This window comes from Pungitius pungitius, chromosome 10, assembly GCF_949316345.1.
Source record: "Pungitius pungitius chromosome 10, fPunPun2.1, whole genome shotgun sequence".
In the NCBI taxonomy this organism is placed as follows: domain Eukaryota; kingdom Metazoa; phylum Chordata; class Actinopteri; order Perciformes; family Gasterosteidae; genus Pungitius; species Pungitius pungitius.
The window spans coordinates 18828033-18944758 of record NC_084909.1 but is presented as its reverse complement, the minus strand read 5'-3'; the positions used below and the strand labels follow the sequence as shown (position 1 = coordinate 18944758).

The window sequence follows — 116726 nt, the reverse complement described above, 5'->3', positions numbered from 1 at the left end:
ATTCAGGATTGGATTCAGCGTTACTCAATGCCGCCACCTAGTGGTCGCATAGAGTATTACTACGCGGAACATGTTTAGTATACTGTTTATTTTTTCTTTAGAATTTATTTAGATTCTTATGTATGACGATGAGTGATTACACTTGTTTGTCTATTAGGACCCAACACATTTAAATCAGCTCAATCATGCTTCTAATAGAACAGAGAGGTGAAAATGTGTGTCATAAATCATAACTCACCTTTTCTTCTTTCATTTTTTAAGCACAATCCTTTTGTATATCAGCCCCAATACTCAAACCTGGCCCAGCCAACCCATCTATGGAACAGGAATGACCAGTAGCAGATGACTTTATTTTATCCTCCTCCTGTCTGTCTCCCTCACTGGGGAAACAAGCAGATATGCCAAAATATATTCTCTATTCTCTAACCCTACTATTTTTCTTCATAACAATTTTGAAATTTCTGTTGAAATTATACATACTGAAAATGAAGATGAATCGTGGGTTGTCAACAAACATTTTGATTGAACGTGTGAATGTGTTTGGCCGAAAAACAGTTTGGAAGGACTTCATTCCTTGTTCCACAAAAATCTGCTCGGGTCTCACCCACTTTCTGTCTGATGTTTTTCATGACTATTATTATTTATTTATGGTTTGTGTACACTCTCCCAAATTGTACTGTTACAAAAGATTGAAAAACATACGCTGTTGTGAATGTATACTACGGCGTTGTCTATTAGACTTTTCACAGACCAGTCTTTTTGAAGTTTTGCTGTAGTTCAGTTTGATCTCGGTCAAAGGGCCGAAACATGACGCATCCATGTGGGTTGGTGAGGACGAAACCTGTTGTGTAATCATCCACACAGACACGCGCACTGAGCCGTAAACGCTACCCAACAGCCGCCAACCATCCTCACCATGAATCACAAAGTCCTTACCCTCACTTGTAATGATCCGATACCTCCATGCAGTATCGCTGAGTGCAGTGCAGCCGTGTGTTGACTATAGTTGTTTGACAAACCAAACCATTTGGATGTGGGACGGCAGTCCTCTTTTGTCCGCGCTGATGGACCTTGATGCAGTGATTTAGACTATTCACGAGCAGGAACAAGGTGAAGGCGTAGCTCCATCACGCTCTCTCTGCCGGGGGTTTCAGTTTCAGATCACACATGCCCACAGAGCTGAGGAAACACCTACTCTTTCCAGTCTGTCTGAGGTCTCTGACACTGAAGACGGAGAGGAGGGCGGATTCCAGTCCGCCCATCACAGCCTGTCGTACAGGCCTGACTGCCACACGTCTTCTAAATACCCGTTTGACCTTTATCGTAAGGTCATTGTAATGTAATAACATAATGTAATGTAATCAATAACAATAACATGTGTTCATGCACACGAGGGACCCACGTGACCTGAAGCCTAGTTTATGGTTCTGTGTTTTCTGAGAAATGCAAGGACACACACGCAGAGCCCCTTGCTGCCTTTCACCCATTTTTCTAAACTTGCGTCAAAAGCTCCGCGAGCCTCACGCAGCCCGCAAGGCTGTGATTGGTCTGCTACTTACATCCTTTCAGGAGTCTCACGTTTCCGGTTTCATAGAATAATTCCGCCATTATTAAAACGAAGGTATTTTACAAGAGAGTGAATCAGTTTGAAGAGTTTTTTGTCGGAAGAAATCCGCGAATTTGACCACTTGTACAACGCGTCATTGGCGGACCATAAGGGCGCGTGGCCCCCTCAAATAAATGTTGTGCCCCCTCAAACTAAATCTACTAAGCACATAAACTAAGCACAATGCCCCCTCAAGATTCGTGGCTGCCCCCATACATGCCTGTCTAGACCCGGCCCTGGATGAAAAGCAGCAGGTCGTCTTCAAAAAAAAACCTCTTTCCACCTGCTGGTCTGGAGGTGAAATGCTTTGGAACACGTGCAAGCCTTTTTGAACCATGAATTGAAACGAGTCCGTCTCACAAGACGCAGACGCAGACCCAGACGCATGCGCCAGCCTTTAGACCTGCAGTGGATCTAACTCACCTGCACCCTCTTGCGATACGGGGGGACATCTGGAAAACAAACATTTGACTTACAGCTGACTCTAATGAGAATGTGCACTTTAAGGCTCCTTTCTTTGGTCTCACAGGGAAACGTCTACCCTTTGTCTACTGCTGCCACTTCCTGCGCCACCTGCCGGTGTGGTCGGCAGGTGGCGCTGCCAGGGGGCCGACGTGCCTCGGAGCCCTCCTGAGCTCTGGGGGAGGCACACAACTCACACTCTGGTCACAGCCCGGACAGAAGAGGAGTGTAACAATTAGCGTTGGCGGGCGATTCGATTTTTATCTTTTCCAATTTCCAATTTCCAAGACATTCACGTTGGAATTTGTTCAAATAACCTGAGAGGACTATGAACACATAACGTGAGAGGCTTCACTCGTACTGTAGAGGGTCATTGTTTTCTGTACGTCTCAGCATCTCACGGCCTCGGTGACCTTTGAGTTCGGCTCGGTTCACTCTCACAGGCCTCGTTGCAGCCGCCGGCTGTTCCAACAGCGCCGACACGCCCTTTCAGCACCAAACGATGAGTTAGTAACAGGCAAGTTAACACAATGCAGCTAAAGCTCGAAACTTGTCTGTCAGGAGTTGCTGGAGCTAAAAAGGAAAGAATACATTGATCAAGTGGTCAAAAAACCCCCACCTCAAACAAAGCTAATATGCGAGTAGCCACCTGCTAGCAGGTTTAACCCCAAATGCTGATAAAATGTCAGTGTTGTTTTGGCAACTTTTAAAAGTGTGGGGAAATACTCAGGCTTGATTACAACGGCACATGTGATCTGCTTTGGGAAAGCAGAGATCATCCAGTGATTTGTGCATTCTGAAATTCCTTTCAAAAAGAATTATAATCGGATCACTATGATGCTGTTTGCAAAAGCTTTTGTAAAATGAAAAGGGATCCACCCCAACAATTGCACTCTATACCACTGTATTCCACCACTATAGTGTTCTCTTCATAAAAAAACATTACAACTTATATCAATTCATTACAATTACAATCATTGCCTTCTCATTTCAGTAAAAAATTAAAGTTTGCCCCTTTACCTCACATCTCTGAGTACGTCTCCCCAGTCATGACCAGATGTAAGTTCTCTTCTCTCACTCACGTACGTATCTTCAGACTTTTCAGCCTCACCTCGTGTGACCAGAACAAGGGCCTCTGTTAGAACTGTTTCTGATCTTGCAGCACACGCTTCGTCCTCCACCACGCAGCACAGCGTTCTGAAACGACAGCAACGATAACCCTCATGAGCCGTTGTGTTTAAGCGCTTCCGTGCGAGTGCAGAGGTCAGCGAGGTCGGCCATGTCGGCCCTGTTGCTCGTGTAGCCACAGCGTCGCCCAGAAGACCAACACTTGGGAGTAGTCATTGGCTGTAGATAAATGTGTGTGTAGGTGTATGTGCTGGAGGAGGAGGGGCACGCTGGGTAGCTGACACTTAGCTGCCACACCGCCACATTACGGGTCGTCCCTGCAGATGCAGCAGGGTCAGCTGGAAGAGAGAAGCAGGTGGGAGACTTTTCGGTGGTTTCCTGGGCTCACTCCACTGTAGCGTCTGCGCACGTGTACAGTGATGGAACAAAACTTAGCATAAGAAAGTAACATGCAAAATGTCACGTTTGAGTTGACTTCAGAACTACGGCTTGATCTTTTGACATTAGAAAAACGCTGCGTGCCTGAGTGGGTTGTAGTTTGTCTTGTTATCTCCTCGAGTAGTGTGCTGTATTTCGTCTACCTACCTGCTGCAAAGCATATCAAACTATTGGCTTGATCAAGTCAAAAGGGAATACACAATCAAGTCACCTTCTAAAGGGAGGGGGGTGACAGGGTGGGAGGGGTCTCTCACACAATACGCCCTCTCAGCTGTGAAACCTGCCTGTCGGTCTTGTGCTTCAGCAGAACATCGTGGGTTGAGACGCAGAGAGGACTGAGCAGATCTCCAAAAGAAGGACTGACGCTGCCAGAATACCAGCAGAATACCAGCAGAATACCAGCAGAATTCCAACAGAATACCAGCAGAATCCCAACAGAATACCAGCAGAATTCCAACAGAATACCAGCAGAATTCCAACAGAATACCAGCAGAATCCCAACAGAATACCGGTACAACCGTCAGTATGAAGCAAACAGAGGGACGAGCTCTCTGAGTAAATTCAAGTAATTCAAGTCTTGCCATGGAGGCAGAGTGGACCAAACGGCTCAGAAACAGGTGACGTTGTTTTCTCTCTTACGTGTAATAACAATAATATGTTGTATACTATTATTGACGGTGAATATGTTCTATATGATGTGTTTTTCGTTATCTGGGATGTGAGCGTTTTCTCTTTGTCGCCGTTTACTTGTCTGATTAAATGGGCCGGATGAAGACGACATTATTTGGCTTCTTTTGGGCCAGAAATGTATTAACTCGGAATTCAATGTGTTTTTGAGAAGAGAATATGATGGATTCAGGTTGTTTGTGTGTGTGTGTGTGTGTGTGTGTGTGTGTGTGTGTGTGTGTGTGTGTGTAGCAGATAGGGGAAACCCCCTCTGTTTCCAGAACACCATGGAAACACTGACAGACATCAGGCAGGCACACAAGGAGGCCGAGAGGGGAAGCAGGTGGACGTCTCTTTCTTACACACACACACACACACACACGCACACACACACACACACACACACTGTACACACACACACACACACTGTACACACACACTGTACACACACACACACACACTGTACACACACATTCCCTTGAGCTGTACTTGCTGAAAAGAGAGATAATCCCCAAGCTGATGGCATTTCGCCGATCGTGTGGACAGTGCAGACATCCACATCTGTCCTTGCGTGTACCCACAAACACTCTTTGCGCGGACAGTTAACGCTCTGCCCCCCCCCCCGACACACACAGTCTCCCCAGGACAGTAAACAACTGCCTCTTGCTTTTCACCAACCAGTAGAATGGTATCCTATCTGGTTACCGTCCCGTCCTGTATGCAGGCACCTGTCACCGTGTCCAGAGGACAAGCTGTTCTGCTCAAACAGGTTGGAAGCACAGGGGAGAGGGAGGCACAGAGGGGGAGAGAAACGGGGCTTGGGTGAATCGGCTCATTGTCTGCTATGTGGCGCTCTCGCCACCGAATAAGCTCCAAGCTCTCCAAGGAGAATAAAGGTCTTTGAGCAGGTCTCTGATTTCATACCACCGGCTCCCAGCAATGTAGAGAGAGATGGGAGGCGATATGGTGCTGTTGGCATTATGTTCAGCTCAGCACAAAGCAATAAAAGCAATCTGCATTCTTCTCATCTGAGCACCAGTAGACTGCCCCGCAGTACATCCTCTCCTCTTGTTGAAGGAAAAGTTAAGCACACACCTCTCTGTGTTCTCTGGTCTGCGGCTCAGGAGAGGAGGTTTGTCCCTACCGAGCCTGGGAGACAGCAGCCGACGCTGCAGCCATCTGGATTCTGCTCCCTTACCTGGTTTGCGGAGTACCAGGACCGCTTGCATGCCGGCTCCCCCCAAAAACAGGTAAATGCTGTGGCTGGACTCAATATTGAGGCTTATGCCATTGCTTCAGAAACACCATTCAACAGTAGAATGTGTCAATGTGCAACAACACATAAAAGAGTACATAATAATAAGAGTATCGTGACAGTCGGAAATCAAACTTTTGAATGGAATAGACGTCCCTTTTCTTATTCGGAAGCTGCACAAAACACAACACAACCAGCCTGAATTGGAGTTGTCCCCCCCCCACAGGCAGAGCACAAGGGGTGTGGTCGCTGCATCTCCACCCTCCATCGCCCCGCTGTCCGTAGCCGAGCCCAGGCAGCTCAGCCGTTCAGCCCCCAGCATCATGGAACCGCTGTGCTCAACCACTGTGATGCAGGCCAGAGCACACATTCAGACCCGTATGTAACTCTGTTGTCAAACATTTGACTTATATTATAATACTTATTTAAATTGCAAAGCAGTGTTGTTTGTAGATTAGATGTCTTACATTTTTATACGCATATATACGCATTTATATGCAAATTGAGCACTAATCCAAATGATCAAATTGACTTGTTTCTGTCACTTTGTCTCAAGCTTCGAGCAGAAAAACTTTTTAGTGAACAGAACATTACTTCATTTGCAACACTAGCTACGAGGAGCGAGCCAGCAGCAGATGGGTGGCCATGATCTAATGGTCACAGGAGTAGAGTCATCAGTGTTAGCGTGTTTTTTTGTTTTTTGTTGTCCTGCTTTCGATGTGTTCAAATCAATATTTTTTTTGTTTGCTGATACAGATGTCTTTGTAAATCATACAATCTCTTCCTGTACGCAGGCCTGGTCTTCCAAGACACTGTAAATGAGCAAAAGGTGAATTTCAATTATATCACCGTGACCTTTTGTCTTGTCACACTGACGGAATTTTTCGTATCTTTCCATAAAACAACTGGTCTACCTCACAACTCCTGACCGTTGAATAACAATCAATGTCTGTATTCTGTGCCGATTCCCGCAGGGACCTTTGCTGGCGCCGCATCCCAGAATGCCCAAGCTGTTGGCCCCTCTAAACAGCCGACCCGGGGACATTGCTTCTCTGCCGGTGCTAAAGCACCGTGTTCCCCTGAAGCCCATCAGCCGGAGCGCCCTTTGCTCCAGGACCTGGCTGAGGAGAGAGAGGCTGATCTGGGGCAGCCCACGCACTGGCCTCCTTATTACTAAGGGTGGAAGTGAGGAAAGTGGATCCAGCAGCCAAAGTTCATGCGACCTGGAGGATGAGGAAGATGAGAGCGATGTGTGTGTGGAAGCTTCAGGGACAAGAAGTATGAAGTTAATTGGAGACAGACATTTGAAGAACGTGAGCTGCACTGAGGTTGGGGAGACACAGCAGCATTTTGAAGTTCTCTCAAAGACCAGTAGCCTTCCACCCATCCACAGGTTGGCACATGGTCTGGATGGAGAGCCTATCGATGGTACAAACTCTCACTGTGAGGCCACCAATGGCTCTGTTGTTAAATATCAGTATGCACAACAAGAGGATACTGTAAATGAGGAATTATCCATCACATCTGAGTGTAAGGAGAAAAAAAATAATTTGGGCTGCACCCCAAAGCCTGACACCAAGAGCAGTCATGGGATCCTTTTCCTCATGAATAACAACCACGGTGAAGCTATTGCAGCCTGTGGAGGTACTTACAGGATCGACCTGCAGCATATACAACCCTCAAGAAAAGCAATAAGGGATTCCTGTTGTGAGGAAGCAAGGGCAGATGATACAATCCCTCCTGGGGAGGATGAAAAGCTACCCTCCGTCTCTACGGATAAGGCAATTGAGTTGTTTACTCCAGCTAGAACCCTTCCACGGACAGATACAGATACCAGGGGAGATGAGAGGAGGTTGAGGACTTTAAAGCCTGTCCTGAACAACGACAGAAGAACCAGCGTGAAAAGTGAACTAAGAGCCGTCATTCTAACTACCCAGCAGTCCTTAAGCGTGCTCGCACAAAAAAATCAAAGCAATCTCAATCGGAACAAGTCAGAAAGTAATGTGAAGAGCTCAACGCAAGGTAAAGACAAAACAAGGAATGGCCCCGAGCTGATAATTAGCGGAGAGACAGTCAAAAACCTCAAGTCAAGGCTAAATTCTGTTAAAAGTGTTCACTGTCACATTGGCACCCCGTCACCACGAAAGAAGATTTCTTATCAGGGCAAAAGAGGCAATCCTGACAAGCTAAACAGAGCTCAACAGCATGCACCAGAGAAGGAGCTGAAGAGCATTGGGCAGTTGAAGAGACCCGGTGTAGCGGAGCCCTCGAGGTCTAAATGTACTGCGGACTTCACCACCTACAGAGACATGTTCCAGGAGATACAGAATGGGGGTGAAGCTTTGGCCATTTACGAGGTGATTACTGGTCCCGTCTATGATAACGAACAAGTTCACAGCTCCCGCGAGAAAGTGAAGGGCAGACAAGTGCAGTCTGCTCCGGCTAGGAAGACACAACAGGGCCATGAAGTCAAGCACAGGCCGCCGAAACAAGCGCGGAGGAGCAGTCCCAAGGAGAGCGTCGTGATTTCAGCTAAAAGCAAACCAAAACTGGCATTCTCTGGGATGAAACCTCCATTTGCAGCTGCTCCAAGGAAAGGCCCACACAGAGTAAAGCAGGATGGACACACAAAGGCCGAGTTAGTTCCTTCCAAAGATGTTGGACTTTGTCAGAGTAGTGCTCCAGAAACTGCGTTGTCTACGATCGAGAAGACTCTTTCTAGATACGGGTCAGAAGCTGTCAAATCAAATGACAAAAGATGGACCGCGCCAGCAGCTTCATTTCACCAGGAAGATGACAGTCGCCCACACATGCAAGAAACCAGAGACCCAGACCGACCGGCTCCTGAGCCCTTATCATCTCAAAGCCCCCAACAGCCAAAGATCACAACCTGGACGCCATCGTGCAGCAGTAACAGCATCATGTCACCGGTCTACCAGAGGTTCCTGGATGAGGTGGGGGACGGGCCACTTACCGATGACCTGCTGCAGTGTCTGGCCGAGGAGCTGATCACATTGGACCAGAGGAGTGTCTCCACAGGCCCTGAAGTCCTTGAGTTCAACGGGGAAGATGATCATGTTTCAGGAAGAAAGACACTTCTCGAGGTAAACTTTACTGGTCAAAAGTAATTTATTAGTGATTTGTAAACGTACATATACACCCTATTTCTACTCATATTCTTGTGTTACTCCACACAAGGAATCAATGCATGTTTACAATACTGGCACACGCATTACAATTACACAAGCTTCTGTATTTTGTTGCAGGATAATTCAATAGACAGGGCTGCGCTGCTTGGCTGTGGGTTGGTCGTAAATGACACTACCACATGGACAAAGGGTGAAGTACTTGGCAGAGGCGCGTATGGGATCGTAAGTGTGAACATTTAGGATGATAAAAGTAAGGCTACCGCAGCAGCTCATCTTACTCTGGCTGCATCCTCACCAGGTCTACTGTGGCCTGACCAGTCGAGGCCAGCTGATCGCCGTGAAACAAGTGAGCCTCGACTCACTCGAACCGGACCCCGCGAATGCAGCAGAGTACGGCCGTCTGCAGCGGGAAGTGGAGCTGCTGAAAAACCTCAGACATGCCAACGTCGTGGGCTTTCTGGGTACCTCGCTGTATCAGCATGTGGTTTCCATCTTCATGGAATACATCCCGGGGGGATCCATCGCCAGCATCCTTCACAGGTTGACAACTTACCCAGAAGTCTGTTGAGGCATTGAGTTTTGGAAGAATATCTGAGGGTTTAATAACAATAACGGGTCTGTCCTGATGACACTAGTCCTTGTACTGCCCTCAGGTTTGGTCCTCTGCCAGAGCGCGTCCTGGCTCTATACACCCATCAGATCCTTGACGGGGTGGCCTACCTTCACCTGAACAGGGTGATTCATCGCGACTTGAAGGGCAACAACGTCATGCTGATGCCCACTGGCGTCATCAAGCTGATAGACTTTGGCTGTGCGCGCCGCCTCAGCTGGCTGAACCACAGCGCCAGCCACAGCGCAGATCTGCTCAAGTCTGTCCACGGCACACCTTACTGGATGGCACCGGAGGTAGATGCGTGGAGATGGCCTCTTCGTCATTGTTGTTTAAAGGCTCCCTAAACAAAGGCCTCATGCGAGAGGCCACCTAGCTCTAGAACGCAGTGTGAACTGCTCCTAGATGATGGCTGAGAGGCTTTGTGCAAACTCTAAATGCACGGAACTGTCAGGGAGTCCGTTTTGGGATCTGCAGCCAGAGAAAGTGTTGTTTTATTTGGGGATTTTTTTTATTTAAGTGTCCCGTTTGCACCGACATGGAACAGCTAGAAATAGAAATAAGAATTGTGAAAATGTTGTCAAATGTGGCAACAATTGAAACCATACGCATGGCTACAAGCAGAGCTAAGGGGATTGCTTGAACAAAAATATGGCATAGTTTATTACGCTATTTGTCACTGCGAGTGTGCTCTATAGACAAAACAGTTTGAATCCTGGTATTCGTCGGGGGACCCTCCGGGTGGACGATATTGTTGTGTGGTCAAACAGTGCAACTATCGCACAACTTTGCAAGCCTTTGAGTGTGACTTTCTTCTTACCCGTTTGGTCCGATCCACTCCCCAGGTCATCAGTGAGACCGGATATGGCAGGAAGTCGGACATATGGAGCGTGGGTTGCACAGTGTTTGAGATGGCCACAGGGAAACCACCGCTGGCGCACATGGACAAGATGGCCGCCTTGTTCTACATCGGTGCTCGGAGAGGGTCGATGCCCACCTTGCCAACTGGCTTTTCGGATCCCGCCAGGAATTTTGTGAAAATATGCTTGACCAGGTGAAATCTGTCATCATGGTCCGTCCAAACTGGCAAATCCCTATCATTTCTCAGGTTTATAGTTAATTGAGTCAAACAGCTAAATCTGACTACTTTTAAGTGTTTTTTGGGGGAATTTGATTTGGTTCTCTCTCTCTCACTAGTGACCAAAGACTGCGGCCATCTGCAGACCAGCTGCTGAAGCATTCATTCATCCCCAAACGAGAGGCCGGAGGACACTCAAAGAACTGCTGTGCTCACCCAGAGGGACTCTGTGGTTAGGTTACCCTTAGACACAAAGGTTGAGTTAAATTAAGACTGATTATAGTCTGCCAGGTATCCCCAGCGATGCACAAGTAGTGTGGATGAGAATTTTGAAATGCAACAAAAATAATATACAGGTGAAATTCTAAAAATTGCGCAAAAGCTCATTACTTTCAGTAATTAAACTTAAAAGGTGAAACTAATATATTACATAGACTCATTACCTGCAAAGTGAGATATTTCAAGGCTTTATTTGATATAATTTTGATGATTATGGCTATATAATTAACACATACTAATTAGTTTCACCTTTTAAGTTTAATTACTGAAAGTAATGAGCTTTTGCACGATGTTCTCATTTTTTGAGTTTCATCTGTAGTAACAGGATCCTTAAGGTAACATTTAAATAACTACAGGAGTACTTTTATACACTTAGTAATAAAACCTATAAAATGTGAATCATTTTTTGTAATACACTGAATAATTTCTTTTCATAGAAATTCTATAAATGTGCCAATCTTATGGTAATTAGAACTAGTTCTCTGCTCTGTGATTTATGTACATTTTGGAAAAACCCATATTGCAACACGTTTACATGAAAAGGTAAAATACATCCTATTTGCTTTCCACTGATCTGAGTTAACCAGTGTGAAATTGTAACCAAGAGACATGAAAGTGGTAATATTTTGACATTGCTATAAGAATGTGTGCTATTCAAAACACCGAATTTCCTTCATTATTAACTACAAACATGGATAATGCACAATAAAACAACCGCAGCAACAATCGTTTATACCGTGTCAGGGTAGTGGCAACTTTGAAGTTTATTTGTAATAGTAAAATGAAAAAAAAAGATGCAACAAGTGGGTTACACACATCTGCTCTTCCTCCTTACGCCCAACTGTCAAACCCTAACGGGTCTAAACTGCCTCAGGATCAAGTATTTTGAATAACCCGCTCAGGAACAGAGAGGGCAGTCAGGTCAACATTTGGGAACAATATAGTTTAATATATGAAACTGTTGAGAGAGTGCGAGCGACGTGTTTGAAATGATACATGGCTGGAAACGTAAATCAGGAAAAACAAGGAAAACTAAGGGACATCCACACTGCAGATACTTTGTTTCCCAACTATGTTCAGCAGGTCAACTGTTCAGGGATGGAACTGAGCCAGCAAGGGTCATTTTGCACTATTCAATACTATGTTAAAGAATGATGAATCCCCTGCTGACATCTACAGCTTCATGTCCTAAAATGATGTCTGATGCACTTCAAAGTAAAGGAGGGTTATGTAAACTTTAATAGCGCACTACGGTCTTGTCAGTTTTTTTTTTCTTTCTTATGAGGCAAAACCTTTGGCATTCAGCTTAAGGTCAACTTAGAGGTCTTGGTACAAATTGCATGGCTCTGATGTGATAACTAGGTGGTAAATGTGCCCGTGTTATTGAGGGCATCAACTAATGTTCCCTGTGATGAATAAGCACAGTACAACCCCCCCCCCCCCCCCCCCCCCCCCCGTAGGAGGGTTGGTAGAAGGACACACACACACACACACACTGGAATGCTGCAATCATTCACCCGATGACGCCCAATCCATTAAGCAACAAAATAAGAGTCTTTTATAGGTATCATATTTATCTTGTTATACTTACAAGCAGCTCCAAACCTGAGTAGTCATGGTATAGCTTTTTTTCTTCTTTTCTTTTAACATACAAAAACGTATGTACATTTATCTCCACTCTCTGTAAACAGCAAGTACGCATTCCTTTAAATCCCTTTGATGATTGAAACATGCAAATCATACGCACAGTACTGAAGTATAAAAAGAAATCACAACGAGAAAGAAATTGAGGAGATGAAACTTTACACCTAAAAAATAAAAAAATGCATCCATAAACCGTACTAAATGGAATGCCAGCAAACACTGTTGAACTCATCTCCAGCTGGCCACTGGCTTCCTCCATAGAACTGTGGAAATGTGGTTCAATTAAATTACTTAAAAAAAAAAAAAGACAGACAAAGACAAATGCAAAAGGGTGCACATTCCATGCCTCTTATAGTACTTGCAATACTTTTTTTCCCATGTGGAGATCTCAAATGCAGGGAAGACGTTCCCACAGTGGTGGTAACACACTTTTGCACGTTCCTAGACTGAGGAGGAGGAAGGAGAACCAAGCAGCGATTCAACACTAACGGACAGAGCGCCCTGAGCGCCTCGGCCCAGAGATCTGACAGTCAGGAAGCATAATTCTTTCCATCTTTCTTGTCTCTTAGAAATTGAGATGTCCAACAATACTCATCTTTCTTTATGGTAAGATAAGTTTTTATTCCACCTTTCGGTAAAGGGTTTATCATATCCTTAGGGCACTTAACACGTAGGTGAGCATAGTCTGAGCGGTATGGGTAGCCTGTTGCCATTTCCATGGGCGGGCCATGGCTGCAGAGCGGTGGACTCAGTGTCTCTGCTCTCCCACCTCATGTGGCGATTCGCTAGGAGGAGGGTACTGCTGAGAGGTCCGCAGCCCACCTGGGTATGACAGGAGGGGAGGAGGAGAAACAAGAATAAGAAGGAGGGAGGAAGATGGGAGGGAGAGAGGGAGGGGGGGGGCGGGGCAGGGTGGGTTTAGCCACAGAGCTGCAAGCCAGACGAGACACACTGCAGTACAGGAGAGGAGCCAGGAGGAGAAAAGGGGTGAGAAAAAGATGTAGTACCTGCAGCACCAGTGCCACCCTTGGAGATTTTGCTCACTTTGGAGAATGAGGAGGAAGGGTGGTGGTTGTGGCCGGCCTCGAGGTACGCCCTCTTGCGTGCCGAAGACAAAGAGGCGGATCCGGGGGGAAGTATCGCGTCCATGCCGACCAGTCCCGGGGGGCCCCGCAGAGGGGGGCCGGCCCCACCGTTCCCGCTATGCGCGTGCGAGTGACCGTGCTTGTGGTGGCGATGGAGGCTTTGATCTGCTGCGCGGTGGTGTTTCTCCTTACTCACCACGGGGCTGGAATGTTTACTCTTGATAATGTTGGCCACGCCCTCATCCGATGAGCTGTGGCGCTCGGACGATGAGACCTTTATCTTCATCTTAAGCTCATCTTTGATCGGTTGGCCACCTCGATCCAGCTGGGGGCCGCCGCCAGACCCGGGGACGGCGAGGCGGAGCTTGAGCGAGCCTTTGTCCCGCTTGTCACCGTGATGGCGCCTATCTTGCCCTGAGGTCGAGGAGGAGGGGACTTTCATTTTCAGCGGGGAGGCAGAGTTGGTGGGGGGTTGCGAATGCTTTCTATGGTCTACGTGGCTCACAGAAGTGGATGATGCATAGGTAGAAGAGGAAGATAACATATCTCCCCTGGTATCAAAATCCATTATTCCCAAATACTGGTCCTGACTGCGTTTGTGCCCAGAGACTGCCAGCTCCGCAGCATGTTTCTCTCTGTATTTGTCCAGAGACAGCTTCTGAGCTAGAGACGGCGGGGGCGGGGGAGGCTGAGCGGATGGAGCGTAGGCCGACTGCTTGCCCGCTCCGCTCCCGCCGCCCCCCTTTGGTTCCTGTTTGACAGCGATGAAGTCCAGCGCTTTCTCAGTCTTGAATGTCGGCGGATTCTGAAGCAAGGAGGAAGCGGAGGTCTGCAAGGACAGGGCGGGATCTTGGAGAGGGATGCTGAGGGGTTCCTGTTTAATGCAGGTGGAAGGGTAACCTGCTTGGCTCTGGTTGACCAGGGGCCACTCGCTGTGGCTCGCCGGGTTGTACGTCCCGGCCAGAGCGTCCAGGGACAGGGGTGCGTCTCTGGACTGGCCGGGCATGGCCACGCTGAAAGCAACGCCGGCTTTTGAGAAACCTGTGGTTGCAGAGAGTGTTCCATCACCATGATCTTGGAGCATGGAAGGCCCAGGGAACGGGTTGTCTGTCAACTGAGAGCTGTCGCCCTTTGGCTTTTTGGCGGCTTGTGTTGCCTAGGGGACAGAAGAGGTTGATTTAGTTGGTAGTGTGCCATCTGAAGGAGGTTTAAAGGCCAAACAAATCGATGAATGAAGTGGGGAGATTTCTGTGAACGTTGCAGTGCCACTAACATGTGGCCATGTGGCCGTCTGACAAACTGGGGTGTGATTCATATAGTTACTATACTTTCAAAAGAAAATTCGGCAGGGCTATGTAGTTTGATACATGCCAATCTTAGGCAGAGATGTCTTGCCATGCATTAAAGAGTGAATCTTACCCTCCAGTTGCGTATCCTTTTTAAGCGGCTCGGCGTCTTCTCCAGAATCTGCAGAAACTCGTGGGTCAACTCTGCAAGTAGAGGACGAGAGTTATCATTAAACATGACCTGACCATCAAATGTACCCTGCTTAAATTATTGTAAATCCAGTACTTCCATAATTTAAGAAAACAGTGAGATGTGGGAAAGGACCACCATGTAATTGAAGTAAAATGCATCGATTTAATCTCACCATCCAGCAGCTCGAGGGTGACAGAGTTGTCCACGTACTCCCACCAGTGTTTTCCATCAGTGGAAACTGGGATCTCCCAGTTGGACCACTTGCATGCAAGGTGGATGCATACGCAGGAGATTACGGTTGGTTTGTACTGGAGGCAGAAGGTGGTGAGGTGCAGACTGCAGTCAGTTGGGGGGGCGGGGGGGGGTGTTATAGGTGTGTGTTTGTAGGACAGGGTGAATGTGTCACATATGCGTGGGCGTAGGAATGCAAGCGAGTTGATTTAGGCCAGGCGTCGTCCCGATTGGTCCCACACATGTAGAAAAAAAGAAACAAAAGAGGGAGCGGACCGTTTTAATCGACTGTAGCCATTGGTTGCAAAAACAAAGCCATCATTCAATGGTATACACACAAACTTTGTGATTAAGTCAGTTTGTGATTTCAAAACCAGGTCACAATAAGTCCATGAACTTTAAGATTTATGTCAAAAACACATTGCACATTAAAAAGTGAGCATTAAACCGTGTCACATGAAAACAATATTTCATGAACCCTGGCTGGTTTAAATGTTGAAACACAGGGTGAGGAATGGGGAGGGGCCATGTGTGATCCCATTGTGAGGCATTGAACACTGGGGCCACACCGGGAAGTTGCATCATTGGACAGCTAACAAACGAGGGGCTGCTCCTACAACCTGCTCTGTACGGGTCACTGGGAATAGACCTAGTGGGCCCAGTGCTCAATGGACACAACCAGGCACCAGTGCTGCCGTGTCAGGGCGAGACAGACATGGGCTCAATACTGAAAACTTTACTACATTTAAATATCATAGCCAATATGACCTACAACGATTGATAGGTAAAAGTAATCATTAAAGTGTACAATTGTCCTGGAAAACCTATGGTGAAACAATGATTAATCAATAAATAAAAGCTTTTCATTAGATTGAGAGGTTTCTCAGATCCATTGATGTTCGTATTAGGAGTGAAGATTCTCATTAACGGCTTATGCCTGAACTCTTGGTAAAAGTCAGTTTCGTAGAATACTTAAAACAACGCTCACATTTAGCATTCATAAATAGTCAACTCAATAGAAGTAATAAGAGTTCCATTCCACCACTGACCAAAACCAAACCCTTTAAGGACCCGACTCTCTACCTACAAGACAAGGAGAAGGTTTTGTCCCCGCTATAGAATTGATCATATTCTCCCCCCCATACATATTTATCAGTACAACTCATCAAATTCTGCAGGTCCTTAATGGGTTATGATCTTTCATGTCACGTTTCACATGAGCTGTAACATGTACAAAACAATGTTGTAGAAAAGCTAGGAAATGAGCTTGGCAAGACAGAAGGTGAGAAATATTGGATATAATGCATTTTGAACAAATGGATATGAAAAAGAACATTTAAAAAAATGTATTTGTGTTACTTACCAGAAGCACCTCTACGAGAAATGTTTACATCTGTGAAACCTTTAGCTGCTATTCAGGCTACCAAAGTGTCTTTCTTTTAGAATTATGCACTTTTTCGCAACCGAACAAACATGTGGGTTTCAAGCGCACCACTACACTTCACACCTTGCATTCAACCCATCTGTGCCAACATGTGGTCCCTTGTACAATACACCGCACTGCAACTGGGGCCGGTAATGCTAAAAGCCACCCTGTCCCGCTCCCTTTGAACGAGGGAGGGGAGCCACGGGGGAGGAGGCAAGCATCCCAACAACCACCAGCGCAACTAGGGCCCGTTGGACACTGAGAGGGTAACCTGCATTACAGGAAGCTATGGTGTGCAGTCAAAGTGCAACAAAGGAGGGGCAGGATAACAACCTGTTGGTAGCCATGAAATAGGAAGTCTGTGCCAGATCCTTGCTTGCTGTAAGAGAAGAGACAGAAGAAGAAAGAAAAGGGGAGGGGATTAACATTTTTGGCAAGCCCAAAGCATCTCATCATCATCATCATCATTAGGATAGAAGTGAATGTTGGACTGATTAAGCCAAAGCCAAGACAAACTAAAAAAAACAAGCTACGCACAGACTCTTGATAAACTTGCAGCAAGCTTGAGATTTTTCAAATGAATTAAGTCAGAGTTTTTTTTATTTAGCCATGTCAACCACAAACAAATTTAAGGGGTGCCGTTTTTCGGATGAAAAATGGCAAATCCCCACCTAAATGAATCAAAGTCTTGGACTTGGCCCAATACGCATAAGCAAATGTTGTGTATGTGCCATAGAATGAACTCATGAAAGTCATCAAAAGAGCAAGGTGTGTGTGTGTGTGGTTATGTAACCATTAAGTCAGCACGGTTTTCACCCCCCTCCCAAACCCATGTTTGAGGTGGGACAAATCAGAGCAGAGGGCACAAAGAGCAAAGAAGGAAGCCTCTACCTCGCACTAGCTGGGAACATTTCACCACATCAGTGTGTGGGTGATCAATAGTAATTTCAAAGCCTGGAACAAAATACATGACAGGTGAGTTCAACACAGAGACAGTTGGGAGGTGACATGTCATTTTATGATTAAACGAAAATACACCAAAAGATGCATTTTAGGGCCGTGAATTCAGATTCTTGTAGGTATCAATTTGGCAAATGGGAATAGTGGAACCATTTTTATCCATTCATATAGGCATTCTGCAGATCACTTTCTCTTTGGATGAAAGGATTGAACTTAATAAGTGAACACAAAATGCTGCCCAGCAGGGAAATTAAACTAAAAAAAAAAAAATCAAATTAAAAATTCCACAGTCAAATCGATACCATGTTCCATGACCAATGTCTGTAATGACAGAATGACATGTCACCGTTACACGATTTCTTGAAAATATGCACGAGACAAGATACCCATACAGCCGCAGATAAAACATTTTCCTTAACAGGCTGTTAAAAATAAAGTCAACAGTAATCAATAGCACTACTCCCTTAGTGATAAAGATATGCCAGAGATAATGATAAAATGCTATCTCTCTTAAGTCATCCACTCCAGTCACCACTACTTACCCAGGGTCTGCAGCACTATGGATTCAAGTATCACCAGCTCTTGAGCTTGCTGGAGGTATGCCTGAAGTTTGATAGACAGTCATTACAACACAATTGTAATGAGTCTATTATCTCTGCCCCTAACAACGGATTTAAAAATGGCCAAAAACTCCAAACAGAGAGGCTCATTTTACTATGTACTTTGGTTTGAAAGCCTCCAGAGGTGTAGCTGTGTGGTACAAACCCACAGCAGGCTATGGCAGTTCAAATAAAGCCCTTGGTAAAGGAATTTGGCACAGCCATTTAAACATAAGGGACGCCATGACCACTGAGAGGACTGGAAAGACAAAAGCGAAGAGGGAAAAAAGAAAAAAAATACTCTCGACCACACAATGTCTAGATTTCCCCGAACTTACATTACTCTTCGTGTCTAGAGGTGGTTCTTGAGGATTTAGGCAAGCGTGTGCAACTTTGATGACATGCTCGAGTTTTCGGGGTTGCTCTTCCACTTTCGCGGCCAGGAATAGGGTGGTTGGAGATATGATCTGCAAAATTGCAAGGATACATTTTACATAGGAAATTAACCAAAGACACGATTCTCGTTTGTCAATAACGGTGTTATGTAACAGAATACTTACATTCCTATGGAATTTGGTGAAAGAGTGGTGCATATAAAACCTATGCATGTAAACAATAGCTGTATTTATTGTTAATTGAGAACTGGGAGTTTAGGTCAAGGGAAATGTTTGAGAGAAACTTACACTGCCAAGATCAGAGCAAACAAATAAATCGGTCAATATACCACATATCAAGTGAATTCGCACTAAACAAATGTTTAGAAATAATTAAAAGAACCAAGTAACATTCAAGGAACGCTTCAACAGCTGAGCAAAGGACATTTTGTACAGCAGGCTAGCTAACGCGAACGTGATTTAAGCTAGGTTTGAGATAGCGCCGGGTGTGTTAACTTAGTAAAGAAAAAACTAACAACTTGTCGTACAACTATGAAGTTCAGCTTGAGTATTTCAAGGTAACGTCTCGTTTTTCGATCACTGAATCCGCCAGAGCTTAAGACATCCAGGCGACACGGGGATAGCAACAGCTGCATGCCTGATGGCCCTTTGAACGTCGACCCACAGCTAGCAAGTTAGCATGCTATATTAGCTTACAGCTAACGTTGAACATAAATCATAGGATACCGACATTCCACGTGAAGAACTCCACAGTTAAACAGTATTTTAGGCAAACACAAAAGCAAAACTAACATGTCGAAGAATTGAAGCTCTTGCTAATTAAACCAAGCACGTCGCTGAAAACTCGCAAGCGGTATCGGGCCCAATGCGAATGGTTGTCTTAGCGCCATGTCTACTTCCAGCCTGGTCGAGCCAGACGTTTGTTTACAAAGGATACACGTTGAGTCTCTGGCCCATATCTTGGATCAGATTCGCAGCTTGTTGTCGGTAGGAGAGCTCTCGGTCCGGTTCTACTCCAAATCGGCGGGACGGCGTGGTTTCGAGCTGCTCCCGGGTGAAAAACCATTTCGACGAGGATCCCCGGCACGCCGCCATCGCACTCCAACATTCAGCATCGAAAAAACGGATGTGACGTTGAGGTCGCACCGGAAAGCACGACTTCTTCGGCGGTGAGCCCGGTGCTCGGCGGTGATTGGTCGATTGTGTTCCTTCGAAATACCGATCGGTTATCCGTCCTATGCATCCATCCCACTGGACGGAATCCTCACATCATTACATATTCAGAAGCTGTTTTATAACAAGAGATTGTTTTTTCTTTCGTCAATGTTGAATCATTTATTTACATTTTACACAGCTTCGCGTTTGGTTGGCGTCAATTCAATTTGCATATGGCCCAAACCTCCATAATAAATCAGTAAAGTGCACACAACTAAACGTTTATTATTAGTGGGAAAAAGGAAATGCAAATGTCGCAGGGTTCAGCTACAAGCTTATTTTTACACAAAGTCAGTAACTGAATGCATAGTTTTGTGGTGTCGCTTCTAACTTAACTTGACAGGAGGCCGATGACATTCATAAATGAACTTATAGTTAACGATAGCAAGAGAAGGGCTTAGTTTCATGTGTAGTTAATCTCATTTTTGGGGAGTTTCTTTGAGCATTTCAAGTGTATTATTTTTCAAGAGGAATCACTCAGGAGCGAACCTGTGGCCTGTGAAAGGCATCTGAAGCATGTGTGTTCTTTGCAATACTGGAATTAACAGCAAATGTGTCTCTGAAAACAGTAAACTGAGCCTTCTTTGTTATACTTTGAGTACCTTCAGCCATTCTTCTTAAATCAAACCAACAAACACATGTTTTACTTGCTGGAAATAAGTGTGGATGATGAGCATAAAATTAAAAAGACCTTTTTGTTTTTCAGACTCATCAGTACAGTTTCTGTACAGCTGATATCTCCAAAATCAAGCAACTCATTAAAAAAATCTATAGATTTTTTTGGAGGGTAAACTCTTTAATCATAAAAATATGAATATTTCTATAGGCATTGCCACTGAATCACTGGGTGTGTCATTGTAGCTCCCATTTCCACGTCACTCAAATTGCTCTCGCTTCAGGCCCAAAAATTCCACAGCATTTCCAGCAAGCAATTTATCCTGCAAAACAGAATACACACCATATTCACTACTTGAATGGACTTGCGGTCTGTTTTAGAAATGTAATCATTCACATTAATACATTTTGAAAGCCGGATCAAAGCTATTTAGAATGGCTTTAAACAACATGCCAAAGACCAATAGTGCCAGCTGATGATCTACAATGTGTTATAACAGCAGTACTGAGGCAGCAGCACTGTTAAAATATCGTTACCTTCAGCGCGTCATCAAATTCATCCATGGACTCGATCAGGGATCCAGGCTGCAGCTCTCCCAGCGGGAATGGATAGTCTGTTCCCAGCATTACTTTATCCTGCAAGAGGAAAACACGCATGTTGACCTGGAAAACCACGTGGACGACATGTGCTGATGTAAACGTCTGTCTCCAAAACGGGTAACACCCATCTCAATGTTTGTGTGGGTGTGTGTGCTGAATGAAATGGTGAATCCATGCTCACTTTTCCAATGACATCAATGAGCAGCTTCAGGGAGATGGGATCGTGAACTAGGGAGTCCGTGTAGAAGGAGCCGAGGTATTTCCTCGGACTGATCTTGTTGTCCACTGCACACAGGTCAGGGCGGACTCTGTGGCCGTGTTCAATTCGGCCGACGGTGAATGGAAAAGAGCCTCCTGTTAAACACATGAGAGTAAGGAATACACGTCAAACTAAATGAATGAGCATGAAACTGAAATAAAAACAAAGTTCACACTCTAGTTATTCCGCTGTGACTCTGGAGCTACAATTGTGCGAAGCAACTTCTGATTTTACCTCCATGTGCAAAGCAGACTTTGAGTTTGGGAAATCTCTCAAAGACGCCTCCGAATATCATTGAGCAGATAGCCATAGTCGTCTCTGTCGGCATGCCTTTGAGTTGGAAATACAACAAAACATGACTCCTCCTTTCGAGAGGACATTCATTAAGTGACCTGTTATTAAAAGACACTATAAGTGGATCATTGGCCTGATCCAAATCTGTCAAATGTGACCCAATTGGGGATTTCTTTAACCCTAATTCATCATTAGGAACTTTATGGCTTTTATATTTTTATATAAGTTTTATAATCAGTATATTCTGAATGTATTAGCTCAAAGACTGAAGGACACACATGTTGCCATTGGAACACATTGGGAACCAAAGGCCATTTTTTCAGGCTTTACATTTTAAACTCTGACTTCAAAATTGTAGTCTTTAAAATTGGGCCATTTTCTCATGCTTGGCCTATGGGGTAAAACATGTTATTTTTGTAGTAGTGCTATTGCTGGTGTTCACTTTGGCGAGTGTAAACGATGCTTATTGAGTACTGCAGTGTTTAATGCAATCGATCAATAATATAATGGCGCTATTGACTGCATCGCCTCTAAAGCAGAAAGGGGGATTTTTGTAAATGTAATATGACACTGCAGATACTGCTGTGGCATCATGTCATCCAGTTAGCATTTTGAAGAATTAAAAAGTAAAATTATTTGGAGAAATGAAAGTTGGCGGAATTTCAAAATATAATATATATTTCATTTTTTTAAAATCATTTATTTATATTTATATTAATTTATTTACATGTTTGTACTCAACACAATGAAAAATCAAACAATTTGGACTTTTAGGAAATACTCTAATGTCGGAGCGACGCTTTTGCCTTTGGTCTATACACATATACAGAAGTTACTTCAACAAGAAAAGTGAATTTTATTTTCTATTGATTTAAGGCAGAAGGGTATTCAACATCTCCTGTTCCCATGCATTCCATCTCCCTCACCCACCAGCCAGGGAAGCCAATACTTAGCCATCCTCCCATCTGTCTGCATGTCCCACGGGTGGACAAAGAGGGAGCAGCCCAGCTCCTCAGCGGCCTGCAAGGAGGGACACAAGGAGACAGAGGCAGTGCCACGTGAAGCAGACAGTTTCACTCTGCACGTGGGCCACTGTGCTGCAATGTTCAACGTCTCACAGCATAGAAAGGAAACAGTTCGGCGGCATTGAGGTCCCAGTTGTTGACCCGGGATCCAATCTGCACCCCGGGGAAGCCGAGCTGCTTCACGCAGCGCCTCATCTCCACCACTGCCAGGTCGGGGGCTTGCATGGGCAGAGTGCCCAGGCCCACAAACCTCCTGGGGTGGCTGCGCACCGTCTGGGCCAAATCATCGTTCAGGATGACACAGAGGTCCAGTGTGTCATGAGGTTTGGCCTGAAATCCAGATAGAGGATGAGAATGAGCAGACCTATGAAAGGTAACCGTGAGGCTCATGTCTGTCCATGTTGGTAAATGAGCGCTTACCCAGTAACTGAACATCACAGGGACCGTGGAAAGGGCCTGGACTGTGACGCCTGAAGAGAGGAGAAACACAAAGGCGTCAATGACGTGAATCCCTCGGTAGCATTATTTCATGTCTGAGCATGCACCGTGTTGATCCATGTCCCGTATGCGTGCGTCTGCATCCCAGCAGTTCTCCTGAATCACCCGGAACAGCTTGCCATCCTTCATCATGTCTGCTTCGCCCTGAAACGCCACACGAGTAGGTTCAAAATTGGTTCAAAATGTACCTGCTTTGCATTGGCTTGACAATTTCATTCAGTTTTGAAGGAGAATTAGTGGGGATTCCATAACACCACATGATGGCAGCAGACAGCTGAATCATTTACCACCCAAAACGCCTCTCTCATGGTATATTCATATATCCAGTGTTTCCCATTGTCACTGACTGCGATTAAAACAGGTTCAGGCGCCTCTCCATCTGTGTTACCATGTGACCTGGAATCTTTTTGTGTGTGCATGAAGAAAAAAATGAACAGCGACTCACCTTGCAGCGATGGTGAAGTTGGACAAAGCCATCGTATCCAAACCTCTGAAACACAGAGGGAGGGACTGTGCTTTATGAGGGTTTAGGAACATCTTCACATCCCTCGTGGGTTTAATTTGTTTAAGTCATCCGCGTGTCCCGTGTGCTTTGTTGATGCATTAGCTGCTTAAAATATGTTGTATACTTCAATATAAGTGTCACTCTGTGGTTATTTCTTGGAAAGGTGCTTTAAATAAAATGCATGTGCAACAGTGGAGTTTGTATCTGCAACTATTCATTTGACCAATACTGTCTATTTTTACATGTTGCGAGAACCAAAACAGTAATGTGCAATTTTGAAAATAGAACAACCAAAATGATCCCAGCATTTCATATGGATGTGAAGGGGGCTTCGATGACAAAATAAAACGAGACTCACAAAGTAAATCCGAATGTGTCACTCCTGCTTATAAGCCTTCATTGTGCCGTATTATTTTAGTGTAAAGCACAGAATTTTGATCTGGCACCACCTCAAAAATTGTCAGCTGGCCTTGCATGTTCTAAAAAGATCTCAAGTAGCAGAGGAGCTACTTCATAACTTCTCACACCATAACATGCACATGTGGAATCATTAGCCAAGGCCAGGCCTCCGTAGTAACAAACGCGTACAGATAACAGGGCAGAGCAAGGCCAAATCCACTTATTGATTAAAGTTTAACCATCCAGAGCAAACAAGGAGCTAAGCTCCAACGGTAAAATCCTGCATACTCGTTTTACTGGGTTTTTCATTTTTATTGGACTGGAGAAAAGTCTCCTGCGTGCTGCAGAGCCAACAGAACCACATGTGTGGATTTACTCCGGGTTGCTTCAGGTCTGTTAGAAAAACCTCTCAGATCCCTCGAGGAGATTTTGTCTCTCTGTGCCTACCTGCTTCAAATCGGGCCACTTCTTTGGTAAAATATGATTATGGATATCAATCTTCATCTTTAGGACCACCCACTGGACAAACACTGAGGTCTTCTGCTCAGGATGACTTGCTTTGGGCACAAATGCAGCAAATTCCCCGTCCTGACTCCGCCCTGAGCCAGGAGACAATGACCGACAGGTGACTGCGTGGCTGCTGCTGGGGCGCCCTGGTTATTCATTAAACACTCTGGAAGACAGGCACAAAGTAATCATTAATCAGTCAAAATGGAGTTGATGCGCTGCACCATTAAGTGGTAGGTCCCTATATGCTGTGCTTATGGTTCCATATTGCATATTCAGGTGAAGAGCAACTCCAGGCCTCTGTTTGTGTTAACTTTGGTACAAGCTGCTGCACAGTTGAAAATCACTGACCCACAGAATGTAAAGTAAACTAAGACGTGTATTCTACAAAGAGAGTCTGTGTGTGTGTGTGTATGAAGGCTGCAAGCTGCTGCTATATACCAATGTGTTACATCTTGTAGTGCCACCTACAGGTGACAATATGTATCAAACGCTTCAAACGTCAGGTTTCTTATGTCCACCTTTGCTGAATTTGTTTGTCAGGGAATATTAAATTAAGAAAGAAATATGGTAGATTATAATTAATTCCGGAGTACGGAGTTTTTCTTTTTTTTCTTTTCAACACGGCAGATTATAACACCTCAATGCGAAATGAGAAGACAAATGCGATTGAATGTTTGCTTTGTTTGCTTGTTGTGAAATTGCCTTTCAAGGCAGTTCTCAAGTTTAAAAAATGCAATTCCTGGGCATCCTAAAAATGTAATTCAATGGAAAACACTGAAGTTGAAATATTGAATTCCTATGTAATGACACTTTTTTTTATTATTATTGCTAAATGAAGCGCTCTCTGTAGGAGACAGAAGGAAAGTTGAAAATCAAAATTACACTCATCCTGTGAAAACATAAACCTAAACAACATGCAAACACAAGCAGATAGGTAAGTACGCAAATACAAAATATAACCACCATATTAATCGTGCAATGGAAAACACAACATTATGAATGCCTTAATAAGTCTAATAAAGGATATATAACATGTACATATGCAGAGCAATGCAAACTATGCATTCGGCATCAATTAATACAAGTACACAAGTTCAACACAACATTGCATGAACTATGGAAGGTGTATACAATAAAAACAACAATACGTGAATAATGAATAAATGAATGAATGTGAGTCATTATCAATGTGTGTGTGTGTGGGGGGGCGCTGTGGAGATGATGGCGGGTTGCAAACATCAGTAATGGGAAAAATGAATTTTGAACTATTGGGGAAATATTATTTTATTTTGGTAAGTAGGTAAGTAAGTACACACAAAATGGACACATCTGGCGAAGCATCAACTCTCTGTCCTCTTCTCTCTGACAGCTTCTTCTTGCCCACGTCGCTCTGCTCTTCCACAACATTCAACCATGGACACATGAACACATATGTGAAGAGTCCTATTCCACTGTCTTTTTTTAGGGGGGGGGGTACCGCTCAATGGAAAACACAGAGATATACAACATAGGAATATACATCTAATAAATAATCTAAATGTACTTTATTCAAAACTAATTTGTGGAAACAACTTTGAAACGTCCCAGTGACAGAGGACAGATGTCACTGTGTGATGGAAAAAAAATGTGCCGAGTCCCGAGGAGGAAAGAAGGAGGAAAGAAGGAGGAGGAAGGGGAGGAGGGAGGAAGAAAAAAGAGAAGAACTTGCTGGCGCCGCCTGGCCGATTCACAGCGGATCTCTGCGACTTGTCGCGTCTAAGTGGCTGTTTACCGAGAGGCTGGCACGGCTCACCTCTCCGCACAGGGACCTGCCTCCAGGCGCGGGATCAGTCCTCCATCTCCTTCACTCCTTCCTCTTATCCTCCCGCCGTCTTCCTCCTCTGCGGATCGCAGCCGGTGGCAGATCGGACGCGCGCTGAATGGCTGCTGGTGCCCTCAGCGAGCCGGCGTGAATCCGTGAATCCTCTCATCCTCATCACCATCACCATCACCATCACCAGCAGCAGCAGCAGCAGCATTGTCCTCCTCTTCCTTTTGAGACCGAGAAAACAAAACATCCACAACAAACAACAATGACAGACCCAGCCTGCCAGGAGTCCTACCCCGTCCCGGACCCGACTATCGTGGATCCCCGGCCGGCGCGGAACGGCCAGTGCGCTCCAGATGGGTTCACCAGGAACCACCAGCAGCCCTCCAGATCCCCCAGCCAGCCCGAGACCTTCACCTCCGGCCATGAGATGAAAATCACAGACAGCGTGGAGGGAGAAGGTAACCTCACCTGCCTCGGAGATGTTTGCAAATGTTTTTTTTTAGTTGTGGTTGTGCACGAATGTGTGTGTGTGTGTGTGTGTGTGTGTTGTTGTTGGGGGACCCAGATGGGAGGGGTATCTTTGTCCCTGCGAGGAAGCCTATTTTTGGTTTGATTTGAATAATTTATGATAGTTCTACATCAGCAGAATTCCGTTCAGGGTGAAGCAAAGACTCAAATTATCGTGAAAATGTTTCCAGTCCCCAATGTCCGTTTAGTTTAATTAATTTGATTATATTCTGGAGCCCAGAATCACAAATTACAAATTTGCCTTCGGGAAATTCATTGATTCCAGTGTTACACATTGCATTGATGTTAAAATTCTTTAAAACAAGGCGCACAGACATGGCGTGCTTTAGATCGTGATACCATTCACGTGCATGCCTCAGCTGAAGCACATAGGAGTGTGTTTGGGTGCTAGAGATCATACAACCTACATTCCACAGTGGATCATGCAGAGGGCCTCACTTATACGATCAAACCCTCAGCCTGTAGTTCTTTACTTTCAGGTCATTTACAGTGATGTCATGCATGGAAACTCAATGTGTATTTGATTTATTAAACCGTGTGGCTGTCAGCCTAATGGCATGAATATATTTTATATATTCTTTTGTCAAGTGTTTAAGACAAATTATAAAAAGTGAAGGGGGTGTCTAAGACATTAACTACAAAAATAACACGATAGACAAATTCATTATTCATTATCAACTGCAGATGTAAAAAGACAAAAGCTGTTCATTTACCAAATACTAACTTTGACTAAATGAAGATCTGCTCGCTGGCTTTCTGTCTTACAAAGGTCACGCTGGTCCACTGACCAATCACAGCGCACCGTAGTGCTGTGCGTTAATGCAGACGGACTTAGGAGACTACCTCGGTACACAATGCAGAATACAGATTGGTTGAAGACTAGGACGATCTACAGTATCATCCCCATACACTTTATTGTGTAAAGTCTACCTAGAGGCCCTCGGCCCTCTAACGTAGCAACACAGCGGCTGGATCTGATTGGATAAAAGCCCTCTTTAAAAAAAAAAGCTGCAGGCTGGAACCAAAGCAACAGAGGAAGACAGGAGGAGGAAATAAGCTAATATACTATAATACATGTACTGAATTAAATGCTGTGCATTTGTAGGTGCTTCGCTTCATGTAACATTGTGTTTGACTTTAAATGTGTAAAAGTTGTAGCCCTTAAACACAACCCAATGTAACCCTGATGATATCCTCATAAGATCACCAGGGTTATTTTATCGGGCTTGAGAAAGCTATTTTTAAACCAAATATCTCATTATGCAATGTTTTTTTACAAGCTGAGCTGTACTAACCACAACTCCGTCACATTATAGTGTGATGCAACATTCATTATTGAAGTTAAAACAGGCAGATTTTGCCCAATACTGGTTCCTCTTAGTGGCCAAGTTCCAGCGCTTTAAAGATTACGATGCACATGTAAAGATGCAAATCTAATGGAAAGATGGATATAATGAGACGTGAGAATGATAAAATATTGTTTATTTACGTGACATCACAGATATCATTTCACCAAACTTGTCAGCGTAGTGTTTGAACAAGAATGTGAACGAACAGCGGCACTCATCACACTCATCACACTCTCTACATTTCTCATATCCACAGCCTCACGCTCTACATTTCCTCATCTCACTTCTATTTACATAAAAGTCCCTGCGGTTGGCGTTAGAAAACCTCTGCAGTCTTCCCAGCATGCTTGTATATGCATCAGTGCATCTCCATACCTGCTGGACAGCAGCACGGGTGGTGTTGGGCTGTCTTTGAGATGAAACAAAAGTATGAATGGATACCTCCCAGGTTACACTCGTGCACGGAATTGGATTTAAACATTTAATCACAATTGTTGCGGGCAAATGTGCTGCTTGATAATGATTCTCAAACAAGTGTTCAGATGTGTTCGTGTTTTCCCAGAGAGATGAAGGATGACGTACTAAAGCTCCTGCTTTCTGCCAAGGATCATGTGAGCAGAGTAGTACAACCGTGCTGTTTCACTTCCCCCCTCAGGGGCACACACACACACACACACACACACACACACACACACACACACACACACACACACACACACACACACGCGCACACGCACACACGCACACACGCACAAATGCTGGTTGACTGGTTGTTTTTTGATTAAATGAATGAAATGGATCAGGCTCGGACACTGTAGCAGAACTTTTTCACTAGCTTGTATTGTGTAGTTTGATGAAAGGTAATCCTGATCAGTAGGATGCATGTTATCATTATCATCATCTGATGCGTGCTCGTTGAAATGTTCCTCTCACTTAGGCTTCACTTTTAATCCGACCGCGTCCGTGTCCCTGAAAAACAATGCTAACGTCTGCAGGCGAACGCCTACTAGTGTCATCACAGCGTGTCCAGTCATGATGTCACGAGGCATGTGGGTTCGCCATCAGCCTGCACGCTTTTTAATGCAATTGTGTAACCGTGGCTCTAAATGTCACTCTGTGTGACTCTCACGCTCCCTCACACAGCACACACCACACGGACAATACATCGTACACGCCATTTCACTTTAATGGCTGCGCTCATGCCACCAGTTGGAGGAATGAATGGCTTCAAACAGGCCGAAGCCGGTTGGAGACGAGCGCGTTGGCAGCACTTTGAAGCCCGTCCCGAGTCCAAGTCCCACCGGACACTCTCCCTTTGTCTACTCCCACACTGGAGAAACAGTGGGAGTTAACTGCATGTCTGGTGAATGGTTCATCCAGGAGAAACACAAAGATTAAATGTATTTAAAAATCAGATGATGCACGATTTTTTTATGGTTTTTAAAGGGCGGTTGTCATTCAGGATTGTGATTATGATGGCAGGGCTACAAAGTGTACTAAATAAAGTATTATAGTATTTCTTAATATCCAGTCTGCTCACTGATTGTCCCCTTTGCTTATTTAGGTCATGTAGATGCGGCAGAATTAAAATGAAGTCGGATTTCATAAATGAACAAATGTTATTCACAGTAACTCCAGAACTCCATCTATTTGAGGCTAAAAACCCAGCTCTCAATTCACGGTGAGCACCTCTCAGAACAATTGGTCAAAGTCTTCTGTGGCTCTGGAGAAGCTTTGCACAGTGGGACAAATTAGATTCACAAGATTGTGTTGAACCTCTAAACTTTGCATAGCTGGGCACAGAAAGCCTGTAGAACAACCTCAGATGTAAGTACCAGATAGGAAGGGCCTGACAGGAATGTAGTATTCCTCAGCGTAGCGAGGAATGAGGCAAAGTTCCACTCCGTAGAAGCAGAGTGCGCACTCCAGTGTGACAGCTCTATTACCACAAGAACTCTTATCTGGGTGGAAATTTTGAAGAGGGTCCCTGAATCCTTTGGAACACCTGCTTCAGTTGGTTTCCATCTGTATCATCATCATCACTAGATGCTGCTAAATCGTACACAGTGGCCCTTTAATTAAACGGCATTGGGTCCCGCTCCGTCTCGCTCATGACGTCCACCTTAATTGTCCGGTTGTGAAAGCTCACATTGCCCCAAAACGATCGTTTGGGGCATTGCTGTTTTTTTTAATGTCGCGCAAAATCTAACGTGTTACTTTGAATGACTCACTCTCAACCAATCAGAAGGCTGGATTTCATCAACCTCTGTTATAATTAATGATAAAGAGCGGATTATTTAAGATTCCCAGTCCGGTACCAGTGTTAAAAAGGTCAAATGGACTTTTCTTAAGTTCAATGGGATCACACAATCAAAGGCTGCATAAACTAAACGGGACATAAGACAGACACACAGGAGGAAGGAATTGTCTTTTTGACTCCGTGTCTTTGTCCTCCTGCAGGTCTCCTCGAGAGCAGCATGCGCCTGAAGCCGCACGAGGCCCAGAGCTACAGGAAGAAGGTCCTCTGGGTTTCCTGGTTCTCCATCGTGGTCACGCTCATACTGGCGGTGGCAGCCTTCAGTAAGTTTGAAGAATACTCGTTGATAGACACGCGACTCGGGCTGTAGACAGTGTGTGTGTGTGTGTGTGTGTGTGGTAACCAGACGCCAGCAGTTTATTTCTCACTTTCCTGTTGACTAAGCGGAGAGCTGCTCATGCAAACCTCTGCTCTAGTGATGCAAACACGGCTTTACAAACCTCTGGCTGACACTGTGAGGGTGGATGGAAGTCATGTGGTCTGAGTCACGTCGTTTTCACAAGCGGAACCACGTCAACCCAAACGAGCCACATTCTGTCAATATCGGGTATTAGAGGAGGAACTACGATCATGTTCCTAGTGAGTGAAAGTTATTCATTGCAAGAATGTTAGTAAAACATGGACCACCCTCTGCTACAGCCCATAACATGTGTCATGCCATCAACTGTACATTCTGGAGCTGATTCATACACAGATCTATTGTCTTTGGAGCAGCCATATACACTTTATATCTGACACCAGAGATCAAGTTTGAGTCCTCCTCCTCTCTGGCTCACAGTGAGGAGCTCGTGGTCACAGATATCGATTGAAGCTTCCTAGGCCATGGAAATAACGCGTTTAAACTGGTAATTGGTCCCTTTACGGTAAGAGAAGGGAGCAGAATAGCACAGCCTCAAATGTTGTATGTGTTCAATGTGATTTCCGTGAGGCTTCTGACTGCTGGTAAATGTGGTAAACTGTCTCCCAGTAACCCCTGTGATGTTGTCAAATGGTGTGGAAACAGTTCCCTCCATTAGGTTGTCTTATGACATTGAGGATGTCTACCTTGTGCTGCACTGTGGTGCGTGTTGTGGTTGTGCTTTGTCATCCTGGCTAAGCATCACTTTCAAGTGACTACTTGCCCGAATCTATTCAAACTCATCCTTGATCTGCTGACTCAGCTTTAACCTGCCTCTTTGTTTGAAGCTATGCAGCAGCATGGATCCAACACCATGTACGCTTAGTCAAAGCCTCATTTTATTAAACAGTTGAATCTGAATGATTTACCTGTAATGTAATATATTGACTAAATTATTTGAAAAGGACCAAAATATATATATATATATATATATATATATATATATATATATATATATATATATATGAATTTAATCAAGCTGCTCCAATAAATATGGGTCCACTGTGTGTGACTGGTGTGTGAAGTTGTACTGTTTGATGTGATAAACCCACAGAGAATAATAAAGGGACTATAAAGTTCACCTTGGCTTTGAGGTGTTATGGCACCTGGCGACGGGTTGTTTTCGATGCACGCTAATACGAAGGGAACAGAAGAACTTGTACTAATACATTTGTGGAGTCCCATAGTGAAATAACCTTGTTATTTTTTGGTTCCTGCCTATATGAGAAAAGACTTTACTCAACGTGCCATTCCACTTCTCCTTCCCTTATCACAAGCATGTTCATTAGAATACATACGTGAGCATCTCAGACCACTGCTTGAGAACCACCTTTGCAAAGGTGCGCCAGGCTTCTCTCACAAGCCAATCAGAGCCGGCTTGGCATTTTCAGGAGGGCTCTTAAAGAGACAGGCTCTAAGATGGGGCAGGTGAGTACAGGTACAGACAATATAAGAACCATTGTTTTTTTGTTTTAGTAAAAACCCCAAATACTAAATATAAGTATTAACATAAAAATGAGCATCATATGTCCCCTTTAACTGTTTTAATTTGCTGTCATGGCTCTAATAGTGTCTCCTTTGAGCTGCACCAAGCAGAAGCTATTTTTTTAAAACAAATTAAGGAAAACCTTTTCTTAATAATGGCCCCAAATAAATGATACAACTGGGATAGTTTACCACATCAACTTAAACATTGAAAGTGTTGTTTTCAGAGACTGTTCATGGCAGAACAAAAACATCTTTGAGCATGATGAGGAATAGTTTTTTGGGTTCTTTATATGAAACAGTAATATGAAAATCTTCCCACGCAAAACCATTGCAAGGAGGCACGGAAGCAGACTCTGCTTTTTATGTGTGAAGACCAAGACGCCGTGCAAACAGAGACTTGACCGGACGATGACCCACAAACATGTTGACCAGCGAAGTGTGGACAGAAGTCCCCCCTCTGGCAGCTTTGACGGCAGCGTCTGAAGGGAAGGGGTCGGGAGAACCAATAAGTGAATGCAGCAGTTTGGTCTTCTGCATTGGAAATGGGGTCGAAAAAGTGGGGAGGAAAGGCTGAGGGGCTGAGGGCTGAAGAGGACGCTACTTGGTGGATGGAAGGATAGCGGGGCGACAGAGGGAGGAGGAGGTGTGGAGTGAAGCTCTGAAAGGTGTTACGGTGCCAGGGGGGCGAGGCAGGATGAGTCCTGGCACGCGCCGGCGGGGGTCTATGGTTGTGATGGCTCAACTTTAAAGAGCAGCATCGGGCCGTTTCCTCCCGCCTGTGCCCTATTTTCTCTTTCTCCCGTCAGCCTGTTTCCTTACCCTCTTCCCTTACCTCCTCAGCATGTGCTGTCTCTCCATTCCCCCCCCCCCCCTACTTGGGTTTAACTACTTTCACTGGACCCTACTAGCAAAGTATAAGTTGGTTTCTCAAAAACTGTCCAGGGACTTCTAAATCCTTTTTCTTCTGGTGGAAACGTTTTAGTAAAGCAGGATGAAAGCTCTTAATCCTTCCCTCCTTTTCGTCTCTCCTTTACTCCTCTATGTCTGTCTCTAAGGGAAACTGCCTCTGCTCGCCTGAACTTTAGTAGTACTTTAACATTTAGAGGGGGCAAGGGTTCAGGTCCCATCCTTTTATGCTCCACTTGAATGTTTCGGGCCCTAACTGGCCGCTCCATTGCCGCTTTGGCTCCCAACCTTTCCTGGAGCAGCCGTCTCTTCCCCCCCCCCCCCCCTCCCCCTCGGCTACAGCCCCTCACCTTTGAGAGTCGCACGAGTCTGGGAGGCTTTGTCAGACGTATCAGGTTCCGAGAGAGAGCAGGGGTCCCGCTTCAAGGGACGTTGTGTTGGTACCAAGATGAATGTGCCTTTCCTTGATGAATCTTTTGGTCATGTGAGCACTCATAGACACGGATCATGATGGATCTTGATGGAACTTGATGGAACTCTTGTTTAACTGTTGACTGGAACACATTCCAGCCAACCAGCAGCCAGGACATATTTTGTTTTTAGGTATCTTTTCATTGGACCCTTGTGGTCTTCTGACTCACTCAACAGACTATAGGTCTAAGTCTGCCATTGGCCAGATTTCTCATCCGTTATCTACACTCCGAACACGTCAAACACAGATGTTTGGTTCAGTGCTCCTTCAGGAACTCAAACAAGTCTCACAGCTGACGACTCACATGAGTCACGTGACTGACGACACAGCGACAAATGTGACAAGACATCAGTCTTGACTTTGAGTTTAGTGCAGGACACAAACAACAGACCTCTGGGTCCAATGTGCCTTTGACCCATCTGCCTTCCCTCCTGCTTATCGCCCTGAATACTGCGTCTGAGCGTCAGAGCGTCCATAATTGAGAGCACGGCAACGTGTGCGCGAGAGCCGGACAACAAACGCCTGCGGATATTCATCGAGTTGTGGTTCGTCTCGTGTTTAACCCCAAAAAAACCAACACTACAATGATGTATCCGAGGATTTTAGTTTCCTAGATACCAGAATGATGATGAATGTGGAGCCAAACCTTCCTTTTCCTCATTTTTGGGGTATGCAAAAACTTCCTCTGTGCTAAATTATAGAAAACCTTCTTATTAGAAATCCAAGCCAATAAAGTACATGAATAGAAGTTTCATTGGTTGAAAATCTTTATTTTGGCGATGCAATGCTTGCTAAGTGGCCCACAGGAAAAGCTGTTCCATATTCAGAGTGTCCAATGGTCTTTAAGTGTGGACTAATGCAGTGCCACACAATCAATCAGCGAACAAGCTTTTCATGTTACACCACCGACAAGCAGCGGGAGTAAAAGAGAGAGGGAGCGGGGGGGGACTGGAGGAACTGGAGGAATGTGGCGAAGTATGGTAGAGCCATGTGGCAGCTAGGTGGACAGTCTGTGGTAATATAATGAACTATTGAGAATGATATAGGAAGAAAGCATGAGGACTAACTTTGTAACATAATCTTGAAGGGAACCTTGGAACAGGAAGATGTGGAAACACGGGGATGGAAATGAGGCCTAATGCATGAGAATTAGTAAGGAATATACAGCGGAAAGACACAGTGAAGAGAAACCAAGGAACTCTTCTTCTCTCCTAGTTCTCCCCCTTGTGTCTGTCTTCAACCCAGATACATATAGTACACAGTTATAAATATACATGCATCTGTGCCCATACTGTAACTGCATGAACTGAATGAAGCATTTACGTCTACATTAATTTGAAAATTAAATTAATGAGTATTTTTCTTTTCAGCTTCACTTTCTTTTCTCCATTTCTGTTCAAAAACCTTCTTGTTTATTTCCTTCTCTTTCCACATAGTGGTTTCACCGGGTCATCAGTAATGAAAGCAGAATTATACAAAATCATGAACCAATTGTGAACCAAATCTGCAGCCATGTTGGTTTGCTCTCATGCGACTTGCTACCAATATGTTTCCAATCGGGGGTCAAAGTAGTTCCCAGCCAACCCACAATGGACTCTTTTGTGAGTGGCGTTTATAAAACTACTGTGCTCAGTTGTTTTTTCCTTCTACCTCTTTAATAATTCAACTTACATACGTGGCGACTCATTTCAGAAGATTAATGTCTCCACATGAAACTGCCCACGAGGCCTTTATTGCAGCCTCATCCTTTGACTGAAATGGGACTTAAAGAGTTCCTAGAGTGACGTGACTTAGTCACACCAAGAACAATGAAATACTGTGTGTAGAACAGAAGATGGAGAGAACATGTGATAACAGTTATTCATGCCAACGCTCCCTTGTGGTTATTAGAGATTGGTCTTCTGACTCCTCTGACGTTTCCACTGTCTAATAATTAACTAAAGGCGAGAAGAACACATCCAGCGCCAAAGCAAATGATGAATCACAGAAGGCGCAGGGTACACAACAGAGGTGTTTGCATCAGCTGGTACCTGCAGGCCATTCATCAAATCTGGCCCTACCCGTATCCCCCCCCCCCCCCCCTGCCTCCCTTTCTCGCTCCAATTCCACCTCCCCAATCCTTCAGTCCCACTGCGTTTTCCTCCTTTCCTTCTCCCCTCCAACGTCTCCTCCCTCGTTAGCGCTTCCCTCTCCATCCTCCCTTCCCTCTCCATCCTTCCTTCCCTCTCCATCCTTCCTTCCCTCTCCATCCTTCCTTCCCTCCCTCCGCTCTTATCGGTCTGTCTCCGTGTAGAAAACATAATCATTTATTCATCTATTTTCCCTCCATCCCCGTGGAGTCTATTTTTACTGATGAATAGCAGGTTGCCAAAGGGGGCGCGGCCAGGCTACGTGGTGCTTGAGTCAAAAATCGGAGTAATTTACTGCTTGTTGGATCTCTGCCACCTTGTCCAACGGTGCTTTTTGTTTCCTTTTTTAACCTTTTTATGTTCTTTACCGTAGATTCAACAGGTTTATTGATTGTGTATTTGTGCTTTCCTCATATGGGCTTATCCAGGTGTGTATCATTTTGTTATTTGCAGATTCTAAGAAATCTTTAAAAAAGACTTAATCCCCGTAACAAATGTACATCATTTGTTCTCTGTTGGTCATTTCCAAAATGTCAGAACTATTTATTTCACCCAGGAAACCACTCTGCAAAACCAAAGGTCCAAGGTTCGCAGAACATGGGGGCGATATTGTTGATTGTCATAGTCTTCAACCACTGGTATGTGAGTAAATGAGTTTCTGTATTTGTACACTGAGTTCCCCCCTCAGACATCCTCTTCTCCATACCTTCAGTTTACATTTGTACACCACTGGTATACGTGCCAAATTTTAACAGATGCCACTTTCCTACTTGGAATGGAACAAAGTTCCTTCTTGTCTTCTTTCATCAGAGGTTCAAATGAGGACTATTTTCACGTCTGTTTTCCTCGCACTGTTTATCCCGACTTTACTCCGTATTCAGTGTGTAACTGCACATTTATGTTCCATGATAATGGCTTTTAGAGAGATTGGCCTTCTCTTTTTCAGATTTTTTTTTTTTTACATTTCCTGCGGCCTCCGATTGCCCAACCTCCATCTCCATTAAAGAAATACGTGCACGATGCGATGCACACATTACCCCACCAACTGATGAGGCATACCAGACACCAAAATCCCAAGAGTCATGCAGCAAAATCATCAAATTCAGCAACCATGCTGAGATGTTGGTAATGCTAACAGGGTGTAATTATCTGTCAGCTGCAGAAAGACAAAACCATTCTTACCGCAAACAATGTCCATTCAAACTAAATTACTATTATCAGATGAGGGAGGAATTTGCAGTGGATAATCAGCGATGACTCCCTGCTTGTAACAGGAATTACAGACGTACATGTTATAGATATGGGAGCTCAAATCAATCCTCCTTGGATTGCATCCTAATGCTACACATAGCTGCCCAGTGTTCAGTTTCTGCAGCAGTCATTTAGTAGTAAGGAGCTGACTGGGGACATGGTGCCTGCTATGTTAGTCCTGAGTGCTCATTCTTTGCTCATTGTGTGCAAAGAGCAACAATGGTGTCTTTTACAACCCCGTGGTCTGCCATTCGCTGCGACTGTATTTGCCATTTAATGCGCAGTAATGAAAGACGATCGGTAAGTAAAGAATGTTCCGCCTGCAGCCGCATGGAGCATCTTACTGTTGACCGATTGGGCACAAGGGCACTTTACCGTCCCTCCTACTAGGCCTCCAAAGCTCCATCAGAGTCTCTGATCGTTGAGGAACCTTTTTCTTTGTGTAGTGTCTGACCTCCAGGTAGGAATTCTACAATCTCTTACTCTGGTGCACTTTTCGTCTAATTCAAACGCTAAACTACTATCGAAATGATCGACTTTATTTTATTATCTTGTAGAAAAGTTCATTCACTTATTGCTGTTTCGACTAATAATGTTGATAATCCCATTTTTTTCCGTCTCAGAGAAACATCGGATATGTTGAATGTGAATATTTTTGAATTCAATAAGAGCAAGTGACGTGGTATAATGAAAGTTATGAGGAGTATATAAGTTACGTGGTCATTATTATTAGAAAGGGGCAATTACATCGTTTTCTCCAGACATTTCGAACATCCAGTTATGACATTTGGTTGTAGACGTTACTGTAGTCGCTCACTTGTAATAACGGGGATGTTCTGTATTATAACAGCGTGGATTTCTGCAGGAGAACGACACCGTCCACGGGTCCCTTGGTGTTCTCACTCCTCACGAGGTTTAGCAGAGTGGTCTTCGGCGTCCTCGTTTTGTCACACCAGATGCTTCAGTCCTCCCTCCTCGCACCCCCCACCCCCCCGCCTCCGCCTTCCGCGACTTATTCATCGCCATGAGGACGAATCCTCGCGCTCACACATAAGCTTACCCAAATACTTATGCGGCCCTTACTAGGCCCGCATGCGATAATCGATGTTTGGACATATCGCACAATATTTTTGGTGCTGCGATTTATTTTATTCATTTTTACATATTTCACTAACATCTTAGTTGACCACGCTGCCATCTCGTCTGTTTTGTTGAATGCGGGGCTCAGACAGCGTCTCCACACACACACACACACACACACACACAGAGCGGTGTTATTTTTAATAACATCTACAGCCAGTTGGGAGAAACCAATCCAAATGGACTTATTTTCTGCTGCGTTGAATTCAAGACATGATAATCGTAACCATTAGTGACTGAGGCGTCTCTACTTGCTGTTTGTAGACTTTGGCATGTGCGTTTGGATATACAGTATATACATTGGTTTGTGTATAACACTTGGTGTGTAAGTGTTTGTGTTCAGCCCCTTGTGTTGTATGATTCATAAGGCTGAGGATAATGTCAGAGTTATAAATCACACTCCTAATGTTCCCCAAACAGACATTTTTCTTCTCCATCAAGGCCTTTTCACACCAGGGGCGTTTCTTTTTTGTGTGCAGTTCGTTTGCACGTTGACTCCTTTTCTCTAACTTTTATTCCATATGGAACGGAACTATTATGTGGAAACATAATATTCTTTGGGAAACAATGCAGATTTCTTTGCTTTAGTATAAATGTTAGGTCGGGTCCTATCAACTTTGTGTTTTTTCCTTGTTATAATATAGTTTATTGTATTTCATATATAACATGGCATGCCTTTTTGTAACACGTGCACAAACATTATTTTTTTCACTCCCTTACTTTCAAGGTAATTTTTTTTTTAATTAAAAATAAAAGGGCAAAAGTAGTTTACTTGAGTAGATGATTTTGAAGTGCCAACAGACAAAGTGTCATTTTCACCATGGAATGATAACACCATCGGACCTGTGCTATCCATTAACCTTCTGGGCTTTTAAGCTAATACACATGTTCAGATACAAAATCTTTTGGGATGGAAAGTTTGATGGCATGAGAGATGAGACATTTTCCTGACTGGTGTCTTTTTGGGGGATGCTGTTTGCTGCTGTTGTTCTGTGCCTCTCTTACAGCATACACTTCTCCTTGTGTGTTGATGTGTCTGCCTTTTCCATCAGTAGCTACACAGTCGTTTTATCTCTGCATTTGCTTGGCTGTCAGAAATCTCTCCATCTGCAGGATATTTATAGCGCAGCGTCACACCGTCTTCTCTCCTGCTCCTCACTGATGGAGCTGGAGAAGGGAAGGTGTGCTTCAGATGCAAAACCTCGGAAGAGAATGTCTGCTACAACATGTGAGGGGCTGTGCATGTGTGTGTGTGTGTGTGTGTGTGTGTGTGTGTGGGGGGGGGGGGGCGGGGTATCTGCAGTTAGTCACACGGCGTGGTTGTAACGTCCTACCCCCTCCGTGTCGAGGTGTAGCATTTCACAGCTCAAATGTTCTTCTTGGAGAGAATTGATGAAGCCCCCTGGTGTTATTTTGAGATGTTGTATCATTGTTCACCCAGTGGCTGCTGCTTAATTTCACTTATGCAACAAAACCATTAGGCCATTGTAACTAAATAACGATGGGTGTTGCATAGAGCAAGTACCCTACGTCACTATGGTAACCAAACTACTGTAAACAAGTTGAATTGTACTTGGCTTCACATGGACAGAGGCCTTCTGGGTCAAAGTCCTGTGTTCGACCCGTCCTCCCCTCCCACCCCTCCTGCCCTACTTTGACTTTCTTGCTTTTCAAACCAGGCCAGTTTCACGATCCTAACGTTATGCTTTAAATCGGGGCTCGTTGAAACGGGGAATGTGTCTCATTCAGACGCCAACGGTTGCCCTGGAACATTGTTTTAGAGGCCAAATGGCACCAACCAAACAGGCAGGCGGGTTTTCTCGGATACTCATCTCTTAGCATCCGTGTAGTGCGTTTTTTTTTCTTCCCCGTTGTGCATCCCATTAAATATTATTAGCAGCTCAATACAATCCCACTGTACAACGGGAGTCTGCTGTGCTGTAGTCAACAACGAATGAGGCGCAAAGAAATAGTTCCCTTGGATACTGAATAAATAAATACAGGGGCGTTCTATTGATTGGGTATTGTAATTGGACTCGTTTTACCCGATAACAAGAAGTGAAGCTGCAGGGTGTCGGTTGCATACTGTGACCAATAAGCACGGATGAGATCTCTGGTCACCTCCTGAAACCCTGTGAAGATCCATTATGTTTTTATTGTGCATGGCGCATTGTGGCTCGATGGTTGGAACAGTCAACAATTGTAACGTCTGACATGCGTGAATAATCGTTTCATCTCTCAGGCCACCAAATACTCACGATGGATGACTTAGCGGTTGATTCGATTCCCACGTCAGCACAATCAGCTGATGATCTCCTCCTCAAGCCATTCTGGCTTCCTTGACGCTCGATGAATTCAATAAAATCAGCGGAATGCATCCGAGAACAAACTGTAAGAGGATCAGTCAAGGTCAACCACGAGTATCGTAAGCTGAATATTCGACTTCATCACGCTCCCCCGCGCCTTGCCTTTCCTACAAACTGCAGCAGGACACTGCACTCCTCAAGTCACCGGCTAATCAAAGGGGCGTTCTGCAGCTCATTAACAATGCAAAGCAAAAACCACACCCACGTTCTCCAGTCGGTTGAAGAGAATCCCTCCGTTGATGATTCCACGGTCAAACCGTTTTAATGAACTACCAGTTGCCTCGTGCAGTGGATCGACTTATTATCGCCAGCCTCTCTGCATGAAGTGCTTTGGTAACAACGTGTGAAGCGTAGTGGCATAATCCAGGCACTCAAAAGACGTCATTTTCATCTGTTTTGTAAAAGTCATTTTTTCAAGTGTTTTTTTTAATCAATCAGGGTCCAATCAGGGGCCTTTGTGCAGGTATTGATCCGACAACGTCTTCTGGATCGCAACGTGCCCTTTGTTACAGTGTTGTTACTGCTGCACCAAGTCACCCTTTGGTACTCTACACTGCCTCAAGGATCGTCCCGTCTCGCATGTTTGACAACGTGTCCACGAATCTGTGTGTTGTGCACGTTTCGTTTGGTCAAAATGAACTGGTTACGGAAGGACCCGTAGCGCTAAATATGCTCCTTGTGCATGTGGACTAATGTCTTTCTTTTATCATTTTAATAATGTCCCTCATTAGTGATCGCATCAGGCCGCAAACCATAAACACCAAAATACCATGAGCCGACACTGGCTGACCACATGATTTCTCTCCACTTGGATTGTTTATGTGTCCCATCAAGCTTTAACAAACCTTAAACAAATAGCCGTTAAAAAGATAAAAGGCATCTGCTTCTAGACTAGATGTCTCTGGCGTTAGGCAGCATCTCACAGCAAGTAATGGTCCGGTTTTTCATGAATGTGTTGGGTAGTTTTTAACCCATCTCATGTGACGTTGGGGGAAAGTTTGCGGATTTTCCAAATGAAGTTGTTTGCGTCGTCTAAAAGAATCACACCAGTAAATGAGTGGCGGTGAAGAAGCATTGATAAAACAACATCAGCTATATCAATCCATCCCCTCTTTGCACAATGACTATATAAGTATTCAGGCCCATGATTTTCACGATTAGTTGTCATACATGCAGATTCATGTCTGCTTCTGTGTTAACTAACTTATGAGGCTTAAGGGCATCTCTTGAATGAACATAAAATGCTCCAGAAGAGGCTTAAAACCCACTAGTTCTCAGTTATTTTGTTCCCTCCGCTGCCTTCGTGAAGGCTCACGGAGTCGTTCTCTGGACCCAGCCGGGCCTCGGGGCTCACGTGGGATTCCTCCTCATTGCAGCCTTGTCTTTGTGATTCAGGGGACGTTCCTCGGTGATTCTCCTCTTGCACCAAACGCCGCGCGAGTCCCCCCCCCCCCCCCGCCGCGCCCTGTTTCGGGGCCGAGAAGCCTATCGGCGCCTCGTGTGCTCGTGAGAAGGCGGTGGATGGCGATGAAGCAGCAGGCCCGTTGCCATGGCGGAGCTGCTTGTCACAGTGTGCATCCAGAAACTCAGGAAAACAAAGGAAAAAGACATGAACAGAAGCCGTGGGATGGATATCTGATTTGGAATGGCGGAGTTTTTGTTTGTTACCTGCCGGCATTGCAACCCTGAATACCTCAAACAAGGACTAAATAAAGCCAAAAGCATTTCATCACAGTCTTTTCTATTCACTACAACCTTGTGAGGGATCCACAGGGGATTTGTCCTTGACACGGTCCGAAGCTCAGCTGGATGTTTTGAGCACAAAGGGAAGCTCCTGTGTGATTGATCACTGTGACTCTGCTGTCTTTTCAACCAGCAGCTGACGTGTCCGACCTGCGGGTTTATTTTTTGTTACACATAATGAGGCCGTAAGCAAAGGGACAGTGGAGAAGACATGATGCAACAGACCCTTCCGAATGGTTCTCCTTTAGGTGTGATAGAAGAATATTGACCTGTAAATCAGTATTATCAATCGATGGAGCCTAATTCTGGTGCCTGGTTGCTCCCAACATGCCATGATATGTCATATTCATATTAAAGATACAGGTGGGGACTTTGCTCTTCACCTAATGCTTCTAGGTTAGACACACTACAGTAGAGCGTCCTGTACTGCCTTTCTAGTCCTGTTATATACTTGGTTGCTTGTTATTGCTTGGCTTCATCAGAGAGTGAGAGAGACTCCAGAGATGTGAAACGCAGCGGATAAGAGTAAACACAAAATGTTCAAATGCCTAATACATCTTTCAACTCGTGCCGTTTTTAACACAAACCATCACAATAATTGGTGTTTGACAGCTAAAATAATCTTCAAACCTTGCACTGAGGAGGCAGCTCACATTGTGTGTGTGTGTGTGTGTGTGCATAACGGCACGTGTAGTATTGTGTCCCTACTCATGCTCTCGTGTCCCTGTTTGATTATGCAGAGTCTCCACAGAGGTCATTATGGGATGTGGTCATTTTGCAGCGAGGCTCACTCTCCTGTTGATGGGAGTCATGCTCACAAAGAAGTATACTAATGTTGGCCACTTTCCTTAACTCATATCAAATATATCACGCATTTAACTTACACCACATACTTTACTCACGCCTTATACTTATATCAGACTGATTTAAACTTTAATAAATCATAAATATTGTCTTTTACATCTGATTGCATCTGAAAGGCCGCTTGATATCCTCCACACCAGACCTTTGAACAAAGAAAATTGCTGATCAATTAACTTTGTAACACCCAATGTGTTCCTGTCACAGGATGTGAATAGAAAAGCATTATCTTTAAACCAGGTGAACAGGAGAGAAAACCCCATTGATCCTATTTTTGACCAGAACTATTACGAGACTGACCAGTACAAAGTTCAAATTTGGGGATGATTAAAGGTTTTTGTGTAAATGTAAGAGCAGTTCAAATAGACCACTGAAGTAAGGGGGCAGAGACGAACACGACAGGAGGGTTAACAAAGACCTTCATGCAGTTCTCGCTCTCGGGCCGAGGAGGAGCGATGCCAAAAGCCAAAATGACGGATGGTGGTACAAAGAGAGGCTGCTGGAGGTCGCAGAGGATCGCTGAGGAGAGAGAGAGGGAGGGGCCACAAGGGGGCTCACGTACCCGAACCTCCGCCTTCCTCGGCTCAATCCATTCGTCAAGCCCGTGGACACCTGTGTGCTGCTTGGTCGGTGTCCTCAGAACGGTGGGGACGTCGCGCAGCGCAGAGCGTGGAGCCCGAGTCCCAGCAGCCAATCAGGTCGGCTCGAGCTCTGTGTCTCGGTGAAGCTGCTGAAATGCTCCTCTGTGGCCCGTGTTCCCCGCAGCAACTGTCTAGTTTGGGCTAATGCAGCGACGTGGTTTCAGCGCTGGAAGTCTTGAAATGTATCAAAGCTAATTAATGAGTTTGGTAAACAGCGTTTATTGCAGCCAGCAGACAGACTCCGAGGGAGCCAGAGAAAGCACCTTGTTCTCTTTGACAATGGAGGAATGAAACTTTACGTTTTAAATCTAAATCGTGCCATGGACAGGATCATTTAGGTTTGCTATCGATCGAACAACTGCAAATAATACACATGGTGTTTGCATGTTGCAGTATAACTTGTTGGAGTGTGAAGTGGATAAGTGGATATAGCAAAGACTTAATGTTTCAAGCATTGATATCATTGTACGTGATGAGTACACCATCTTTCTGCTGGCTGTTGGTTCTGGTTTAGGAAGGAACAGGTTGTTTCTATTGAAAACACCTCAAATACACCACAGTCAACCCGGGACACCATCCATCCGCCATCCATCCGTCAGATAGAGAGACAAACCCCCGCCCTCAGCCCAACAGCGATGGCTCCAGCATTGATGAAGCCGAGGGCAGCAGCAGCAGCAGCGGAGACCTCGGGAGGATATTCTCTGTGCTGCTAATGATTCCCCTCGTGATGCTGTCATGTTGGTTTTTCCACCAAATGACCTTTCTGCAAACTGCTTCACAAACGCGGGGACATCAGCCGGAAAAACAAAGTGCCTTCAGCGTAGTCCATCCATGCCTCTGCTGTACCATTTTCCACACTGTGAGGCCTCATCAGAGGGTCTTAACTTATTAAACCCATGACACCTCCCCTCTTAATGTCCGATGTGAATCCATGGGGAAGCATTGGCTCGATCCTCCGGGTGCTCCTACCAGCCCACGGCGAGTCCTCGGGGGGGCCGAGAGGCTCGGGGGGGGCGCCTCCCCATCAACCGCTCTGCTACAAAATCAATGATGCCGGGTTACCTTGAGGGGAGGGGGCTGATGGAGCGGCAGCGCCCAGGCGGGGGGGCGGAGGTAGTACGGAGAGGGAATAAAGGGGTGTTAATTTCGGAGAGGAGCGGCGAGAGGGAAGGAGACGGATTGAGCCGCTAAATGAAAGGGATGGAAATAGAAAGGTAGGGAGGGGGGGGGGGGGGCAAAGAGAGGGAGGGGGATTAATGGCAAAACAGAAGTGTGATGAGGGAGGCAGACGGACGGACGGGTGGGAATAAGTCTTTTCAAACACACACATACACACACATACACACACATACACACACACACACACACAGGGACAGAAGGAAGCAAGTGGCTCATCCACGGGGGACGGAGAGGGACAGGAGTACACTTTAAAAAAAGAGAGGTTAAAAGGCAGGAAGGACAAAGCATGGGGGAGGAATGGGGGGGGGGGGGGGGGGGGGGGGGGAAGCAGCCCGGTAGGGGGTTCCGCAGGGTGAAGTCAGCCAGAGTGCTAAGCGGAGCTGAGAAGAACTGAGCAGGAGCTCCTGAATTATTAAAAGGTCAGAATCTTGCAGCAAACGGCCTTGTCAGACGTGTCTGCTGGGGGGCCGAGGACCGAGAGCGTGCTCCTTCCTCGCAGATATCACCAGTGTGCACACGTGCAGTTTGAGCCATTTTGCATAAAATACTTGTTATATGTGCGTTATATTATTGTGTGCGTTTGTGTGTGTGTGTTGTCACCGGCTGTATGTGTGGGTACGGCTACGTAGGCCCATCAGAGCCCATAATTAATGAGGAAGCAGCGTCCTGAGAGCCTTTGTTTGAAATAACCCGCCCCAGTCAAGGGCAACTAGCAATTTCCTACACACACAGAAAGACTAACACGCACACACACACACACACATGCACAAATACACACAAACATGCTTACTCACACATGTGCACATGCATGACGCCAGTCCAAACACCAAACCAGGTGACGTCATGGAGACTATTTCCACAACTTATATGCAGTCTGTGATTCCAACACAAACAGACAAGCAGTAATCAAAGGGAATGTGTCTGTCGGTGTGTGTGTGTGTGTGTGTGTGTGTGTGTGTGAAAACATCTGGTTGCAACACAGTGTTTGTGGTTCTTGCCTTTTTATTTTAAATATTCACTTTGGAAATAATATGATATGATAATGATCACACATTTACACAATGATAATATCCCATTGTAAACTTCCTCTTTGAAATTCTCCTTAAGCTTTGAACTCATGTGTAGAAATCTACTTGAAGTTGGAAGACTAATTGCTGTATTCTGTATTCAAAATTCTATTTATTTGGTGATCACATTCATACGTGTATAAAATATTTTGTTTTCATATTTAATATCCAAACTAAAGACAAACTAAAGCATTAGTTCACCTTGAACCTGTTTGGTGCAACACACAAGATGTCAAGTCCAGTGACCCCAGAGGGTCACTACGTATCTCGGCCCTGAGAGGCGTATTTACATAAATATGTAGCTTAGTCCGGTTTTAATGATGCATCATTTCCCTCCGACTGACCCCCCCCCCCCTGCCGTCTTCCATTCTGTGGCCTCCCGCTCCTCTCTGCAGCCTTTCCATGCTCACATGTCAGCTCCAGCATCACCTCTTAGCGCGGATATATAATTAACGGCTTGAACCACGCTGCTATTCTTTAAACCCTTAAAATCCCCCCTCCCCCCCCCCCTATTGTGTCCATCTCGCTCTCTGTCCGTCTGCCCCTCGGTCGGCCTCCCCCTGTCTCCATCTCTCTCCTCCCACATCTTTCCTTTGCTCTTCATGGTGTGATTTGATTCCACCTCCTTGGATTGATCTCTTGCCCTTGAGCAACAATCAGGAGGTCGTAATTGCATTTTGGTTTGGATGCAAATTATTCTTCCAATTCAATGTAGGGGGGGGGGGGGGGGGGTGGCTGCAGTGGTCAATTTATTCACTTTTTTCAGGTGTGCATTGTTGACTGTTCATGCAAATTATTCCACGTCCACGTTATTTATATAAGTAATATAAGTATAAGCACAATATTTAAATTCAAACTCCAGCAGAGGTAAGGAAAGCTGAAGAATTCTTACAAACAAAATAAAACGCTGCCACATCAGCTCAAAGTCTGGCCGGGTGATTTAATGTGTGGTCAGATGCTGCCTCGTGCGTCTTCTCCTCATTGGCTGAGATTCAGAGACGCACTGCTGGCCCTGGAGCTTACATGACTAACCGATGATGACCGCTGCCAAGGCTCCAGCACTGCTATGGATACGCACCCATTGGCAGGACATCTTGAACAGACTATGGGGAGCATAGAAACCAATGGAGTACAGCGATAAGTAGACCCGAGCCGGACTCTGGCCTGATAGATGGCTGGCGGTTAGGGTTCGAGTCTCCTCATACTGGATCGACACGCTGAGGATTCCATGCTCCATGCTGCCTCTCTCCTCTTCTCCTCCACTCCCTCCCTTGATCATCACACCCTCCTTGTTTCCTCCCTTCTTCCTCGGGTTCTTTTCCATCTCCCCTCATCTCGCCCTGGCCACCTCCTCCTCTCCGTTTACCTCCCCTTTCCCCAGTCTTGTTAGCAGGGGGCCATGCACGCTCGCCTCCCTGATTAACTAGCAGCCCGAAGGCGGCTCTCCCTGCTGCCAGCCGGCACCCGCACAGACGGCTGTCGCATCCAACACAGCTTTCAGACACTGGGAAAAGGAATAAATAGGATTTTTTTTCATGGCCCAATGACTCCCTGCAGAAAGACGTTTCTGTTGTTTTTAAGTGGTTCACGTGTTTAAATCAAGGTGATGAAGCTGGTGATGGAGCTGAATGTTTCCCTACTGAATTCCTGGAGATGACACCGACACAGAGAGAGGACATCTGTTCTTTTGGGAACTGAACACGCAGTGTGTGTGTGTGTGTGTGTGTGTGCGCAGACTGCGTCCCCAGTGAAAGGGCTGATAACCGCATCACTTTTGAAGACAGAGGGTCAAATAAACAAAATATTGCCACAACAGCAAACACAGTCAGACTCTCATAGTAACTAGTAGTGCATTAATGCATTTGTCCCTCTTTGCTGGAAACAGTACGTTTTTTTTAATCAAACGAGCTCGAATTGCAGCCAACAAATGTGTAGCAGTTTGCTGGAAACGTGAGGAGCCCACATGGTGCATCTTTGTGGCTTAAAGAGATGAAACAGAGTGTTTAACATCATGCAGAGTTACTTCATTGATTTCCAAGTAATGGTTCAACGATTGCCTTTACTCATCAATAATAGTGCGTTATTAGAAAAGTGGATTACGAGGCATTTTGTCAGCCACAGCGAGGAGGACATTCTCTCTGTAAAGGGAATAAATGCCACATGAGTGTGTTTATTAGGCGTAATACCTCAGAGCTCTATGTGTTCTTGAGGTGGTCATTACACTGGAGGAAAACCACAAATCTGGACCAAACGCTTTCCACGGGTCAGCGCTTCTCAGGCAGCGGGTTCAGCTCTCAACTCACAGGCTGTCGTGGAATGTAACACACACACACACACACACACACACACACACACTTTTAGATCAAAGATACATAATAATCAGGGGCACAAAGACACCTTTTCACTGGATTTAGTTTAAACTTACACTTAAGTTCACTTTTCTATCACATGCACGGCTTTAACTTGAGGAAAGTTTGAGCAAAGTGAGACTCTTTTAATGTCCAACATGTCCCTGAGCAAGAGGAACGTTTGGTGCTAAATACTATATGGTACTGAAACAGCTTTAGAAAGAACGTCAGCATCCACAAACAGCTGCACACACACACACACACACATATATCTAGAATCATAAAGAGCCATTTTAAATATGAGAAATACATTTAACTGATGACGGTTTAGCTCAGTATTTTCTCATAATAACAATTCTGTAAATAAAACATGGCCTAAGAGCCTTGAACAGGAATTCGGCCCCTTATGTGAAGTTAATTGTCAACTTCTTTCATGATCTTAATATTTAATAATTATTTAAGTCATTTCTAAAGGAAAAAACGTCATCAAATGTTTTTCCATCCATCTTAGGATTCTCCTCAGGGGTCGGACGGCCGCCCAACCCCCCCCCCCCCCCCCCTCCCCCGCTGTGTGAGCATGTGAGAGAGTCTTTGCAAGTGTGAGAGAGAGAGAGAGAGAAAGAGAGGGCGACTCCGGGTGACAATGTCCAAAACAGAGCGAGGCAGAGGGAAGGCATATGTCCTTGTGTTAGGGGCAGTCATGTGTCAGCACCCAGCATCATGACCATCTGCCTTGTATCAGGGCTTATCTGGAACTTCTCATCTCCTTCTTGTCTTCTCTCTCTCTTTTGGTCACAGTAGCGATACTGTAAGCATCCAACGAAATGAAATGTTACTAGCTTTGGTCTAAAGGTGTATTAATGGCTGGCAAAATGCAGAGTCACTTGCATTCTTCAAGGCTCTGCAGGCTCCAGCGAAAATGAATAAAAGAAAAAGGCCAGGACTCAAAGAGCATCTGGGATAAGGAGGTAGGGTGAGGCAGAAGGGTGTAAGGAGCTATGAGAGGGGATGTGACAAAGACAACGAAGGGAGAGGGGAGTGGGAGAGGAAGAAGATGAAAGCTGTGCAGTTCAAACCAAGTCCCAACTTGGCCTCAAATCTCCTGTTACCATGGTGATTCAACCTGCCGATGTGTGGTCCCCAAGGGACTCTGTCCTGGAAACACAGGGGAGGTATCGGGGGGGGGGGGGGGGCAAGAGAGTAACACAAGGACAGGCGGAAGGGCAGAAAAAAAAAATGAAGAGGCACAGGTGTGCTAAAGAAGAAGAGCAATGAATGAACAATACGCCCTGTGCCAACAAAAAGACATCCCTGATGAACTCAACGTAGCACGGAACAGCAGAGGAGAAGCTCACCGGCCACCACTAGATAATACATGTGTGTCCATGTTCATGTGGGGGGGGGTTTGCCACCCTCAAGGTATATCACTGCATTTACATGGTCTTTTGTGGGTTATTAAGCCACTATGAATTAGGAAAGGATTGTACAAGTGTTCGCTTGATATCATTATGATGGATATTTTATACTCCATCATAATGCAGCAATACATGAACCGACACTCATCATTTTGTTGTTTGTCATGTCGTTGATTTTTATTTTTGCAATGTTGACTTTCCCACCAAGAAGACACATGGTAAACATTAATATATGCATTGTTATTGCAACACTAGCATACTTGATTGTATTAGTAGCAAACTGACCGCTGATTTAAAGCCCGAATCAATTGGTAATAATTGCCCCCTTCTCTCTGTCCACAGCTGTATCCTTCATGAGACACAGCTCGTCGTCCTTTGGATTTGGCGTGAGTTCCACCTCCCGTCTCATCCTACTCCTACGGATCAATTAGTCAGAACTTTTGTGTCTGTCATTTATTGATGAGACCCGTTTCCAAAGTGCCATTGCTCCCTTTGTTTCCAAGGTAACAGTTGGATGTCAAAGGGCCGGGATCGCTAAGCGTGTCTGCTGGCTTTCCCCAAAACGTGGCTTCTTGAGTGTAATTAGTAAAAAAGAAAAATCTTAATAACGTTGAAGTGAAAATGAAATCCTTCACACCCGAAGCCACTGAGGAGAACTGTGATTAGCAGGATCTGATTAGAATATTATTAACCATAATCTGCAGTTCTATCTCTTAATTTAAGATTGAATTTTAATTAGCAAGGGCTTGGCTAACTGACCATTTTAATAAAGTAGAAAGAAGAAAACAAGTTGATATAACCCAACCCTCCTATAGGCTTTATATTTTATAGGTTCATTGTGTGGGTAAAGAATTTAATTATAATACTCAAGACATATTTGTGAACTAAAGGATGGGCCATCATTCTTTGCATAACAGTATAAGTATAACTTCAATAAGAAGAAGGTCATTGAGATGTTTGCTACTCAGAAAAACAGAAGAGAAGAAATCCTATATACTGAAAGCCTATATATACTGTATATACAGTATATATATATCAAGCTTCAGGTTCTATTTAGTCAGCAATTGGCTAAAGTGCTTCTTAGACCCGCCCCTGTGGGCAATCTTCAGATCCGATTTTAATACATATTTTGGAATGGCGCTCCAGGTGGGGCGACGCCCTATTGCTCTCCATTGGCCAGCCGCCACTGGTCACAAACCCATTAGATACCTCTGAGCATGGTGGTGCATGCAGTGTTTGGAAGCACATCATGTACCACTATCCTATAATTATGAGAGGTCCTACTTAAGCTGCCTTTTGCCATACTATGTTTTTTGTCATTACAAAGCTTGAGATATTGTGACAAGTTTTATTAAACCAGTGCAACATAACCCACTTTACTTTCTTCCTTTGTTGGTGTTTTTTGTGTTCCTGCTTTAGTTTGATGCCACCCTGGACGTCCTGTCGTCTTTCATTGTCCTCTGGCGCTACAGCAACGCAGCAGCTGTGCACTCTGCTCACAGAGAGTACATGTGAGTGCGATTATTAGAATGTGTGTGCTGTGATATCGGTTCGCTCTCCTCCACCTGCAGAACCGCGAGAAAGCTTCTATGTTTGACGTGTTAATATGTCACAGTGGCTGGTAAAAGTATTTTCCTAGTGTGCCAGGCTGAAGGCCACTGCCAGTGTCACTCATAACAGCGTCTATCCATGTCGGTGTGACTGACCTTGAGTCAGTGCAGAGAGAGCTCCCAGCTGAAGCTCCTTGCTAATTCCTCCGACGTCAGAGGTCTCCTGAGACGCTGCTCTGTGTGTCTTCCTGTCTGCAGGGCATGTGTGGTCCTCGGGGTCGTGTTCGTTCTCTCCTCCATGTGCATCGTTGGAAAGGCCATCCATGACCTGACCACCAGGGTGCCCCCAGAAGTGGTAAGACAACACACACACACACACACACACACACACCATATTGTGCATATAATGGTGTCAGGGTTTTGGATCGAGCTTCAAAGAAAGTTGAATCCTACACTTTGCATGAGAGACGCCTTTGTTCCAATGTGTAACACAGGCTTCCTGTTACGAGTCTTTGGTGTCAAGCCTCAACCAAAAAACATAAAAGGAAAAGACAAAATAAACTTTGTAACGCTCCTTCTTTTGCAGATTAGACTGTTCTCACAGGCTGTGACGCGCTCCATGTGACTAGCACACTGAATGTCATGCATAACATTAGTAGAAATACTACTTGGGTTTTCAACTAAAATGTATAGAGGTCCAGTTAGAGGTCATTTCTGAAAGCAAAGTTCTGGAAGATCATAATGTGACTACTTAGTGGGATTAAATAGAAGAATAAAGTTGTATCAACATCTGCATGTAATCAATACACGACTAACAAATCAAATTAATTCAATTTAAAACTATTTTGACAATATTAATATATAAAAGTAGGGCTGCATTTAAAAAAACAATTAATGTGAAGATTTCTGCATGTTCAAATGTAGCCCTTCAATTCAGAAAAAAAAAATGGGAAGATCACAGAGAGCGGACATCTGTTCTTTTGGGAACTAAACACGCAGTGTGAAGAATTTGCCCTTTTTTCCTTCACAATTGGACCTGACCCTTTCAGCACATTATAAATAATAAACAGTTGAATCGAATTTATATATATCCACTCTTTTGGGAAGCTCATTGAGTCTCATGATGACGTTTCAACGGGTTCCGAGCACATGAGGCACTGGTTTAGTGCTGCAGTGGGAAGTAGGAACAGAAACCAGTCTGTCCATTATGGATCAAATGCTCTACTTCTGCTGTCCATTTGTTCCTCATTTGTCTCACCCGTCCCCTTCTCTCACTTTCTGCAGTCGAAGTGCGCCGTCAGCTTCAAATCACAACCGTCTTTTTGTAGCTTTTGGTCCGGTTTGGTTCTGGGTCCGGATGCGTTTTGCGGTCTGCCAGTTAGTGACCTTTGCTTTTAAGCTTTCAGTTCATATTTTTATAATGTTTATAATACTGACGTCTTACAGTTTTTTTTTTGCATTTTGCAGTTCTGATCAGGTCCGCTCCTACTTATGAAGGAAGTGCTGTTGAATTGAAGGTTAGAACCTGCCTGCAGCGTCACTATAAATCTCGCAGGGTTTTGTAAAAAAAAAGCCTCCTAGCTTTCTCCCCCAGTCACATAAACAACCTGCTTGTGAGAAAAGTGACAAACAAAGGCGCACGCAACAAAAACATGGCATGAGTTATGAAAATCTGCAATAGCCTTGAGTTATATGCGCTCGATTTCAGTCGACACACACACTCAAACACACACACACACACACACACACACGCACTCAGGCACACACACACTGTTGTGAGTGAGGTATCTTTTTATAGCCCTTTGGTGTAGCTCCTCTGACGTCAGCGCTTTCTCCACCTGACTATTTTTCCTTTTCTCTCCACACGCTCACACACACACACACACACACACACTTTAATTTTAATGTCAACACTTCACGCCCCCCCCCCTCCCCTCCTCTCTCTCTCTCTCTCTCTCTCTCTCTCTCTATCGCTCTCCCTCTGGAGGTGTTAAGACTATGAATAAGATCCCTCCAAATTGTTATTCCATTGCCGTGGTGTTAGAGGAGCGCCCCCCCCCCCCCCCCCCCTTCGTCGCGTCTGGTCTGGGCTTCGAAAGACGCTTGTTTTGGTTTGTAAATGATTTGACCTTCGCCATCTGTCCTTTTATGCCCTCCAAAAAAGTTGTGATTCCTCTTTAAGATTCCAAACCTCCTCATTTCAAAGCTCTAAAAAGGCCCTTCCTGGTTTTCGGGAATTGGGCCCAGCAGCAAATTTCTTAATACCTTCATAATTAACTTGCACATTTGAATTTTACAGCAGCCTTGAGCTGAGGGGACATTTGAGACTTGGGGGGACGCTATGAATCACGCTGGCGTCGCGTTTCCTGTGGAGAAAACTCGCCGTCCGCTCGAGGCCAAACAAAAGCACCAAAAGCGACGCTTTGCTCCGCGTCCGGTGTCTGTCTCTGGTTGGTCACGACCAGCTGCTGATCCATTCAAGTCGTGGGCATTGGAATGTGGAACGCAACATACAAGCGCTGCGCGTCCTTGTGCACGAGACACAAACGAAGCGTGTACGTTGCTCCATAGCGCCGCTAGTGGCCAAACTAAAAAACACAGCGAATATTGGTTATCCAGTCACGTATTTTGAAGACGTACAATGCCATGACACAACAGCACATGTATATCTCCGACCATTACATGTTTGTATTATTCAACAAAAGTCCTTTCGGTATGACCTATTACCGATATTTTGTAGCAACAATCATGTCGTCTTCCGTTGGTTAACACCTGGACAGTGGATTTCGGAAATTTCAAAAGCCAGTTAGCAACTCACACAAAGTAGGACACAAGAGAATAGCAGCGTCCGTGTGATGCTCCGCTGCCATTAGGTTGAGAGAAAGTTGGGGTTTGGAGCCTCAGAGGAGCTTTAATGACACAAGCAGCAGCCCATTAGCACGGCCTCTTTCTTTTCTCCACCATCCATTTTGTATCAGTGATACGCCCCCCCCCCCCTCCCCCCCCGCCCCTTGAACAGAAGTCAGAGGAAAAACATACGTGTGCATGACTAATAGTACCAGAGAGTGATTACCAGTGGAAATCCGTCCTCTGGTTTAAAACAGAAAGGGCTAAAGATTACACCAGAGGTAAAAAGGTATAAAAGGTTGATCAACTGGAAGCCTGCGGCTGGTAAATTGCATCGAGCGGACAGAGGAGGAGGAGGAGGAGGAGGAGGAGGAGGACTCCCGATTCCCATCACGTCTGGGGTTGCTGCTCTCATGGCGTGTGCGTGTGACGCCTGATTGAACCCAGAGAGCCGAGGCGGGCTTCTCCACCGATGGGCAGAGGGCAACGGACCCTGATGCCACAGATACACATAGCGCACAGGCACTTGTTCCCTTATCAAGATCCCAGTGAGTCTCCTTCAATAGATAATCTGAAATAAAAGGGTCTGAAAGCAAGGCAATAGAAACATAATGATGACATGATACCATACTGAGTGTTGAACACAAGCAGCACCCAGACTGTGACGGAAATGGATGTGTGTGAAGTTCATTTTAAAGAGATATGACATATGACTTCTATAACATGACATTGTCACCTAGGCGTACGCAACAAATTGGGTCAGTTTTAAGGGTAAAACGGCTCCCTATCTCACAGCGTAGTGGGTCACTTCCACTCAACAGAAAACAGAGCCGTGATCATGTTCCCAGTGACGTCGTTGATACAGCGAGTGGAGACTGGTTTGGTGGCTCATCCTGTCCGACCGACCGTGTTTGCCCTCCGTCTCTCGGTGTGTTTGCGTTCTGTAAACGCACACTTTTATTACCACAACCTGTTACGCACACGCTTGCCTCCCTGTCGTCCCGCAGGACGACTTCCTCTACAGCGTTGCTATAGTGAGCGGGCTCACGTGTGCCGTGCTGGCGGTGGCCAAGTTCATGCTGGGGAGGGTGCTGACCAGCCGGGCACTCATCACCGACGGTACAGTCACACACACACACACACACACACACACACACACACACACACACACACACACACACACACACACCCACACACACAAGAACTATGACAAAATGAGTAGTGCACCAGCCTAAGAGGTGGTAACGAAGCAAAAATATAGGCACTAGTAACTATTATTTGACTCAGAAAATAGGTGTGTCCGTTCCCTGCTAATAGTGACAATCGAAAAATTGCAAATGTGTTGTTTTTCTTTACAATAAATGCAGCAGTAAAAGCAATTGAAAAGAGATGGTAAGTTTTGCTTCACTGGAACAGGCAGAATGATCATGTAACACACACACGTGCACGGGGGGGAAGAAAAGCACACAAACACAAGCGCACGCTGCACACCTCTGTCCCGGGTCTCCAAACGTGCACGGCATCAATCCAATAAAACCTGAGCTTGCTGTTCTCAGACACTGGATTTTATTTCCCACAGGACTATAAGGGAATAACCCGCCGTGCAAGGCTTCCACACAAGGACAAATGGAACCATCAGAAGAAAAGGGCTGCCTTAACTCTAATGCAGGAGGTTTAGGCAACAGTTATGTTGCATTTAAATCCATTTTTATTTCAATGGAACTCTGCAGGGTCCCTGTACTTGGCCAGTAGATATTTGGGGGAGTAACCCTCCATAAACCATGAAATGGTTCATTTTTTAAACTTCAGCGTTTACAGTTTTAACAAATGACATATCATGCGTTAGTTAGTGAGGTTTAAAGCGCATTCATGGAAAAACACAGTTATAGACAAAGCCAGGCGTTATTCAGTCTTTATGTTGTTCCTCCAGACACCAGAGTCACGTCAGAATTCACATCGGACTCACAAAGGAAACAAATGTCAACCGAAATGTCCAAAATAGTGACAAAAGTCCTTCAATGGGACCTAATGACGGATTATTAAAGGCGCAATTCAATACAAAATCAAAAATGCATAAAGGAATTTTCATTTAAAGATAGTTGAAGACACACAAATCTATCACAACAAGGAACATCTCTCACCAAAACAATGAATCAACATCATTATATCAAGAGAAATGAAACCGCTCCATTGCTCTTGCATCCAGTAGATCCACATAGATCCCATGTCCTGCATCTTGGTGTTTTTCAGGGTTTAACTCTCTGGTCGGTTCCATCATGGGATTTTCCATTCTGATCAGCGCCGAAGTCTTCAAGCACCACACTGACGTCTGGTACCTGGATGGCACCATGGGAGTTCTCATTGGACTCATCATTTTGGCCTATGGGATCAAGTAAGACTTTTTTGTTTTTTGACATGTTGTTTTGAAACATTTCCTAAACATTCCTAAAAACATTTAAAATCTGAAACCGAGGAGTCGTCTGATCGGCCTACTTGCAGAACGTCGTTCAGACTCTTTGGAACCACTGTGTTGACGTCGGGGTTGTTTCCGCGCCCACAGACTCCTGAAGGACATGGTGCCCCGCGTGAGACAGACCAGGAACTACGAGCGCTTTGAGTGAGACGGCCTCCTGACCTCCTGACCTCCTCCTGCCCCCATCCTGCCCTCCTGCATCTTTCACACACGCTTTGATAATCATCTCACCTCCACATACAGGAGCCCAACACCCATGTTCTCATGCGAAAAGATAGACACACATGATGCGCACGGTACTACTCACACACTCGGACACGACACACTTGGACGCACAATCACAGGCGTCGGAGAGACTTAGAGGGGACGAGTGAAGCGTCCTGGAGACAAAACACTGGAAGATATTTTTATTTATTTTGTGCTCTCCTTTCCCCTTTTTTTTCAACCCGCCACTTTCCATAAAAAAGATCTAGAATGAGGAGAATGCGAGAGAGCTTAGTCTCCTGTTTTCATCCAACGTTGTTGGGTTAAAATGAAGATATAATAGTTGCTGTCACAGTTTTTCATCCTGCAGGAGACTGACCTTTGTCAATTTGACCTTTACGGGTCCAGCTATTGTCAAGGAAAAAAGCATCAAAAGAGGATTTTACTGAAATGAGGCATCCACAAAATGTCCCATGGGATTTTCTTGAGAAAAAGCATTATAAGCTCTAGATTTCTTTGTCTGAATTAAGAATATATAGTCTGAGATGAGCGGAGTGCTACTCACTAATTACATTCAATAAGATTGTATTGTATTTGCAGTTGCTTCCCTAAACCAGAGCAAACGTTCAAACGTTACCAGCCTACAAAAAAGGAAATTGAACTGGGTCAGAGCTAAAAAGTTTAAGCTGTGACATCGGCCTTCATCTAGAAAGCAAACAGCAGTAAAGGGAAGAGGACAAACATTATAAAGCTACAGTGGCATATACACACAGCGCGGCCCTGTGCTCTGTGGGCAATGCTGTGAAGCACAAATGATTCAGCACATTGGTTCTTAAAAACTATTCCGTGTGTTATGTCTTAATTACTGTGTCTGTGCTTTGGGTTGGTTCACATGCAATAATAGCTGATCCAGTGATTTACTGAATCCACACAGCAGGAACAATTCATATTATATATTATAAAATCCAAGTTTTTAAGGGTGAGAAGGAAAAACATTACATTAGCTACATTTTTAGTTTTCACACTTGGTCATGTGCAGATGATGAAATTATGTAAAAGTGCGTAACTCTGCAGGAAAGTCCCTGATATTATTTGTTATAGCCACAATATTTATCATTTTTTCTGTAGAATTTTGTACTGAATCCAGTTTTGATATTTACTACTTTGTTGTAAGTGATTCCTTAATGTTTTCTTCTTTTTGCCCTTGTGTTGACTGCAAAGTTCCTCTGGAAAGTTGGATGAAAGTTTAGAACCTTTGAAACAAAGCACAACAACCATCATCAACCAACATCATTTACAGATATATGTATATTTTTCAATCTGCTTTCCTGCTTATGCCTCATTTGGTTTGCATGTTAGAATTTGTTACATCAATATGTGCAACGACATGAATGTAAATACAGACCACACCGTTTTAAAGAATGTCTATTACACTGTTCAGTGCATCAGTAGCAAAACGTCACCATATTGTCCTTTGCATGGCCGACATAAAAGGCCATTTTAGGAGTAGGCAGCATATATTTAGAGTGCAGGATCATCAATGTTACATATGGTTGAAACATATTTACTATATAAATGTTGCTTTACATATTACTGTAGAATATTGGTGAAAGTATTAAGTCTTACCTTAAATGTTTGCACTGTGAGTGAAAATCTCAGACTGGATGTAGGTGAGATCTGACAGCGCTGCGCTGTCCAAGGACCGCTATTACTTATTAGACCATTAGACCAAGAACTGATCGATCAATTCATTGTTTCACATGTCGGAACCGGACAACAAGAAATGAGTGTTATTTCACGTGGCTTTAGTTCTCAGACCTCATTTTTAGAGACTCTCACGCAAGAAAATGAGCAATTCGATTAATACAGTTTTATGGAAATGCATTAGAATAAACTAAATTCCCTTGAATAATAAATTGGCAACAAAGACAAAAATAGGTTCAGCATTTGATGCTACCGATGATAAAAAATACTTTTTCACCACTCCCTGCATGTGTGGATCCAGAGTGCTGGCGCCCCCTTGTGGCAGACGCCCATGTGACAGGAAATGTTATTAGTATTCCGTGCACTGGATCCAAGGGAGACAGACTGAAGGGAGGGAGGGAAGTAGCGAAGCCCTGTACCGTGATCCCAGACGTGCCTACATCCACTCTACACTGTAATTATCATCTCTCACTTGACATTGTGGACGAGGTGCAAACAATTGATTGTCATGGCTCGTTTCGGTGTGTGAACAATATATCAATCGCGGGCGTGAATCAGCTCGCGACTCACCAACAGCACGTTGATTTGTAATGTTAGCGCTCGGATGCATACAGGACAATCCCCACAATGGCTTCTCCCAGCACAGCACAGTGTTTACATGCCGACACCCACCACAGCAGGCACGGAACAAACTCACTTAGTAACAGTGGGCTCTCCTCACATGACGTCATGGCAACAAGTCCTTTCTACCTCTCTTCTTTGCACTTATTTTCATACGAGGTGTTTGTTGTGCACGTTCATGCTACATTCAGTTTTGGCCAGGTGCTGTGATCAAGGCCCCCGGCCCCCTCGCACACCTTAGTAGTGGGTGATCCTTGAAGCTGCTGGGTCAGTGTACAATCTCAATATGCCCCCCCCACACCACAAAAAACGAACCTGCCCGTTCTGATGTCATGTCCAGGGTGTCACAGTTGTTTTTCACTGCCAAATGAAACACTCAAAGCGTCACAATGACATCACATCGTTTGAGAATCACTGATCCAATGAAATAACTCCGAAACATACAATTCTGCAGCTTGATGATTGTTGGCAAACTGTTGAAAGCATCCGTCCTCTCTTCTGACACGTCTGTTTCATTCAGGCCAACCCTTGTGTGGATGGGTAGACGTATTATTATTATTATTATTGCTTCATTTGACTGTTAATTAGACGTGATTTGACTAACTACGATACCAATGCTACCAATCTGTTGTTATACTACTTTGCATGAGCGTGTAAAAACTCTCACAGCTTCAGTGCATTGCAGACACACACACACACACACACACAAGTATACAAAACATTATGTGTAAGATGTAATCAAATTTCCATTGAACCTGACTGTATACGACAGAATATATTATTTGTCTGTTAGTACAGTAATGACCTCCGTGGTAACAGATGATGTAGAAACGGTTTATTATATGTAAAGGAACGATGAGGTTTCTCTTTGTCAAACAAGCAATGTTTTATTGACGAAATAAAGTTTTATCCTGCTCAATACTGAAAGATGTTTCTTTTTGTTGTTGTCGTGGAAGGTTTTCCTCCCACGGCGTGAACACACGTATGTGGCAGAGCAGTCAGTATGGAACCAATACATGTGATGTATTTGGCTTCTTGCATAAATGCCGCTCTTTGGTAACTGGATGGAGGAGAACTGTCAGCCAGGAGATGGATGGGAAATATGTGTTCATCCACCAGGAGAAGGGAATTAGCCGGGTGTACATAGTCCAGCTGCTCATTTCGTATTACACAGTGTTGTGGCCCCATCGAGGGAACATGACGTCATTGTGGTTTGGGTACCTGAAACCTCAAAGTCTTTGAGAGTCCTGAGTGGTTTAAAACACTTTTTTTTACCTTCAGGTGCGTTGTTTTTCATTCCCGGATTAGACACACGCTTTGCATAACGCTATCTGTTCCTTAATATAGTCTCTACAGGGGCAGACGCGGGTGAGGGACCGGTCCGATCTCACGCAGCTGAAGAGCAAGGGGTCGGACTGGAACACACAGTGTTTTCTGAGGCGGTCGAAGGCAGGAAACACCAACCGGCTGTCCGAGAGCTCCCAAGATTGACAATCTACGCCGTGGCTGGAAGGAGAAGAAGAAGAAATCAGTGGCAGCTGTCTATTAAATCAGCAGGTCCATAGGGTTAGGTGGTAGGGTTGTTATGTAATTCTAATGGTGTTGGAGAACTTCAACTATGTCGAGATGCTGATTTCGATGAGATGATCAAATGTGTGTATTTTTGTGTTCAAACTAACATTAAGAATTAGACAACGGTGCGTAAAATACACGTTTTCTGGAGTGAACATTCATTAAAAACAACATTGTAACAACAACAACAACATTTATCTCCGTTAATCAAGATTAATAAATTTCAAAATGTGCGATTAATAAGTCAATTTTTTATTTCTATTGACAGCCCTGTTTTTTTAAGTTACCAAATTTAGAAGGCGGAGGAGTGGAAGCCTCATTGACTTTGCTCTGCTTTACCAACTATTTCACTGTAAATGGACCATAATTAACTAATTGAACATCAAGCTGTGATGAAAAAGAGATGAAACAAATTTCACATGGACTTTCATACAATCAAATGTATTTTTGGGGGAGTGGCTTATTTTAGCCAAAACTAGCATGCTTTTTTTCCGAAAACTACCTGAGTAGTTTCGTTGCCTGAAACATTTACTTCTTTTGCCGATGAGGCTGATAGAAGGAGACATTTTTTCATTTGACATTCCATTTGACCCCCGTTAGATCTGCAGAAGCGGCGTGACGGAAAGGCCAGGTTGATGCGGGTCGCAGGAGGACCTACGCTGAGAGATCCTCGGCGTTGTTGATATTGGGGAAGAACGCGGGTTCACAGATGAGCCCCGCCTGCTGGCACGTCTGTTTACACGAAGTGTCCGCCTCCGCCTTCAGAACCCTGAGCGCGCTCAGTGGGGGCCACCTCGCCGCTCCGCTGCAGAAGTCCTGAGGTGAAGACGTGCAGGAGTTGAGATGTAAAGAGTCTCTCTACTTACGAACAAACCGAAGCCCCTTTTTTCCACCCCAGCATCCCTGTGACCTGTTTCTCAATCAGGATGTTGACCCTCTGGAGCATTCCTTCGCAGGAGAACTCATAGGGAAGGTGGGGCTCAATCTGAAATGTATGTGCAACGGCTGCGACATTAGATGCAGAGTAAATTGTGTTTTCGTCTGTAGTTCTTTGGGGGATCAAAAGCAGGTGTTAAAAGGTCCTCACAGTCTGATTGAGGATAGCAGTGAGCGCTCTCTCCACATCCGTGGAGTTGTCCATGTCTACCGTCCAAACGTACGGCTCTCCTATGGCCTCGGCGTAAGGATTCTGGGATGTCACCTGCACCACAAACACACCAACAGTAGCATGGATGGACAAACACCCTCATGTTATTCCTGCCCATTGATACAGATTCATACACATGTTGTTTGTTTGAATGAATCGTCAGATCACAGTAAGTGCTTCGGTTCCAAATAAAGCCCCTGACCTCTCTGATGTTGGGCTTCCCCTTGAAGAACTTTGTGTTCAGGCTACTCCGGGGGGGGTCCAGCCTGGGGTTCAGGAAAGCACAGCCATTGGCTATTGCCTCCAACGGGGCGGGGCCTTCATATGGGAAAGACAGGCCAACAAAAACCTACCACAAAACACAGATAAAAGAAATACATGTGGTATAGATATATACTATATAGATGTAGATGTAGTATAGATTTCCCAAACCCTTATTGACAATGAAGAAGTACGAGGTAACCACATACACGGCTTTTACTCTCACCACACTGTCTGTTGGTCATTGACAGGATAAGAATTGAGGAATTATAATACAAGAACATCCTTTTCATTATGTTGTTTGTTATTCAAATGGTCTATAACATTTACATCATCAAATGGAATGAGGGTTAGGGTTAGGTGTTAGGGGATGGGTGGAAGGATGAATGGATCTGGGGTTGCGGTATTCCCCGGATGTTGGAAGGCCAGGGTCCGATGACCTTTGAGTTGTCTGACGATGGATGTTGTGAATCAGGAGGAAAGTTGATAACATCCTTATTTTGACTGGTGAGAAGAAGGTAGGGAGGGATCTCCAGGGCTTCAGGAGAGTATTCACTGTGCTTCACTACTTTGTGTGGAGGAAATGAGCTGTGTTCAAGGTGTGGTCCTTGTTCCTGTACTAAGTGAAGAAAACCCAATTTGATATTGACAGTACCTTTTATTCAGCGCTCCCTCGTAGGTCTATTTGCAGTTATAGGTTATTTATTTGGATCTTTTTGCATTTATACTATACTATAATTAAATTAAATAATTAAAAAAGAAAAAATGTCATGTAAAGCAGATAATTCACTTCAACAAACAAACGTACTTACAGCACTTCAGAATACACTTTGTAATCAGAAACCCATTAGCTAGAAACACAATATAGATCAATACCTGATTGTAAGATCTTTAGATTTGATAAATCCACCAAAACTAAACATTATGATGTCTGCTTTAATATTTTTAATTTAGCAACTGGTAAAACATTTCAATGGCAGATATTCTCCTTCCAATATTTGCTTTTCTTTTGTCACCTCAAACAAATGAAATGTTACTCATAACTTTGCACATCATAGGAGAAACCCAAAACGGCAGCATTTGGGGTCAAATCTAATAGAGACACATTCACCTTGCTCTGCCTCAACAGCACCTGAACCTCAGAGCCGCTGATGATGCCGTGGTTTATCACGTAGCTCGGGATGGACGCGCTGTCATCTACTGTCCCGTGGACCTTCACGTGCTTGTGGATAACGTCCAGATATGCTTCTTTTCCCTGCAGTACACACAGAAGAAAAGGCCGACATGCTGGATGGTCGATGGATGTCAATGGGAACAGGGCAGATAATGACAAATGTGCAGAAGGATGTCTGAATGAAAACAGGGGATCCAACCGAGTAAATACCTGCACAGACTGAACCCACAAACTAACTGCCGAACGGATATAATAAGGTCAAATATGTATGTAGAGATGGGGCAGTTTGGTGATCAGAAAGTATCAACGTTAATACAATTATAAGGCATGAAATGGCAGTTTTTTGTTTAAGCAAATTCAGGTTTTAACTTTTTTTTCAGAACAAAAAACGAACTAAAAATGATTACTTCCCTAATACCTCCACTGAATACTGGAAATACTGGTGCGTGGAGGAATACACATCTCATAATATACTTCTGAGAGAGAGAGGACATTATGAAATGCATTGTTACCTTCCAAAATGAGTTTTTCTTTCCATACACAAGGGCCTGCTTTTGCCTTCGGGTGGAGTTCAACTGCTCCGTTTGTTCTGCGCTCAGCTGGTGCTGCACCACGAAGCCCAGGAATGTGTTGTCTGGTGTGTGAGCTGCTCACAGCGAGACAACGTGCATTCATTAAGTACACCAACAAAAAAGAGGCAAAGAGGTGTCAGATCAATCACGTTTTTCAGGTGTAGACACAGAAACATACGGAACATGGTGTAGAACTGCATTGGGATCAGGTGGAGTCCACCAAACGGACCATGAAGGTTGTGCTTTTGGACCCAGGTGATATGATTGAAGTCCGGCTCAGTGCCGAAAGTGTCCAAGACGCGCAACTTGCATCTGATCGACGGACACAACACAGGTACACAGTTCCACTCAGCGACACATTGTGCATTACACATTGGAAAACCAACAAACCTCCCACACACCTGGAAAACACCTGAGCACCGTGTGTAGAGTGCAAAGATGCGTCTTCTCTTCTGTCCACCGGGTGGCACACGTGCCCAATGTCTCACTCACACACATAACTCAAAAAAGGCAATTAATTAAGGCAATCATTTCAGGAGCAGTGTCCTGGACCCACCTGTATTTAATCCAAGATGCGTTCAGTACTTCTTGAATCTGTTTAAGACCGATAATGTCTGTATAGATCAGGCTTGTTTCGCTTTCTGAGCGGCGAGTTGGGCAGCTCCCGTTGTCATTCGCAAGAAACCTGCAGTCCAAAGGAAAGGACTGCTGTTATCCCAGGGAAGATTGGGAGGAGTGCATGTAGTTCATGGTGATGCAATGAGACAACAGGAGGCAGCTTGTGACTACATGCCCTTTGGGTGTGTGCCCACTTACTGCTTGAGGTCGAGTAGGGAAACACTCAGGTGAAGATGGTGACCCAGGATGTATAGTGTGGAGATGAGGTCACTCCACTGCACTAGTTCTCCAAGGGGCCCCCCGTTAAAGGCTGCCTCTGCTATTCTAAAGCCTGATTCGGACGTCAGGGCTCCAGGATGCACCAGAATCTGGGAAATGGTAAAACCATGGAGAAAATGCAGCAAAAACACGCTTAATCTTCTTAGTCATTTTCCACCATAATTTGACGAATATTGTCATTCTACCACAGTTCAAATGATGTTATTTAGTCGAGCGAACTCAGAGCAAAGAAAGGCAATCCATGTGCAGCCTCATCAAACACACAAATTGAAAGGAATAATTCAATCTATGAATCATTCCGTTGTGAGTAATGAACTCGTTGTCTCTATGTTAAGTCAGTCAGTACTGAAGTAATCTGTTGCATTAAGGGCCATTCAAGTGTTCTTTGCTTTGATAGTCAATGACACTTCCATCAATATAATCCCCACATGTGCCATTTGGTCACTAAACTGTGAACTATCATTCAAATGAACTAACAAGATGGTACAGATTACCTGTTTAGCTTTCCTCCCTGTGATGTTGTATTTGGCTGAAAGAGAGCGTCCTGCTTCAACCCAAATCTTTTCCATACTGAGAATCCTCTGGTGGATCCAACGGAACTCAACTCTCTTTTGCAGAGATGCACACAGTTCTGATAGATTTCCTCTTACAACTGCAGGTCCAGTGTCCTCCTAGAGAAGGAGAGTCAGCGTTCAGTTTGAAAATGTCCCTTTTTAGGACCACGAGTACCACTCACAGCATTAAATTGGCATTATAACCATTGATATGTTACTCAGAGAAGGGGATGGATAATAGTTTCCTGCTTTGGACCGCGGTAGCAACCACCGAATCAGCACCGATGCAGGAAGTAGCACCAGCCACCTCGACAGAAGCATCCCAGCACCACCCTCGACACAGCCAGGGGATTATAAGCCCTCTGCATGGGGGCCACTGCGCTACCAGGACCAGAGACAGCGCCCTGATAGCATCTACAGTACCTCAAAGTTGTCCACGCCAGCTGGAATCCGGCGGCCCGGAAGCAGTGGACACCACGACTCGACCTGTTGACCACCACGGACGGGGGGGGGAAAGAGCCCAGATGAGCCCAGTTGAGCGCGTATGTGGCGAGGTCCTTGTGGGCCCGGGGTCACCAAAGTGGCGTGTGAGCTTGAAACCACTCACCTCACTGAGGTAGATGAGGATGGAGCAGAGAGACCCGTTGACCCCATGGCGGCCGTAGCAGGGATCAGTCGTCCAGCCGACTTCCATCCACTGGACATTAATAGAATCAATTTAATCCAAGACAGTTTTATCTCTTTGTTGCTTTGAGACTTTTATTACCTTCAACTTTGCTTCACAGTGTGGGAATCCATCCAAGGGTGGCAGGGAGCAACTGTCCTTTGCTTTGTTTTGATCATGAACAACACGCACAAACAGAACTTAGTTAGTCCAATAAGTGTTGTTTTTTACTTCTCATTGTGTAATTGTCAAAGCTTCTGCCACATTCTAAAGTAGAGGTTGAGGTAATGACTATAGCATAAACCCTGTTGCCTTCTCAATTGGAGAAGTGCTTTATCATTTTTAATTTCCTCTTCCTTCTCGCCCGTGGACTGAAAATACAGGTTTAACATGAAGAGTCGTTTTACCGGTCTCGACTCCCTTCTCTTCCTTTACTGCCTTCAGCTCTACCAGTTTCCCCATGAGAGCAAGCTGTTGATGCAGTTGGACTTTATCAGAACGCAGGGCCTCAATAATCTCATCCTTCAGTCTTTCTTTCTCTTTTTCTGCCTCCATTTTGATCTGGAGGGCCAGGAATCCCCCTTTGTAGTCTTTGGAGGGAGGCGGGCGAGAGGGAGAGAGAGAGTTCCAGCGTTTATTTCGTCCTGTGTGATGTTTACATCTACACATGGTGTGGTTTCTCTTTGTTGCCCACAGTGGGAACACAGTCCTCTTACCGGTCCTGGCTTCCTTCTCGCTCTTCTCTTCCTGCAGCCTGATGAGCTTCTCCACACGAGCCACGTGTTGATGCAGTCGGAGTTGATCAGAACGCAGGTGACCAATCATCTCATCCTTCAGCCGTCCTTTCTCTTCCTTTGCCTTCATCTGAATGTGCAGGGACCGTATTTGTTGCTGGTGGTCTGCCGAGGAAGGCGGGAGGGTAACTAGCAGAGGGAGAGTTTTTTGTGTTGAGGAATCAATGCGTCTTTTCATGGGCTAGCCTTTGAAACAATAAGCACTTTATTATCCAATCATTACTCAGAGTATATTCTTTATTAAACATACAGACATTCTTTACCATCAACATTTGATGTAGTTCCACTAAAAAATAATAATAATAAAAAAAGTGAAAAGTTTACTCACTATTGTCAGAGGATTCCACGATGTTCAGGAGATCATCCAAAAACTTGGTAATACTCATTATTATTGCTAAGAGAGGAAAGGGGGATTATGGAAAGAGGAGAAAGAAGTCACACAGAGTTGAGCCTGACGGACCATGAGGCTCTGATGTCTTTTGACACGAGATGTACCTTCAGAGACAGCATTTAAAGGTGAAATGTACATCATTTGGAGCATTTCTAAAGCAGCAAACCACTATTTTCAATGAAGACATACGGTAGTACAGTGGAGCCGAAATAGACGAGGAGAACCTGACGGAGTGCTCCGTCAAAAGGGCCCACCTACAGGCGCCTGCTCTACATCCTCCACCCTACATTCCTTTACCGGGTCTAGTTTTTACACTTCTAATAAATGGTCCTGCACCTCTCTCCCACTGCGGAATGGTTTCCTGACGGGGGGGGGGGGGGGCTACCTCTACCTTTAGGGCTTCGTTCCTCCGCTCTTCCGAGCCGCCTCAGCCCGCTGTGGCCCGTCATCCCGACGTCCTCCTCCTGCTCAGCGTTGCTCTAGGACCGGTTGAGGAAGGAAAGACACACGTTTTGGGAAAGGAATAAACAAAAGGCATTTTTTTCCCATTTTGAATATAAAAATATGTTCATGTGTGAGGCAAACTATTATGTTGATAAGTGGATCAATGAAGATACAGACCAGGATGGAATATGATACAGATAGAACCCAGATGACACTAATGCCTAGGAGCATCCACAGGGTCTTCCACAGGGTATTTGTCACTTTTCTCATAGTGCCAATGGGCTCAGCCTAATACTGTTGAGTTGGACGATGGACTCCACAGGCTTTTATAAAAATAAGAAAAAAGCAGCATTTCCTTAACTCTACAAGTCTGATTTTTAAACGTTGCGAAGTGAGTGACACACATTAATCATTCAATTATTTAATCATAAGGCTCAAATATCCACAGTTACGATGAATAACTTACCTTTAGACCGTTTAGTGATCCAGTTTTAACCAAATGAGCCCGTGGACTGCAGTCTCTGCGATGCAAATATTCTGCAAAAAGAGGACGGCACATAATCTGAACATAAGGTCTGTGACGACACTCAAACTCCTCCCCACTCTTAAAGGTTGTGAGAGCGTGAAAAGGAAGTTAAAGAGGAGTCTGCATACATTTCAATTGCAGTAAAATGAAAGGCCCATTCTGTACACACACGGTCTTTACTACTTTTGCCCTGCCCCCGTAGTTAGTGAAACACCAAAGAGAAAGAATATTTTACTCTTCCTTGATAATGCAAAATAATCTGTAAATACCTGTGTACATACTGTAAAAGATTAACATTTTAATTGATCAAACATACTTCTCTACACACACACACAAACATAAAAGTTAATTAAATCTAAACTTGTTTTGAAAAAGTATAAAGTAAAGTATATTTTGCACCTGATGCTGCGTACAGTCTGTTTTTTGCAAGCAAATTGCAAGCTTACAGCGCACCTTCTCATTTGATTTAACTTTGACTTGACAAGACAAATTCTGCTACACACATAAATAATAGAAATCAGCCATTTTCACAACACAGTTGATCAATTATTGGCCCTCAGCGCATTAATGACAGGTCCACCTTGACACAAAGTTCAGCACCAACTCGTTTTGGCCTGCTGGTTTTCCCCCCACGTGTACAGCCATTCAACATCAGAAAAGTCCTACCCGTCCTCATGAAGCTATCTTTTGGGGACTGTGCATCGTGAGATCTTCCTCAGAGTTCCCATCAACCACTGCAGGTCAGCAGTTAATCATTGCCCACCTTAATCCAGATATTTAATTAACCCGGTGGCGCAAATGAATGTTGTTTCACTTGCATTGAATTAGTATCACATGCTCAAACATGAAATCCACCAGAATATTTCAGGGATTTTAACACTAACACAATCAGTCATGTTGAATTATTGAAAAAAAAGCTATATCAATATCCTTTTAGAAAAAAAGCAATTTGATTAAGAAAAATTGATTCAAATTCTATAATGGCTAACATAGACAACCCTTTTTATCCGTTTTCTCCATCTAATTGTGAAGTGATCAGAACCAGAACTGTGGCCTGGTTTGTCCCCCGTCAATGTGCCGGTGCGCCCCCTTGTGGCACAGATCCACATGGCAGGATGGGAGTAACAGAGCAGTGATCCTAGATCCACTTTACTAACATACTAACACTTTGTTACATAGTGGACAAGGTGCAAATGATTGATTGTTATCGTTTGTTTCATTGTGCAAACGTTGAAGTTGTCCTGACATTAAATGGCATTAAATGGAACCTTTAACACCACAGAACCCTCAGAACCGTCATCTGGTGACATTTTGAATTCCTTCCACCGGCGCCTATTATGCAAAAGCTTCTGAACTAATCTGATGCAGCTGCATTGAAACAAGCGTATCATAGCTCAACTACAAAGGGGACTGCACACTTTAGTGCGTCTCGGATCCGTCATGCTGTAATGTCGACAGTGCCACCAGCTCCCTGAGGATCACGTCACGCTCATGTCACTCTAAAACTGCATGTCACAGCGAGTGCTGGTGCAGGCGGAAGCAGGACTCAAACGCAGGTTTTTCCAGAAAACTGTGCTCTTTATTCCAAAACCAGGACAACGTGCACCAACGGAGAGTAACATGGACAATGACCAGCAAGGGACAACGGGCACACAGGGCTTAAATACACAAGGGAGGTGCAGGTGGAAACAATCAGGCAATCACAGGACAGGAAGTGAAGCTCACCCAGAGACACGAGACACAAGAAAACTACAAAATAAGACAAGCAGACCCAAACCGTGACACTGCAAAGGCGTAGGATATGATTTGGAATTTGGAAGAATCTCGATCAGTTTGGGGAGAACTTCTTGAAAGTCACAAGAAGAAGGTGGCGGTAGAAATGAACACGCCGGGTTTTGTTGCTGATTGGAGGTGACAGGGGTGGCGGGGGGTTGCATCTGGTTCCCCACAGAGGGAACAGTTTCTAACAGCACCCATGTGATCACCCATGTGATCCCTACATTTAGTTTATTGGGTTGAACCTGTTGAACCTGTTTTGTTTTCTTGATGCTAGGTAGGGCACCGATGTAGTCTGCCTCCCTACAAGTGGCCTCTACTTAGACCCTGTATTTAGTTCACCTAGTTAACCCTCACAGTAAGTATAGTAATTTTAGAAAGCTTTTCTGACTTTCCCTTCTCCTCAAAGATCCTTAGTTGATAACTGATCATTGCATCTTGTTACAGAGGTTAGATTATTTGATTGGCATTTAGGAAACGTTTTATCAGATCCAACCTAGTTTGTACATACCATCGATGACATTTGTTCCACAAGGTTCACTGATGCTTTTTACTGTTGGCAGTGATGCAAATCGTGTTCTGTGCATCTCACTGTATTGTGCACTCGGATCCTCTGTGGGACTGAAATCAGCCAGTTGAGTCAGACCGAGTCATGGTTGACATGGTTCCATGTCCGTGGGCGACCTTCCCCACCCGATGCAGCCTTTCTCCTCCCCGGAGGCCTCGTCTGTGCACGCTGGCGTCTCGCTGTTTACAGATGGCTCGGGACTCTAATGACATGTCGATTGTTTGGCAGAATAAATATGCACATCATCTTGGCGTACCTTGTAAACCCAAACTACCTTGCCATCTGGCTGAAGCTGCCCATCTCCTGTTTCAGCCTTTGTTTTTGAGAGTGATGGCTGTTGGGTAAACGATGCTCCGCTGAATGGGGTGAGAAAGGCTCACGTGTGTGCGTGTGTGTGTGTGTTTGAATAAGAACATTAGATAAAAGGGGGAAACCGTGTCGCTCTCTCCACTGTACGAGCACCGAGACGTTGAAATGTCTTGTGGAAAACTGTGACTTTTGGTTCTTGAAGTGAAAACAGAGAAGATGTTCTGGACCTGTGTCCACCTGCTGATCCTAATGACATCCAGCCTCCTGTCTTGCGTTCCTGTTCGGACAAAGGTTCCCCTTCCCTGTCCAGACCACCAGAGGGCCTTTGGAGGCTCCTGCTATGAGTTGGTGGATCTCCAGCTCAGTTCCTCCGGTGCACAGGCTTGGTGCGAGCAGCGCGGTGGACACCTCGCCTTCATCCCAGATGAACAAACTCAACATTTCCTCCAGCGGCTCTTGGACCCCAAGAAGGACGTGTGGCTCGGACTGGCACCTTCTGCATCTCCAGACCTGCCATATTCTGCAACCCTTGAAGGTAAGATCACCATGTGGAAATTTGGAACGTTTGTATACTGATTTACAAACAAAATCTTTGTCGCCCTTAGAAGTTTAATATGCTTGTACGAAAACGGGGTCACGATCAAGTCCCTTTCAGAGTTATTATTTTGGGATGATTAAGGGCAAAGGTCTTGTGTCTTGTGTAAAGCTCACTCCTGGTTTCACTGTGTCTTATAAAAAAAACTTATTCTCTACTAGGATGTCATTCTGTGTCATTCAGGTAATTACGTCACTTGAAAAGAATGGGATTCAAACCTTATTTCTTGTGGAAAAAGACTTAACACAAGTTGTCCTTACTTCTTCCTCCAGACAAACATACGTTGGTTAGGTAACAAGCATGTGTTGGTAAGGCCACAGGTATAGTACTTGCTTGCAAATATAACATGCATACCCGCTTCTTACTTATTATTTGAACACTGTATTATGTACAGAGAATGGCTTCTGGCGTCCCCCTACACTCAAATGCGGTGTGTGAGATTTAGAAATATATAAAGACACACCTCTTTAGACTATATTATGACTAAAAAACACCATACAAATTGTATTATTTGACACTGTTTCTTGTTCTTCTGGGTTTGAATCCCTTCGGTTGAAATGCACTTATTGAAAGTCGCTTTGGATGAAAGCATCAGCTGAATGACATGTGATGTAATAAAACCAGTGAATTCTACTCTAAAACAGAAACACCATTAATATTAATAAAATAATAATAATAATGATAGTGTTGACCAAGAAACACTTTCTTGCTTAGTCATTGTTCATACAGCTCAAGCTGTGCTTATGGATGCTGTTCATATTTAGCGGTGGTTTGTTGCATCCCCAGGAGGGGCTCTCTCTTGGCTGGATGGGTCACACCTCACATATTCAAAGTGGGCGAGCAGCCCGCAGCCCGGAGCAGCTTGTGGACACACGCTGAGAGACTCGGACCTCCAATGGGAAGCCACGAGTGACTGTGCAAAAAACCTGCACTTCATCTGCCAGTTTGGTATGTATTTTAACTGTTACTTTGGAAAGACGACGCCCTGTTGAGTAAGCCAATGACGGTTCATCACTTCGCGTTGTTTTTCTAGATTCTTGGAGATCCATTGTGTGTGCAGGAGGAAGCACCCCTCTGCAGTGTGGCTCTGGTCAAGTCTTGACGATCGATGGCGCCTTCTACGGCCGTGAGAACGTGCATTACTGTCGATCCGCTCAGACCACATCCGCAAGACACCAGTGCGGCTGGGTGGATGTCGCAGAATCATTGAGAGGTGAACCGTTGGTCCAAAAGAATGAGCACTTTAGGCTTCACAACAGTTAGATAGTCATTTTATCTGCTGCGCTCAATTGGAAAACAAAAGATTAAGTGGAACACAAGCACTCATGCCTCACGAATACGTTCTGCCTGAATGAAGGCGAAACCCAATCCAAAACACGGGGCCAGTGATTTGCCAGATGTCACACAAGTACACATCATGGCGCATACAAACCTTTGTTTGCCAAGAATGTTTGCCCATTAGGACGAATAATAGCTGAAGAGCTACAGAGATACATCCGTGATATCCATCGGGTAGATATTGACAGACGCATTTAACTGATGTCTAAGGCAGACTTTCCATTCATTCATTACACGTACTGTTGGCATTGAGTGAGTGTGCGCTGCACACGTCAGAACCCCATCCGCATTTTGTAATCTTCCGATATCCTATACTCATAGACGCAGGAACCAAGTCCAGACTGTCGCAAAAGTGCACTTTACAAGTGCAAAAGGGCACTTTATAATTGTAGTCAAATGACTATTGTCAGAGTTGCTGATTCTGTTGTTAGCAATAGCAGCAATGCGTTTTCATAGGGTTGTCTGGCTCTAACACAACTTAGTTCAGTTTTAATTCATTTCGCTCTCAGTATTCTGCCACACTCCAGTGCAGTTGGTTTGCAAGAAGATGAAGACGATTGTCATGCTATGAGGCAAGACGCGAGTCGTGTTCCGACGTTGAAAGAGGGTTTTTATTCAAAGAGCCCAAAGCAAACTCCGCTATGAGTTCTACCCATACAACAACACCTAGCATACGTTCCACTACGGTAACTCCGCAGGGACAAAAGACAACCTCGCAACAACGATGGTAACAGAAAAGACAAACTGTTACTCCAAATCCAAATAAAGCTGGTCAGTTTCTTTTCACTGTCTTCCCTGGTTTAGGCAACAAAACCTCTGAGTTGCATTCATGAAATTAGAGTGGGGAAGTGTACTTTCTAGCAATTTAAGTCTTTCTTTGCGTGTTTGAGTGGCCCGATGGCCAACATTTGGAAAGAGAGCGCTGAGCTGCAAGGATTTCAGTTGGAACCTGCAGCCTCGCCCTAAAAAAACACGTAATCCTACATACTGATGACAGTGATGACAATGGTCATGTACAGAACTTGTTGAGGAACAGGTTTGGTTGTTTGAATTATCTCTGCTGCACCATCTGAACTTTGTATTATCAAGTAGTCGTTTGTAAGACTTTCCATAATGCCCAACGTTAACATTGCCTGGTTACCCCCCCCCCCCCCCTTCCCCATGAAGCCCACTGCCACGGCCGTCAGGCGTGCAATGTTGCACAACTTGTGGACTCCTTTGGTGAACCGTGTCCTCAGGTTGGGAGCTACCTGTCTGTGGAACATCACTGCAAAGATGGTAAGTAACTCGTTATTAGGGATTTATAAAATGATGTAGAGGATTTCTAATTGTTTCCCACCCCCCTCTTAATTCAATGTAGTCCAAGAGAAAAAAAGTTGAAAGTAAATTAACCAACAAAGAGGAACACTATATTTGCCCAAACCCAATCGTATGGTCAGACAGATAATTACCATGTGTGAGAAAGACATCAAAGACATCAAATTCTCAAAAGTAAAATGTTTAATGGCTGAATATATATATAGGTTTTGGAACTTGTTTCCATGTTTGAGTGAAATCTTTATCAGCACATTGCACCATAGGGGCAGCTCCCATATTCTTGTTCTTGTTTCATAAACACAAGAATTACCTTAAATGCATGTACAAATACACAGATTTTGGAGTTTGGTGAGATGGCGCCTCCTGCTGGTCATCGTTGACACTACAAGATTACATTACAGCGGAAAACTTGTCGGCCAAACGAAAACAATGGTTATGAAGAAACATGACATGCTGGCTCACTGGGACGCTGTCCTCTCTTACTGGGAAACTTTACAGAGCATTTTGAATGCAATGAGTAACTGTGCTTTTCCTATAAGTCAATTCTACTGAAATGTATTGACTACACAAACTTGATGATCGCCCTGCAGGGCTCAAACTGTCAGTGAGCGCGGCGGCGGCGGTTTTTGAAGAGGTCACCATCAGCTGGAAGTGGCTCTTGGATTCGCCACAGGGAAATCCTAGCTGCAAGCTGAGTACCGGGGACGGCCGTCTCATTTACCATCCCAGTCCAGATGGGTGAGTAGCAACATTTACTGAATGAATGGGACTACCTGGGTTTAGAGAAAAATAGATCTGGAAATGGCTGTTGTGTCTCTAGGAGACAACATCTCAAGTTTGTAAATACACATTTACAGGGTTGATTATGTTAATACGCATAGTGGTAGAGGTCATAACACAGGCATTCTATAGTCAAAGAGACAGTACAGTATCAAATGCTGCAAACATCTCTCACTGGGATTTGCTTTTTGAAATACCTGCCTGGCAAAATTCCTCCAATTTTATGGTGTAGAAAAGAAATACAAATGTCCTCAGAGACTAAACCCCACTAAGATGGTTAAGGGGATGGTCTAAATGATGCCAACAGTACATAAAGAGCTGTAAACGCTTTTAAATCTACAAGGTTGAATGTTATCATACTGCCAGTTAGGTTAGGGTCACACTCTACTTACTGTATCCTATAAGTCCATCACATCATTACTTCCAATCCCTTTACATTATTTGGTCTGAATTTAGGCCTCACCCGTCCTTTTTCGGAGGTCTTATGAACAGAAGGTTCAATTGATCAAATGCTTGCAAAGCCAACTGTAAAGTAATAATGTTCTATACACTATTATTATTTTCTGCAGACAGCAGCGGATTAGGATTCTTAAAGTAAACATTTACTGTCTTGCATTTCTCTATGGCTAAAAAAAATACCAAAAGGAGATAGATCTTAATAAACTGAAGTGATTCGAAGCCAAAACAGTTGTTGATTAAATTCAATCTGCATGAGTGGGCTTCTTTTTACCAGTTTTTTTTTACTTTGGTTCATCGAGACTTAAAAACAGAAAGTTCTATTCAAGGGTTCAATGTAACAAAGGGTTAGGAGTGAATGCAATTTTTACAGATAAATTCAATGAAATGATATCAGCAGGCAAGAAACAGCTAATTTTTTTCATGTTGCCTATTTGCTCTGTACTGTGAAATTAGACAAAATCCTTAATTATTTACATCAATATATCCCACGGAACATACTTTAATGACCTCTAATTTTGACTATGTATGCCTTTTCTCAGGTTGGAGAGGAGCGAGGCGCACAAATATACTCATCCAAGCACATATGTTGTGGTGGTCGAATGCACCAGCAGCGACATACACATCACAGCTCAGAAGACGATAGCCATTCAGGATCCCATCAGAGGGTTTGGTGTCATCAGGTGCTATGCTGGGAAACTGTCCTTCAATGCAAAAAACTGCAAAACCCTTTACAGAGAGCCAGTTCAAATTCAAGTGGAGGTAAAAGCAGGTAGGCTCAACTCGACCATGATGTACAATGATTCGTCCTGTATTTACATTTCTTGAACATTTCTGTATTTACTATTCTTGAAAAAAAAAAGAGTAGTAGTTTTTCTAATGCATATTTGAATATCTATATATCCAAATATCTATATATATATATATCTATCACACCCATTCGGGTTGATAAATAACCGTACTTATGGGAGTGAACTTTCAATGTATTTAATTGTTTCTCTTTTCATTCTGCAGGTACACATGTGACTTATAGAATCCAGAGTGATGAAGGTGTGTTGCATGGTTTATCCGTATTCAAAGGAAACATTCCCAGGAACATCACGGTGACTTCAGAAATGATGAAGCCCTTTGGGCCTGGCTGCCACCGGCTCACCATGTATGCATCTAACATGGTCACATACCCTGAAGTGTCCACAGACCTGCAGGTGAATTAGCATCAATGAAGTGAATATAACATTTACGAACAATAAAGCTGTAAGTGACCCTTCAGGTAATTTACCTAACTGTAATTGTGACATAGGAAAATAATATTTATCTTTATTATAGCCTCACCAATCTAACCCAAGACTAATATCAGCTCTGAGTCAATGAATATGATGGGCAAACCCATCCCATCTTCCTTTTCTTCACTGTGTGTGCTTTGGTAATGGCAGAGTCTCTATGGAGGATCTAGAAGATCAATTTTGAATGAAAACGTTCTTCACATAAATACTAAAGAGACCCCAATTTGCTGAAATCATTCTCTTCACCTAGAAGAGCTAGATGAAGAGAATTCTAAAACCTATGACGCATACATCCCTGTTTGCTGGTGTTAGTTTGCTTCCTCCATATACCTCTGGAGGCGCTCTTCTGGTCCCTGAGGATCACAGAACAGTGGGAGAACATTGGAAGGAAGGTGTATTGCATCACCTGTGTGCTGCGCATCCTTGAGCGCGTAGCAAGAGCAAACAATGCAAGCATTGACTTATAAGAATATTGCTTTTTAGGTAAACAAAAAAAAAAACTCTACAGGGCTCCTTTAACATGAACATGACTGAATTTAGAATTACAAATAGCAGAATAAAAAATAACCCCACTTGAGTGTTTTTTTTGTCAATAATAATAATGTCTAATAATAAAAAATATATAGCTCATTTATAGTTTACCATTTAGCAGTCAAACGTGTCATGCATATAGTTTTGGATGTCTTCCTCCTTCACTTCGAGACGACACTCCTCCAGACCGATAATTATCTAACACAAACAACAACAAACTGAGCAGCCTGCTTCATTAAGTTGTAGGTCATCCATGTTTCAGCAGAAGTGCTCAAAGTGCTGTGAACGCGTTGAAGTTGAGCGCTCTCTCGGTTTTGCGATCTTTCCTGCCCTGCAGATGTGTGTGTTGGAGCAAGTAGGCGGGCTTCGGGTCTCTGTGCTGACGCAGGGGGATGGCGATGGATACTCTCCAGGTACTACTGTTGGTGTTTCCCTGGAACGGGGAGCGCCTGTGCTGCTCCTCTTCTCTCTGACTGGAGACAACAGCTCATACTCTGAGGTCCGAGAAATGAATAAAAGCAAGGACACTTTTCATTTTGCACATCCGATTGGAGGTACGGCATGCAAGACACGAAACATCCGCGAAACACAAAAAAACCCCATTGCGTTATGGCATTTGATATTAGCTGATTATTTTCTGATGCTTTTCAACAGGACCTGACTATGTCAAAGTCAGAGCATTGAACGTCTTTTCATCTTTGGAAGTGGATACGTTTACTTTCTCTGGCAAAAATTCAGTTGCTAAACCAAATGGTCATGGCTACGTAAGATCGGTCCCTTTATTTTTATATATAACTATTGCATACTAAATAATACTTACTCCTCCAACTCTCAAAATTGTGCTCATAATTTTGGACTGTTTTGTGTACCGCTGTATTTATAATCCCTTTTGGTCATTTTCTTTTTCAGAGAAAGAAACACAGAGTTGTCAGATCTCCAATTGAAGTTACCAAAAATCTAACTATTCTGCTTTCTACAACACCTGAGACCGCTACCGACTCTACAACCCCTACCCCTGCTGGGCCCTACTCAACATCCCCTGGCAGTAGTGACACCCTTACCATCCCTAACGCTGCTAACATCAATGACTTTCTTTCTGACAACTTTTTGGGCCTTACATGTATAATAACCCCACAGAGTGGAACGATCCTTGATGTTTTCACTATAATATGCAATACTGGAATTCCTTGCTCTAACTGCCGGTACTGTTTTAAGACTGATAGGGGTAAGTCATCCAGAATTGAATGATTTAATCATCATTAAATCATTCAATTTAACTCATGCCCATGACTTTCAATAATCACACAATAACAATCAGCAACGAGAGATCTGTGAATCTAACTCATTCATTTGTTTTGAAATGAGCAGGTCAACATCTGCGTTGCAGCAATAACAATGAAGTGAAGTCTGTCTTCCTCCCTTTGGGAGACAGCAGCTCCTATTATACCCTAACTATCAAAGCAACTGCAAGAAATGATAGCTATGCATGTAACACGACTATAACTGCAAAGGTTTGTCAAGTATATGATCATTTTCAAAGGTGTGGAACTAACAGAACAAGATTCATGGAAATATTCAATGCTTTTCTAAGAAAATATCTTTTCCTCCTCAGGTGACAGATTACACGGTGGCTTCAGGTTCTTCATTAGATGATGTCATGGCTTCCGTGGAGAATGCTGTGACTCTGATGATAAAACAAGGACTACTGTCTGCAGAAACTGTGGGACAACTCATCAGTTCTGTCTCCAATAAACTGAACAGTCAATCAGATCAATCAAACAGCACAGACAGGCAACAGGTAAATGCGCATTATACTGTGGATACAATTTTTTATTTTTTTAACGCGTCAACAGTATTTATTGGTGTCTGCATTTTTATGCACTTTACCGTTAACAAAACTTTTTTTGTGAAAAACTTACAGAGCCTCACCTCATTATAATTTCTATTATAAATCAGATATGTTCTAATGCTTTTTTCTGTCGAAGCTTCGTGAAAAAATGCTGGACATACTGATTGATACAGTACACGACGCTCCGGTCACAACCCCAGAAGAAGTCCAGGTGATAGCCAGGGGGCTTGCTGCTGTCGTCCAGATAGACAATGAGCTCAGCCCCTCTGCTCAGGTACTATCCAGTTAACCCCACACTGAGTAAAACGTGGCACAATAGAAGGAAAGAAAATATATTAATATTCTACTTTCATGATTTATTACTTTTTATATTTGTAGCATTGTACTTTGTATGTGTATTTAAATAAGGGTAGAAGTGAGATTTGTAATGGTTGTGTCTGAGAAAAACCTCCCAAAATATGTTTGTGATTACAAGAATTAATTTCCATCTTCAGGAGAAGGCTTCAGTACTGTTTGAAATCCTAAGTTCAGATCTACTACGCATGAAAGTCATTGAAAGTGAAGAAAACGTGATTGAAATTCACACTGCAGTCGGCGCCATTTTAGAGGGAGTGTGCAATATCCTGGATATTTGTTCCAATGTAAGTGTATCAACATCCTCTTTGTCGCCATGCCATTAAGAAAACGTTCAGTATTTGTTGCAGAAAAAGCGACTGGATTTTAAAGATGTATTTGCAGCTTGGAATAAGCCATATTTCTGTCAACTTTGATTGTCTAACATCTTGGGTTAAAAGGTCGCCCAGTGATTCATCAATCATTCTTGAATATGAATCTTCTCTAAATATCTGAATTAGCAGAAAACTGAAAGGGATTGACACAACCTCTCCCTTGTCGTAAATGTTTTGTGTTATCCTTTGCAGAAAAATGTCTGTGATACCAGTAGCGGTGGCCCTAGCGGTGGCCCTAGTGGTGGCAAAAGTGGGGGCACAAGTGGGGGCACAAGTGGGGGCACAAGTGGGGTTACAAGTGGAGGCACAAATGTGGGCACAAGTGGGGGCACAAGTGGGGGCTCTGTTTCAACCACTACAATTTCTACAACCCGTACCCGTGCTGGTCCTGCATCTACAACAACTGGCTCTAGTGCTACCACTACAATGCCTACAACCTCTACCCCTGCTGGTCCTGCATCGACAACAACTGGCACTAGTGCCAGAACTACCATTTCTACAACCCCTACCAGTCCTGCATCTACAATAACTGGCACTAGTGACACCACTACAGAGCCTTCAAGCCCTACCCGTGCTGGTCCTGCATCTACAACAACTGACTCTAGTGCTACCACTACCATGCGTACAACCACAACCACTGCAGGTCCTACATCTACAACAACTGGCACTAGTGCCACCACTACAATGCCTACAACCTCTACACCTGCTGGTCCTTCATCGACAACAACTGGCACTAGCGCCACAACTACCATTTCTACAACCTCTACCCCTGCTGGTCCTGCATCTACAACAACTGGCACTAGTGCCACCACCACCATGCCTTCAACCCCTACCCCTGCTTGTCCCATGCATACAACCCCTACCCCTGCTTGTCCTGCATTAACAACAACTGTCACTAGTGCCACAACAACCATGCCTTCAACCCCTGCCCCTGTTTGTCCCATGCTTACAACCCCTACCCCTGCTTGTCCTGGATTAATAACAACTGTCACTAGTGCCACCACCACCATGCCTACAACCCCTACCCCTGTTTGTCCCATGCTTACAACCCCTACCCCTGCTTGTCCTGGATTAACAACAACTGTCACTAGTGCCACCACCACCATGCCTACAACCCCTACCCCTGTTTGTCCCATGCTTACAACCCCTACCCCTGTTTGTCCTGGATTAACAACAACTGTCACTAGTGCCACCACCACCATGCCTACAACCCCTACCCCTTTTTGTCCCATGCTTACAACCCCTACCCCTGTTTGTCCTGGATTAACAACAACTGTCACTAGTGCCACCACCACCATGCCTACAACCCCTACCCCTGTTTGTCCCATGCTTACAACCCCTACCCCTGCTTGTCCTGCATTAACAACAACTGTCACTAGTGCAACCACCACCATGCCTACAACCCCTACCCCTGCTTGTCCTGCATTAACAACAACTGGCACTAGTGCCACAACTACCATTCTTACAACCCCTACCCCTGCGGGTCCCATGTCTACAACAACTGACACTAGTGCCACCACTACCATGCCTACAACCCCTACCACTGCTGGACCCTACTCAACATCCCCAGGCAGTAGTGACACCCTTACCACCCCTAACACTACTAACACCAATCAATTATCTCCAACCAACAACAACTTTTTGGGCCTTATATGTATAATAACCCCACAGAGTGGAACGATCCTTGATGTTTTCACTATAATATGCAATACTGGAATTCCTTGCTCTAACTGCCGGTACTGTTTTAAGACTGCTAAGGGTAAGTCATCCAGAATTGCAAACACATCAGTGGCAATTTAACTCATGCCCATGACTTTCAATAATCACACAATAACAATCAGCAACGAGAGATCTGTGAATCTAACTCATTCATTTGTTTTGAAATGAGCAGGTCAATATCTGCGTTGCAGCAATAACAATGAAGTGAAGTCTGTCTTCCTCCCTTTGGGAGACAGCAGCTCCTATTATACCCTAACTATCAAAGCAACTGCAAGAAATGATAGCTATGCATGTAACACGACTATAACTGCAAAGGTTTGTCAAGTATATGATCATTTTCAAAGGTGTGGAACTAACAGAACAAGATTCATGGAAATATTCAATGCTTTTCTAAGAAAACATCTTTTCCTCCTCAGGTGACAGATTACACGGTGGCTTCAGGTTCTTCATTAGATGATGTCATGGCTTCCGTGGAGAATGCTGTGAGACTGATGAAAAAACAAGGTCTACTGTCTGCAGAAACTGTGGGACACCTCATCAGTTCTGTCTCCAATAAACTGAACAGTCAATCAGATCAATCAAATAGAGCAGACAGGCGAAAGGTAATTGCTCATTATACTGTGGATACAATTTTAATTTTTGAACATGTCAACAGTGTCTAACCGCAGAAGGTTTAACATTAAATTGTACCCATACAGGATATGGCAACACAAGTTGCTTCAGGCTAAATGAAGAGCTCAAATCATAGGCTGACAATATATTCATTTTTGACTGTATTATTATCATAGATCTATTTTATTGTGAAGAACTTACAGAGCCTCTATCAATGAAATCCTCACTATTATAATTTTTATTATAAATCAGATATGTTCTAATGCTTTTGTCTGTCGAAGCTTCGTGAGAAAATGCTGGACATACTGATTGATACAGTAAACAAAACTCCGGTCACAACCCCAGAAGAAGTCCAGGTGATAGCCAGGGGGCTTGCTGCTCTCGTCCAGAAAGGCACTGAGCTCAGGCGATGTGCTCAGGTACTATCCAGTTAACCCTACACTGAGTAAAACATGGCACAATAGGAGAAAGGAAAAACCAAAATGAAAGTTCCACTTTCACTATGGTTTACTGCTTTGTGTATTTGTATTATTGGACTTTGTATGTGTATTTAAAGAAGGTTAGAAATGAGATTTGTAATGGTTGTATTTGAGATTTGTGATTACAATAATTTATTCCCATCTTTAGGAGAAGGCTTCACTACTGTTTGAAAACTTAAGTTCAGATCTACTTTGCATGAAAGACTTTGAAAGTGAAGACAACGTAATGGAAATTCACACTGCAGTCAGTGCCATTTTGGAGGGAGTGTGCAGTATCCTGGACATTTGTCCCAATGTGAGTGTATCACCATCATCCTTGTCTCCTTGATTCTGGAATATGAATCTTGTCTGAATGTCTAAATTAGCAGGTAACTGAAAGAGATTGAAGCAAACTTGTTGTAAACGCTTTGTCTTTTCTGTTGCAGAAAGACGTCTGTGATGCCGCTTTGCTTTCTATGAGCAATACACAGAGTGCACTGTTAGCATTTAAAGAGGTCGACAAAGCGTCAATCATCCTCCGTAAGCCTCACTTTCGTGTGTTTGTCAATAGGTAAGCTCTTTTGCGGCACAGAGATGTAATGCTTTGAATTGCTTTTTTTGGTGGACAGATAGGTATGAATGAAGTAAAAAGGCCCACCTCTTGCTTAGTTGATTTGATTGGCAGCCAGACAGGTGAGACATTGATGAGCAATATAACTCTACACCTTGAGCTGAAAGGTTGACTGACAATGCACTGTGCAGTGGAGTAGTGCCCAATGGTTTGGCTGTTTTCTCTAGTTATGCTTGGAAATGGAATCAGAGTCAAAATCATCTTGGTCTAAAGAAAGCACAAATGACTGAGAACTAACTAAATAACCAAACGCATACATGTTTCTCTTCCATCTAATCCCTCAGAGTGACACTGGGAAACTTACATAAAGAGATTATAAACATTCCCAACAGTTCCAGCCTCACATTTTCTCTCCCAGCACTCTCCAATATAGGACCTTCAGACGAACCAGTGGATGTACGAGTAAGTCAAGAGTGCTGTTCTGCTTATGTGTGTGCATTGTGAGCACTTCGCTGGGCTCATTGTCACGTATCAATGGGCCTGAGGTCTTAGCTTTATTTCATTTGTGGATATATTTATATACAGATATCTATATTAATTCATATGTATTAGTGCTGTCAAACAATTCAAATATTGAATCATGATTAATCACTTTTATGTCATAAATCACAATTAATCACAATTAATTGCACATTTTTATCTAATAAAAATATCCCTTCATTTTTTTTTCATAATTTTTTCATTTATTTTAATTAATTTTCAACATGGAAAAATGGATTGACTTGCTTAATGCAAATGTTCTACTTTACTGAAAAACAAAATTGTCAAACAGGGCGGTACAAAATAAAATGATAAAGTGTACATTTTAGGTAAACAAGGACTCAGTCTCTATAGTTCCGTTAAACAATGGCTTAATATTTTCTTAATATTTTTAAATTAAAAACGGCTTATGGTGATTTGCAGATGTATGAACTTGCTTCGTTACGTGAATACTTTTACAGATGCTGAGTTTAGACACAAACCCATTTTCCTGGAATAAAAGGGGGAACATCAGTGGCCCAATAGGTGCTCTCTCCCTCACCAGAGAAGATGGTTCTATAATCCCTGTGGAGAACTTGAGCGAAAACATAGAGGTCAGTGCATGGTTACAATGTTGTGTCGTTTTCCAACACGAGGTTGTGGAACAAAATGCATTTTGTAGTCCCATATATGACATGAGAAAAAATGGGGTTTATTGGCCACAGCAATTGTCTTTTCATATGATTTCAGTTCATTGCAGGCTCGTCCTCTTAACAATAAAACTCATAATCAGTAAATGACACCAATTGTGTTTAGGTCGATGCCTGAACATCTCATGCCAGTTTGTGACGTTTTCAGGGGATACTTTCTATTGCTAATTTAATTAGAACAGAGGGATTTTCCACTCTTTTTTTAAAGATATGTGTTAGTTTGTTAGACATTTACAGAGTGTACCATCTTTGTTTCAAATTTGGTTGCTATAATCCTCCAAATAATTTGAAGATTGCAAAAAACAGACAAACAATACTGTAATTTGCCCGGTCCACAGATTCTTATACCAAGACCTGTAGGAGAGAAGGTGGAAACCACTGTTTTGGACCTGGGGAACTACAGCACAGTGATCATAAACATTTCTTCAGATGATTCTACGCTGGTATTAAAGGTCCAGAGAGATGCTTGAATTTCTACTTCTGAAATGTGTTCTTAATATCTGCTTTGGTCTACTTTGATATTACGAACATGCTGTTTTATAAGCTAGACAATTAGTGACGCCATAAATGATTCTACTGTTAAAATGTTTTCCTACGATTAGTTATCTAATCTTAATAGCATGATTCTAAATACACAACATTTTGGAAATTCAGCCATTATATAATTGCTACTCTACATTGTTCAAAATTATATTAGTTGTCTTTTTCTTTGTTTTTCCAATGAGAATTTAACTGCTACTATTCTTACGATTTTTTCTAAAGATGGTGCCTTCAAATGATCCTTTACCCTTCAAACTGTACCTTGGTTATATGGACTACCCCACTGAAACAAATAATGTTGCAATGACAGAGATGCCTCACCAGGGAGAAACACAAGGTAATTAATACCTTTGCTATGTGGTCAAGATGGTATTTTACTTGATGCCTTTTACATTTTGAAGAGATTGCTTGAGTACCTGTGTGTTTGACTTAAACAGAGGAGAGATACACTTGGCTACTGGACCCTAGAGATTTCAAGAGATACAGGGGAAAACACTATCTTGTAGTGAGGCCCATTGTAGGTCCCGGTATAAAATCCATCAATGCAAGTTTGTCCATCACCTCCTTCACTACCGCCTGTAAATTCTGGAATGAATCAACGTCGGAGTGGAGCACTTCAGGATGCAGGGTAAGTTCAGTAATTCAAACGGCCTGTTTTGTGTAACATTGTTTCACCAACGATATTGACAGTGAACGTTGTCTCCACCTGAGCAAGGTTGGCGTTCAAACCACACCTCTAGTAATCCAGTGCCTCTGCAACCACCTCACCTTCTTCGGGAGCTCTTTTTTCGTCGCTCCCAACACTGTAGACCTGTCACAAACCGCGCATCTGTTTGGGACTTTTGGTGAAAACCCTGTGGTTGTCTGCTTTGTGGGGTCCCTCTTTTTGGTGTATCTTTTGGCGATTGTGTGGGCACGACGAAAAGACATTAAAGACATCGTGAAGGTATGGTATATGTTCTTCGCCAGAGTTTGATTCATTTACCCAAAATTCAATCCCAATTGCAACCGATTCCTCTCAAGAGATACATGTCTTGTGTGGTTGGATGGTTTACAGGTGAAGGTAACTGTCCTGGAGGACAACAACCCCATGGACGAGAACCGCTACCTGTTGAGTGTCAGCACAGGGTATCGGAGAGGAGCCTCCACTTCCTCACAGGTTTATATGTTATAAGTTAATAGCAAATGGTTCATATTTAGCTTGGGTGGAAAAAAAGTTCTCCTGTTTCAGGTAGCCCACAACCGCTACGTACTCTGCTCTTAAAGAGATGTTGCTGCACAAATGGCCGCAGACACGAGTCCGATAAAGTGAAGATAATTGTTTATTATCAACAGATTTTATGTGATCATGAAGTCCTGATGTTTTCACTCCACAAGGAGATTTCTCCACACGCTGTGTATGAACTGATCATTAGCAGGAATAATCTCTGGTGGTGGTGGCTGATGAGGTGGACTCCATGATGACTCGGTAGAAAGTGGGAAGGTGGAGGGGTGTCTAACAGAAACATGAACGTGGTGGAGATAGAGAGACGTTCAAAAGAGTTGATTAGAAGATGATGTCATTGTTTCGTTGAGCTTATTGGATAAAAGGAGGCCAGCTTCTTTCTCTATGTTGTGTTTTCAGCTGTTTTGGTCCACTAATAATCAATCCGATAAAATATTAATGTAATAAATTGATTTCATTTTGAGAAAAGCCTTTAATACATTATTTGTTAGTATTTCTTCTTGTGTGAAAGTAGTGGTATCCCATTACCTTACACGCATGTAAGTAAAGTGTTTGTGTTGGTTTTGAAGTTGTCAGTTTAAAAAAGCAGACCAACTCCCTGTTCAAGGTGACAATCACTCTGATGGGTGCGGAGGGAACCAGTGAACCACATCACCTGACGGATCCAAAGAAACGTGTGTTTGAGAGAGGCGCGGTAGATGTGTTCCTGCTAACTACACCCTTCTCCCTGGGAGACCTGCAGGGCATCAGACTGTGGCACAACAACTCAGGAAGCCATCCTGCCTGGTACTGTCACCCTGACATCGCAGACGATGACTCACTCTTTTTTCAGGGGAACACTGTCTTTAAATAGGATTCAGTTGAAAATTCTTTGATATCTGTGAAGCAATTTTTACCATATCTCAATCTCAATTTCACATTCGCGAAATCCTTTGCATTATTTTTAATATTCTTTTCCCAGGTATGTTGGCAATGTTGTGGTTCATGATATACAGACGGATCAGAAATGGCATTTTCTATGCAACTCCTGGCTGGCTATAGGCATGGGGGATGGTTCTGTGGATTTAGTCGTTCCTGTTTCTACGGAAATGGATTTGAAGAGATTCAGGTAAGATATAAGAGGCAACATAATCTGTACACACAGCATAGAATTGTAACTGGTATCAGATGTATTATACGTATATAGGTAGACAACATGGATGATGAGAGAGCTTGCATTCGGATGTTTAAATGAGGATGGAGTTCGGTTGGTAGTCCGGCTGGTTTTCATGTGTTGGCGGTAAAGGAATCGTCCTCTGCGGCCATCGAGCCGCCGTTTGTCCAGGTCACGATATCCAGTCGGTCTGGTTCATGAATACATCAACTTTAAAGAAGGCTTGCAGAAAAATGACTAATTAATTTGACTTATACAAAATAGAACCGCGCAGGCAGTGATGAAACGACCAGCCCCTCACTGATTAACTGTTAAAAGTGCTAATTGCTGCTTTGGTTTTCCAGTAACTTGTTCTATATGAAGACCACAAAGGATTTCAGTGATGGACACCTCTGGTACTCTGTGATCAGTCGACCACCAGGCAGCAACTTCACTTGTGTTCAGAGAGTCTCCTGCTGTTTTACACTGCTGCTCTGCACCATGCTGACCAGCATCATGTTTTATGGGATCCCAACGGATCCCTCGGAGCAGACCATGCACTTCGGTACAACCCTTTTCTATGAATTGAAAGAAATGTGTCGTTTATGTTGACAAAACAGAAAAATCATAAATCATAATCATAAAACAGCGTCTATCATCTCTGTGTCTCTTTCTGTGGTTTTTCAGGTCACTTTGAGTTTACCTGGCAGCAGTTCATCGTCGGAGTTCAGAGTTCCCTCATCATGTTTCCCATAAACATCCTAATTGTTAGCATTTTTAGAAGCACTCGCGCACGGGAGACGTCTTGTTGCAAGCGCAAAACCAAAAAGCCCGACGCCCTTGGACTGAATTCGTTCTTACAGACTGTGACCACCAACACAGAGGTTGATGTTTCTTTGGATACCATCATCAAGGTAGGTGCTCTATATCTATGTATATTTAGACCCTGAGTTGATTTATACATGTTTTATGACAATTGAATGTTGGATACGTACATCAATTCCAATTCTTACTGTTGCAAATTAACTGTATGTAATGTTAAATGTCAAAATAAGAAACATTAAAATGTGAACATTTTCTTTCAGGATATCACAAGAATTGCTTGTTCTCTGTCTAACAACATGAAAAGCAACATACAAAACATGGAGTCTGGACAAGGCGTTGATGTCAATGCTGTTCTCTCCATGGTGGAGGACTTTATCAAACCAAATAAAACCACCATTGACTTCACAAAGCACCAAATGCAGAGCTCTAGCAACCTCGCTCAGCCTCAGCCACCAGGTGTGTACCATGTATTCTTTATATATATATATATATATATATATTTTTTTTTAATATTTGTACCTACACCTGTTTTCTTTTTCTGTTTTCCTTGTATTTATCTTTTTCTTGTGTTTTTGTTCTTATACAAGAAAAATCGGTAAAACCCTAAGTCAAATTGCATAAGCCTACATGGACAATAAAGCTGATTCCGTGGATGTGGCTTTGTATAGATTTCTGTCTATATTTGATACCATGCAACTCATATAGTAAGGCGTCCAGAGAAAGAAGAGTGATCAAAATGTTCAGTGATTTCAGAAAACAAGACAAACACTTCCTTTTCCCAGAAATATAAATCAACATTTCAACATAAATCAGCATTTTTTAAAACTGATCCTAATAAAGATGTTAACACAGTTTATGTCAATTCTGCACATTTCCAGAGGGCGGTCCAGGGTCTACAATGGAGGGGATTCAAAGGAAGAGCAGCAAAACCCAGTATCTGTACCGGCAGTTGTGTCACATCGACAAGCGGCTGAGTCTGTTGGGTCCGTCGGGCTTCCCGACCCCGCACAGTTACAGCCGAGCTCTTCAACAGATCCAGGGAATCAAGGAGTGTCTTGAAGATCAGCTTGGTTGTATCAACCCAGATGAAATCACCCAGAACAGGTACATACGAGATGGATTAGAGAACACGCTGCTTTTTGCATGTTGCCCGTTATCTACAAGCTAAATGTTTAATTTGATTATTTTAAAGTGAGTGAGGGACTCAGCTTTTTCTTTACTTCCTGTTTAATTTTATCATAGTTAGAACAGTCTTAATTTGTGGAACGCATGAAACATTTTTCAAGTCACGACAATTCAGCTTGTAGTAGTAATAAACAGTTTGAAAAATGGGTTTGATCACTTGGTTTGATGAGTGGATTTATTCCACATTGATGTCTTTCAGCTAGGTTTTCAATGCCAATTTTGGATTGGCATTGGGAAAAATAACTTGTTGTAGATTTTAAACATCAGCCTACCAATGTTTTTCATAGGGGTGTGCAATTAATCACATTTTCATTTGAATCACAAGATCATCTGCTTAAATGAATCATTGTGTTGCAATAATGAGCAATGACTGCCTTTTAGACATCAGTGTTGCCGTGCCGACCAACTGGTTTCCTGAACCCTGTCTCATTTACAGTCCTTTGGCGATGTAGCTTTTTGTAGCAAAAGAAGGTTAATGGTGGAGTTTGTTAAGTTTGCACAGATCCAGGCAAGCTATTTCCAACCGTTTCCAGTTTTCATGCTAAGCTAACAAACTACAGCTTCACAATGAGTATACAAACACGAGAGTGAGAGACTGATCTAACTAGCATCAAGAAAGCAAATTAGCCTATTTTCCAAAAATGTCCAAGTATGGTATAGTAATCCAAGATGTATGTTATTCTATCAGTTGCTTTAGTAAAATGCGCACTTTAAACAAATGCTGTGTTGGCGTGAATGATGTTCTTTGACCTGCAGGTTGAGCCCAGCAGACAGCAGCGATGGTGGTGATGGTCACAGGAAGAGGGCGTGCTGTCATCGAGGGCTACCCTGGTGGTTCGTCTTTGTGGGCTGGCTGCTAGTGATCGCATGCAGTTTTGTCTCTGGGTTTTTCACGATGCTTTATGGGTTGAAATTTGGGAAGGATCGCTCTGTAAGCTGGTTGGTGTCCATGAACGTCTCCTTTTTCCAGAGCGTGCTTGTCATTCAGCCATTGAAGGTGAGAAGAAGTTCACTCGTCAAACATCACTAGTAGCTCAGTATTTCCAATATAATTAATGCTTTATATTTTAGAAAACTTCATAATATTCTCACTATTCTCATTCTTCTAAACTCCATATCAGTCATTGTTATTAAATTTGAATTAAATATATATTCAATTTGGAAAGAAATGAATGATTCAATGTGAATTATGCCTGTCCCCACAGGTGCTCTGTCTTGCTGTCTTCTTTGCTCTTGTGATAAAGAAAGTTGAAAATGAAGATTTCCAAAATGTAGAGTTTGAAGGAAAGACAGGTAAAAGATAATGATTTAAAACTTAAACTCACATTTGAATTCTTTAATTATCAGAACAAACACAAGTTTTCACCCACAGGTGGTTATAAGGAACTACAAATGAAGAGACAGAATTCCAGTATCTATAAGCCTCCTCCTGCTGCAGACATTGAGAAGATGAAAAGGAAAAAGGTCATGGAACAGAAAGCCTTTGCCCTCTTCAAAGAAATATTGAGTAAATATAAAACACTGTTCTATTCATTGCATTGATGCAAAGCAAATACAAATGTCACTTTTCATTTATAGGCTGCCATGAATGAGGCAACGTAATCCACAAATCATTCCCATTAGTACGCAAGTTTAGACTTTTCCAGAAAAAACATTATATAATGTAACAATTTATGATAAAGTATGAAAGATCATTATTCAAAGTTTCCAATACGGTTTCATGTATTCTTAAACCCAACTACATTATATTCTTATCTCCATGAGAGAACATATTTACTTTATTTATTTGCGGTTTGTCCTCTTTATGAAGTTCCACTTCTTCTATTGCATGCTCAATATGCACTGTTCAGAGCACGTACATCACAGCTTGAGACAAACTCATTAATGTTGCAGGATCTGCCTTAATGAACTCTAATGTGTCCTTTTGTTGCAGCCTACGTGGTCTTCATGTGGATGTTGCTGCTGCTAGCACACGGCCAGAAAAATCCCAATGTCTTTTTCCTGCATCGTCACATCCGAGATAGCTTCAGTAGCAAAACCTCAGACACCATGAGTCTTGCAGATGTGTTCACTTGGGCCAACACATCTCTACTAAGTAACCTTTTTGGAGTTTATCCAGGTAAGAATGTACCCCTCATGCAGAAGAGAAACCCCAATATTTTGATGATCAAATAAATTATTGTACCACATGACGAGTTTTCTAACCATTTAAAGCAGCTTCCTTTTTTTTCTTAAAACCAAAGTCGTCTTGTTGTTCTGTTATGCTTTTATTTTTCTAGTGCTTTGGAATGCTAGCTCCACGTGGAGCTAGTAACAGTGTAAATATAGACATATTGCACTTACTGAGACCACAGTGAAAACTATTATTCTTTATTTACTGGATATTGAAGCAAGGGGGAGATTCAGGAGCAAAAGGTGGTTGAGTTAAAGGGATGTGAGATGTGGGAGTAAAGGGATGAAAGGTAGGGGAAGTTTAATGTAAGGATTGAATGGATAAGGTTCGGGATGAAATGATGTATGTTGAGTGAAGCGGGATGAAGCGTAGCTGAGGGTAGCTCTTCAAGGTTTCAAGGGATGTCGCGTTGAAGGGATGAGGCTATAGGGGACAAAAGGTTAGGGATAAAAGGGTAAGGGTTGGAGGATAAAGGCATGGAGGGGAAGGGGTGAAGGGGGAAGGGTCTTGGGAGGCTTGTTAAAATCACAACGTCACATTTCTTTGCTACTAATTTTTAGTATGTGTCACTAGTGTTCTCTAAACACATATTGAAAGAACCTACACCCTGACCGGTGAAGTTGTTGTCTTACAGAGAACACACACAAAAAGCACCTGAGAAAAGAGACAAATGAAATGTTATTTTTCCAGGATTCATCACTGATGGAAACTCCAAGCTTGTAGGTAATGCTCGTCTTCGTCAACTGAGAGTGCAGGGCAACTCCTGTCAGACTGCAGGACCTATGCTCCAGGTTGCACCAGACTGTAACGCTCTGAATTCTTGGGAGGCTGAGGATATGGGGTCCTATGACACCGGCTGGAACCACTCGGAGAGGGTTGATACCTCTACAGGCACATCTAGCCCGTGGACATACCAGACGCAGTCTGAGCTCAGGTCTTATCCCATCTGGGGCCAAATGGTACTCTACAGGGGAGGTGGCTATGTAGCGGAGCTCGGCCCGGATTCACAAAATGCCACCAGGTATGCACAGTGGAATGCGTCATCCCTTTTTCATGTTGGACTGTGAGTTTAAAGTGACATCAACCGGCTTAAAGCGTTTAGTGACGTATCCATCAATCAATATATTCACATTGAAGAGAAAATGCTGGTTGAAAAATACCTTTTAAAGTCAAGTGCAACACATGGATATATTTTGCTAGAGATGGAGGCCTTTAGTAAAAATATATTCTTGTTTCCTTAATCTGCAGCACCCTCGACTACCTGTTCACGAATACATGGCTGGATGTGCACACAAGGGCGATCTTTGTTGAGTTCACCGTGTACAATGCGAACGTGAACCTCTTCTGCATCGTCACTCTCCTGCTGGAGACAAGTGCTGTGGGTAAGGTGGAGTGTTCACCTCATACCACGTTCACAGCTTTAGCAAAGGCACAGGTGGGATACAGATTGGTCCAAGGTGCAATTTCTGTACACATGTATGTATACGTCATTTCACCCAACGGACGCAAGCAAAGCGCTAACTGCTACATCTAAAAATAACTTCTCTGTGGTGAATATGTCTTGCTTCTCTTCAATAGAATGGGACTAGTTGGCACCGGTATAGTGTGTGGTGCTCAATGCGCCAAGAGAATACATTCTTAAAAACTCGACAGTGATGTCGCCCTTATACAGTTACTTGGGATATGCACAGACCTTTTTTTGGGGTCAAGTTTAATCTTCATGATCCTACATGAAACTGCTCACTTAACATGAACTGCACTTCTGGTTATGGGGTGAACTTTACCTTCAACACAAAAAGTCTTCTTACTGTAAAGAGGATGTGTTCAAACATTATTCTTCTTGTTGATTCTACAGGAGCTTTTCAGTTCCACAGCGAGCTGCACAGCGTTCGGCTTTACCAATCAAGTGGTAATCTTCACATCTTCGTAATAGCTGCTGAGATCATACACCTGCTTTTCATCCTCTATTACATGTTCCTGCAGGTATGCACTAACATACATGTTTAAACATCTGCTGACAGGGCTCATTAGCTCGTTCAGTTAAACCTTTCACACATTTTAGATTCAGGATGCTTCTGGAGATGCGCTTCTGCTTCTACTACAGTTTGTTATTGAGGTTAGATAAATACTAAATATGAGAGACATCATTAAAGGTAGAACCTCATGCATCCAGTCTTTTCATTATGAATGATTCAATTCTAAAAAAACGTTTTTTAATGAAATTATGTAGTTTATTATTTAGAATGCCTTGTCTCCCTTCATGAACAAATGGAACAAAACCATGGAAATCCACACAAATGAGATCTTTTCTTCTCTTTCCCTGACAGGGAAAACTGATGAAGCAGCAGCGCTGGGCTTACTTCAGGTGCAAGTGGAACCTCCTCGAGCTGACTATCATCTTACTGAGCTGGAGTGCCGTGGCTGTCTTCATCAAGAGGGCCGTGATCGGAAACCGCGATATGACCTACTACGAGAACCACAAGCACCAGTGAGACTGAACCTTCGCTTGTTGAGCCATCACTTTCGCATGTATAGATGATGTGCAGTGCGCTTTGCATTGTGGTTCAGTTGTCAGGCGGGTGGTGGCTGAGGAGGAGGACTCGGACGCAGAGTGAGGGTTCAGCTGACAATTCTTTATTCTTCAAAAATCAAAATGCAAAAACTCAAAATCGCTCTTAATGAGGTTACAAGGGAATCGAAAAAAGCAAAACACTCAAAATCTCTCTAACGAGGATGTAAAGGAAGGATCGAAAAATGAAAGGACAAACTAAAGGGCGCCGTAAGAATGCAGGAAACCCGCGAAGGTTCGGCACAAACTCCACTGGACTGGACTGGACTGGACTGGACTCGTGACGTGACGTGAGGCTGGCGTGCAGCGCAATACGACATGACACACTGGCACAGGACAAGGGGCGACGCAGACTATAAGTACACATGAGGGAGGTGTGGGAACAGGTGGACACAATCAGGAATCAGGGTGGTGACACATGAGGAAAAGCAAGGAAACTGAAACGAGAGGGAGTTAATTCCCAAAATAAAACAGGAAGTCAAAAAACATCCGTGGAGACAGAACAAAAACGCAACTTGACATACAGGTGTGAGATCGGTGCTACTCAGGCTTATTAGTCACTAATGGTAAATTGAATGTGCTTGTTTAGCTGGTCTAATCAGTATCCTATTAGCTTCAGTAAAGACATCCTTTGTCCTCAGCATTATTTTTAGTATTAATCCAAATAAGCCAAGTTAGTTATAAGCAGGGCTCTATAAAGTCTCTTTCTCTACTTTATTGCTATCCGCTGTAAAATAAACAGCATTTCTTTTTAATGTGAGCTAATTTCTCCTGTTTGTGATGACTTGAATATTTCCTGTCTGCTTAGATTTGCAAGTTTTTACGAGACCGCCACAACCGACGCAGTGCTCCAGTATCTGGTGGCCTTCCTGGTCCTCCTGGCAACCTTCAAACTGTGGCACCTGCTTCGACTGAACCCCAAGATGAACATGATCACCGCCGCCCTGCAGCGGGCCGGGAACGACATATCCAGCTTCCTTGTGGTCATTTTAATCATGTTTGTGGCGTATTCCGTTTCGGTGAGTCTCGTCTCGTGACCCTTTGCAAAGGTGTGAGATATTTTCACCTGAAATTCTTTTCTTTCTTAGTTTCTTATCAAAAGACTTTGATTATTATTGTGTTTTGAAGTTGTGTTGCTTCTCGTACGATACGTTGCTGAAGGCACTTTCAGAAGACGGAGACTTTAAATTCAATACAATTTATGTGGAAGAATCGAGTAGCAGCTGAAGTATTTTAACTTCAACTCAACCAATTCTAAAGGTGGAAGAGTTCAAATATGCATGTGTGTGTGTGTGTGTGTGTGTGTGTGTGTGTGTGTGTGTGTGTGTGTGTGTACTGAGGTCATAGTGGAGTGATGGTATTTTTTTGTTGTCTAATTGAAAGTATAAATTACCTGTAGTTAAAATGGAATATAATGATTTTTTTTCCAGTCCAACGTGATTTACGGCTGGAAGTTGTCCTCGTATAAAACTTTTATGGATGCATTGCTGACCATCATCAGTTTGCAGATAGGTATCTTTAACTATGACGAGGTGAGTGACCCCCCCCCCCCCCCCCCCCTCACAGATCTTCTGTGCGAGAAGCCTTCTAGAGTCATAATCTCTGTGTTCCTCTACAGCTCAAACTGATATTGACATCTCAATGTTTTACAGGTCCTGGACGGCTCCCCTTTGCTCGGCGGATTACTGTTTGGTTCCTGCATCGTTTTAGTCACGTTCGTGGTGCTCAATCTCTTACTCTCTGTGATCCTGGTGGCCTTCAAGCGGGAGCGACTACACCACAAGGTAACATTCATCTAGAGTCATCTTTAGCGCTTACGTTCAGGTGTCAGGTTTTTGGACCAAATTCAAAGTCAAATCAAAATGTGTTTATTCAAATACAGCATATAGCCATATATCATAAGCCATACTTCATACAAATATATACAATACAGTGCACATTTCTACCAGGAATCCTTTTAAAATTGATCAAATCATTTTGGTGATAGCTACTTCAACTTCATTTCTACCACACAAAAAAAACAGTGCAGCTAAAAAGCAATTCCCAGACAATGAGATCAATCAAATTTAAGAAAGCTGTGGGTTTCTGAGCTTTTGATAATCCAAAATGGATTTGCTGGTGGCCCTTGAATCAATAACACTACTTAGCCATTGCAGTTGCTTAGTAACCACATCTCTTCATTCTCAGGTATCTCATTGTTAAACAAACAATGGTACACCTGCATGTTGCCACAGCCATGAAAAGGAAACTACCGTTCCCTTGATATATTAGTTTGTCTCGTCTGGAGCAGTGAATAGAGTAACTCTCAATGTCTTATCGCTCTAAAATGATTTTGTCATCTCCCCCGTTTCTCACCCAGCCCTCAGAGGAGGAGGAGATAGCCAACCTGATGCTGAAGAACATCTGCGGTCTCTTCGGGATCAGATACGGAGACACAAGTGACGTCCACAGGCCTGAAGCGAAGCAGGACCGTGGCCATGAACAACAGCAGAAATACTCTTAAGCTCACTGAAGGTGATGTAAAAAAAACATCTGAGATCTCGGTAAACACAAAGCTTTATTTAGTTCCATTTGTGTTCACGTGTGTTGTTGTTTGTTTTTCTTCGCTTGACCACTAGGCCTTTCCTGAATTACTCCATGAAGAATCTGAAATATAACGGAAGGAAATAATTACAGCATATACACTGCTGTTCAGGTTTTAAGGGCCGGCAGCAAAACCTTTTTACACACTTCTCTCTCGAAGGTTTAGGTCCTTTCTAGTTGCTTTTGTGTGTTATTTACAATTAAATCCCACATTAAATTGGAAAGAGCAGACATCATCATTAGTCGTTTTTTAAATTGTAACCATCAAATTATATATATTTATATATAAATCGAACCAGCTTCTTGTTTCTCAATGTTTTCTACAATATACAATATACACAATACAAATAGAAGGTGAAGGGTTTAGGGTTAGGGTTAGAAAACAATTAAAGAAACAATTCCAAACTTTAGTTTGATGTGTTATTTACTATAATGTTTGTCACAATGTATAATAAAAAATGAGCATTTGATGTGTTGTTGTGTTAAATGTGTTGTGTCAATTAAAGAGTGCAAAGGCAATCGGGGCCATAGGGCTCTATTTCTATTAGTTACTTTTCTATTTTCAGGCGACATTGTTTTGGCTGCTGTAATGGTTACCGTGGTAACAGCAGGTGTGGTTTAATAATTGTGCAGCTGCTCGAGATCAACTGCTCTGTTCTTCCTCTTTGTATAAGTCTAATGAGAAGAACATGCACAAACTGACCATTGGTTTGTGTCGGCTCTACAATAAAGGACACCTAAAGAGGGGTGTAAAGGTAATCAGTGAAGGCTGTGTATGTCTTAACATTGTCCAAAGTCAAGTCCCCTAAAGAGACACAATGACGTGTGTGTGTGTGCCTAAATACAGGGGATTGTGATCCAGATGCATTGGAGTACGTTCTACATCGTTTTGATGTAATCTAAGCACAGGAATAACGCTTACTGGGCAAACTCCTCTGTTGATACATCTCACTTCAAAATAAATTGTAGTAACGATAAGGAAGGAAAAATGAATTTATAAGTTTATAGTTTAACAAACAAAGAGCACAGGGATAATGATACCAAACAGCACGACATGAGATTGCAAACAAATTATTTATTCATTTATTTCATCAATCCAATAAAATTGACCCTTTCATCTGTTTTATTAGTTTTTTAGAGGCAACATGAAGTCAATTTCCTCATAGTCAGCAGGAAACTATGACATTGGTACGGACCACATTCTAAACAAAACACGCCAACCTTCGGACCTTCGGACAAATCTTTCAATGCAACCAAAGAGCATGTTGGGCATGTCGGGAATAGTGTCAAAGTCATACACGCACAGGACCGTCCCTGCTGCTGCTGCTGCTGCTTAGAGCCCCCCCCAAAAAGAGTTTTCCAAATAGTTATTTTGCATAACTGCAGGTTCTCTAGAACCAGTGCACCTGATGTTTGTTCACAAAGGAAGCACTAGATGGCAGTCTAATGAAGGCACAGCTGGAGAGAGGTCCTTACGACTTCAGCGCTTCTGACTATTCAACACCCATTTTAAAAAACTCCCATTTTAAGATAGGTTTCCAATTGGGAAAGTAAATACTTACTACTTAAATGTGTTAATCATTTGAAACTAACCTAACCTTGTCTGGCCGATATCAAATATTTAATCAAAATAAATGTGTGCTTCACGCACCTCGCTCTACAGTTTCCAAGTTCCACTCGGAGAGTTGAACCCCGTCAATGTGCGACAGTAGGACAAGTCGTGAGCATTAGCACAAACTTCACACGGTTCTTATACGGAGCTGAGGGAGAGGATTGTAAGCGCTGAGGCTCTCATCTTATCAAATGACCACGTGATGTTAGCAACGCTGCGGCTCCCGTTGCACGTCCTCGAGCCGTCGACCTTTCAGACAACGCTGCGAGTTATAAGTGTAAACTTAGATTTTTTTAAACTGAAATCATCTGCATCCAACCAAATGAACGAATTACTGTTCTCACACACATCCCACCTGTTGTCGTTGGGGATCCGACAGCAACGTTGGATCGCGCTCCATGTCGTGAACGAGGTTGGAAAAGTGTCTCGTTTTCAGACCAGAGCACATTGTTTGTTCTGTTCCCATGAGTCGCGCTTGCAGGGGGCAGCCGCCCCCCCCCCCCCGCTGCCCTCGAGCCCTCTCCTGCAGGCCAGCAGAGCTAGACAAACAAGACCCGGGGTCCAGTCAATTTGTCTGGACAAATGTGGGGATTTGGGGCCACGGCAGAGCTATGCAGGGACGAGTGCTAATTGTTTGTGTGCCAAGGAACTCCCCTCAATCCCCTGGTCTCTTAAGTCACTCCATTCACCCGGGCCTTTGTCAGGGGAGTAACTTGAACCTGACACGCTGGACCGGGGGAAAGTGGAATTCGGTACCCGCCCCCCCCCCCCCCCCCCCCTGTTGTCCAGCCACACAATGTAATAACGTGATTGTTTTTTTTCTCCCTTATTTTTCTCAATGTACACTTTCGTCACCCGAGGCCTTTGTTTCTGTCCCATGCTCTCAGCCGGGAGGACGGATGGAGAGCAGATGGGTTGGGTGGAGGGTGGAGGGGGGGGGGGGGGGGATTTGGTTGCCTCCACCCCTCTGGTCAACAATAAGCTGCGGTACATGTGGCTGACACAATCTGAGAAAGTGGCTGGAGCCAGGCATCACCCCGGGGCCCCCCGCCATCCCCATCCATCAGTTCAGTCGGGCCCCTTGGTGTACCCCTCGGCATGCTGATCAGAGGATTAGCCCCCCCCCCCACCGGGGACGGCGCTGAGTCAAGAGCACGCTGGAGAAAAGGTGAAAGGCATGCAGGGAGCAGGACGAGGTGCACAACGGGTTTCACACGCAGCGGGAGGACCACACACTCCCTGCAACCGGGGGCAGCGTGGACCACAGGGCCGCATCGCTGCCACAGGTTTTATATACATACCAAGTATGGAAACTATTTGATCTCTTCTCATTTCCCCCCCCTTTTTGACCAATGGTACCACAAGGGCTATTTGGTAGAACATATAAAACCCAGCATCCTTTAAACAAAGAATTTGTGATTTACCGGCAATGCAGGACTTTTTGTGTATTCATATTGTAAAATATCACGTGTAAGGTCCACTCAGGAGACATGACTGGTCCATTAATGAGGCGTACGAGTGAAGTTTAGGAACAGTCAGTCTTCACTTAGCTGAGATCCAGTCCATCCACTCCATTCCCGTTTCCCTTAGTCTACATAAATAAGGTGTTCTAATATGGTACTGTTTATAATATTTCATTGACATGGTTGTTTTGGCACAGCCACTTGTTGCTTTGTCCAAGAAATCATCCCTCATTGCGTTCAACAATGGGAGATTGCGTATTTACATCTCCTGCAAATATAATTAATGAAGCGCTTTCATGTACTTTTTGTTTTTCTGCATCCAACTTAAGTCAAACTCTCCCCTTTTTTACCCCCATGACTCATTTCCTTGACACGTGTGTACATATATCACAGCATGAATAATGATAACTTAATTGTGTTTAATTAGTCCGCTGATTTACAATCAATTTATCTGTAGGTGGCACTTGTTTCTAGTGTTGATGAAATGAACTCTTTTAAAATGGTCTCTCACACTGAATGGTTTTTGTTCCAACTATTTGTCCCTCATTGTTGTTACACTATACTTTTCCTAAAACGATCCTCGTTGAGTCAACTGTATGCTTTTATGCTTCTCTATCCATTGCTAATCTACAGGAAATACTTGTCTAATGTTCTCAAAACACTAAATCAATTTTAATGCAAATTAGTCTTTATTTCTTCAAATATCCTTTAGTAAAAGTGTTCTGAATTTCTATGAAATGTCTAAAAAATGTCAAAAAATGTCAAAAAATGACCTGGTCACATGTCCTCTCTTTTTGCGATTTTAAATTATTTCACACTTTCTAAAAGCGCTCACCCTCAAAAATGTACATTACCACTAGAGCACACATAGGACAAACACCTTTTCCCACAAGTTCCCAAAAAGGACTTTACAAGCCCATCTAACTAGAAATGTCCTAACCTCCTCAAAATGTGTCATCTGTCTCCTCATGTCTTCTGCTTCTATGTGAGTCAAACAAGGAGAAGCGGGACAGTAAGACGTGCGTGCAGTGATCCACGGAGGTTCATCCATGCTCACACTACGAGTCTCCTGTTCCTTATGCACGCGCCGACACGTCCAGAGACCACGTCTATGACTCTGATGAGGACAACGCTGCTTGCCAAAGCACTGTTTCTGTGTTTGTCAGAAGCAGCAGTCATCCTCAATGTCGACCATAAACTGTAAACTGTGGCAAATGGTGGAATTTTATTTTGGTTTCAGCAAACCTCCCAATGCAAAACGTGTTTTTTTACAGACAAGTGCTTCATGTGCAGCCTGGGCCAAGCGATGAGTATGTATGTATTTTAGCACGCTGAAATGATAAGTCACTTATTTATCTTTAACCAGTAATTAGCTAAGCTGCTTCTTAGACCCGCCTCTTTTGGGCCTGGCCCGAGCCCAGCTGAGACATGCAGACAGGCGCCGAGGATGCAGGAGAAGCATATATTTTATATTATACTTATATTACTGGATATATTCCATATTTCAAAAACACAAATACACCAATATTGACTATTTGTGAAAATGTATTGATTTTTACTCGCCGTGAAGGAGAGAGTCACAGTAACGTCACACACTGCTTTTGGAGGCTAACATTAATTCGTTTTTTCGGGCGCCGCATCTTAGCTCATCGGAACCAGAGGAGACACGGGAGGTGACACGGGAGGTGACACGGGAGGGTGGAGCTACGCGTAACCGAGCGCTAACTTTGATAAAATGAAGACAGGCTGAACTGAAAAGGGATAAGAAGTTAAAAAGACAAAACCTCTGACACTGTCTACATGTTGCATTCTATTTGGTTCCATCTCTGCAGGAAAAATGCATTACATTTGAGAAAGTGAAGAATAACTGTGAGCTGACACACAATCAGTCCACTCTTACTTCCTTCCATAGTTGTCAGACGGAGGTCCGACCTGCTGACGCTACCACGTCATCAGTACCACGCTTTGTCATTTTGCTTCTCAAAAGAACCCAACCAAGAGAAAAGAGCTTTTTTTTTGCATTCCGGTGGGGCCAGTGAGCTTTCATGAAGTGATGTGAGGAAGCCAAAGGTGGACAGAAACACCCCCCCCTTTTTCAGGTTCCACGCTAACTAACTAACGCGCACACGGCCAGAGACGCGCGAGGCGGCCCTGTGCTCATTTAGCGCTGTGCGCTAGACGCTAGAATATGGACTTTAATTATTTTAACAGCCTCTGTGTTAAAAAGGAGGGGGACAGCGCAATTAGCCCTCAGGAGAAGAGAAAAAGAAAGGGGGGGGGATTGTGTATTTGACACATTAAATGGCGGCCGTCAATAGCGTGTGGCTGTGTTCAGTTGGGAACGCATTCACTGGATCCTTGAATGCATATCGCTTCAACGGCGCGGCCCCCCCTCCCCCCCCCCACAAACACACACCTCTCTTCTACTCAGTCTGTCCATCATCCCCACGGGCACCTTTCACTTGTGGGCCCTAATCACCCCATTTAGCCGCCTTTTCATTCACTCTCTGCGGCTCCTCGGCCGGCCTTCATCGCTTGGTGCCGTCACGCCGCCTGGAACGGGATCAAAACAAATTAAGCCGGATAAATAGATGTGGGGACAAATTCATAAGCTCGAGGTTCTCTTAGATCTACATTAGATGATAGCGTTTGCAGAGTGAAAAAGCGTCAATTCTCCTCCGCAGTTTTCAAACCGATTTTGCCTCGAACGTCGCCCTGACGCCGCTTCTGTTGGAGCTGACTTTCACTCGGCTTGGTTGTCTCCGACGTGTGGGCCTGGAAAAGAGCAAAGTGGCCCGGCCCAGTGTGGTGCCTCTTTCCTCCATTGTGCTGAGATCACCTCATGCCAGCCTTCCGCTGTCACATTAGTGCACATCAAGACTCTGCAGCACACCCACACCCACAGAAAGGAAGTTAGTCATCCGGAGTTGTCGCGCTTTGGAGTCAGCGTGGATTCCCTTTGGAGGTGTTGTTGGTCCGGGGATGATTATTTAGCAGGTAATCCCCAATTAAGACTCAATGCAAAGTGTTTCAACGCTGATGAATTAACCAACATTGTGCTGTAGTGTTGCCGTGCACATGTATGCATGTGCGTAATTGCCTTTTGCAATGGGGGGGGGGGGGGGGGGATCACATGTGGATGGTTGTTTGTTCGACGTAACAGGCTGGAGGACAGACTTTCACACGGTTCTTCCAGAAAATAGGGCCGTTAAAATGGGAAGTCGAACCAGCGTTTTTATTTTTTGTGGGATTTTATTTGGGTGAAAATAGTGTGTTTCTATCATAAGTGACAGATAGCAGGTAAAATGACTGTTGTCGTACCGATTGTACCATACCAATAGGAGAACGAGAGTGGAGGTCTTCATCTAAAAAGTCTTTTTTCCGGGTTGTTCTCGCCCTTCTCCTGACTGGCTTTGGTTTGAGTTTGATTGACAGATGCTTCACCAAATCATCTGCAGAATATTTTCTGTGCAAGTGCCTGTCCTGAACCACCATTGTTGCGGCATGGGTTAAAAAAAATTAAAAATGAAGGTTTATTTTTTAGAAACCCAAAGTCAAATGAGCGCTTTAAATGAGTCCCTCTCTCACTCCCTCTCCCTGTCCCCTCTCGGCCCGCCTGTTAGGGCTGTGTAGCCCGAGCTGTCAGAGCGGCAACAATCCCGGGTCCATTAGTATGGTAATGAGGCCGCGGGCCGACAGGTGGCTCGCTAGACAGCTCAATTAAACCGCTCATTAAAGGGGGAAGTTAACGAAGCTGCAGCCCGGTGCCAGTGCGGCTTTTACACACAATGTGATGTCACCGGCAACAAATTGCTGGCGAGTAAAAGGGAGTGTGTCAGGCTGCGTGTGTGTGTGTGGCCAGAGATTGAAATACCATGTCAGAGAGAGAGAGAGAGAGAGAGAGAGAGAGAGAGAGAGAGCTAGATGGACGTCGCTAATAAGGCAGAAATGCTGCTCAGTGATCAGATCAGATGAGAGACGTGGGAGGGGATGGGGGGGTGGGGGGGGGAGGAGATAAAACCCAGTCAGTCAAACCGTGGCCTTTCTCCATCCCATCGGGCTGCCAGCGGCCCAGATCCCTGCATCATTAACTGGACTCCAGTAATCTTATAATTGCAATAAAAAACAGCCCAAAACAAAACAAAGTCACAAGTTTACTGGACATTAAAGAAACTTCTTGGTAAAGGTTGGTAAAAAAAGATTGTGGGTTTCAATAATAATGTAATAATGTTCAGGGTTTAGGCAAACACAGTTAAGGTTGGAAAACAGAAACTTGGTCGGCTTAAAATGAATGAAGTAACAAAGTAATGGGACTGGGTCTCTCTGGGGGGGGTCGTTTCTTGCTCCGCGTGTCCCTCGCTGTGCAACCTGCTCTGTGTCCAACACACTCTGACCGAGGGCAAAGCGTCCCACAGTGCAACAAATATATGATATAAGTCTCTGCAGTGTGCAGAAATGAGCAATATCAAAAAGAAATCCTGAATATTGGTCTGTTAGACATACAGTAATAATAATATATATATATTATATTAATAATAATGGTAGTTTAAAAAGTTTCTTACCAAAGTTTTTTACATTCCAAGTGCTTGATTCTTGCACTAAAGTAAAGTTTTTAGAATATTTATAGTCTTTTTAGGAGTAATGTTTGCCTACTGGAAGCATGTTGAAAGATGAATAGTGAAAGTTATTATTCATCCTGGCTGGGAGTCGATCCCGTCCTCTCTGTGGATCCAGTCCTCCCTGTGGATCCCAGTCCTCCCTGTGGATCCCAGTCCTCCCTGTGGATCCAGTCCTCTCTGTGGATCCCAGTCCTCCCTGTGGATCCAGTCCTCTCTGTGGATCCCAGTCCTCTCTGTGGATCCCAGTCCTCCCTGTGGATCCCAGTCCTCTCTGTGGATCCCAGTCCTCTCTGTGGATCCAGTCCTCCCTGTGGATCCCAGTCCTCTCTGTGGATCCCAGTCCTCCCTGTGGATCCCAGTCCTCTCTGTGGATCCCAGTCCTCTCTGTGGATCCCGTCCTCTCTGTGAACTCTTCTCACTTTTAATTCTTAACAAGGAGTGGTATTTGCCATGGGTTCTTTTGAGGCTACTTGCCATTATTGTATATAATGTACTGTAGATAATCTCAAATGGTGACGTATATTCAACCTTATAGTATAGCGCCTGTTTCCTAACCCCTAGATTACGGCATTTGTTGTATCCTATCTGTATGAGATTGCCCAGTATATTTTGTTTAAATGATGTAAAAAGCTAAAACGATGCCAATTAATGGATAATATACAAAACATGTTGTTTTGTGACTATTATCATTATTGAAACATGACTTGGAAAAACAAACCTTTTTGTAAGTAGTTATTTTAACAATTTCAAAGCAAGCTGCAGCTAAATTAGATCAAAATGTTGAGGGGGGGGAGTGGTTCCCATCCACCTCCATCAACAGGTCACAACGGATATTTGACCCGTTTAAGGGTCCCTCTATGTAAAATAAATCTCTTTAAGTAAATGACAACCATACACGTGTTGATGCATTCATTATGTTCTCACAGTATGCAATTGCATTTTTTAATTAATAGTTTTCATTTTGATCCGATTGGTCTGGTTGACACGGATGCGGAGCGGCATTAAGTGCAGCGCGGTTTGAATAGTCGCTCATTGCTTATTACATATGAGAATAAAGATGTAAAGAACACAACGTGGTAATCAGTTTGTAACCCTGTAATCCGGAGGGGCGTGCTCCCTCAAGTGTGAAAATGTGGCCATATGCGTCTCGCTTCTCTCTCCCCTGCCTCTCGAGTTCCGATCGCTGTGTCTGTGACATGGAGGATCATGGGAGTTAATGGGCTAGGACTCCGGTCAACAAACGGGGGGTTATGTACGGGCACAAACAAGAACATAGTGAGAAAACAGGCGCGCCAGATTCGCTCAAAGCTGTCTGAAAGATGTCTGCCCTTATGAATATGCTAATCCCAGTTTACCACGGACAATAAAAATGCTCATTAATTAATCGGCAACAATGGCCTGTTTTAATGACACACTGCCGCTGGAGATGGAGACTAATGTTTGTGTGCCTGTGAATGTAATAACAATGTTCCTCCGGACCTTTTGGCAGTTAGTTAGCAGGCCAATATTTGTATATGAAGCAGCGGGGTGCGGGTTTCAAATGAAAAGAAGGAGGAAAGCAGAAATGAAAGGAGAAACTTTCTCGGAAACACAGAACTCATTCAAAGCACCCGGGACTTCCCTGATTTTAACAACTGGGCCAACTCACTGTTTTTATTATACACCACTGGGTTTCAATGCCCCCCCCCCCCCCCCCCCAAATCTACAGGTATGCAAGAAGAGCTTAGGGGTGAGTTGAAAACCTCTTGGACCAGGGCCTCGTCAACACGTTCCCAGTTCAATGATATTCAATGATGCTCCTCTTAACTACTGTGGGCAAAACCTGAGGTCAGATGATACAAAATCATCGATCTTCTGCCTAAGGCGCCCTGGTACCATGTACACCTCGGACATCCGGAACATGGTGTTCGCTTTGGACCATCCGTCACTGGCGCAGAGGTCCAACCACATGTTCGGATCAGGGAGGCTGTTCCTGCCAATCAGGCCTCTGCTGCTACAGCATCTCCTTCGTCGCCCCGCGTGTGCATTGAAGTCTCCAAGTAGGACTATGGAGTCCCCTGCTAGAGCCCCAACCAGGACTCCATTCAGGGTCTCCAAAAAGGCTGAATAGTCCGAACTGCTATTTGGTGCATATGGGCAGCGTTTCCCCCCCCCCCAATGAACCAAAGGCGGGTTCAGTGAGAGAAAAGAAAATTCCTCAAACACATTATTGGTGGGTACAGTATATGCAATACAAAGAGGTAAAAAAAAGGGTAATCAATGAGGCAAATCCTTATCAAGAAAAAGTGTTCCAAATGACCAGAACAGTTGGAGGGTGTAAATCGTGCTGATATAGCACTATTGCTATTGCGCTGTTGCCCTCAGCAACAGGACACATCACACAAACTGCTGCTGCACCTTTAAGATCGAGACATTAATATAAATCATTACTACGAGTTGCAGTCCCCACCTTTCGGGGTTCGTGCCTTTTGCATCACAGCCTGAAGAGCTGAAGTGGAAACATGGAAACTTCACACTGGTTTACCATCTGATGTTTTTGATGCATTGTGGGTATCCACGGGCCAGATCCTGCTATCACTCAGCTGCTGAACGAGGGGGACATTTTTTTGACTCCTTTAAATTTTCCCCTACATCATGATGCTTTCGAAATCCAACGGAAATTGGTCGAAAGCACAGGGCGGCCATGTTGGAAGGACTCTCTGACCACGGGCTTTCCTTTACTCCTCTCCTGCCACTTCAGAACACCTTTCTCTTTTGTCTTTGCATCTGTCCCCTCTGGCCTCCCGCAGCATGCGGATCACTGAGGTCCAAGCAGTCAGCAGGCAGCGGCCCGCTGCTCTATTATGTCACTAATTGGTGGCATGAGTGAGATGGCTACAATATCAAAAGACAGGAAGCGAAGGGATGTAGGGACTGTGGGGGGGGGGCGAGGAGATGGAGAGACCGAAGGCAGGAAAAGGAAAGTGAGAGAAAGAACAAATCTCTCCCTTTCTCCCTCTAATTAGCGCGGGGCGTGTCCATACTCCATGTTTGAGGCAAATTAGGTTGACAGGGCAGTGACAAGTTTTGTGTGCGTGTGTGTGTGTGTGTGTGTGTGTGTACGTTCGAGTGTGTGTCTACTGAGGGCCGGTCCGTCCAAGGGGGCTTCGGTAGGTGTTGGTAGGACAATGAAGTTTCTAGGTTCGGGTATGAGGCTTCCAAGCAAAGCTGCTCTCATAAGATCGGCTCTGATGATGGGAAACAGGAAATGGATGTGGGAAAGTTTCTGTTTAGAGAGTAGAGATGGAAAGAGTTTGGGGATTTAGGTTTACAGCAGAAGGAGCAGCAGAGCTTAATTGTTGGTAAAAAAAAAAAAGAGGTACGTTCCAAGATGCAGCAAAGACGTGGATTAGTATCGACCATTTCTGGCCCCCAGTAAAAGAAGAAATGATTTTAATCTCAGTCTGACATGTAAATATTAGACACTACTTGTGTGATGAAAGCTGCTATCACATTGCATTGTGGGAACTGTAGTACATGATATTTGACAGTACATTTGGCCTCTCTGGGTATATATTCTGAAAATGTTTGTTTTAATCTGTCTATTGTAAAGCTCCTTAGAAGAGTTAGGTTCAAGGGTGGGGATCTGTTTTCAGAGAACTACCCCTTAAAACCCGCAGAACAGCTGTCAAAGAGAGAGAGAGAGAGAGTATGTTGGTTCTTGTGTCTGGTTGAAAGTATTATCATTTCTAGCAGCCTCTGTTCAAGAGTACAGCGAAACCTGATAAAGAAAGAAGAAGTTGATGAAAAGTTCTCCCTGATAACCAAATTCCATCAGCTGATGAAGCACCAGAACAGCCAAATGGACCTTGATATTCGATTGTTCCGCCAACTGCTGACAATAAGATTTTAACTTGGGAAATGTCAACATTGCCATGAAAATAAATGAGATAATAATTGTATATTTGTCATTCTTTGTGTTGTGTGACAAACAGCACTAATGACGCACACAACATCCCCCCGTGGCCTCGCTCTCTTTTCCCCCGAGGGTTCCTTCTGCAGGCTCATGTGTCCTAATCGTCCCCCTACACCCGTAACTGACATTGACCCCCCTCCCCTACCACCACCCCCCCCCCCCCCCCGGTTGTGGAGGGAGAGAGCGACATTAAATCTTAATCTCTCCCGCTTGATGGAGAATGCAGGTCCCTGAAAGGCAGCATTTTCTGCTTACATGAACCCATTGGGGGGGGATCAACCATATGCCAATTGACATGGCTGCGTCTGAATGGCCCAACGTGGATTGTAACAGTGGTCCTCGGACAAAAAGGCCCCCCCCCCACCCCCCCCGCCGGCTCCCACACCTCCACCAGGGCCGAACAGACGTTCAGACTGCCGCTGACACAAGGCCAGATCCCCCCAAACCCCCCAACCCCAACTCAACCCAGCCCCGCCACACTCACACACACACACAAACAATATTGTTTCCCGACTGGCCCCTGACGTTTGTGTTTTGGATGTGGCGTTGGGTGGATGGGACACGCATGGCACAAGTGTCAAAGCAGCTGCCAAGCAACAGCTTGTTTATTATTTAATGCCCCCCCCCCCCCCCCCCCCGAACACATCAACAGACCCACATGTGCACGCACACGCGGAGGAAGATGGCATTGCTTTGACTTCCCTTTCATGCCATTTCCCAACCTTTCATTGGCTGTGCTTTGGTCTAAATATACGTCCAACCAGAGTCTCCGATGTCCCCATCCATTGTCTCTATGGACAAACGTCACAAGGGACGGGGGAGTAAACCGTGGAGAGGTCACTTATCACAGGGGTGACACACTCCCTCAAATGTCCACCTACTGTACTTAAATTAGCAGAACCTTTGAGAAACTGACCGTACAATCCAGATCTCACTGCTAACAGCTGATAATTATATTATTATGAATTCATTATTATTATACATCCATGATAGATACAGCCACAACTTATCATGTAGTACAAGCTTTAGGGTTTGAGCTCCACATGTCCTCTGTATGTCGAATACAAAACATTTCTCTTGTGGTTTCATGATTAAAATATAATACAACAAAGAATTAAATAAAAAGGAAAATGCTGAAAGTAAAGGAAGACAAAAAATGGCAAAAACAGTGTTTCAAAATGATAAATCGTTTGAACCTGAAAACAACTTGTATGGAACATGCAACGATCGTGGATAACAGACCTTTTCCATCTCAGTAGAACATTTACAATAAATGCTTTATATTAAAAACTGCATTCTCTATCGTCAACTGGATTGAGAACATGTTGTACTGCTGCACACATTAACCTCTCAGTGGTGTGATGAAACCAAAAGTAGGAAGAAGATTTCAACTATAACCGTTAAAAAGCGCCGATTGCGACCGGTTGTACGCGCCCAATTTGAGCCGTGATCCGATTTGCGGCGAAACAATCCTGGCCTTTCACGCCGGTGATCCCACATGAGTAGCGGGAGAAGGGCGCGCTTTGGTGAAAACGCGCCCTGACTGGAGAGGCAAGCTGGCCCGGGCCACTCCAGCGACTGTACCAGTGGAGAGGCCAGTGCGTTGGCCATATGCGACGGGGGACGGTCAATGGGATTACGTGGCGCACCTCTCCTTCTCCCTCTTCTTCCCACTGCGCATAATCAACCAGGGGGATGAAGTCCCGGCCCACCAATCCTCTGCTGAAGTGTCCCGGATCCCCCCCCCCCCTCCCCCCCGCCTTTTCCTTTTGCCTACTTGGGAAGGGAGAGTGGGGCAGTGGGGGTCTCGTGGGCCGAGAGAAAGAGCGGGGTGGGGGGGTGGGGGGGGTGGACCACCAGATGGATTAACATATTCAACAGAGGCAGAGATCAAGCCTTTATAGAGTGAGGACAGAGGGAGGCTTTCTCTCACACACACAGGGTCTGAGAGAAAACAGAAATGAGTGTAAGCTGGATTTGTTTTCATTGTCATGGAAAAGCAGCGATGGGCCGAGTGATAACTCGGCCACTCAGATGTAGCTTATTTTTTTCTTTTCTCACAAACGTCGGCAAGACGTGGACATGTGCACAAACCCTCGTTCTGAGGGGGGGGGGGGGGGGGGGGGGGGGAGCTAAATACATTCAGTCAAGGTGCTTGAACACGAGTACAATACTTGAATTGACGTATTTTTGAAAAAAAAAAAACGATTTAATGCGGCTACGGAGTTGCAGAGAGAGAAATCTGGTGGGTACCAACCAGAGAAATCACTTCAACACTCAACACTAATCCTCCGACCTTTTACTTTGTGATTGAGACACGAAAAGACGCAAGAATATATGTTCATTTTTAGGTTGCAAAATCAACAGTTTCTTTTACATAGAAAAATATTCTAGTAAAAACTGGATGTTTCCAGCCTCTAAAGCGAGAGGATTTCCTGCTCTTTGAGTAAACAGCAAAGTAAACAAAAGGACGAGCCCTTTTCACACACTCTCTGGATGACCTTGATGTTAAAGATTCTGAAGCAGAAATGTAGCATGACATTATATATATATATATATATATATAAATACATTTTGTCCTCATGTAATCCTTGTAGTATCGTACAAATACAGAGCTTTGTGAAACATTTAAACTGTCACTGTTTGGGTCTGCTTCTTGTCTTATTTTGTAGTTTCATGTCTCGCGTGTTCCTGGGTAACTTCACTTCCTGCCTTGTCCTGTCTTCCCCCGTAATTGTCTGCCGTGCCTGATTGTTTCCACCTGTGTCCAATCACCTGCACCTCCCTTGTGTATTCAAGCCAATTGAGTCTCTTGTTTTGTGTGGCGTCATTACATGTCGAATGTTCACGTGTCGTGTCATGTCAAGTAAGTCAAGTCTGTGTTTTCAAGTCCAGGTCCCTGTTTTTTTGTCTGTTTTGTTTTTGCCTCCTTCCTCCCCTATTTGGTTCGAGTGATTTTGAGTTTGAGTTCTTTGACTATTAAAGTCCTTTTAATTTTCATCAACTCCGCATCTGAGTCCTCCCTCCTTGCCCTCGACCCCGCGTCCTGACATGAACTAAAAAAATATTATATATAATTTTATATAAATATAAAATATTTAGGCAACAAAACAACTTGGTTACGGTTGGAATAAAAATCACTGTAACTGACACAGAAATAGTAGCTTAACAACCCAATTCAAAAAGATGACATAATAACACAGCATGACAGCGTGATGTCACATCGCAATGACGTAACAACACAACGTAGTGTAATGTCCCTGTGTAGCATCACAACACCGGGGCACATTGTGCCATGACATCCTGTTCCGTCGTATCAGCCCAAACTTACCTGAGTTGTATTTCCACCTGGAGGACAACTCCAGAAAAAGACCAAGTGTAAACTTATGGAAAAACAGTGGATAAATAACTGTGAGCATCAATTCAGGTCATCTGGAACCACGCTGCGCTGATCACATGCTTTGAAAAATGAACATTCAACAGCTCAAGAGATGTCATGCACTCATTAGACATAAAACTGGATCGCCATGGTGAACTACAGCATCAAAATGACATTACATTGTTTTTTTGTGACACTGATCTATTAGTAAAATAGAACACTGGAAGTGGCTATTTGGCATGATGAATATATTTAATACTAAAGAATATTTGGTGCTCCTAAAATAGTCAAGTTTACAGTGCAGGGATTAAGCTTGAATGAGAAATATATTTGACGTTTTCTCGAAGGTAATTTTACTTGAGTAAAGGATCTGAATTCGTCCCCCCCCCCCCCCCCCCCCCCCCGAAGAACTAACCCCCACGCAGCATAGCCGCTGTGTTGTGGGCGAACTCGTGGTCCCGTCCCAGCATGGGCACCAGATTAAGGACGCGGCTTTTTTTTTTGCTGCTTTGCTGTTCTCATGACAAGTGAATGGCGGACCAACGTCGTCCTACACATTCATCTCCACATCAAAGATGAGCCCAACGGCCGGAGGAATCCCACCCTGAAGGAGAGCAAAGAGCCTGCAACTAATGTTGGATTAGAGATCCCAAACCGGAAAAGTAGCTTGTTAATGAGCGACACGGCGCACGATGCGCATGCCGAGTGAGAAGGAAGAGACGTGACCGTCATGACGTGATCTCCTGCTTTCAGGCTTTCAACCAGATTCGGCGTTGGAGAGGTCCAGCACTGATGTGTCTGAATCTGCCCCTGACCCTGACTTAACTGTGTACATGTACAGATATTGGAGGAGGATGAAGCTAAGTACAACCAAACTCTTAATGAAACAGGTTTCATTGTGACAATTGTCCTGAAATCGACCTGAAAAGACACCGTGAAAGGGTTGAAGATGAAAACACCATCAGACCAGATCCCCGCTTTAGACACAAAGTAGCCCCGCCCAAACTCTATTTCATGGTCTATTACTAAATGGACCATGATTTGCTAAATGAATGTTGTATTGAAGAAATGAGGAATTCACATACACTTATGTTTACTGAGGGAATACATCAAGTGAGGAGTCGGATTTTCCTGCAACCAGCGTAGAATTTGCTTTCCTGAGGTCGCCACCCAAGCAGAATGTACATATACAAACTGTATATATTAACGATAGCACCATCTGTATGGCATCAACCGTTAATAAATAAAAAAAAGAAGCATAGGTCGACTGATTTCGGTCCGTCCGAGAGTTCGAGAGAAAAGGAAGATCAGAAGAGAACATGGAGGCCTCTGAGAAGGTGGAAGCCGTTGTGGGAAGGCAGATGAATGCAGGGCAGTGATAAAGGAACAGACCAGATCAATCTGCTGAGCAGCAACACGTAGGGACACGGTGCAAATGCCCCTTATTCGTCAGGCTCGGCAGCCGGGCGCTCATCGGGATCACGGCGAGCGCTGAGGGCGCCATGAGAACGAATGAGAGCGGCGCACCGATGGAGACAGAACGAAGACAATGCAGCAGCGAGTTGAGAAAGAGGGTGAACCTGCTGCCCGGCTGCTGGTGTGGTGATTGATGAGGTCACGGAGAGGGCTCCCCCAATGCAGAGTGTCTTCTGCGGGTCAGTGAGAGGCTGAGTAGAGGTCAGAGTGCAACAAAAGGGGAGTCTGAGAGCAGCGCAACGATTGTCAGATAACGAATGCCCTCCTTCCCTCACTGACACCTTGTGTTGTCAGAACCATGTTTGACTCTCACAAGGTCGTACCGTGCCTCCAGACCAGTGGACACTGGTCCGGAGGCTGGTGGAGCAAAGCAAACTCGGCTGAGGTTACGTTTTATCGCCCACTATGTGAGATTAGTGCGAGCTGAGGCCCGGGTCGTTGTGAGCTCATTGGTTCTCCACAAAGAAGCAGAGAACAGGCTGCACAGCTGACTGTCAGTTCCATCTGATCTAGATTTTCTACCCACTTTGAAAGTGCTAAGCCGATTGATTGAAGGGACGTCTCGAGCATCTAGAGGCATGCTACCTGCAGTAGCAGACGCAGGAGGTCTTTATAGTCTATTCCGCTAACTACACTGTCATTTTGTTACTCATTACTCAAAGTGGTGCCTAATTGGACCTAAATGCAGATCCTGTCCTAAGCTAACCTGAGTTGAATTGCTGCTTGGACTTAAAGCCGTTCTTTGTTGAACTATGAACTATGTCCCAGCGTAGGATGCAGGGGCCGCCCCTCTGAAGCATTAGAATGGTACTCATACTTAATAATAGTGCCAAAATTAAAACATCGAATTGGTTCATTATCCAGGAGTTTTTTTCCTCTTCCTGCTCCTTGTCTCGTGTACTCATAAATCACAGTCAAAAAGCTTAGGATTTTTTGCACTTTGTTTTTACCTAAAAAGTATATTTTTTAGGTAAAAACACACAATTTGCTTTTTAAGTTGGAAAACGTTTCATTTGTTTCAGGTAGTTTCATTAGAGAATACTTTTGATCATTATATTATCATGATGTTGTCAAAATCCTACATAAAATTATTAGATTCATTCATAATATTGAAAGTTGCAGAATCACATTTCAGCTTGTTAGAAATAATCGTGTAAAAATACACAAAAGTCACAAAAGCTGCCAGACGGAGGAATCACCAGTAGCATGCAAAGTAAAATACATGACTATGTCATTATAACCATGACTAAAACCCCAACAAAACTAGTTCCTCCAACCACAAATCGGCACTAATTCCAACGGTACAGTAGACACAAAGCACCTTCCTATAGTGTCACTTAGCGTCCCCAGGTGGGAGGGTAAAGCAGTGGAGTAGCTATGTGTGAAGGTAACCTTTTAAACTCTGTTGGAGCCACTTGGTAAACACACACTATAATTACTGCTTATTAGAGGGTATATAGGGGCCTATTAGTGGCACTGGCCCTACCCCTCACTGCCTGCCACCTCATTATAGGAGCCAGTACATAACATTCTGCCTCATTACCACCTGTCTGTTAAACTCACACACATGCATCCATGCAGGGACACACACACACACACACATACTCGCAAACAAGCAAACACACAGTTGTGAGCGCACCACAGGTGCTGCCAGATTGAAGTCACCTGTTGACTTGTAAAGTGTTGCACAGTGGAAAATGTGTGTGTGTGTGGGGGGGGGGGGGGGGGGTTCGTTGCATTAGTCATCGGCAGACATTGTGTGTGACTGTTTGCCTCATTGCTTTGACTCTGTATTCCACCGCATGCTGCATTCCTTGGAGGGTGGGAAGTGACGGTTTAAGATGGTAAACCACGTTCTACAGGCCAGGATTACACTTTTGAGGATGTTTGTATTGTTAATTGTTTGTACTGTTTATGCTTATAATTGATTTTTGATGATGTATGAATTGCTTACAATATATCGAGCATTTCATGAATTATATCAAATCCGACGTTGATCCATAGTTTTTTTCTGTCTGTTCATATGCGTACAGTAAAAAATATATATATACTCTTGTTGAACTTGTTACGGTTATATATTTAAAAAAAATCTTTATTTAGTTTGGGTAAATAACTACGTTACACTTATTGTGAATTAAATGTTTTACACAAATTACAGCGACGGGAGTTTTTGGTTTGAACTTAACAGAACTCCTCAGCTGTAACACAACAACACACAAACAAAACGTCCTTTCTTAATTTCTCCCCCAGTGTTCCCCATGTTGAGTCGCCCTCTATTATAGAAAGAAAACACAATAAAGTCACATTCCACACCATGCCACCCTCCGCTGATCACCGTGCCACGGGCCAAAGCCTGCTCTCTGTCAGCAGCTGCCACTGCCGAGGCCCAAAGCTGCTGCCCGATAACACTCATTTACTGGGGGGGTGGGGGGGTAGACACACTATTTTCTCTCCTCTCCCTTCCAGTACTTCTATCCCAATCTGCCCTCCCGGTGCACCCGGTGAGGGTTATACTTCTCAGCTGAGCCTGTTTGGCCTCGGCGGGCATAAGCGGAGAGGAGGTGCCAGCACACTCTCTCCGTCTCTTTGATTCTTTGAGTCTTTCACTCAGAGTTTTTCCTCTCGTCGAGCTGCAGTTGCCGAGTGAATGGCTCCGTGGCAGCGCTGCCAGCGAGAGGCTTGTATCTGTCTCAGTTGCACGCTCTCTATGTGATGTGTTTTTGTTCTGTTCTCCAGGTGAATGCGCCGCAGGCAAAGCTGCCAGGGAGGCAGATGGCTTAAAGGCAGAGAAAGAAAGTGTAGAAGAAGAAAGGCTAAAACAATGTCATGGAACCGGGAGGAGAATACTAAGTACTGAAAGTCCTGGCACGTACGGCCTGTCTAAGAACCCACTCATTTGAATATGGTCCCTTCTGCTATATCTACGGTTCAAATCCAGTTTAATTCTAATACCAAACATATGTGTTTAATGTACATTTAAGGTTGGTTCTTAAACACATTGTACTCAACCAACTATTCATTTTAAAATACTACATTTCTGGGAATGCAACGTCATCGCAGCAACAAAGTCCAATGGGTCAGGAGAATCTAATGATCAGACAGTTTAAACAGATGATCAATTAGTATTTCCTTTCATTTTCTCCTAATAAATTATTCTAATTTGGAGTATTTTAACCCATCTTGGTTTTGCTAGGACACATTCCTTTATATCACGAGGCCTAAAATGACAAGATTACATTTAAAATTCCTTCAAATTATTCTTGCGGTAAAAATGTGGTATTGATTTAGAAAAAAATCTTTGGCGATGCTTTTGGAGGAGAGACTTTTGATGACTTACAGCAAAAACTGTTTTGCTTTTATTGAGAATTCATGTGTTTTGCTCTGTTTTTTTTTCTTTGTTTACGGGCAAGAACCAACAGACAGAAAAGTAACACAAGGTCGAGTAATTACTATAGAAAATGTCATTGTGTGTATCTTCAAATAAATAGCTTCCATGAGAATTAAAACATTCCAAAAAACGAACACATCAAATCAGAAATTAAGAGTTATTAAGAATATTCAACGTTTAGGAATTAGATCGTTTTGGTTTGAGCAAATTCTCCAATGTGCAAAAAAAACTTCAGGAGAATCAAGCCCTCGTTTACGAACGTGTCGCCTTG

General features: G+C 43.9%; 6 protein-coding genes across 10 annotated transcripts; 3 read left to right on the top strand and 3 right to left on the bottom strand.

Annotated features, from left to right (window-relative positions):
• The first annotated feature begins 3945 nt into the window (after positions 1 to 3945).
• On the top strand, positions 3946 to 11803 carry map3k19 (mitogen-activated protein kinase kinase kinase 19). The gene is made up of 11 exons (XM_037487985.2): positions 3946 to 4251; positions 4556 to 4643; positions 5425 to 5550; positions 5782 to 5933; positions 6350 to 6384; positions 6530 to 8659; positions 8822 to 8926; positions 9003 to 9244; positions 9358 to 9610; positions 10160 to 10368; positions 10512 to 11803. Exons 2-11 carry the CDS (start codon positions 4588 to 4590, stop codon positions 10627 to 10629), a joined length of 3426 nt encoding a protein of 1141 aa, XP_037343882.2. The 5' UTR covers positions 3946 to 4251; positions 4556 to 4587; the 3' UTR covers positions 10630 to 11803.
• Positions 11804 to 12227: 424 nt separating this feature from the next.
• Positions 12228 to 19646, bottom strand: ccnt2a (cyclin T2a). Of its 5 annotated transcripts, XM_037487991.2 has the most exons (10): positions 19428 to 19637; positions 18656 to 18737; positions 18434 to 18562; positions 18039 to 18099; positions 17428 to 17490; positions 16870 to 16915; positions 15052 to 15215; positions 14820 to 14890; positions 13323 to 14556; positions 12228 to 13137 (listed from the first exon to the last, which is right to left on the bottom strand). In XM_037487991.2, the coding sequence occupies exons 1-10, from the start codon at positions 19583 to 19585 to the stop codon at positions 13064 to 13066; spliced, it is 2082 nt and encodes a 693-aa protein (XP_037343888.1). In that variant the 5' UTR covers positions 19586 to 19637; the 3' UTR covers positions 12228 to 13063. The 5 variants fall into 5 exon arrangements, 4 of the variants coding, with proteins under 4 accessions (XP_037343888.1, XP_037343889.1, XP_037343892.1 ...); XR_005121512.2 differs by lacking the exons at positions 12228 to 13137; positions 13323 to 14556; positions 14820 to 14890 and having other exon boundaries at positions 15075 to 15215; positions 16474 to 16915; positions 19428 to 19639; XM_037487992.2 differs by lacking the exons at positions 17428 to 17490; positions 18039 to 18099; positions 18656 to 18737; positions 19428 to 19637.
• Positions 19647 to 19797: 151 nt separating this feature from the next.
• On the bottom strand, positions 19798 to 24521 carry acmsd (aminocarboxymuconate semialdehyde decarboxylase). Its single transcript, XM_037487996.2, has 10 exons — positions 24348 to 24521; positions 23442 to 23486; positions 23044 to 23140; positions 22919 to 22968; positions 22592 to 22828; positions 22400 to 22493; positions 21414 to 21509; positions 21102 to 21274; positions 20858 to 20956; positions 19798 to 20643 (listed from the first exon to the last, which is right to left on the bottom strand). The coding sequence occupies exons 1-10, from the start codon at positions 24402 to 24404 to the stop codon at positions 20581 to 20583; spliced, it is 1011 nt and encodes a 336-aa protein (XP_037343893.1). The 5' UTR covers positions 24405 to 24521; the 3' UTR covers positions 19798 to 20580.
• A 1377-nt stretch (positions 24522 to 25898) lies between these two features.
• LOC119228633 (transmembrane protein 163a-like) lies at positions 25899 to 60143 on the top strand. Its single transcript, XM_037488431.2, has 8 exons — positions 25899 to 26678; positions 30558 to 30677; positions 50160 to 50203; positions 51237 to 51328; positions 51626 to 51722; positions 55222 to 55333; positions 56465 to 56606; positions 56775 to 60143. Exons 1-8 carry the CDS (start codon positions 26483 to 26485, stop codon positions 56833 to 56835), a joined length of 864 nt encoding a protein of 287 aa, XP_037344328.2. The 5' UTR covers positions 25899 to 26482; the 3' UTR covers positions 56836 to 60143.
• LOC119228632 (alpha-1,6-mannosylglycoprotein 6-beta-N-acetylglucosaminyltransferase A-like) lies at positions 60072 to 67250 on the bottom strand. Its single transcript, XM_037488430.2, has 17 exons — positions 67180 to 67250; positions 66774 to 66980; positions 66465 to 66647; positions 66160 to 66221; positions 66001 to 66090; positions 65817 to 65879; positions 65334 to 65510; positions 64759 to 64928; positions 64499 to 64627; positions 64121 to 64254; positions 63883 to 64016; positions 63308 to 63451; positions 62138 to 62284; positions 61876 to 61989; positions 61699 to 61773; positions 61447 to 61604; positions 60072 to 60722 (listed from the first exon to the last, which is right to left on the bottom strand). Exons 1-17 carry the CDS (start codon positions 67235 to 67237, stop codon positions 60521 to 60523), a joined length of 2247 nt encoding a protein of 748 aa, XP_037344327.2. The 5' UTR covers positions 67238 to 67250; the 3' UTR covers positions 60072 to 60520.
• Positions 67251 to 82778: 15528 nt separating this feature from the next.
• On the top strand, positions 82779 to 96914 carry LOC119229162 (polycystin-1-like protein 2). The gene is made up of 27 exons (XM_062564915.1): positions 82779 to 82847; positions 82978 to 83102; positions 83447 to 83564; positions 84104 to 84235; positions 84670 to 84783; positions 85094 to 85208; positions 85309 to 85499; positions 85587 to 85817; positions 85929 to 86030; positions 86704 to 86882; positions 87058 to 87204; positions 87594 to 87793; positions 87916 to 88142; positions 88314 to 88509; positions 88932 to 89157; positions 89995 to 90235; positions 90444 to 90531; positions 90611 to 90745; positions 91172 to 91357; positions 92102 to 92432; positions 92660 to 92793; positions 93267 to 93394; positions 93739 to 93899; positions 94789 to 94999; positions 95411 to 95512; positions 95633 to 95764; positions 96340 to 96914. The coding sequence occupies exons 1-27, from the start codon at positions 82779 to 82781 to the stop codon at positions 96481 to 96483; spliced, it is 4365 nt and encodes a 1454-aa protein (XP_062420899.1). The 3' UTR covers positions 96484 to 96914.
• Positions 96915 to 116726: the final 19812 nt, after the last annotated feature.

Coding starts and splice junctions, on each gene's coding strand:
- map3k19 (XM_037487985.2), top strand. CDS start 4,588: ATGGAAACACTGACAGACATCAGGCAGGCACACAAGGAGGCCGAGAGG. Junction 5,934..6,349: donor CAGAGCACACATTCAGACCC/GTATGTAACTCT, acceptor TCCTGTACGCAG/GCCTGGTCTTCCAAGACACT. Junction 8,660..8,821: donor GAAGAAAGACACTTCTCGAG/GTAAACTTTACT, acceptor ATTTTGTTGCAG/GATAATTCAATAGACAGGGC.
- ccnt2a (XM_037487991.2), bottom strand. CDS start 19,585: ATGGCGGCGTGCCGGGGATCCTCGTCGAAATGGTTTTTCACCCGGGAG. Junction 16,916..17,427: donor ATGTTCCCAGCTAGTGCGAG/GTAGAGGCTTCC, acceptor CTTCTCTTACAG/CAAGCAAGGATCTGGCACAG. Junction 13,138..13,322: donor GGGTGGCACTGGTGCTGCAG/GTACTACATCTT, acceptor TGTCATACCCAG/GTGGGCTGCGGACCTCTCAG.
- acmsd (XM_037487996.2), bottom strand. CDS start 24,404: ATGAAGATTGATATCCATAATCATATTTTACCAAAGAAGTGGCCCGAT. Junction 23,487..24,347: donor AGTGGCCCGATTTGAAGCAG/GTAGGCACAGAG, acceptor TCTGTGTTTCAG/AGGTTTGGATACGATGGCTT. Junction 23,141..23,441: donor AACTTCACCATCGCTGCAAG/GTGAGTCGCTGT, acceptor GTGGCGTTTCAG/GGCGAAGCAGACATGATGAA.
- LOC119228633 (XM_037488431.2), top strand. CDS start 26,483: ATGACAGACCCAGCCTGCCAGGAGTCCTACCCCGTCCCGGACCCGACT. Junction 30,678..50,159: donor ACTGGCGGTGGCAGCCTTCA/GTAAGTTTGAAG, acceptor CTCTGTCCACAG/CTGTATCCTTCATGAGACAC. Junction 56,607..56,774: donor ATTTTGGCCTATGGGATCAA/GTAAGACTTTTT, acceptor CCGCGCCCACAG/ACTCCTGAAGGACATGGTGC.
- LOC119228632 (XM_037488430.2), bottom strand. CDS start 67,237: ATGAGTATTACCAAGTTTTTGGATGATCTCCTGAACATCGTGGAATCC. Junction 66,222..66,464: donor AGAGAAGGGAGTCGAGACCG/GTAAAACGACTC, acceptor ATCAAAACAAAG/CAAAGGACAGTTGCTCCCTG. Junction 61,605..61,698: donor ACATCCTGATTGAGAAACAG/GTCACAGGGATG, acceptor TCTTCACCTCAG/GACTTCTGCAGCGGAGCGGC.
- LOC119229162 (XM_062564915.1), top strand. CDS start 82,779: ATGGAAATTCACACTGCAGTCAGTGCCATTTTGGAGGGAGTGTGCAGT. Junction 95,000..95,410: donor TTGTGGCGTATTCCGTTTCG/GTGAGTCTCGTC, acceptor TTTTTTTTCCAG/TCCAACGTGATTTACGGCTG. Junction 95,765..96,339: donor GGGAGCGACTACACCACAAG/GTAACATTCATC, acceptor TTTCTCACCCAG/CCCTCAGAGGAGGAGGAGAT.